Source organism: Microchirus variegatus (genome assembly GCF_963457635.1).
Source record: "Microchirus variegatus genome assembly, chromosome: 2".
NCBI lineage: Eukaryota > Metazoa > Chordata > Actinopteri > Pleuronectiformes > Soleidae > Microchirus > Microchirus variegatus.
In genome coordinates this window covers 41,610,030-41,739,921 of record NC_139803.1, presented here as the reverse complement: position 1 = coordinate 41,739,921, position 129,892 = coordinate 41,610,030, and the positions used below count along the sequence as shown (strand labels likewise).

General features: G+C 41.6%; 9 protein-coding genes across 11 annotated transcripts; 3 read left to right on the top strand and 6 right to left on the bottom strand.

The window, feature by feature from the left end:
• Positions 1-12,469: 12,469 nt before the first annotated feature.
• On the bottom strand, positions 12,470-25,512 carry hnrnpc (heterogeneous nuclear ribonucleoprotein C). Its single transcript, XM_083910432.1, has 10 exons — positions 25,417-25,512; positions 23,900-23,933; positions 21,020-21,084; positions 18,408-18,682; positions 17,437-17,509; positions 17,295-17,348; positions 16,475-16,635; positions 16,279-16,392; positions 15,173-15,315; positions 12,470-13,823 (listed from the first exon to the last, which is right to left on the bottom strand). Exons 3-10 carry the CDS (start codon positions 21,022-21,024, stop codon positions 13,713-13,715), a joined length of 936 nt encoding a protein of 311 aa, XP_083766558.1. The 5' UTR covers positions 21,025-21,084; positions 23,900-23,933; positions 25,417-25,512; the 3' UTR covers positions 12,470-13,712.
• An 8,951-nt stretch (positions 25,513-34,463) lies between these two features.
• LOC310939218 (uncharacterized protein) lies at positions 34,464-43,848 on the top strand. 2 transcript variants are annotated; one of them, XM_083903906.1, is made up of 7 exons: positions 34,464-34,602; positions 36,004-36,080; positions 38,209-38,325; positions 38,489-38,563; positions 40,410-40,480; positions 40,573-40,768; positions 41,068-43,848. In XM_083903906.1, the coding sequence occupies exons 2-7, from the start codon at positions 36,012-36,014 to the stop codon at positions 41,281-41,283; spliced, it is 744 nt and encodes a 247-aa protein (XP_083760032.1). In that variant the 5' UTR covers positions 34,464-34,602; positions 36,004-36,011; the 3' UTR covers positions 41,284-43,848. The 2 variants fall into 2 exon arrangements, with proteins under 2 accessions (XP_083760032.1, XP_083760033.1); XM_083903907.1 differs by having other exon boundaries at positions 34,477-34,602; positions 36,004-36,075.
• A 3,435-nt stretch (positions 43,849-47,283) lies between these two features.
• LOC310938412 (kelch-like protein 26) lies at positions 47,284-53,513 on the top strand. The gene is made up of 4 exons (XM_083902905.1): positions 47,284-48,997; positions 50,312-51,251; positions 51,658-51,825; positions 52,919-53,513. Exons 1-4 carry the CDS (start codon positions 47,500-47,502, stop codon positions 53,436-53,438), a joined length of 3,126 nt encoding a protein of 1,041 aa, XP_083759031.1. The 5' UTR covers positions 47,284-47,499; the 3' UTR covers positions 53,439-53,513.
• Positions 53,514-54,087: 574 nt separating this feature from the next.
• Positions 54,088-57,971, bottom strand: LOC310944120 (kelch-like protein 33). 2 transcript variants are annotated; one of them, XM_083909812.1, is made up of 5 exons: positions 56,978-57,971; positions 56,823-56,899; positions 55,951-56,699; positions 55,691-55,861; positions 54,088-55,367 (listed from the first exon to the last, which is right to left on the bottom strand). In XM_083909812.1, the coding sequence occupies exons 1-5, from the start codon at positions 57,777-57,779 to the stop codon at positions 54,848-54,850; spliced, it is 2,319 nt and encodes a 772-aa protein (XP_083765938.1). In that variant the 5' UTR covers positions 57,780-57,971; the 3' UTR covers positions 54,088-54,847. The 2 variants fall into 2 exon arrangements, with proteins under 2 accessions (XP_083765938.1, XP_083765937.1); XM_083909811.1 differs by having other exon boundaries at positions 55,951-56,899.
• Positions 57,972-58,325: 354 nt separating this feature from the next.
• On the top strand, positions 58,326-60,112 carry LOC310942115 (complement C1q-like protein 2; the record flags this gene model as incomplete). Its single annotated transcript, XM_083907422.1, has 4 exons — positions 58,326-58,336; positions 59,169-59,443; positions 59,571-59,699; positions 59,832-60,112. 4 exons carry the CDS (start codon positions 58,326-58,328, stop codon positions 60,110-60,112), a joined length of 696 nt encoding a protein of 231 aa, XP_083763548.1.
• A 2,116-nt stretch (positions 60,113-62,228) lies between these two features.
• LOC310942108 (protein mono-ADP-ribosyltransferase PARP14-like) lies at positions 62,229-76,563 on the bottom strand (the record flags this gene model as incomplete). The annotated part of the gene is made up of 15 exons (XM_083907413.1): positions 62,229-62,573; positions 62,807-62,984; positions 63,074-63,210; positions 63,879-64,541; positions 65,889-65,941; positions 66,022-66,160; positions 67,788-67,964; positions 68,073-68,132; positions 68,240-68,386; positions 69,276-69,342; positions 69,507-69,731; positions 69,815-70,051; positions 71,231-73,306; positions 74,098-74,255; positions 76,386-76,563. The coding sequence occupies 15 exons, from the start codon at positions 76,561-76,563 to the stop codon at positions 62,293-62,295; spliced, it is 4,776 nt and encodes a 1,591-aa protein (XP_083763539.1). The 3' UTR covers positions 62,229-62,292.
• Positions 76,564-88,219: 11,656 nt separating this feature from the next.
• LOC310942104 (solute carrier family 12 member 3-like) lies at positions 88,220-103,776 on the bottom strand (the record flags this gene model as incomplete). Its single annotated transcript, XM_083907404.1, has 27 exons — positions 88,220-88,358; positions 90,513-90,580; positions 90,733-90,871; positions 91,421-91,507; positions 92,915-93,026; positions 93,176-93,280; positions 93,481-93,549; positions 94,150-94,232; positions 95,005-95,111; positions 95,599-95,733; positions 95,821-95,932; positions 96,025-96,124; positions 96,219-96,374; positions 98,036-98,137; positions 98,228-98,351; positions 98,482-98,589; positions 98,676-98,833; positions 99,229-99,313; positions 99,402-99,532; positions 99,661-99,775; positions 99,868-99,978; positions 100,435-100,574; positions 100,664-100,759; positions 101,775-101,850; positions 101,954-102,082; positions 102,214-102,355; positions 103,640-103,776. 27 exons carry the CDS (start codon positions 103,774-103,776, stop codon positions 88,220-88,222), a joined length of 3,066 nt encoding a protein of 1,021 aa, XP_083763530.1.
• Positions 103,777-110,020: 6,244 nt separating this feature from the next.
• On the bottom strand, positions 110,021-114,422 carry ltb4r (leukotriene B4 receptor; the record flags this gene model as incomplete). Its single annotated transcript, XM_083907383.1, has 4 exons — positions 110,021-110,389; positions 112,050-112,326; positions 113,726-114,274; positions 114,397-114,422. The coding sequence occupies 4 exons, from the start codon at positions 114,420-114,422 to the stop codon at positions 110,021-110,023; spliced, it is 1,221 nt and encodes a 406-aa protein (XP_083763509.1).
• A 4,427-nt stretch (positions 114,423-118,849) lies between these two features.
• Positions 118,850-122,186, bottom strand: ltb4r2a (leukotriene B4 receptor 2a; the record flags this gene model as incomplete). Its single annotated transcript, XM_083907371.1, has 4 exons — positions 118,850-119,135; positions 120,054-120,094; positions 120,187-120,387; positions 121,650-122,186. The coding sequence occupies 4 exons, from the start codon at positions 122,184-122,186 to the stop codon at positions 118,850-118,852; spliced, it is 1,065 nt and encodes a 354-aa protein (XP_083763497.1).
• Between the last annotated feature and the right edge of the window lie 7,706 nt (positions 122,187-129,892).

The window sequence follows — 129,892 nt, the reverse complement described above, 5'->3', positions numbered from 1 at the left end:
CTGCTCTCACGGTGGTACAGTCCAACCTTGTGGAGCTCGCGCAGAGCAACTCTCCCGGACTCTGCGCGCGAGCCAGCAGGTGCACAAACAAACAAACAAACACACCTGGAGTTAATGAAGAAACGGGACCGGAAGTGGAGTGAGGGGGAGGTCCAGGCTTCAAGAAGCCGGACAAGAGGCCTCTAACCCCCGCATAGGGCTGAGGCGTCACAGCCTCCATGTGTGGAGGAATTTCATGACCTTTAAACTTTAAAATCACGGTTCATTGTTTGACTTGACAAATGTTTTCACAGCGTACCTCACGATACGACATCATATCGCGAGATAATCACGATATCTGTCAAACTGAAGAACACAAAAGAAAAAATAAACACCCGTCAAAAGCTAAACGTGCAGGATTTATTCACAAAGTCGGTGTTTTGAACGTGGATGGAGCATTTATTTATACGTTTTTTATTACGTTTTCTTGACACAGGGCCTCTTTTTTTTATTTTTCAGCCTCTTAAATGCACAAATATTTCGTGTTTGTGGACAAAAACAACTTTGGTAAACCAAAGGGCCAAAAGAGTTCTCGATTAATCGGGAAAAAATTAAATAATTAAATAGTTTCAGCTCTACTGCGCAACAATTAGCCGTTTTATTAGCGAGATAAATTAGCTTAAGCTAAATGTGAATATTTCGCGTTTGTGGACAAGAACATTCGACAACATCGTCATTTTCTAATTTTGCTAAACACCTTGATGTTTTCTGACATTTTAAGGAGCAAACACGTTCTCGATTAGTTGGGAAAAATAAATAATTGATAGTTTCTGCGCAACAATTAGCCGTTATTATTAGCGAGAGAAATTCGCTTAAGCTCAGCTAATTTTGACTTTATTTGGCACCCTCTGCTTCAGTGTTGACTTAAATGTGAGAACAAAGTGCATAAAGTCTGTGTTTTGAACATGGATGGAGCATTTATTTATACGTTTATTATGTTTTCTTAACTTACTTTTGATGATTTCAACACCATCGAAATTTTCGGACATTTTAAGGACCAAGCGAGTTCTCGATTAATCGGGAAAAATGAAATGATTGATACTACTGCGCAACAATTAGCCATTATATTAGCTGTAGATCAACATATCAAGAGAAATTAGCTTAAGCGCAGCTAATTCTGACTTTATTTGGCACCCTGTGCTTCAGTGTTGACTTTAATGTGGATTAATCCATGCAGATGAAGGTTTACTCAACACACATTAGCGTCCAAACTTCTGAGGCCCTGATGATGACATCAGTTCAACACAGCACAATAAAATTCCATTTCCTTCCCCCCCCCCACTCCCCTCCAGAATAAAAGCTCTTTCATAGAAGGAGGAGGAGAGGGGAAAACTAAAACTGTACCTCTCAGTGGAAGTGTGGTTGTGTAAATGTCAGCTCATGGTTTCCCTGAGTGACACACACACACACACACACAAACACACACACACACACACACACACACACACACACACACACACACACACACACACACACACACACACACACACACACACACACACACACACACACACACACACACACACACACACACACACACACTTGGTCTGGATGACCAAGCATTTTCCTCCCCAGCTGCTTTTCAAAAGGGAAAAGACAAAAATAAGACTGAAACAGTCCTTTAAGGATTCAGCAGCAGATTGATGGTGATTCTAAAAACACGCAAACGCAACACGCAACGTCATGAAGGATTTCCAGGACTATCTCAACGGCAAACTAATAACTTCTCCCCCCCCCCCCCCCGTGTTTGGATTTCAGGCACACATGATGTTATCTTGCATTATCTCTGCAGCTCTAAATTAACCACCTCACGTAACGACCGTGCACCCGTCATGCATCGTGGCGCAAAAGCCAGATATCTTTGTTTTTTTTTCCACTCCAGCACACTGATGCAAATCGCACAGACATCTTTATTATTAGTACATTTATTCATTTGTTGTTTGGTTAATTTGTGGCTTCTAATAAGCCTAAAAAAACATGTACACGATCTACCGGAAACGCATCTATCTTAGCGCAGTGTGTGTGAGAAATACCTCTCTAAAGATAGATATTTACGTTGCTATGGAGATGTCAATGTCCTTCTCTGGGTATTTGGTGTGCCAGCCCCACCCCCCGTGTATAACATGTAAAAACATTGACACTTCTATATCTTTGCTTATCTGCTCCCAACAGTGCATCCCTGGCGAGATTAAAGGGCTTTCAGGTGACCCAACGCTCCCTCTGGTGGCCGAACTTGAGGTCCGGCAGAAGCAGTGACCATTTTGAAGATGATTATTGCACAATCACATTGCATCATAATCACCTTAATAATGACCTTTTTATGTACTTAGCACTGTATTTAGTCGGGCTGCAACAATTACTCGCTTATTATTCAGTTACTAAATTTAATCGTTGACTATTCCGAAAAATCGATCGTGTTTTTTTTAGATTCAAAATTGTCTGGTTTCTTTGCTCCATCAAACATCGCAGTTTGAGGACAAAACAAAACATTTTCTGACATTTTCTCGACCAAAATAATTTGCTTTATCAGGAAAACAGTCAACATATTCATCGATTACGAGAATAATTGCTAGCTGCAGCCCTAGTATTCGGTACGCCATTCAATTTCAATTGAAACTTAGCTTTTAAAATACATGCTAGCTAGCATGCTAGTCTGACTGAAGTCGCACTAAATACAAATTAGTTGGACGACTGTTGCGTGTCGTTGGATCAAAGTCAAGACGACTGCGACAAAAATATGACGAGATTCAGACAGGAACAACATTTTTAGATTGATGAGTAAGCGGAAAGTAAGAGGGAGTATCGCCACCTGGTGGAGCGGAGGCAAACATTCACTAAATGGATTCCCCATTAATGACCTTTATATGTACTTTCAGGATAAAAAATAACTATATACTGCACCCAGGTCAAAATAAGAACTATAAAAACAATTGCTCTCGCATAATACTTGATTTTAAAGATCCTAAAATTGAGGCAGACCTCGGGATTTTCAGAGAGTCAGTTTCAGGCGGTTGAAAGGACTTTGTTTTGTATCGCTGCCAACGTAAAAAGGTCAGCGAGAGGGTGAGTTATACTGTGTCAACGTTTGGCGCACAAACCCTCCCACGACATGCATCGAACAATCGGCCTGGAAATGCTTTTTCTTTTTCGTTTGTTTTCGGGAGGAAATTCTGAGCTACGGAGAGCAGTCGACATGTGCCGGATGAGGATGTGACCTAACCGAACCTCACCGCTGAAATTATATTGCAAAGAAAACCCCCCAAAAAAAAGCAATATCACAGAAGGCCCACAAGCATCTCATTTGATTCTTTTGTATTCTCAAGGAGGTAATTTTGAGAAGCGCTGACTCTGCACGATGCTGCAGGACGCTCAAAACTTCCATTATAATCAGCTTCACCCACTGCGTCAATCAAGCGGCGGCCGGCGAGGTGTTGTGTAATCCACTATAGTGCCATTACGGCGATGAAATTTGAGATTAAGCGCCGGAGACGGAGCCGCGGGAGGTTAGACGTTCATGTAATCAACGGTTGCATTTCAGCACATACTGTGTTTGCGTAGTTCTTTCAGAGAAGTCTACGCCCCCCACACCACCAGACATTGTACTAATTAGGGCTGCAACGGCGCAGGGATCGTTGTTCCATACGGACCGTTTTTGCATCTGCACATCCGTATTTCAGCTAGCGCGATGGCGGAGACGGAGAGTAAAAGGCAGAAAATGTCCAAATGTGGGACCAGTTCACGCTAAAACAAGAAGCCAACAACAAAGCATCCAGTTGCTAACGCTGCTGGTACACACTGACGTAAACATTGATGTTAGCTGATTTAATGTAGCTTACTTGGGCTCCAGCTATCGAATATTTTTGTAATCCAGTATTCCACCGATAATTGTGTGAATTTAGCAAGGCATGATTGAATTTAGTAGGGATGTACCAATCCACTTTAAAATCCACTTTTTTAACTTCCGATCCCCGAATTTTGATATCTTAGGAAATCCATTCCACGTTTTGCAGCCAGCTATCAGAGCAGTCAGGGAATCACCGATCCGTCAATTACGTCTGCATCGGAATCCGATACCGATACTGGATCGGCTCCGCCCCATCCCTAGAATTTTGCCATATTATTGGCTTCATAAACCTTCCCTTTGTGTGCCTTCAAGCTTAGCTTAGATCAGGGGTGTCAAACTCATTTTAACTGAGGGCCACATCAGCATAATGGTTACCCTCAAAGGGCCAGATGTAACTGTCATACAGAATAAATGTAACCAAATATAATGTAAAATAAAGGTAACTACTCTGTAACATATTGCTCAATAACTTTCTGTATTTATTACTTATTCAATTTCAATCGTCGCATGATGCATATACAATGATGCACTGCGATCTAGTGGCGGTGCCGTCACTTTGCGGGTAGCGCAATTGCCATGCATTGTGGGAAATGTAGTTTATGGTCAACGGACGCCTTAAAGCAGCACAGACGTATTTTAACACAGATTTTTAAGACCAATTAATCACTCGCGGGCCACATAAAATGACGTGGCGGGCCACATCTGGCCCCCGAGCCTTGAGTTTGACACATGTGGCTGAGATCATCCATGGAAATGAAGTCGGTGTTTCCAACCAACAACGGTTTTCATTATCGAATAATCTCTCAATTACGACCTAAACGGATCGATTTGTTGTCTGGTCCATAAAATGTTGATTGGTCTGTCCCAGAAACCTCAAGATGAAGACGTTCAAACCATCAATATTCAGTTTGCCGTCGTCGAGGAGCAAAGAAAATCTTGAGAGGATTAATTGTCACGGCCTTTTTTAAATGTGTCACCCGCGGCTGGTTATTTAAAGACAAAGCTCAGTCTGTCGCTTGACATTTCACGGCGAGGTGAGAAAACTCTTCCTCTTCACATGATCGGTGTTAATTCAGAATCGGGAACTCGCCGTTCTTGCAGCCTCAGCCTCAAGGTGACGATCACCTTCATCATCGCCGACAACAAATCATCTTCCTGTCCGGCCTCGCGGATCCCCCTCGGCGCTATGGTTCAGCTTCCACAAAGATTGAAGAATCAATTTTAAATCTTGCAGAAGTGAGTGATATGATCCTGCTGATTTTCTGCTTTGAGCTTCCAATGAAAACGTCCGTACCAAGCCTTTGTCTACTCTGTCCAGGCTGTTTTTGTGGATAATGAACCAGACGGATCGAGCCATCATGGTACGGGACTGTAAGGTCCTGGTTCAGGTGTCCGATTGCCGTGTCGATTGATTAATCGATAAAATTACCGACAGATTAGCGCTGAAATAATTAATCGGTTACTAATCGATTACAAAATTAATCGTCAACTATTTTGATAAGTTTTGATTTGAAGTTTTTTCATTATTGAAACAAGATTTCTGATTGTTTTAGCTTCTTAAATGTGAATATTTTGTGAACAAATACATTTGAGAACATCGTCATTTCCAGGTGTGACAAACATTGATCAACGTTTTTAACATTTTCTGACATTTTCTGGACCAATTGATTCATCAATTAATCGAGAAAATAATCTACAGATTAATCGATTAGGAAAATAATCGCTAGTTACAGGTCTACGACAGATTAACCGATAATTGTTAGCAATAAAGCTAGCTTCCACTACCACATCAATGGTAAACTGCGATCTTGTGGTGGAATGCCGTCACTTTGCGGGAAACGCAATCGCCATGCATTGTGGGAAATGTAGTTTATGGTCAACGCGCGCCTTAAAGCAGCATAGACCTATTTTAACACAGATTTTTAAGACCAATTAATCACTCGCGGGCCACATAAAATGGGGTGGCGGGCCACATCTGGCCCCCGGGCCTTGCGTTTGACATGTGATCACACACACACACACACACAGACTTGAATACACTGTAATCAGGTCTTGATGAAGGATGCGTGGAGAATGCGTTTGAAGCTACAAAGAAAAAATCAAAAGAGCATCAAAAATAGCTGAGCTGCAGACGCTCTCTTTAGCGCCGTCTGTGCTAAAGTATAAAAGAGGCTTCTGGTGACACTTGATGTTTGTGAAAAGTTACTGCATGTCCTTTAAGGTGTACATCCCTGTGTGTGTGTGTGTGATGTGAAACAGCTGCATAAAAAAGGCGGTGATGGCGGTGAAGTGGTCCAGTGGTTTATCCTGCAGGCGTGGCATCACAACTTCATGGTTGACCTACTTAAAGCGGCCGTGGCGTCACCGCTGTCTCTTTAGCCCCCCCCCCCCCCCATTTGCATCCATCACCTCGTTTCCGTCACTGCACAGACACGACGACTGAGAGGCAGAATCATGCAACACGACCAATAACCCAATTCCCGGAGATTAAAGCTCTGTATTGATGAATATTCATGCGCTGGAGAGCTGCTCTGACAAAACGAGGCGGGGAAGCTTCCAACAGACGGACACCAGAGACACTTCATGCTGATTTTGGCATATTTTTTATCTGACTGTTGCTGTTGAGTAATATCGCTTTAAAGGTCCGGTGTGTAATATTTACATGAAATTGGGGTAAAAACATTACGATTAGCTCACACAAACCAAATTAACAAGACTTAATCAAATGAAGGATAGACTTAAAATCATTATAATGATGATTTTTTTCCTGGTCTTTTACTCATAAAACTTGACAGAAACACAGTAAAAGGCTTTTATTTTCTTAAAGGAAGTGACAAATTCTTTTTAAAACCCAACTTCCTGTTGTTGTGGGAACGAGGCATGGATATTTTAGATCAAATAACACGTCTATCTCTGGAAATTAGTTCGGAATTAAGTAAATAAGGAACTGGGTCAGCTCTGCGGAGGCGGCCATTTTGGACCACCATGTATTTACGGTAGCCCGCAATGGACAAACTAAAGAGCCTTTGAGTTTTGTTTGCTCCAACACATTTAGAATGAAGAGAGTAAGATGAGGGAATAGTTTAGCGAATGCATTTCTTAACTTTACTCAACTTTTATATACAATATTATTACTAATCCTATAATGCGTATAGTGATGTTGGCGAGGTTCACTGGAAACATGGCTGCCAAATGGGGGCACGAGAAAAAGCTAATTAGCATTTGATTACGAAAAAGCCAGCCTGCTAACGTGTAGAACATCCTAAGACTGGATCAAAGCCTGATCCCGAACCTTAACCATAACCACAGCTAAAATCTTAGCCCTAAACTTAACCAGCGACTCAAAAAATGTCAATGTAAAGTAGCTTCAAGACGAGAAAAATCGCAATATACTGTAAATACAGACCACTTACAAGAGCATGAAACAAAAAGAATCTTTTACTTTGTCGTGTTCAAAAAACTTTCACGGCGTCTCAAAACGCTGTAGTACATATGCCAGGACTGTAGGGGGGGCGCTATAGCGTTACACCACAAACAGAAGAAGATGTTTTTAACACATTACAGATATAATAGGCTACGCGCACAACGGAACTTCCACCTAGCAACCGTGGCTTCCTGGTGAGCTGGGCTGCTTCCGGTAGGTCGTGTTGTGATTTCCCAGAGACGCTAGTGAAAAGTCGTAGAGTCGATTTTATGCGTAAAAATTTGCGGATTTCGGATACTTCATCCATTGTGCGCGTAGCCTGTAGAAACGGACAGAACGAAATAAATCCAGAGGAAAGAAAGGTTAATAATTTGGTCAGTTTGTTTACGTTTAGCGACGCTGACTTTACAGACTCCCGGGAACTAGCGACAAAACTAGCGACTTGATTTCCTGAGGCCCTCTAAATGACTTGATGGTTAGGAGTTCCTATTTTTATTTTTTAATTAATACATTAATTTTGCATCATTTATAAATGTTTTTTTTTATTATTATTATTATTATGTTATATTTATGTATATATATATGTTTATATAACTTTAACATCATATCGCCCACCCATACTGAACAGTTGCATTATTTCACTCGACCGGCCCCCTACTGGGCAGATTAGATGTTCAGTGTCCCTCAGTTCATTACCTCGATGACGTGTCCTCAGTAAGATATAAAAACAAGACTGTGTGTGTGTGTTCAGTCCATCGCTGGTGTGAATATGAATGAAGGAGGAAGGAGGAGAATATGAAGGAGAACGAGTGCAGAACTGAGCTGAAGGCTGTTCTCGCCTTCTCCCTCCGGCCATGTTCAGCAGAGTTGATTATCTCTCCCTCTCTCAGATTTCCTTTTTTAATCTGTGCATCCTCTGCTCTCTTCACCGTTCTAACCCTCCATTTCCCACTTCCACTGCTTTTCCTCATATCTCCATTTGTTGTTGTTGTTGTCGTCGCTCCACTATCCCTCAGATTTTATACGTGACCCTGCTGTAATCGGCAGATAATCTGTTTCGGAAAACATAAAAAAACCTGCAGATAAATCTGCGTCATGCATTTTAAAAATTTATTCATGAGCCGAGCACGCAGCAGATGCTGCTGTACAGCGAGGGAGGGAAACGCTGCAAAAAAAAAAAATCAAAATCTATAAATATTTATGTGTAGATATCAAATAAATCACAGAGAAAAATTTGAGAAAATGTAATTTTTCTAACATTTGACGAGTGCATCGATGAAGGAAATTGCTTCAACAGTATTTATGTGAAAAGGTATACGGCGCCAGAGCAACAGTAATTATACTGGAGATAATGAGCGAGGGTACACACACACACACACAAACACACACAGGTTGGTACAGCAATTCTTCTCAGGACTCAGGGTTTACGTTTCTATGAAAATACAAGAATACGGCCTTAACCATGACCAGTAAATGCTTAACTATTAAGCCATAACCACAATTCAAATCTTAGCCACTTCCTTAGAAATGATGTTCTACCTCATAAGAACCAGTTTTTTTTGTCTCCTTGGGGACTACTGGTCCTGACAAAGTCAGGGTTTAAGTATCTAAGAAAATACAAGAATACGGCCTTAACCATGACCAGTTAATGTTTAACTATTAAGCAATAACCACAATACAAATCTTAGCCAGTTCCACAGAAATGATGCTCATGCCTCATAAGAACCAGGTTTTGGTCCCCTTGAGGACTACTGGTCCTGACAAAGTCAGGGTTTATGTATCTATGAAAACACAAGAATACGGCCTTAACCAGCTGAACTATTACCACAACCATAACCACAATTCGGATCTTGGCCAGTTCCTTAAAAATTATGTTCTACATCAGAAGAACCAGGATTTGGTCTCTAGAGGTCTACTGGTCCTAAACAAAGCCTGATCTCAAACCTTAACCATACCCACAACTCCAATCTTAGTCCTCAACGCAACCAGTTCCTAAGAAAATGAGATTCTGCCTCATTAGGAGCAGGTTTTGGTCTCTAAAGGTCTACTGGTCACTGTTTATGCCAGAAAAGGTCCTAAAGAGTCTCCATGAGGACGACTGGTCCTGAAAAGGTCAGTGTTTATGCCAGAATAAAAGGTCACGGAGAGACAAACAAACACAACAGACACACACTTGTCCCTCCATAGTTGTGAGGACATTCTGAAGTCCTTAACCTTAACCCTGAAGACTTAAACTTAGACTTGGGGAGCAGACAAAATGTCCCCACGAGGATATAAATACATATACGTACAAACACACAAACTTGTTTTTACACCTTAGTGAGGACACATCGTAGACATAACATAGTCCCTAGCCCCTTAACCCCATTCTAACCCTAAAACCAGGTCTTAACCCTCAAAAAAGCCCTCTAAAGCGGTGGGAACCAGACAAAATGTCCCCACAAGGATATAAATACATATACATACACACACAAACTTGTTATTACACCTTAGTGAGGACACATCGTAGACGTAAAGCAGTCCCTAGCCCCTTAACCCAATTCTAACCCTAAAACCTGATCTCAACCCTCAAAAAGCCCTTTAAATTGGTGTGGAGCAGACAAAATATCCCCACAGAGATATAAATACATAATATACGTATATACACACACACACAAACTTGTTTTTACACCTTAGTGAGGACACACCATAGACATAATGCAGTCCTGAGCCCCTTAACCCGGATCTAACCCCAAAACCAGATCTTGGTCCTGAAAAAGCCCCTTAAAGTGATGGGAATCAGACAAAATGTCCCCACAAGGATATAAATACATAATAATAATAATAATATACATATACACACACACAGACTTGTTTTTACACTAGTGAGGACACATCATAGACATAATGTGGTCCCTCGCTCACTTCCCCTAAACCCTATTCTAACCCTAAAACCAGGTCTTAACCCTCAAAAAAGCCCTCTAAAGCGGTGGGAACCAGACAAAATGTCCCCACAAGGATATAAATACATATACGAACACACACAAACTTGTTTTTATACCTTAGTGAGGACACATCATAGACATAACACAGTCCCTAGCCCTTACCCTTAACCCAATTCTAACCCTAAAACCAAGTCTTAGCCCTGAAAAAGCCCTCTACAGTGGTGGGAACCTGACAAAATGTCCCCACAAAGACAGTTTTTTGGACCTCACAAAGACATAAATACAAGTAAACAACCACACACAGTGACACTGAAAGGCCTAACTACACAGGAAACGGTAACGGCTATAATCTGTAATGTGCTAAACCGTACGTCGCGGTAAATAAATAAATAAATGTGTGTCACGGGTGGAACTAATCACACGATGAACGTGTTCACAGCAGAGACAGCGTGGACACAGCAGGTCCAGCTGGTTCGTTTCACACCAGCGTAGCTACAGCGACAAACTTCTGTGTCACCTGCGGGACAGAAATAACAGAAAACAGGCTTTTCTAACCCTTTTCTTTAAAAAAAAATAAAAATCATTATTGCACTGAACGAGGACTTCCTGTTTCATCCCATTCTCCGGCAGTTCCTCAAAATGTCTGTGTGTGTGTGTGTGTGTGAGTGCCACTGCTTTTTGACTGCACAGGGTTTCCCTGCAGGGCCATTAACAGGTTTTTTTTTAGCCGAGAACATGAAAAAAGTGAGGATTTGTGAACATTCTACTGCTAAATCCTCCTTAAAACCTTAAAATGATGACGCTGTCACTGTTCTTTGTCAAATGGAGCAAAGAAATACACAAAATATTCACATTTAAGAAGCTGAAAAATCAGAAATCGTTTAAAAATCACTAAATGCAGCCCGAATAGGACTTATCTCAGTACCTTAAGACCATGTTCTCTGCTTTATCTCAGTGTTCACACCAGAAAATCAAGTTTATAAAGCACTCGCTCTCCTGCACCAAAGCCCATAGATAAAAACCAGCGTTTTTAGCTCACATGGAAACAGGAGCTGGTGTCTTTGGTTTGAGGGGTAAAAGGTAAAGGTCACAGCCAAATATGTAGGTAGTAAAAACAATATTTACTTTATTTAAAGAATGAACTATTTTATTACATCCTGGTTTTTTAAGCCGTTTGAGACAAAATCGCACACACTTTCATGTTACCTGAGCAAATGTGTGGCATTAAGGAGGAAATAGTGCATTCGTAGCTGCCGAAAAGAAAAATATACGAAAACTCTACCGAGCCTGGTTTTTTAGCACATAGCCTTAAATCTGTCACAGTTCTCACGGGGATTACTCAGTCACGTATGATGTCACAGAGCTCATTCATATATCCTCAGATTCGACGTGACTTACCCTTTCCGGTGATACCACTTCATCCGATGTCCGTTGCGAACAAACGTCCATAAATCCGCTTAGAAAAGTGGCGTTTCATGTTACTCCAAATATCCCCTGGGAAAAATCACGTTTTAAACTTTTCTTCGCTTGTCAAACTCGTCCAGTGACAGCTGCGTGGGAATAAAACATCACACTGTAAATATAAACTACCAACAGCGAATTCGGCATTATTTTTATACCGGAAATACCTAAAAAATGTAAACAGTTTACACGCTTGAAGAAACGTTGAGCTTGTGTCACTAGCTAGCTTGTACTTCCCGCCGGGTTACAGCGCCCCCAAAGCATTGTGGGATATGTAGTTCCCGAAATCTGGAATTTCGTTATCCCTGATTTAAAGACAGTGTTTCGTCAGATTTAATGAAATAAACTATTAGTTTGTCACGTTGTACTGATTATATCTTATTTCATAATTTACTTTATTTAAATTTAATTTCGTTTTTTTTTAAATTAAATGTATGTCTTATATTTAATTTTTAACTGGTGCCTATCTATCTATGGATGTATTTTAATCAGATTATAACTTTGTATTGGGAGTTCTGATGGCAGCTGCCATAGTGTAAACATAAACAGGAACAATAATGGAATATTCTGCAAAAATAATCTTGTAAAATATAATATATGTAAAATATTGTGTATTTTTCTGATTAAAGTCCCTGTAATCTGATTATTAGCGCCCACATAAACACAAGTCACACACACGTGTTGTCGATGGAGGGATTTATTTGTACAGAAATATTAGAGAAATGCACGAGAAACAGTTGCAATAACAGTAAAAGTAACGTAACATGGATGTGTTTGTTAAAGGCAGGAGAGAAGCAAAGGTTTATGACAGGACAATAATAATAATAACAATAATAATAAAAAAAACACACACTTTAATCCAGCCTCGAACCATCTGTCCCAACAATAAAAAACTACATCTACAGCTCGGTCGTCCTCTTTTATATCGTTCTCCTCTGCACCTGAGCCCTGGTTTAATGAGCCCAATGCATCCACATGGGCCGACATGAAAAAAACAACAACAACACAAAAAAAACATGTTTGAATTGAAATCTCAGAATTGACAAACATCGCAGTCGAGCGTGAGGTCCATTAACGTCACGAGTAAGAGTTTTTTGAGGATTTTGCACAGTTCCTATAAAACATGTTTTCTACACACTCGCCAACACGGTTGTTGCTGCCACCTGCTGGTTGGGAAGCAGCTGCACAACAACAGTGGGGGTGAAGAAAGAGAGCCTACCATGTGTCTGGTATTTTGTCTCTTTTCTTACTCTTTATTATCAACAAATCACAACTCATTTAAAAATGTATATTTTTTTTTTTATGCTGTAGAGGCTCCGAGTTATAATTTACGTCACTTTTATTATCGGTACCCGATACGTAAAATGCACAAGAATCAAAGCCGAACAATGCCGAACTGTAGATCAGTTAAAAACGACTTAAAAATCCCGAAATGTGCGCTAATTTCCAACATTTAGCAACGGAAATGTCTAAAATCTCAATATTTCTCAGTGGAGTCTGGTGTATTTCGTAACAGCACTGCGATCAGGAGCCAGAATCACAACCGGTTCGCTCGTATTTCAGTTTTATGGCTGTAGGTTTGTCAAAAAAAAAGTTTGTATTTCTGCTTCATTTATCCGAAGATAACTCTCATTATCTTGGAAAACCATTAGCTAGGAATTACGGTACAGAGAACGCGATCTTGTCTGTGATTGGACGGTCGTTTTTTCCGCTTAAGTCAAGCAGAGCTAGAACTATATAATGGAAAAGTTTTTTTTTACATGAGCGCTTAATCTAAAAAAAAAAATACTGCATTAATCCAGTGTCGGAAAAAGTCAAAAAAAAAAAAAAAAGCATGCGGACAAAAATTCGTAAAAAAAACATTAATGAATGAATCTGTGCGTCTACAGTTTGACTGTATACAATGTCCAGTCATCAGCTCGGAAACGTGTGACCACCGCGTATACCAGTGTGGTCAGTGTGGAGGGGAGGAACCAAAAATAAAAAAACGCGATCATACGCGACATCTGCCCGCGTAGCTTTAGGACTCGTCTCCGTTAGCGCTGTCGCCGTCGTCCTCTCCTTCCTCGTGTTCGCCTTCCTCCTCCTCCTCGTCGTCGTCCTCATCTCGCCCTCTGCTTTTCATCTGCACCTGGAAAGAAAACACAAATTATTATTATTTTTTTTAAATAATTCAAAATTAAATGGCCACTTGGGGGCGACTGCATTCAAATGAATGCAAAAAAATTCGGAGTCCATTTCAAGTCAAAAAGACATCCAAATATGGCGTCTTTTTTGGATGTCTTTTTGAAGGTTTTTCGTATTCATCGTCTTCCCGCTTTATCCTCAATTCCAAACAACGATAAACAACAAATTTGCTAACTTTTGCACACCGCTGACCAATGACTGTCATGTACGTAATTCTCACTATTTGAACTTGAAGAACTGAACCGTTTTTTTGGAATTACATCGAAAAAAACACCTAAAAAAACATGCATACTTTCTGAAAAAGCTGCTACGAAATCCCGGAAAGGACTTCAGTAAATGAATGAGAGTGAGCGAGTCATGGGATCCATTAAACGGACTGGATTTGGAAATGTTAACCAATTTCACCGAGGTGAGTCAGGGAGCGGAACTCACCTCCACCAGGGGGCGACTGCAAGTCAAAAAGACATCCAAATATGGCGTCTTCTGGTTTCAGAACACCATGAAGGTATCCCTGGAAGAAGGTTTTTCCTATTCATTGTCTTCCCGCTTTATCCTCAATTCCAAACAACGATAAACAACAAATTCGCTAACTTTTGCACACCGCTGACCAATGACTGTCGTCATGTACGTAATTCTCACTATTTGAACTTGAAGAACTGAACTGTTTTTTTGGAATGACATCGAAAAAACACCTAAAAAAAACATGCATACTTTCTGAAAAAGCTGCTGCGAAATCCTGGAAAGGACTTCAGTAAATGAGTGAGAGTGAGCGAGTTGTGATTTGGTAATGATAACCAAATTCACAGAGGTGAGTCAGGGAGCGGAACTCGCCTCCACCAGGGGGCGACTGCATTCAAGTCAAAAAGACATCCAAATATGGCGTCTTCTAGTTTCAGAACACAATGAAGGTATCCCTGGAAGAAGGTTTTTCCTATTCATTGTCTTCCCGCTTTATCCTCAATTCCAAACAACGATAAACAACAAATTCGCTAACTTTTGCACACCGCTGACCAATGACTGTCGTCATGAAAGTAATTCTCACTATTTGAACTTGAAGAACTGAACTGTTTTTTTGGAATAACATCGAAAAAAACACCCCAAAAAAACATGCATACTTTCTGAAAAAGCTGCTGCGAAATCCTGGAAAGGACTTCAGTAAATGAGTGAGTCGTGATCCATTAAACGGACTGGATTTGGAAATGTGCGGTCGCCGTGTAACCACGGCGACCGCACACACACAAACATGACGACGTTAGCGCTAACAAAAGACTTCCTCCTCCTCCTCCTCCTCACCTCATCTTCGTCCTCCAGCAGGTCCCCGTCGTCCTCGAAGTCGTTGAGGTCTCTGTCTCGCTTCAGGCAGTCGTCCTTCTTGCTGGAGGTGGACGAGTGCAGCGGGGACACCTCGCCGGGCTCGGGCTTGGAGCTCTTCATGTCTGGATTAGCGGGAAGACACGAAGGAGTCGTCTGAGTGGATCACTTGATGAGCTTAACGAGTAAAACTGAGATTTATTGATTCATTTAGTCCATATGCTGTTAAAGGTCCACTGTGTAACATTTATTTTTAGTAGCGCTGGACGCGTTAACGTCGGTTAACGGCGTCAACGCTAGCGCACGGCGCGTTGCCATGCCGACCGAACGGAAAAAGACGCGCGCGACGTCATGTTTACGCGACTCCCGATTGTTAAATCGAGTCTCTAAAGTAACGCTAACCTTTAAAAAACAGAGGCACAGATACGCTGGTTGTTTGTAGCGCTGCTCTTTTCGTTTAGGCGCTAACCGGCGCTAACTGGTAAACGGTGTCTGGACTCCGGTGCCGCGAAACGTAAACATGACGTCGCGCCCGTCTTTTTTCCAGTCAGTCGTCATGGAAACGCAGCATGCGCTAACATCGCTACTTTTTTTGCAAAAACTTTTATAAAACTACCGATAAGTATGGTGGTAAAAGTGTAAAATTACTTCCTAATAGACGCTGAGAATAAGCCTTATATTATGCTCTTTAAAGGCGCCATATGTAAGAATGTGGCCAAAAACGGTTACTACGTTCAAATTTAAAATACCGAGGTCTCTTAGGTTTCACTGGCAACCCGTGGTTGCTCAGCAGCTGAGACTCTACTGACTGCAATGATTGGTAGACGGCGGTAGGTGGCGCCACATGACGCCAAAACATGATTTCAAAACATAAACATGATTTGCAGTCTGCAAAATATATTTTTGAATGCAAATATTTTGTCTATACTGTTGTTGTTGGTGAGTTCAGTTTATTATATGAACATTATTCCTGAGTCTAGGTTTCTATGGCGGTCCAAGAACCGAATCTAAGGAGGACATCCTTTATGGTCTACAAAGGCCACCGTAGATCCTAATTTTCAAAAACGCGTACGATCGTGGGTCCTCACCAGACTTCTTGCTGTGGTCCTTCTCCATGCGCTCCAAGGTCTCCAGCAGGTCGTCCACCTTGTGTTTGATCATCGTCAGCTCCCTCTTGATGGCCTGCAGATCGTCTACCCTCACTGTGGACACGGAGACAAAGGAGGTCACACAAGAGCGTTCTCCAGCGTGGACGTCAGAAGGACGTCAGATGTGGGGACTTACTTGTGCGTGAGGTCCTCTGGTTCCCTTTGGAGGAGGAGGAGCTGGTCTTGGTTCGCCGGCTCGCTCCACCGCTCATGCTGACTCTGGGACGCTTCGAGGGGACGACGGCGCGGGACAGAGGTGGAGGTGGTGGAGGAACCCGGGACTGGTACGAGTACATCCTGATATGGATCGGAGAACATTCAGAACATATTCATTTATTCAACTATAAAGCCGCTGTATACTTGCTTTGTCGCAAGGTTTCCGCGATCATGTATCCCACATTTTAATGAAAGAAAATTAGCATTTACGTGTGTTTCCATCCACTGCTGTGACCCAAAAATTCAGAGTATGTTCAATGTGGTAACCACAAGGTGGCGCAAAAGCCAATATCTACTACTGTAGTACCATTTACTTCTTGCACAAAGACGGGGGAAGCTAGCGCGACATTTCAGCCGTTATTTCGGAACTTCATAATTTATTTGTATCTTTTCCGCATTTTATCGATTCGCCAACTTTTCTACCTCTATCAAGTGTCGTATTTTCTGTGTTTCCGCTTCTATTTTTTGGCAAAAAAATTAGCATAAAAACAGGCGGGTGGAGACCTAGCTAGTGAATGGGTGTCTCAGTTTCACATTTTATCCAATCAGGAGCCTGAACTACACGTTAAGCGGTTTGTCTTTTAATAAAATTCTGCTTTTGCTACTCGTGTTTATGTGGTGACAAAGGGAGTAGGAGGAGGGATGCTAACAGTAGCAACAGATAGGAAGTTAGCTAACAGGCGGCATAAACTGACAGCAGCTTCAGTTTTTATACGGGAAGCTAAGACTTGAACACTTACCTGTCATAGTAATCTCTTTGACTAGTAAACTCGTAGTCCATATCAAAAGATGAACTGTGGGAAATGAAAGAGAAAGATTAGCATTAACATCGACGTGACACAGCACTGCGTAACTTACGCGTTGCTAGGTAAAAAACCACACCTGTACATGTCTCCCGCTGAACGTTTCCCCGTCTTCGATCGGTGAGGCTTCGGCTCGCCTGCCAGGTTTATGTCTGAGGGAGGTTAAAAGACGAGTTAGCGCATTTTTACACACTAAAATTAGCCGTTAGACCCTGTTTTTTATTGATTTTGACTGGGTGAACCCGTTAAAAAAAGGGAAATAATGGCGTTCCCATTGCCAAGAAGAAGAAAATCACCAACAAAATAGAGAGTTGTTACTCGTTAGCATCTTTTACTTTGTTCCCCATTCAATTCCAATGGTGAGTGAACAATTTTAAGGTGCTAATATAATGAAATAACCCTGAATACTGTCCCTAAATGTTAGCTAAAAACATTCATGGCTCATGGCTAACAGCTATGCTAACTTTATCGGGTCTAGTTGAGATTACTCTGCATTAAGGACTTAGGCAAAATAATAGAAATAAAAATCAATATTTAAGTTGAAATTCAGCAAATAATTAGATTTCTTTAGCAGAAAAACAAAACAAAACTTAACACCTATATGGTGTGGGAACACCATAATACGCTACGATCACGATATTTCAAGATACGATATTATCACGGTATTGCGATACAAGTATTAGCGAAATTACATATTGCAATATAATTACACAACAGCTCTAGTTGTAAAAACCCTGAATACTGTCCTTGTATAAATGTTAGCTAAAAACATTCATGGCTAATGGCTTACAGCTATGCTAACTTTATCGGGTCGAGTTGAGATTACTCTGCATTTACGACTAATTACACAACAGCTCTAGTTTTACTCTGGACTGAAACGTCAATTGATTTTATTAATGCTAATGTATGCTAGAACAAAAAGTTTAACGTTAATTGTAACATCAGATAAAAACATTTTACTGTTTCGATTTTTTCCCCCCACCACTACATATTCAATAAACAAATTTCCAACATCAATGACAGTTCATTCGCCGCAGTTCCATTGCTCACCGAGAACCTGTCCCACGATCATGCGTCCGTCCTCGCCGGTCACGGCGGAGCGGGCGTTCCTCTCGTTGGCGAACTGGACGAAGGCGTAGCCCTTGTGCACGGAGCAGCCCACGATCTTGCCGTACTTGGAGAAGATGGCCTCCACGTCGCCCTTGGTGACCAGCAGGGTGTTGAGGTTGCCGATGAAGACGCGGGAGTTGAGCGAGCGCGGGTCGGTCTTGTTGGTCACGTTGCTGCTGGCCATGAGGCTGGAGGTGGAGGACGACGACGACCAACTGCGGAGAGAGAGAGCGAGAGAGAGGAGGCGGGGCGTGGAGGACGGGTGTTTAGAGAGAAAAAACGTGATAATATCTCACTTATTCTACGTGATGTTTGTGGCTGGATTTCTTATCCACAAACGATCATAAATAAACAATAAATCACAATTTATTGAACGATGTTCATCGTAGTTTTACAGATCCTACAGCTTTCTGAAACCCCTTTACCTTTAATGTATGATAAAAACACTAGAAACATCTTTATTTAAATGTTAAATTTGGCATTCATTAATGACAGACAGTATCATAGTTGTAGTTGTGTCACATGTTCTGAATATTTGAAATCCGAGTCATCAAAGTCGAGTCCGAGTCGCGTTTTAAAATATCGTTCAGTGTCTCACTTAGAACTTTCAGATCAATAAAAGATCAAATGACACAATTATCACAGTTTTTATTAAGTTTATTAACTGTTTGACTGAATATTCATGTAAAATCTGTTTTACTGAAATTAACAAATTTGAGTTATTGTCCTCAATTTTTCAACTTGTTGAGAAGAACATCAACGTTTCTTAGACGCGTTTTGGCGTCTTCATGTCGTTGTTAAAAAAGTCGATTGTTGAATTAATGAATTGTGATAAAGGAAGAACAGATATTATGTTCCTGAAGTCCAAAGAAGTTTGAGTCGTCCACACAGAAGTCCACATCGTCAACTCAATTTTACTCAAAAATACCTTTTCCCCAAAGACTCATCCTTCTGTTAAAGGTACAGTGTGTAGAATCTAGTTTCAATTATTTTAATTCGGCGGAAATGGAAGACAAAATAATCGTAATTACAGCGTTTAATCACCCGACTTTATGGATCGAGCCCGGTCGGCTCTTCGTAGGCCGTGATTTTAGCCCACAACGCTGAGTCACTAAGAGGAAGAAAAACTCCAACATAATAGAGCAAATTTTAAATGTGCTACTATTTAGTAGCTTTTACTTTGTTCCCCCATTCATTTTCTATGGTGCGTGAACAATTTTAGGAGCGAAAATGACAGTAAAAACAGTGAATACTGTTCTAAATTGTATGTGTGTTAGCTAAAAACACTCATGGCTAACAACTATGCTAACTTTCTTGGGGTCTGTTGTTTTCCTTTTCATTCTTTGGTGATAAATAATCAACATTGAAGTTAAAATTATGACATTGGTAACCAATTCTAGCACCATCTAGTGGACTGGAATGTAAACTGATTTCTGCAAAACTGGAAATACTTGACATTAGCGCCTGTTTAAAAAAAAAGGTGATTAACAACGTTCCCGTTACCAAGAAGAGGAAGAAATACACCAACATAATAGAGCAAATTTTAAATGTGCTACTACTTAGTAGCTTTTACTTTGTTCTCCCATTCATTTTCTATGGTGAGTGAACAGTTTTAGAAGCGAAAAATGACAGTGAATACCGTTCTAAACTCTATAAATGTTAGCTAAAAACATTCTTTTACAATTTTTTTTTTTATTATTAAAAATAAATAAATAAAATAAAAACATTCATGGCTAACGGCTAATAACTACGCTAACTGTCTAGGGGTCTGTTGTTTTTCCTTTTATTTGGTGATAAATAATCAACATTAAAGTTGCAATTAAGAAATTGGTGAGCACTTCTAGCACCATCTAGTGGACTGGAATGTAAACTGATGTCCACATAAAGTTTAGACTGGGAAAAACTTGACGTTAGCACCAATTATAAAAAGGTGATTAAAGACATTCCGTTGCCAAGAAGAGGAAGAAAAACATCACCATAACAGAGCCAATTTAAAATTTGCTACTATTTAGCTTTGTTCTCCCATTCATTTTCTATGGTTAGTGAACAATTTTAGAAGCGAAAAATGACAGTGAATAAACTCTATAAATGTTAGCTAAAAACATTTATTTTTTAATTAAAAAATAAATAAATATATAAATAAAAACATTCATGGCTAACGGCTAACAACTACGCTAACTGTCTGTTGTTTTTCCTTTTCTTTGGTGATAAATAGTCAACATTAAAGTTGAAATTAAGAAATTTCCACCACTTCTAGCACCATCTAGTGGACTGGAATGTAAACTGAAGTTTAGACTGGGGAAATACTTGACGTTAGCAATGAAAACGTGAAATTAGCGTTTCATTTTCAGTGTTGTGATTGATTTTAGCTAAATTTTACACACCGTACCTTTAACAACACACTGTAATAATCACAATTCTGCACAGAAACACACTTTAAAACAGTCGTCTGCAGAGGAAGGTTCAGTTAATAACACAAACACCGGAGCCTCGACAGTCATCAGACATCATCAGAACAGTGTAAATGGGGTCATGAAGCTTCCAGCACTCACTCCATTGTCTGTACTCGGCTGGGTGAAGGTCTGTCTGCCTGTGTCTGTCTGTCTGTCTGACTCTGCTGGAGAGAAGAGGGTCGTCGACATGACGAGGGTGTCAGTGACGGTGAGGAAACATCTACTACTACACCTGCAGGCCTCCAGGCAAACACATTATGTATGTATATATATATTTATGGCTTTATTTTCACATCACAGCAGGACCAAGCCCCGTAAAAATGGGATTTCTGACGGTTAAGAGGTGGTAAAAACGGCAAAAATGGATGTTCCAGGAAGTCAAATAAGCCTAATTTTCAGGGAAATTGTTTTGCCAAAAAGGTTAAAAGGTCAAAATATGTAGTTTTTCAACAACAAAAAACCTGTGGAATAAATGGTGGTTTGTTATGACAAAAACAAATATGGTATAATTTGAAAAATAAGGTAAAGCTAATGCAATAGAACCACATGGATGAAGCCTATAGCGACTGTATATATATAGTATTTTTTTTGTCCGATTTTGGGGAAAAAATTCCTCTTATTCACTAATTGACTATTACCACCTGTTTTGATCATAAATAAAAGCAATATTAATGATTAATCATGTTGTTTTTGCTATTTCTTTAGCGTCTTAGCTCCTGTGTGACGGATTAAGAAGGATTTTCTGACTTTTTATGGACCAAAATGCAGGATTAATCCAAAAAATATCCTATATATAGGTTTAAATGGTTTGTTTGGCTATTTTTGAAGATTTCAGGGTTGTTTTTTAGTGTCATGATGCACCTTTCTATATGTATATAGATGTATAATATTACTTCTTGTTTGAGATGTTCATCCTTCATCTGCTTTGGTGCTTTTTGAAAGCTGCAGCTTCTTCCATGATTTGAGTCCAGACTGCGGCTGAAGTGGCTTATGTAACGCTGCAGTCTTTCACGATAATCTCTTTCAGTGACGTCAGAGGGGAGAAATTTACCATTTCGGGGTCGTTTTTGTGGATTTTATTCGTCCACCGATGTCATTTTTCAGTCTTTTAACGTTCTTCTTCGCAACAAACACTTCTTCGAGCCAAATATCGACCGCCGTCTGGACTCCCGGAGCACGGGATTACGTGGTTTAACAGCAGAATATCTGGACAAAGCTTCAACTCTCTCTCTGGGGTTTTTATAACCTTGGAAAAGTGACAGCTGAAGCGTTCAGGGACGTCGGAGGGGAGGGGTTAGGATATCCAGGATTTAGTCAGAGGACAAATTAATTTGTCTATTTTTGCCCAATGTATACGATAAACAGTGTAACATGAGCTTATAATGACACACAGGCTGGATTAAAACTATTTTAATAACTAAATTTTTCAGTTCGAGGAGGTTTATTCCGATATTTTATTGGTCGTTTTTTGCCTTTAAACATTATTGTATGACTGTGTGACTATTGTAATACACTATTATTCAATTTTAATAATAAATTAATAAAAAAAAAATGTTTTAAGCTTTTTTTTTTGCCTTTAATTGATTATTGTAGAGTAATGAAAATTGATCACTCGTCAAATTCTATATATATGTTACGATAATTATGATTATTTGTGTTTGTGAAGACGAACAAGACATTCTATAAGGAATTAATAATAATAAAAAGATCTAAAACAGTGATTAATGGCAGCACTGATGCTAAAATATGTCGAACTTTCACTTCCTGGAAGTGGAGAGTGGCCGAAACATTTGGTTTGTAATCATCTCAACAAATCACAACATAAGCTTCACACAGATGGGGGAGTTTATTACCAGGCTGTTAACACTGAATGGATTTATATTGTAAAATTCATTAATGTGTAAGTGTGTGTGTTGGTGTGGAGGGGGAGGGGCTACATGCTCCTCGTATTAAGATGTTTTATATATATAGCACTCTGCCTCATCTGGGCCTCATGGTGTGAAAAATCGTGCCAGTCAATGATTGTGCTTGAACTGTGAAAGAACACTGTCAATCAAAAATAAAAATAATAATAAAAAAAAAAAAAAACAGTTGCAGTGGGACGTCCCAAGGACAAAACATTTTATTTTTTTTAAAGGTGCTTTAACTCGAATTAAAAAAGGTCAAATTGCTACTGACCGTGTGTATTCAATACCAAAAAAAAGAGTAAAAAATCATTATTTTAGTTGGGAATAATGATACTCATGCTGGTTTAATGGGTCTCAAATTAGAGGGGATTTAAAATAGTTAAATAAATAATTACAATACCAAAAAAAAAAGTCTGTCCTAAAGTCCTAAAACTATGTAGTTGTAATGGGGGGGAAAAGGGGGGCTATTTCCTCACAGTTTGAAAAAGAAGTAGTGCTGGGCGCTAGGTTAGCGCACGCTAACGCATGACTCGTTCTCATGACGACTCACCGGAAAAAGACACGCGTGACGTCATGTTTACGTGCCACGACACCAGAGTCCAGGCACTGTTTACCAGTTAGCTCCGTTAGCGGCATTAGCTCCTTTTTGCGCTGTTAGCGCACCTACAGTCGAACTGGAGTGGTCCGTTTATTAAAGGAAAGCAGCGCTACAAATAACCAGCGAACCTGGGTACTGCATAAGTTTAGCGTTACTTTAGAGGCAATTTTTAACAATCGGGAATCACTCGAGTCTTTTTCTGGTCAGTCGTCATGGAAACGCGTCATACGTTAACGTGCACTAGCGCGCCCAGCACTAAAAAGCAGCAGACTACTTTCACAGCACAAAAATGTGATAGAACATAAAACTCATGCTACTTTATAAAAGGGAAAAGGGGGGAGGGGGGTCACAAAGGGGTGAAAGTATTAAAAATAAAAACAACAAGGCTAAAGTTGAGTTGAAAAATATATCATAATAAAAAAAAATTTAAATGGAGGAAAAAAAGGAAAAAAAAAAAGATTGAGACCAACTTACGATTTGCCGCCGTTCAAAAAAGTGGCTTCAAAAACTAAACGGGGGGGAAACAAAATGGTAAAAATTAGAAAAAACAAATGCTTTTAAAATGGAAGTCAAAGTGTCACACAACAAGCAGGAGAAGGTGGTGGGAGGAGGACGTATTAATAAAATAAAATTAAATGAGATTATCCCATTCTTCAAGACTCGCACTGAAAGATCCCACAAAAACAAAACAAAAAAAATATCATTCTCTTCAGGAAACTGTTAATTTTCTGTGTTTTGTAAAAAAAAAAATAATAATAATAATAACAAAAAATTTAAATTTTAATTGCATCTAGTTAAGTTACAGTGCATCAATATTTTCAAAATAAAAGCACTTAAGGCTGGCGCCAAATGCTGCTCAAACAACAAACAGACTTTACTTGCTTTATTTTATTTTTTAAAAGTTAACCAAATGTTTTCCTTCGACAGCAGGTTACCAGAGGTCACAGAACAGCACCCCCTGCAGTCTGGAGGAACACGGACACTTCCTGTCTGAAATTTAATTTGTCTGTCTTGCCAGATTTTGAAATTTAAAAAATCCTAGCAGTGAAAATGTTGCTAAATGCTGCTTTAAAGTTTTAAGATATCATAAATATATATAATTAATGGCTTAATTCAAACCAAATGTTGGTGTAATTTATAGCCACAATCGGAATGCGTTGTCTCTGATTTTGGCCCGGTTAAATTTGAGCACTTAATGTTTTAAAATGAACATTTTTAAAGGTTGAAAAATCCAAAATGATTTGAAAAAATACTTCAGAGGAATATTGTTATATGCAGACTTTTCCAGGCCAAAATACAAAAGGCTTAAGACTTGGAAAAAGGTTCCAAAGTCCTGTAGCAATCCATAAATAATAACAATTACTAACTAGCTGAGAAAACCCAATGCAAAAATTATATATAAATCCCAGGAAAAGACAACAAAATGCACCAAAAACAGTGTAAATTGTCCTCTTTTGATGTATAAAAAACGCACCCTCTTTCTCCTGTTGAGGTAAAAACATCTTCCCTGAAAAATAACATCATTCCTCTGAGTTCTGCTGCGGATAATAAGCAGTCACGTCACAGAAAATCTTATGAAAAATGGGGAAAACGGGAGCCCTTTTGTTCGTTTTTTTTACTCCCATAAAAAGGCTGCACCGTCGGCAACACAGTCCCGAAACGACCGCCATGGTCAGACACACAACAACACAGCAGCCCTGTAAGGGGAAAAACCAGTCTTATTGGGCAAAAACACGAGCAAAAACACTGCTTTTGTTAGCTACGTAATGCTAGTTCCTGTGCCACAACAAAATATGTACGCCACTACAGCCACACACAGTGTCAGGTATATACTGTAACACGAGCCAGGACACAAAAAAAACCCGCATTAAAAATAAAAAACAAAAACAAAACAAAAATCCCACAGTCGATTAAAAGTCAGGAAAAAAAAAGATTTAAAAAAAAAAAAAAAATATGGGGAAAAATAAAATCTCTCGTTTAAAAATACTCACCGGGAGCTTAACACTAAAAACGAGTAAAAGTCAACGCTGTTTTAACTTGAGTAGGAAACAATCCACTCGTTGCGCCGCAGCCTGATTCTATCACCTTGAAACCAGCGAACACAAAATGGCGTCCACGGCACCGACACAACAACCGAGCGCCCCGCCCACCCCTCTGCGTCACAGCGTCTCATTGGTCAGCGGCGCCGGCTCCCGTGGGCGTTCGCTTCGCTGATTGGTTGCGGCGGCTGTCGATCCGGCTCGCGGATGACGTCAGCCGCCTGCTGCTCATGAATGAGTGTCAGGGACGTTGGAAAGACAATCGCCGCCCACTTTATTAGGTACAGTTAGCTAGGAGCGGATTATGCCTAAAGTACCGTTTTACAGGTCCAGTGTTTCATACTTTGGACGGATTATTGGTAGAAATGTAATATATTACCACTAAGTATGTTTGTACAAGTGTATAACACGTATATTTAGAAGTAATTCATGCTTTTTGGTATGTGTGGTGCAGCTGACTTCTTGTCATCCCTGCTAACCTGGATGTTGGAGCAATATTTTACACATAGAAAGTGAAGCACATTTAAAATAAAATAACATTTAATTACAGCACACAAAGACACAGCCATTGAACACATTTCCTATCAAAACAGAGTTTTAATGCGTCTTTGCTTTCAAAAATAATTTAACATTTGATGGCACGTGAAGTGTTTGGCTTTTTTTTCTCTCCATTAGACAAGAAATAAAAACATTTTAAAAAGCGATTTCTAACAACATTTATTCTCCAGTGATTCTGTCATCGAACAGTGTCGGCGTCACGTACAGTACGTCCGTCAGCGGATTCACCACTTCATTTTCCGAGAGAGAGGAGCTGAGAAGTGAACACAGTCATGGGGTCAGTATAAACATGTGTGACAGACTAAAAGGTGAATAAATAAGAGAGAGTTTCATTTAAAACCTAAATAAAATAAATCACCCTGGACGTCTGCCATCCGCCTGCGGTTTCGAGGCAGAGTGGCGTCCGGCCTCGGCGTGGATTCGGGCGTCTTTAGAACCTCCTCCAACTTACACTGCTCCTCACTTTTCTCCTGGTGAATGAGAAGGTATTTTTTGTATCATTATTATTAAAATACTACATGTATTTATGTTTTTATGTATGTTTTTATTTTCTAATATTTGTTTTGGGAATATTGTAGCCATGTTTTCCTTCTTGATATTGACCCTACTACATACCTCACTTATTGCTACCTATCATCTACCTGCCTACCTACCTACCGACCAACCTACATTTTTGCTATCTATCTATCTATCTATCTATCTATCTATCTATCTATCTATCTATCTATCTATCTATCTATCTATCTATCTATCTATCTATCTATCTATCTATCTATCTATCTATCTATCTGCTTACCTGCCTATCTACCTTCTTGCTATCAACCCTACTACCTACCTAGCTTATTGCTATCTATCTATCTATCTATCTATCTATCTATCTATCTATCTATCTATCTATCTATCTATCTATCTATCTATCTATCTATCTATCTATCTGCTTACCTACCTTCTTGCTAACGACCCTACTACCTAGCTTCTATCTATCTATCTATCTATCTATCTATCTATCTATCTATCTATCTATCTATCTATCTTCTTGCTATCAACACTACTCCCTGCCTAGCTTCTTGCTATCTATCTACCTTCTTGCTATCGACCCTACTACCTACCCAGCTTATTGCTATCTATCTATCTATCTATCTATCTATCTATCTATCTATCTATCTATCTATCTATCTATCTATCTATCTATCTATCTATCTATCTATCTATCTATCTGCTTACCTACCTTCTTGCTAACGACCCTACTACCTAGCTTCTATCTATCTATCTATCTATCTATCTATCTATCTAGCTATCTATCTATCTATCTATCTATCTATCTATCTATCTATCTATCTATCTATCTATCTATCTATCTATCTATCTATCAATCTATCTATCTATCTATCTATCTATCTATCTATCTTCTTGCTATCAACACTACTCCCTGCCTAGCTTCTTGCTATCTATCTACCTTCTTGCTATCGACCCTACTACCTACCCAGCTTATTGCTATCTATCTATCTATCTATCTATCTATCTATCTATCTATCTATCTATCTATCTATCTATCTATCTATCTATCTATCTATCTATCTATCTATCTATCTATCTATCAACCCAACTACCTAGCTAGCTTCTTGCTATCTACCTAGCTACCTATCTACCTACTACATGTATTTATGTTTTTACACATCATTGTACATTAAAAACCTGTATGGGAGTTTGTTGACGTATCCTCCAGCCGGTGGGAGTGTTGGGCGCTGGGCTTTCAGAGCCATGTCTTTGCTGCTCGCGCTCTCTCTGGAGCAGAACGCTCTGCAGCGTGGATCTGTACTCCAGAGAAAAGTTGCTAATGGTTTTGCAGAAGTCTTCGGCTTTGGTGTAGCGCACCATAGTTCGCGAGTAGCCCAGGAATAAGAGGAACGAGTGGAACCTGGAGAAGGAAAACTGAAGTTTTAGGAATGCGTCTCGGAGCGACTGTGATGCGTTTTATTGCGTTTAACTAAAACACCTGTTGATAACCCGACGGTGAACGGCTCTGAGGACTTTCAGCTTCCCCTCGCACTCTTTCAAAATCCTGGGCAGCTGGTGACGGATCAAACCTTCTGGGACTTCATCTCCTCTCCATTTCTCCCCCTTCCCTCCTTTCCTCTTTTCCTCAGCTTTATTCAGCATCTTCAGCTGCTCCCATGATGCTTTGCACATGGCTTCTAGCTGAGAAAGGTTGGACTGGACTTGGGAGTAGTCGCACTGTGAACAAAAAAATAAAAAAGACGTTAGTGCACTTTTATGTGACTTGGTTTGGACACCACACACATGCATATACGCACCTTTCCAGCTTTCGTGACGGCACTGATGTCGGAGTAGAGATCCGAGGATTGTGGGTAGAGCTGCAGGAGTAGCACGCACACATGGTGCAGCAGTGGCTGGCGGGAGTGTGTGTCTTTCACGTGAGATAATTTGCCCAGGTAACTCAGCTCAAAACCACGAGCCTTGACAAATAAAAAAAAAAAACCTTCAGTAACGTTGAAAGACTGTATTGAGGCAGGTATACAAATATGAGGTCTCAACACACACCCACCTTACATCCGTTGAGAAAGTTACCGATTGCTAACACAGTTGCCAGAATGCATCTAAATGTGTGGCTAGCTGCGAGCTGTTCCATAGCCAGCTTCAGATGGAAGAGAGGTTCCGCAATTTCCTGGTAGGAGGACAGACATTTTAGAATATTTGTTCTGGGAACATTGTAGTCATGTTCACATTCTTGCTATTGACTCTACTACCTACCTAGCTTCTTGCTATCTATCTACCTGCCTGCCTACCTGCCGACCTACCTACCTTCTTGCTATCAACCCTACTACCTAGCTACCTGCCTAGCTACCTCTCTACCTACCTTCTTGCTATCGACCCTACTACCTACCTACCTGCGTACCTACTTACCTTCTTGCTATCGGCCCTACTACCTACCTACCTACCTACCTTCCTAGCTACCTATCTACCTATCTACCTACTTTCTTGCTATCGACTCTACTACCTACCTACCTATCTACATACCTTTTTGCTATCGACCCTGCTACCTACCTACCTGCCTAGCTACCTATCTACCTACCTTCTTGCTATCGACCCTACTACCTACCTACCTGCCTAGCTACCTATCTACCTACCTTTTTGCTATTGACTCTACTACCTACCTACCTGCCTAGCTACCTATCTACCTACCTTTTTGCTATCGACCCTACTACCTACCTACCTACCTACCTGCCTAGCTACCTATCTACCTACCTTCTTGCTATCGACCCTACTACCCAGCTACCTGCCTAGCTACCTATCTACCTACCTTTTTGCTATCGACTCTACTACCTACCTACCTGCCTACCTACCTACCTATCTACCTTGCTATCGACCCTACTACCTACCTAGCTTTTTGCTATCAACCCTACTACCTACCTACCTTTTTGCTATCGACCCTACTACCTACCTACCTCCCTACCTTCTTGCTATCAACCATACTAACTACCTACTGATGTTTTTGCCTACTTCACCAACCAGGTTATCCAACAAAGGTTACATTTCTTTTTACTAGGTCAACTTTAAAAGTTTTTTTTATTGTGTATTTGTATTATATGCAGGTAAAACCCTGTACTTGTGCACATGGCAAATAATGTTCTTTCAGCCTTTAAGTACTTATGTCTTTATGTGCAATAACCTCTGTATTATCCAGTGTCATTCTACTATCACTTACCCTCTCTAAGGAGTCGTAGTCCAGAGCAAAGGCCCACAGCTGAAGCCTGGAGCTCAGGTGAGAGATTTCCCCTAACGTGAGAAGGCAGAGCTCAGCCTGGGCCAGAGAGGCCTGAGGGTTCTGGGCCTTGGCCTCCTTGATCAGAGAAAGCTCCTCTTCTGTTGGGATTAATGTTTGAAGACGCTGTTTCCGAAAGAAATGAGATTAGATTAGTTAACTGGTGTGGGTGTTTTATCTCATTTTGCCATAATAGAGATACAACACAAGGACAACAGGCTGCCCATGCCTGGCAGAAGCAAATTTGACAAGGTTAATCGAATCCTGATTCTCAAATAAACTCTGGAGGACATGATTTTCTGCTGTACCTGAACGTCCTCTCTGTCCAACACGCCGCTGTCCATGCTGTAGATGGCAGGCGGGAGGAGGCGGGGCGGGGGCAGGCAGCTCAGTGCGATGGTTACGATGTTACTGCGCTTCATCCCCAACACCGAGACGGATGGTGGCTTCTGTGTTGAGATGCAAAGTGGAGCCAACTTAATGCATATCTGTATGTGATGTACACGATGCAAAATAAGCAATAAGGTTTTTGAATGTTCTAAATTCAGAACTATCTATTCTTAGGTTTGGGAGGTGCTGTTCTGTCCCGGGATTGAGACGGACCTTCAGGGTCTTCACTCGTCCCGACGTAACCTATATTTGATCGTATATACTTGAACTCTGCAATAGTACTCGAAGGTTGTTGGTCAGACCGTCTGACATTTTCTTCTTCATTACAGTCCCCAAAGATCCATGCAGGCTACACCTTGGACCAGTTGCCAACCTATCACATGGGCCTAAAAGGGCCAACTTACCATTTACACTCACATCCACACTAATGGGTGATTTAGAGTCCCAAAGGTTTACAAAGTGTTGACAGACTTGACACCCAATGTCGAGCTGTACAACGTTTCCCAGTGTCTCAAAACTGTGGTTCCTTACCTGCCGCCCGGCTCCGTTAAAGCAGACGCTACTGGCTTTTGACTCGAAAAGGTACTCCAGTCGGTTTTTGTCCAAACGGACCGGTTCCAGGGCAGCCCAAATAGTTTGCGTCCCAAAGCGCGTCATCCGAGGAAGCGGTGTCAAACTCGCCATTTCCCTCCAGTGGAGCTTCAAGGTGCGAGATTTGTTTGTACACTTAAGGGACGGAGAGGACAGAGGAGGTGGAGGTGGTGGAGGTGGTGGTGGTGGTGGTGGTGGTGGGCATTGGAGACACGTCGGTGAATCACTGACTGAAGCTGTCCCCTCGTCTTCTGTGCTATCGTCCTCATCCCAGAGGTCAGAGAAGTCCAAAGTGTTCAGGCACAGACGCGCTGCCGGTTTCAAGATAGAACTCCAGGGTCGGTCGAAATCCCACATGAGTGGGTTATCCTTGGTGTGATCTGCCTCCTTCATCGGACCGATTCCACGGTTGACTCAATAAACAGACGTGACGATGTTCAACGGCACTGCCGTGACAAATATAAGGTATCGTCTCTGCAAACAAAGTCACAAACACACCGCTTCTTTAGAGTAGTAAATACGAAATTCCTATTCTGATCCGATCGAACGCAGGACATCCGAGTCCCGACGCTCCGTGCAGAAGCAAAACTTCCATCCTCGTCGTCCTCTACCGCACACACTCACACAGCCTCTGGATTTCTGCGGATGCGCCGCCTGACTCGTTGGCCACGGGAGCACATACCTCACGCGACCAAATCACAATCTCCGAACCACCTCTGGGTGTTCTCTCGCTGCAGCGTAACCTGCAATTGCCTTTTGGGCGCAGCGTTTGTTCCCCTTAAATCTAAAAATGACGGAGCCGCATCGTTTGAATCCAAAAAGTCTGTAGCCTGTAGCCAGAGATCTGTGACCTCAGAGAAACATTTCATGGGAGCTGTGAAGGGTTGTGTTTAGTCTCGCTTCCACGTCTGATGGAGGGGGAAGACAAGCTCTAGCTCTCTTTCTGTGATAGTGAGTGAGGGATTCAGTTTATTTGAGTTGCGCCCTTTCCCTTAATTTCCTTATCGAGCGTTCATCTCCTGTTTGTATTGCGACTTGTGTATACACCGACCTCTCTATCGGCCTCTAATGATCTGTTACTTCCCTCTTCTTGCCGCCTTTCCTTCTCCCCTGTGAACACATAAAACAGCGCCAATTGACCAGATTTGACCACTCCTTCACTATTGAACATTACGCTGCAGCCTAACTTGGTAAACCCCCCCCCGCAAAAAAGGGGTATAATGAGTTTTGTCCGAAGCCTTTAGTGCAGCGTACGTGATCAGAGAGGTCATTTGCATGGTCCACATGCAGCCATAATGAGGATCCCTCCCTTGGTCATTAGTCCTCCCCCCCTAATTACACTTTATCTCGCTCAGTGGCCCTGCTGCTGTCTGCAGGCTGCAGCGGGGGCTCATGGGACATTTGGGCTAAAACGTGCTCGTTTGGACATTAAAGGTGCATTATGTAATAAATCTAAAGCAACTGGCCATGTCACAGAGACTCAGGAATAATGTTCATATAACAAACTGAACTTACCAACAACAACAGTACAGACAAAATATTTGCATTAAAAAAAAAAATTTGCAGACTGCAAATAATGTTTATGTTTTGAAATCATGTTTTGGCGTCATGTGGTGCCACCTACCGCCTTCTACCAGTCATTGCAGTCAGTAGAGTCTCAGCTGCCGAGCAACCGCGGGGTTCCCAGTTACGTCAGAAAACGAAACCTGAAAGATTTCGGTATTTTGAATTTGAGTGTAGTAACCGTTTTGGCCACATTCTTACATCTCTTATTTACATTTAGCCGTTGTTAGCATTGATCCGAGTCGGACGTCGCGCTCATGACTCTTCCGGGCGACGACACTGGATCTGACCAATCGTTGGCCAGCGGTCTGTTGACTTGACTTGACTTGGTACCGAAAAAAGCACCAGGTACCAGGGATTACGACGAACGGAAAAGCAAAAAACGAGTAGCGTCGAGTCAAGCCGTGCCATGCCAGACGGAGAAGCACCATACGACATCGACGCAAAAAAATAGCGCATTTGTCGTCTCTCGTTGCTGCTGGGCAGGGCAGACGGAAAGGTCCATGGATGTCGTTCAGGAGGTCATGAGGACACAAGTAAGAGGTCGAGATGGAGGCAGATGATTTGCTTATGGCGACCTCTAGAGGAAGAAGCCGGAAGATGAAGAAGAAGAGGGTATAGGTGCAGGACTGCAGGTGAAAATGGGCCCTGAAAGTCCATGAGAAACCTCCGTAAATATGGTGGGACGAACTTATTTATGGCCTTCAAAGAAGAATAATTTTTGTGACTTTCAAGTCTTGTTTTCAAATAAAGTCAATACGAAGTTTCCTTCTTCCTGTGGCCTCGGCATCGCGAGATAGCGATCAGAGAGAGAACACATTACACGTAATCGCTGCCAGTTTGCTTTGAGAATGTCGAGGCTTTAAAGTTGTGTCGGACAAACCAGAGTTTCTGTTTCTGTCACACGACGACCAGAAAAAGTGCACCAGTCAGTGCACGGGATGAATCTCAGCCTCTGACTCTTGAATTCAATCTAACCAGCGCGCGTCTTCAAATGTGTGCTAATTTGCTCCAGCGCAACTAAACGTCTCATTTCCCAAAAGACGAAAACATACTTGCGTACACACACACACACACACACACACATCCTGTGCAACAATACAGTGGCGGCCGAGGATTTGATAATTGGTGGGTTGACAAAACCACGCACAGATTATAATCCAGCGCTAGAATCCTGTCTGGGTTAGAATAATGTGAAGAGTCAACTCCGAGGCACCACATGGAAACCCCAGAAACCGGAGTTAATTTCACATTTTTCACAGTGAATCAAAGTCACAACAGATGGGATTCGGTGCATAAATTGCGCGTGCACTCAATTTTAGATAGATTAGATTAGGTAGATTAGATAGGTTAGATTTAACTTGATGTTGTTTTACGAATACTTATGGTGGTTGCTGCTTTATCTTCTTGTTGGACGACCTTTTCTAGCTTGACGCTAAAGGGTTTTTAAACCACACCAAAGTAACATAGAGACCAGAAGAGACCATTTCTGTTGAGAGAGTGGTTTAAAAACCCTCTAGCATCATGCTATACTAGCGTCAAGTATTCGTAAAATAACATCGAGTTACGCTTTAAGTCAGAAACACCCCCCCCCCCAAAAAAAACATGGATGTAAACAAATCTAGGGCTAGCGATAGTTCGGAATAGCGGTCGATAACACTGCTGGAAATTATATTACGACGTAGCAACACGTCTACGGTTAAAAATTCACATTTAGCGCATGTACTCGACTGATTTAATGTGAAAAAAATACCCAAAAAAGTGGTATTGACGGTAAAGGTAGCGGTGTTTGTGTTGAGTGGCAGCCATCTTGGAACGCTAACTAAGGAATTCACGTTGGAAATCCGAGCTTAAGACGTCAGAAATTTAAGAAACAACAGGTTTCGATTTTGTCAAAATCTGAACTACCCCTTTAAACCTCACGCGCTTCAAAGTCGCTTTTATTTTGAAAGGGAAGTCTTTGAAAGGAAGTCCCCACTCCGCCCACTTCCGCTGCCAGCGCTCCTACACACGAGCGCGCGCGCTTCCCAGCTGCCAGCTCCCGGAGCTCCCCTCCGCGTGTCATCCGCTCGCGCTGACGTGACGTCACGTCACACTCGGGATCCGCTACAATGTCAAACATCCGCACGAAGCAGCGGCGCGAGCTCATGGCTCCTTCATCCTCCTCTTCCTCCTCGCGCAACAATGAGCGTCGGCGGCGCGTGCTGCTCCTCATCCTTTAAAACGCTCCTTCCGCACAGGATGCGTTAAAGGTACGTCACTGTTTATTTATTCATATTATTAGTCATTTTGTGCACTTTTTCTCCTCAAAATGTACGCAAAATCACAACATATACGTATATTTACACATATATACGTGTATATGTGTAAATATACATATATGTTTATATTTGAACAACATGAGAAAACTGTTTTCCTATTCACTGCATCTTTTTCCCTTGATGTGAAAAGTTGTCTGCTGTCGTAGGCTGTTACGTAACACACACACACACACACACACACACACACACACACACACCCCCCCCACACACACACACACATGGTGATGATGATGCTGACAAATCTCTTTTCACAGCATCATCACCAAACACTCAGCACTTCACTGATTCACCACCAGAGGGAAAAAGAACATATATATATATATATATATACATTTTAAACTTTTAATGTATGAATTGTGAATAGTGTAAAATTGTACTCTTTTTTGTGCAAATTCAACAATAAAAACAATAAATGCACTTAAATTTGCATCCTTGAATGATACATTAACATTAAAATAGTTAAATTCACTCGAGAATAGTGTTAAATTTGAGTCTTTTAGTGTAAATTTACCATAAAAAAAGATAAATACTTTTGAGAATAGTGTTAAATTTGACCTTTTTAGTGCAAATTGAACATAAAAAAGATAAATACACTCAAGACTAGCGTTAAATTTGACTTTTTTTTTACTGTAAATGTAACGTAAAAATATAAATACACCTGAGAACTGTGTTAAATTTGACTATTTTACTGCAAATTGAACATAAAAAAGATAAATACTTTTGAGAATAGTGTTAAATTTGAGTCTTTTTGTGTAAATTTAACATAAAAAAGATAAATACACTTGAGACGAGCATTAAATTTGACCCTTTTTTACTGTAAATTTAACATAAAAAGATAAATACATTTGAGAACAGTGTTAAATTGGACTATTTTAGTGTAAATTGAACATAAAAAAGATAAATACACTCAAGACTAGCGTTAAATTTGACTTTTTTTTTTACTGTAAATGTAAGATAAAAATATAAATACACCCGAAAACTGTGTTAAATTTGACTATTTTACTGCAAATTGAACATAAAAAAGATAAATACACTCGAGAATAGTGTTAATTTGGACTATTTTAGTTTACATTTAACATATAAAAACAAATGCATTTGAGAATAGTGTTTGAGAAAAGTGTCTTTTTGTGTAAATTTACCATAAAAATATAAATACACCTGAGAAAAGTGTTAAATTATAGTTCATTTAACGTTATTGCAAAGTGAATTTGGAATTTTAGTGACTTTTCCAAGACAAATTGTTTTTGTTTTAATTTTAGTGAAATGCTTAATTAATTAATTAATTAAGTGTGTGTGTGTGTGTGTGTGTGTGTGTGTGTGTGTGTGATCCAGACGTCACGATGCTTCAGAGAGACTCAGACTCCCGTCGCCTCTTCTCGTCCAGAGAGACGTTCGCCAACGACTGTGAGGTGAACTTTCGCTCGATTTCTGCTCAGATCAATAATCTGTACGACGCGAGGGGAAATGACGCAATCTGCACGACGTGTTTTTTTTTTTTTTTGATAAACGGTGACTAATGTGGGGAAAGTTCAGGTGTAATCATCGCTCTGGTGTTTGTGACGTCGTTGCCTGAGTCACTTCAGGCGGCTCCATCGCTCCTTCGCTATTCAGCCGTTTAAAAATGTGAGGAGGAGGAAAAGCCGCGTCGAGCTAAAAATGCTAATCGAGTGTGTGGTCCAATATTTCAATATTAGCGCTGGGCACGGCGTCAACGTTAACGCATGACACGTTTCCATCAAAAAGATGCACCTGACGTCATGTTTACGTGCCGCGGCACCGCAGTCCAGGCACCGTTTACCAGTTAGCTCCGTTAGCTCCTTTAGCGGCGGTTAGCACGCCTACAGTCGAACTGGAGCGGTCTGTTTATTAAACAAAAAGGGCGGCGCTACAAATAACCAGCGTACCTGTGTACTGCGTATGTGTGCCTCTGTTTTTAAACGTTAGCGGTACTTTAGAGACTCATTTTAACAATCGGGAGTCACGTAAACATGACATCACACGCGTCTTTTCCGATTCCCGATCCCGACACATACACAGCACACATGTACGTACGTATTTGTAGCGCTGCTTTTTTTCGTTTAATAAACAGACGGAGGCTCCAGTTTCGACTGAAGGGGCGCTAGTGGCGCTAAAAGCTAATGGAGCTAACTGGTAAACAGTGCCTGGAGTCCGGGGGCGGAGGCACGGAAAACACATGACGTCACGCGCGTCTTTTTCAGTCAGTCGTCACGGAAACGCGCCACGCGTCAACGTTGACGCCGTTAGCACTAGAAAAGATGAAACACACGTCGTATCTGTTTTACGATCCAAAAGTGCGACGATTCCATTCTCCAGTTCGACTGTAGGCGCGCTAACCCGGCGATGAAGGAGCTAAAGCAGCTAACCGAGCTAACTGGTCAATTGTGCCTGGAGTCCAGACTGCCGCACGGAAAACATGACGTCACACGCGTCTTTTTCAGTCAGTCGTCATGGAAACGCGCCGCGTGTTAACATTGACGCCGTTAGCGCTAGAAAAAGATGAAACACACATCGTATCTGTTTTACGATCCTTAAGTGCGACGATTCCATTCTCCAGTTCGACTGTAGGCGCGCTAACCGGGCGCTAAAGGAGCTAAAGCAGCTAACCGAGCTAACTGGTCAATTGTGCCTGGAGTCCAGACTGCCGCACGGAAAACATGACGTCACGCGCGTCTTTTTCAGTCAGTCGTCACGGAAATGCGCCACGTGTTAACGTTGACGCCGTTAGCGCTAGAAAAAGATGAAACACACGTCGTATCTGTTTTACGGTCCTTAAGTGCGACGATTCCATTCTCCAGTTCGACTGTAGGTGCGCTAACCGGGCGCTGAAGGAGCTAAAGCAGCTAACCGAGCTAACTGGTCAATTGTGCCTGGAGTCCAGGGCTGCGGCACGGAAAACATGACGTCATGCGCGTCTTTTTCAGTCAGTCGTCACGGAAATGCGCCACGTGTTAACGTTGACGCCGTTAGCGCTAGAAAAAGATGAAACACACGTCGTATCTGTTTTGCGATCCAAAAGTGCGACGATTCCATTCTCCAGTTCGACTGTAGGCGCGCTAACCGGGGCGCTAAAGGAGCTAAAGCAGCTAACCGAGCTAACCGGTAAATTGTGCCTGGACTTGACCTGGCGTAAAACATGACGTCACGCGGCACGTCTTTTTCCCGGGTCAGTCGTCATGGAAACGCGTGGCGCTTTAACGCCGTTAACGTGCCCAGAAACTATCCGATTTTCTAAGCGCATGAGAGCTAGCGAAGGTAATGCAGGGTTCACAGTAAGCGTGTCACCGTTCGCCCAAGTTGTCTTAATGTAATTGTAACGGATGCTTAAAAAAAAAATCTGCTGCCATCTAGTGGTGGGAGGCCTTAATACAACATAAAACTACTGTCAAGAGCCGTGAAACATCACAATATTTTTGTGCGCAGCCACTTTCCCGAACCCTGATGTCACGTTTGATCGACGAATCGGCCATTTCGTGCATTTTAAATCATAATAAAAAGCCGTGTTTTTTTCCCTCTCAGATGGGAGCGAGCTGTGTCGAGGTGGACGTGGTGTGTTTGTGCGAGGCCGGTCCCTGCACACTTTACTCTGAAGCACACACGCCGCCGCCGCCACCGCCCACGCCGCCGCCCACGCCGGTGAGTGCTCGCCGTCTTCCCGCGGCCGGCATTGTCTGAGGCCACAGAGTGTTTCTCCTCGCACTGTAATTGCGCTCTAAATAGGAAATGTCCAAAGTGGTTCTGTCGAAATGATGATTTCTAACCCGGCTCTTTCCCCCACACCCTCCTCCCTCCTCCTCAGGACACACGGCTGTGTGAACACTGTGGAAAGAGCAGAGTGACGATGACCAGGTTCTCTGAAGGATACGGCACAGAGGTGCGTTACCCCGACGCCCGTTTTATATCTTTGATAACGCGTTTGCAGCCTCGTTCCCACTTTTACAAACCGCGCTCTGTCTCCTGTGCCAAACTCCATAGAGAAAATCATCATTTTTAGCACGTTGGAAAAGCAGGATCTGCTGCGTCATTTGGTACGTTTTTGTCACTCGGCTCAATCAGAATGAAGGACTTAAAATGCCTGCGTCACCTAATGACATAATTAAAGGTGCCATATGTAAGAATGTGGCCAAAAACGGTTACTACATTCAAATTCAAAATATCAAGGTCTTTTAGGATTTATTATCTGACCTAACTGGCAACCCGTGGTTGCTGGACAGCTGAGACGGTAGGTGGCGCCACATGACGCCAAAACATGATTTCAAAACATAACCATGATTTGCAGTCTGCAAAATATGTTTTTTTAATGCAAATATTTTGTCTGTACTGTTGTTGTTGGTGAGTTCAGTTTGTTATATGAACATTATTCCTGAGTCTCTGTGACATATTAGGGAGGATTTTATGGCCTTTAGTTGCTTTAGATTTATTACATAATGCACCTTTAAACTTAGTGGTGGAAGCAACAGTGGATCAGCAACTGCTGTGTGTTGTGACGTAAAATTGACAAAAATAAAATTTTCAGTGGACTCTGGTGCAAAGAGAGAGAGTGACGTACAAAGTTTAGCATCCAGCTATAAAAGAAACCACTCCTTTAAACATGCTAACGGCGTCAACATAAACGCATGACGAATGACTAGAAAAAGACGCATGTGACGTCATGTTTACGTGCCGCGGCACCAGAGTGCAGTCTCCGTTTACCAGTTAGCTGCGTTAGCTGCGTTAGCTTCTTTAGCGCCACTAGCGCGCCTACACTTGAACTGGAGCGGTCTGTTTATCAAACGAAAAGAGCAGCGCTACAAATAACCAGCGTACCCGTGTACTGCGTATGTGTGCCTCTGTTTTTTAAAGTTCAGCGTTACTTTAGAGACTCATTTTAACAATCGCAAAACTTTAAAAATAGTTTAATAAACAAACCGCTCCAGTTTGACTGTAGGCGCGTTAACCGGCGATAAAGGAGCTCACGCAGCTAACGGAGCTAACTGGTAAATGATGTCTGGACTCCACGGTGCCGTGGCAAGTAAACATGACGTCACATGCGTCTTTTTCTGGGTCAGTCGTGATGGAAACATGTCACGCTTTAACGCCATTAACGTGCCCAGCAACTACCCAATATTCTAAGAGCATGAGAGCTAGTGAAGGTAATGCAGGATTCACAGTAAGCGTGTCACCATCTTTTTCCGGTCAGTCGTCATGGAAACGTGCCGTGCGTTAACGTTGACGCCGTTAGCCGGCGTTAGCGCGTTAACGTGCCAAGCACTTTAGACATAATATATTTGTAGGGCTGGGCACGTTAACGGCGTCAACGCTAACGCACATTAACGCATGACGCGTTTCCATGACGACTGACCTGAAAAAGACGCGTGTGACGTCGTGTTTACGTGACTCCCGATTGTTAAAATGAGTCTCTAAAGTAGCGCTAAACTTTAAAAGACAGAGGCACACATAAGCAGTACACAGGTTAGGCTAGTTATTTGTAGCGCTACTCTGCGATACAGACCGTTCCAGTTCGACTGTAGGCGCGCTAACCAGTGCTAAAGGAGCTAACAGAGCTAACTGGTAAAAGGGGATCGGACTCCGGTGCCGCGGCACCTAAACATGGCATTTACGCACGTGCGTGTGTCTTTTTCCAGTCAGTCGTCATGGAAATGTGTCATGCGTTAACGTTAACCGCAGTTAACATGCTAACATGCCTAGCACTATATATATATTTGTCTTTGCCTCCACAGGAAGAGTGTTTATTATCGGATCCTCAGGGCGAGAGTGACGCAGATGCAGATATCGAGGACACGGACTGCAGGTGTGACGCGCTCACTGACACGTGAATATCGCGGGCGCACGACTTCCTCTAACTCTAACCTCCTCGTACCTTTGCCGTTTCGCCTGGCGCAGGCTCCACGAGCCCGGCTCCCTGCAGCGAATCAGCTCGCGGCGACGCAAGCGGCCGCGGGTGTCGCGGCAGGACACGACGGAGAGCGAGGACGACGGCGGCGGCGGCGGCGGCGGCGGCGGCGGGCGGAGCCACGCGGCGCATCGCTGGAACCTGAGGCTGAGTCCTGACCGAGGCCACAGCAGGACCATCCTGGAGGTGAAAACACAAGCGGCAGTTTGTGAAGAGCGTGATTGCATCGCCCCCTGGTGGCTGGCCGCACTAAAGTTTGACATTTTTTACGGAGAAAGAGTCACAAAATCAAATTTTATAACCTTCATGATCGAAGGAACCTTGTAAACCCCGCCTCCAAATGGTTAGGCATCATCAAAGGGACACTGTGGTGCATTTTTACCACTAGAGGGTGCCATAGAGCAGCAATAAAAATAATAATAGTGCATGGGAAATGGTGTACGCTCAGTTTTTTTGTTGACAAAATGTCCGTCTGTGTGTTTCAGGAGAGCATATCGCAGGTCAGGCCGTTGATCATCTGCCGGCCAAACGCCGAGCGGCCGAGCAGCGACGCGGACCTTCAGCGAGGCTCCAAACCGACGTCTCTGTGGCCGACGTCGCTCTCTCTTCCTCTCGTCCTCCTCCTCTCTTTGCCGCTATCGCTCTCCCTCGCCGTCGTCCTCTTCCTGTCTTTCCTCCTGCCTTCCTGGGCCAGCGCTTGACCCCGAAAAGAAAGTCGCATTGAGATTCAAATTAAAGGCGCCATATGTAAGAATGTGGCCAAAAACGGTTACTACATTCAAATTCAAAACACCGAGGTCTTTTAGGTACTGACTGCAATGATTGGTAGACGGCGGTAGGTGGCGCCACATGAAGCCAAAACATGATTTCAAAACGTAATGTTTATTTATGTAATAAATATAAATCAACTGAACTCACCAACAACAACAGTACAGACTAAATATTCGCATTAAAAAAATATATTTTGCAGACTGCAAATCATGTTTATGTTTTGAAATCATGTTTTGGCCTCATGTGGCGCCACCTACCGCCGTCTACCAATCATTGCAGTCAGTAGAGTCTCAGCTGCCGAGCGGCGACGGGTTGCCAGTCACGTCAGAAAACGAAACCTAAAAGACCTCGGTATTTTGAATTTGAATGTGGTAACCGTTTTTGGCCACATTCTTACATATGGCGCCTTTAAGTAAGACATAGCTACGACACAACGCACAAGGCAGCAATAATACTTCATTCCTTTATGCTATGTTTTTAAAAAAAGGTCTGGATCGGAGTAAGAGAGACTCGATTTTATGGGTCTCTGTTCTGACACTTTAAACCGAAGCCTCGCGAGAAGCCAACGAATAAACGCGAATTTCCCAAAAATCCCAGAAAAACAGTTGCAATATGTGAATTTGAGTTGCGGAAGCCAATCAGTGTTGAGATATTTCGCAAATCTTGAAAAAAAAGAGGTGGGACTATGTGGTGGACACCCAAAGCGAGCGAGAAGAGAGGTTGACCTAGCGTTAGCGCAAATGATCCGCGCCGTCCACAGTAGCGCGATTAGCTTGAGTTAATTGGGTCAAACTTTCTGCTGCTTTGCGCCGACTCTCGACTGGGTATTAAAAAAAAAAAATAAAATAATGTATGCGAACTTTCCTGTTTGAAAGTCGCCCCCTGGTGGCAGTTAGCCACCAGGGGGCGACTCCACTGGTGTCAATAAGAGCTCTGTTTGAAATGGAAGTCTAAGCTTCCACTTAGGGTCATGGTGTTCCAGGTGACATCTGTGAACTTCTGCTTCTAGCGTTCCTCACATAAATACGCAATCTCAAGTTCTAGCAATTTCTTGCTAGGATATAGACCTCACATGTACACCATGTACGTAAACAGGAGTGCGCCACCACCTGGACTGGAGGTCGTATCTGAGGTCAGAACCAGAGACTGGCGTAAGAAAGGCTCAATTTGTGGATCTCCGTTCTGACGTAAGGCGATTTAAACCGAGACTGCTTCGTAAGACGTTAGATGGTTAGGATTTAGATTTTTGACGTCTCGTCTTGCTTAGTTGCGATATTTGAATTTGAGCAAATAAACGTTTGCGGGTCGACCTACCGGGTTCCTACTTAAATCGAAGCTGTTTGTCGCGCTGTTGCTGGTTGGGTTTTTGTTGGATTAACACGAGTAAACGCACCAACGGCCCACCATCCGCGATTGCCGCGACATCGGTGAGAAATCGCCACCAGGGGGAGCGCGGATTCTTCAAATCTGGGCCAAGATTTGACGAAATTGGAGCCAAGTACGACATTTTCAGACCATGGCGACCTCATAACAACTTCCTTCCAGAACACATTAATATATTAAACCAGGGATTTTAAACTCCTCGCTGTGTTCTCTGTAAATTTGCATCCACGATGTTTCCATAATGAGCCCGAACTCGTCAAATCTCACCTTCCGTCACACTTCCTCGCCCCCTCGTTTGTAAAAATAGACCTCTCGTCTCGTTGCTTTTTTTATAAACGAGCGACGCGCGGAGGTGGAGGATGTTTCAGCAGGTACATGACAACAAACCCCCCCCCCCCCCCACACCCCCACCACCCCCCCCCCCCCCCTCAATATGAAAACACGATACCACCGAAACTATGCAACTCCTCCGCCTCCTACTGTCTCCCGTGTCCTTGGCACTGTCGTCACCTCCTTGGCCTCTGTTCTCTCTCATGAATTTACTTAAAATAGAGCGTGACCCAATTGTCGAAAAGCAATATCAGGAGCGATGTGATATTGAGCCTGCGGTGTTAGATCTACGGCGCATCTGCTGCTTTTAACGGAGGCGACTGTGTGTGTTTTCTTAAAAAACAGGTGGGATCCTCTGTTGCTCAGTCTTAGACGTCGTTCACTGGGTTCTTAAACGGTTCGTCCGTGTTTTTACGAATTATTCTTTAAGAAGAAGAAGAAGAAGCTTGACAATCAGTCGTCAAGCTGCAGTGCGTAACTTTTTTAAAATACAAACAAACGTCACGTTACCGAAGACGTTCCGGCAACAGGAACGCCGCGTTAGCCAAGCGAGACGACCGCGCACAGAGGTCAGGTCTGATAGTTTTGCCTGACAGAGACACATCACGCAAACGTTCTAACGTCGATAACGGTATCACGACATCGACAATAGAGCTAAAAAAATAAAAGTCACGCACTGCGGCTTTAAGCTGAAATAACCTCGTACTGTACGTTTAATTTAGGAATGTTTTTCTTTTCCCTGTTGTTTTATTTATTTATTTATTTATTTATTTGTTTGTTTGTTCGCCTCCGTTTCATGAAGAGTTCAATAAAACTAGATTGTATTTTGACCAAAAAAGTGTCTCTGAATTTCCTTTAAGTCTATTTTCTTTCAACCAAAGTGGGCGGAAACAACACATTTTCTCTACTCTTATCAGCCTCTCGTCCCTCTTGAGGAACCACTCGCTCCCCCCACTCCTCTCTGAAGCATCGGTGCGTCGCCATGGTGACCGGCACAAGTGCGGAGGAGACGGACTATTCATTCACTGAGTGATACTGTACGAGATCTTTGACTGACTTTGACAAGACTGTAGTGACGTATTCAAGTGCTTATACGGGACTTTAATCTGGAGTTGTTTTTGCAGCTTTTGCAGCTGCCGCACTTCAAATCCTGAAGATCTTTGGGCGAGAAGAGAAGAGAAGAAGGCCTGCCTCGCAATCTCTGTTCCAGTTTGTCCCAAAAGTGCTCGATGGGGGTTGAGGTCAGGCCGGGGGTCGGTCAAGTTCCTCCACACCAAAGTCAAAAGTCAAACCGGGGGGTCTGAAGGGCCTTCCTCAAACTGTTGTCCATTGTCCAAAAGACCTATTTTCCAACTCAGCCGGTGTGATGGAGACGTTTTCAAGAAATTTCATTCAGTTCTTCTAGTTGCAGAGTTTTGCTGGTGCTATGGCTAGCGCACGTCGATGGTACCAGCTAGCATGTCATTAGAAACTCTCATACCGACTCCACAGCGCACCCGAGGCAAATCAATCATAACGGCAGACTATCGATGTACATATCTGTGTTGATAGAATGTTTGAAATAAAACCAACTTCCTGTTAGGCTCACACTTCCTGTTAGGCTATGGCAGCGGCGGACTGATTCCGCTGCTGCTGAGAAAGTAGTCCCTTAAAAATTCATGCGATGCAAGGTTAGTTTTGTTTCAAATATTATTCTATCAACACAGATATGTACATCGATAGTCTGCCGTTACGATCGATTTGCCTCGGGTGCACTGTGGAGTCGGTATGAGCTAGCTCGTACCATTGACTTGCGCTAACCATAGCGCCAGCGAACTCGGCAACTGGAAGAACTGAATGAAATTTCTTGAAAACGTCTCCAGACGTCACCATCACATGGGCTGAGTTGGAAAATAGGTCTTATGTCCGAAATTCCGAAACTATCCCTTTAAGATCCTTCATTGGAGATAAGAGGCCTAGAGTCCAAAGCCTGATTAAAACACCTGAATGCAATGTGTGGCCAAATACTTTTTACTTTTTGTCTTCTTGCCGTCATATTCAGAATTTGGGATCAGGTCTTTCTTTGCACACAACACACTTTACCTTGTCGAACAAGTCGGATTCAAATAGGTCTTGAAGGCCTCGCCCACGTGCCAGGAGGCAGATCTGTGTCCTCAAGCAACATGTTGTGAAACCTGTAACCTTTTGCAGTTATGTTAGGGTTTAAGTCGCCGCGGTAACTTCCTCTTTCCGAAAACTGTCAGGTATGAAGCCAGTTGCTATTTCTGACCGCGTCAACACAAAGGGAGAGCATATTTGCGACGGATCAGCCGCTCGAGACGCCACGAAAGCTATGTTCTTTAAAGTCAAGGTTAACTCAACAGTGTGACCCAGCTGTTTGCTTTGTCTGTCGGTGTTGTTTTGTTGTCCGCCTCCTCCTCCTCCTCCTCTTAACTTGACCCAGATACCACTGCGTTTGGCCATGGAGTAGCAACGCGATCACACTGTTGACCCTTCAGGCATTTAATACTGATCCCCAAGTCATACGGTTCCGACTCCAGATACCTGCCAGGGCCTCTGCAGAGCTCTTGAGGCACATGGTCTTGTGTTGGTGCCTCAGGGGATTATTTTCATGTTTATCGGTTGCTTGAGTCAAATCCTTTTAGCACGAATTACAGAAACGTAAAGTGCAGTAACCACGTGTTGGGCTCGGCATCGCATGCGTGGCACAGTGCCTCGCGTATCCTCTCTCTATTGCCATAAATGTCGTGAAAGTTACCAAAGGCCTCAAGGGTTCGATGGGGTCACCGTGCGAGAGGCAAGGTGACGGTGGCGGATGTGGCTCGTTTTAGCGGTTTATCCGTCACATTTCAACCGACACCGCCTGCATTTCTGGTCCAAAAATCGGCCAAAGTGAAGTCAGTCAAGCAAACGGTTGGACAGCTATGCGAATAACCGTATACACGTATACATATATATATATATATATATATACCGTATGCTCCAACAATGAGATAGACATGTGCGGCACGTCTAATTTGAGCATATGCAGTATTATTATTATATTCAGGGTTTACAGACCGTATCAGATTGACTCTTTTTCCCATATCCAATCCGTTGATTTTGAGTCGTATCCTGCTGGCTCCTCCCAAAGTCTCTACGATACGATCGGTACCAGTCGATACCAGTTTTATGTTGCATGAAGGCCTCCCATCCCTAGATGGCAGCAGATTTTTAAGCGTCCGTTTCAATTACAAAGAAAAATTGGGCGAATGGTGACACCTTTGCTGTGAACCCTGCATTACCTTCACTAGATCTCATGGGCTTAGAAGATTGAATAGTACTGGGTACGTTATAGGCGTCAACGTTGACGCATGACGTGTTCTTCTACAAGGAATGAGGTTCTACCTGGAACCATTTTCTTCTGAAAAATCCTTTCCAGTTTTTCAAGGGTTCTTGGTAACACTAGTGGTTCCAGTAAGAACCATTTTGATCCAGAGAACCCTTTAAAAACCTTTTCCTGAATAAAGGGTTTAAAAAGGGTTCTTGGTGGAACCCTCCAAAAGGGTTCTAGGTGGAGCCTTTACAAAAAGGTTTTACCTGGAACCAAAAAGGGATTCTCCTATGAGGACAAGTTGAAGAACCTTATAAGGTTCTACTTAGCACTTTTATTTCTAAGAGTGTAGGCGGGCTAGTGGCGCTAAAGGAGCTAACTGGTAAACGGTGACTGGAGTCCGGTGCCGTGGCACGAAAACATGATGTCGCGCGTTTCTTTTTCTCGGTCAGTCGTCATGGAAACGCGTCACATGTAAGCGTTGACGCCGTTAGCGTGCCCAGCACTAGAAAAGATGAAACGCGTTGTGATCCAAAAGTGCGACGATTCCATTCTTGTGCACAAACGCACAACATTGGACACTAAAACGCGTTAGCACAGTTATGTTGCTAACAGCTTGGTCATCAAATTATATTTAGTTGCATTGTTTCAGAACCTGCAAGGAAAAAAGGAAAAAAATTAAACAATCATTGACCTGAACAAAAACATTTTCCCTATAACGAACAATAGAGGCGCTAACCGTCGATGTAAACATCAGTGTTTGAGGTCGACACAGATCCAAAAACTGCCAGGAATCTGAATGACTTCATGACAAAACACTGTACGAGGATTTATGGACACTCTGGCCTCTCTGGAACTGTCAAGAGGAGAGAGAGACAGAAAGAGAGAAGGAAAGAGGGAAATCAGAGATAGAGAGAGAGAGAGAGGGAGGTAGAGGAGGAAAAACAGATGACACAGCTTGTGTGTGAAGACAGGATAAAAAAGTGGAGCTGCTAACACCAATAACTGCAGCAGTGGATTATCTTTGGTGAAAAAAGTAAGTTTTCTTAAACATCCTTTGTCCTCCGGGACGTGTTGATGTGTCCAGAGTCAGGATAAGCAGAGGTCAAACTTATACCTCATGTCGTTGCACCGCACGGCAGTCGCTAACCCGTGCTTCCAGAAGGAATGGGATGAATGGACGGAAGTTAAGAACGAGAGGAGGAGGAGGAGGCGGCGATGGACGGAGGAGAGGGGGAGTCGGAGGGCAAAGGTGGAGGTGAACGGGGAAGATGGAGGAGAGGTGGAGGAGGAGGAGGATACAGGCAGAGATGAGGTAAACGAAGCTGGTAGGAAAGGAGAGGATGGCGAGAAGGTAAAGATGGAGGCAATCGTGAACGAGGAGGTAGAAGAGCTGGAGGTTAGAGGGAGTCAGGAGGGGATTGATGGAGAACAATGGGAGGAGGAGGAGGAAGAGGAGGTAGAGATGAACGTGGACGAGGAGGAGGAGGACACAAAGGAGGCAAAGTGGAGAAGAGAGAGAGACGGAACAGTAGATGAAGCAGATGGGAACGAAGAAGAAGGGAAGAAGGCTGAAGAAATGGAGAAGAAAGAGGGAGAAATGGAGGTAGATGAGCAGGAGGACGGAGAGGAACCAAGAGGAAATGAAGCAGAGATTGAGGTTTGGGTGGACAAGGTCCAGAGGGAGGTTAGAGGGAGTCGGGATGGGCTTGATGAAGAAGAGGAGGAGACAAAGGAGGGAGAGAGAGAGCTTTCAGATTCAGCAAAATCTGGTCATGAAGATCTTGACTGGAAGGGATCTGATCCCGGATTAGATGATGATGATGATGATTCAGAGGAACATCGCGTTGACCCCAAGGACCTCGACGATTCGCGCGAAACCTCGATTCCGACTGAGAGCAGCGTCGGAGAAGCGTGGACTTCCACGGGGGAAGACGCGAGCGAGAGGCCGCTGGACGAGGAAGACTTTCTGGACTGTGAGGAGGAAGAAGAAGACTCTGCAGACGACGACGAGGAAGCAGAACATTCACCGCACGACGACACTGTGGATAGTGGCGACGAAGGTGCGGCGATGAAGATGTTCCACAAAGACGATTATCCCGCGGATATATTCCGGACGTTGACGGACTTCAAGGACTCCTCCCTCCTCACTGACCTGAGTATCCGCACAAACGACGGGAAGACTCTCCAAGTACACTCCCTCGTCCTGGCGGCCGTCAGCGCCCTCATCTGGCAAACTCTGAGGAGACGCGTAATAGATATCGATCGCGCCGACAGACCGGGCAGGTGGGTTCTCCGTCTGGGCCCAGACGTGGACCGCGTTGGCTTGGAGGCGATCGTGGAGTTTGCCTATTCCGGACGCGTGTCTCCACTGAACGAGGACACCGTGGAACGGATAAAGGCTGCAGCTCAAACGCTCGGTGCCCACCGGGTGATGGACGTCTGCTCTGAAGAAGAAGAAGAAGGCTCCGCAAATGCTGGAGAGAAGAAGACCAAGAAAGAAAAGAGAATCTCTGCTGAGGAACAAATGAGGATCAGCCTTCGCTCCATCAGACAGATGTGGACGGAAGGGCTCGGCTGCGATGTTTTTCTGGAAGGCATCGGGAAATCACTTCACGGTGAGTACAGCGTTTGCTAGGATCAACGACGTGTTAGCGGCACCGACGTTAGCGTTAAACGCGTTTCCATGACGACTGGCGGGAAAAAGACGCGCGTGACGTCATTTAAGTGACTCCCGATTGTTAAAATTAGTCTCTAAAGTAACGCTAACCTTTAAAAACAGAGGCACACATACGCAGTACACAGGTACGCTGGTTATTTGTAACGTTGCTCTTTTTGTTTAATAATAACAGAACACTCCAGTTCCACTGTAGGCATGCTAACAGCGCTCACGGCGCTAAAGGAGCTAACGCACTCCGGTGCCGGGGCACGTAAACACGACGTCAACCGCGTCTTTTTCCGGTCAGTCGTCATGAAAACTTGCATTAGCGCCGCTATCTGCCGTTAACGTGCCCAGCACTAAAAATAGCTGATTTTCTGTGGAATTTGTAGCGGGGAGTAATTGGTTCAGGAAGGGATGCTAACGTAAGTTTACAGTCTTACAGAAAAGACAGGAAAATGTGACCAACATTAACGAAATAGCTTAATGTTATGGTTTTTTTTAAAAACACATAAAAAAAAGAAATTTTGAGAAAAAAATAAAATTTTGAGAAAAAAATGAACTTTTGAGAAAAAAAATGAAATTTTGAGAAAAAAAAATGAAATTTTGAGGAAAAAAAATGAAATTTTGAGAAAAAAAAGTAATTTTGAGAAAAAAAAGTAATTTTGAGAAAAAAAAGTAATTTTGAGAAAAAAAAAGTAATTTTGAGAAAAAAAAGAAATTTTGAGAAAAAAAATTTTTTTGAGAAACTTTTTTTTGAGATAAAAAAAAGCTTGAGAGAAAAATAAAAATTTGAGGGAAAAAAATTAAATTTAGGGAAAAAAAACAATTTTGAGAAAAAAATATAAATTGTGAAAAAAATTAGAAATTTTTTTAAAATTTTGAGAGAAAAAATTAAAATTTGAGAAAAAAAATTAAAATTTGAGAAAAAAAATTAAATTTTGAGAAATTTCCTTACTTTTGAAGGAAAAACTAATTTTTTCAATGAATATGACATTAAATGAATCAGAATTATACTCTAAACATTGTTAATGTCTATTCTAGCTGCAAACGTCTGGTTTTTAATGGAATATGTACATAGGTGAGTAGAGGCCCATTTCCAGTGGTACATTGTGTTTGCTAATGGCGTTATAAGGCTATTGGATGATGAGAAAACCCTTGTGCAATGATGTTAGCACAGCTGAAATCATTATTTCTAATCTTGTCAATTTCTGCACCAAACTTTATGTGCAGAAAATATCCTTTTTTTGACATAATGTCATCCACTGTCCAGTCCACAGAATCATCCTCGCTGCAAGCAGTGACTACTTCCGCGGCATGTTCACCCTGGGAATGAAGGAGTCGCACCAGCCTCGCGTGAACCTGCCCTTCCTGTTGTCGTCCGAGCTGGAGACTCTGATTGGCTGCTCCTACAGCGGGGCTTTGTCCCTGAGCTGGAGGTGTGTCTTTGAGCTCACCGGCACCGCCCTCCAGCTCCAGTATCGACCAGCGCTCTCCTTATGCCTCGGCTTCCTGCAACGGGAAATCGACCCCCAATCCTGCCTGGACGTGGCGTCTTTTGCCGCGGCTTACGAGATGCCGCAGTTACTCGAAGTCGCGGACGATTACGTGCTGCGGCAGTTCCAAAAGGTTGCGTGCACGTCCAAGTTCAAGGACCTGCCGGCCCGACAGCTTCTCAAGTACCTGAAAAGTCGCTCACTCTGCGTTCCGTCCGAGCTCGTCGTATTCAAAGCAGTGGTGGCATGGATTCAAGCTAAGCCCAGGACCAGGATTAGACTCACCAAGGAATTCATGAAAACAATCCATTTCTCCCTGATGACATTCAAGGAATTCAAAGAGGTGCAATCGTTGGACATGTGGTCCGAGCACGGCCTCGACGAACTCTACCAAACCCTTTTGGAGAGTTTCTGCTCCAACGAGGCCGCGGCGCACAGCCAGTACCGCACCTATCTGCCCAAAGAGAGTCTGGTGTTGATCGGCGGCGACCACATCACTGAGGACTTCGGAGGGCGGATAATCAGCAGGGAACTCTGGTTTGGGAATTCCCTGAGGAACCACACCGGAGTCAAGAAGGCCCTGGAGTGGAGAAGGCTGGGGGAAATGCCAGAGCCGGCGAGGTTCAGTCACGAGGTGGCCGTGGTCAACGGACGACTGTACGTGTTCGGGGGAAAGAAGTATTACGGCCTCTACGACACCCTGAATTCTGTTTTGAGGTAATATATATATATGTTGAATTCCACATTCATGCACAGTGTTAACAGGGTTTCAGCAAGTCACATTTAAGACCCAAAACACTATAAATATAGGCGATAATTGTCGTCCAGCCAACTCTCAACAAATTTGCACTTACCCATAGTCGCAGACCAGCTAGCAAGCATGCAGATATCTATTTATATCAGCGCCTCTCTACATCTACAATAGACATCTGCATGCTTGCTAGCTGATAGCCTAGCAAGCATGTCCTTCCCCAACAAATTTAAGAACTTTGAGTAAGACACCTGAAGGCCTTAATTCTAGTTACATGAATTTAAGACTTTTTAAGACTTTGTAAGGATGCACGGATGGATGGACACCCTGATTAAATCTATATTCCATACCATCGTTTCTACGCATCTGTAGGTACGACCCAAGTGAAAACAGCTGGGAGAGTCTTCCTGAAATGCAGCAGAAGAGATGCTTCTTCTCTGTGGTTGTGCTGGACGGACAGATCTACGCCATTGGTGGCCACTGTCACCCAGAGTGTAGGGATAGCGTGGAGCGATACTGCCCTGCTACAAACTCTTGGAGGTATGTATGTATGTACATTATGTAGGATATGTATTTTCAAAATGAGGCCTTTTCCCTCCCTTTAAAACTCAGTTAGCCGTTAGTTTACGGCTAATAAGGACACATGTTTTATTGTGTCTTTCGTCCAACTGTATGCAGAGTAGTTGCAGTGGAGTAGCCCATAAGAGCACCTGGTTTGACCCAATATTTGGCTAGCTTCAGTCGCTTAAAGTAAGACGTTTAGGCTCCGTCCCAATATCTCCCCCTTAATATTTCACCTTGGTTTTGAGTCCCCTTAACCTTAAATTCCCCTCGTTGAGGGGAAGTGGTATTGGGACATCACAACATGCAAATTAGCATAGTGAACGTAACGAACGTGCTAACCTAGGTCACATGTTGACAATTCTACCGGTGGAGCGTGCTACTATTTTCATTCAGGAAAAATGCCGGCGGATCAGCTGTTTGTTTTTCTCTGTCCTCGTAAACGCTATATCACGAATGTGATTGAAATCTGACAAGTCCATGGTATTCGTGTTCAAGTGAACGCTGGTACAAACATCCAAAACACTACCCAGATGTAGCAGAGCTAGCTGAGGTAAAAAAAACATTTTTTTGGAAAAAAAATTACATTTTGAGAGAAAAAATTACATTTTGAGAGAAAAAATTAAAATTTGAGAAATTTCCTTACTTTTGAAGGAAAAACTAATTTTCCTCCTCGTCCTTTGGATGTGTATCAAACCAACATATTCCAACACAATTCGGCACTGTAACATGCTTATTTGCGAAAATATATTACAACGAAAATGTTAGTCGGCAGATGTGGCCGCCATCTTTGTTGAAAAATATCAGCCGGCTCGCTGAATTCGCAAAGCATCATGGGTAATTTCATCTTCCACTTAATTTTAAGCCCGCATCGGAGTTCACTACATTTTGAGGGTTGATTATAAGGGGAAAATCACATTTCCCCTTGCTCCCCCCTACACGTGAACGAGCAAAATGTAGGGTTAGGGCAAAAATGTAGGGTTAAGGCAAAAATGTAGGGTTAGGGCAAAAATGTAGGGTTAGGGGAGGTATTGGGACGGGGCCTTTAACTCACTCCCGTTTTGTCCCTCAGATTCACCCGGCCTTTGGATTTACCTCTGACTGGACACGTGGCAAGAGTTTCCCAGGGGCAGATCTTCATCTCAGGAGGGATGAACGACGACTGGTGTCTCGCGACCACGTTTCGCTACCACCCGGAAACAGGAAGCGTGCACCTCGCCAACATGACGAGACCTCGGGCGTACCACTGCATGGAGGCGCTGGGCGGCTGCCTCTACGTCGCGGGCGGGAACTCCGTCGACGACCGCACGACCATCGTGGACGAGCTGACCTGCGAATCGTTCAGTCTGGCCGCGAACGCGTGGACCACCTTCATGTCTCTGCCGGTGCCGCACGTCGGCGCGGGAAGTGCCGTTTTGGAGGGAAAGTTTTACGTGCTGGGCGGATACAGCCAGGACGATTACAGCGACACGAAAACGGTGCACCGCTACGACCCGGCCACGCAGAGATGGGAGAACATGGGCAAGATGCCCGGGCCGAACAATGACATTCGAGCGTCTGTGCTGTCTCTGCCGCAGCGTTTAAGATCGTAAGAGCTGAAAATATCTGTACTATTGAACAATTGCAGGCAGTGAGTGATTTCCATGTTGAGAATAAAAATATTATTTGAATAACTTTTTTGTTACTTACACTTTACTTTACACTCACAGGCCACTTTATTAGGTACACTGGTTCAACTTGTCCATCTTCTACCGCTTTGTCCTCCACATGAGGGTCGTGGGAGGTGCTGTGCTAATCTCCTTCAGTCCATCACAGGGCCACAAATATAGACAAACCACCATTCACTCTCACAGTCAATTAACAGTGTCCAATTATACCTAATCCCCAAATCTGCATGTTTTTGGACTGTGGGAGGAAACAGGAGAACCCAGAGGAAACCAACGCGCATACAGGGAGAACATGCACAACTCCATGGTGAAAGACCCTTGTTGCGACCAGGTCTGGAACCCGGGTCTCGATAGAAGTCCTTAACCTGTGATGACCTTCTGAACCTCTGACGACCTTCTGACCCAATGGCCAGCCACAAATTGGTTTCAGGTGATAGAAAGTCAACAGGAACCCAAATGAACGCGCGTTGCCACCGAAATATGAGGAAGACCTTTGACCTCTTAAAATGTCAAATGTGGAAGCTACAGCGGCAAAAAAAAAAAAGCACAACAGGTGACACTCCTGACACTTTATTAGGCATCCTCATCTAAATGACAAGTCAATGTATACTACGATAGCTCACAAACGTATTTTTGAGCTTTTGAAGTAACACCATTATCGCCAACGTTAAAGTACGAGCGTTACCTCCTCTTCCTCACATATACTTCACATCTGCCATCCACACTATGGGTGAATTCCAATTCCTTGCTTAATCCTCAATCTTAACCCTCAATCTCAAAAATGCGCACTCCCTCTAGTGCAAGTGCTGTCCCGATTCTCAGGAAAATTAAGTTGAGGGCCAAGTTTAAGGGCTGTATCGCCCTCAATATTGAGATTTTCCGAGACCACCCTTGGGAGCAAGGGCTACCCAGAATGCATTGAGTGTTTTGCCATAACAAAGATGGCGCTGAAAGCAGCGAAACGAAACTTCTTCTTCTTTTTTGGAGTTGACAGACTGGACGCAGCTTTCGCGTTACTCTGCCCCCTACAGTCTGAAGACGTATCTGCATTTAAGGGGTGTCCCATTTCTAAGTGACACAATTAACCCTCAACACTTGGTTTTGAGGGCCAGTTAAGATTAAGGGTTGAGCTTGAGGGTTAAGATTGAGGGTTAAGATAGGAATTGGAATTGGCCCTACATCTGCCATCCATACAACCCCAAGCTCCAGAGACAAAGAAAGCAGAACCTTTGAAAAGGATGAAGCAAAAGCCTAGTTTTTGCCCATCCAGACTACTGCCTTCTTAGTCTTAGTAGTGTGGATGGCAGATCTATCTGTATCAGGAGCATGTAGCCTTAGTTCCTCAAGGCTTCAGGCAGTCGGAGCAGACACGCCCTAATGTCAGTGACAGCAGAAGGAAGTTTGCCCATGGTCTGCCATCGCTGTGTGCTGCTATCAAACCTGTGCACCAATCCAGACTCACTGTAATCGTCCTGGCAATAACCACCCAATATGTAGATCTTTTCTTCCAGGACGGCCGAGGCGGCGCCCACATGGGCCACAGGGAGCGACGCGAAAGCAGACCAGGAATCAGTGACGGGATCGTAAACCTCACAGGCTTGTTGGTCGGTGTAGAACGTCCTGAGGTTGCACACTCCACCGCTGACGTAAAGGCGGCCGCGCAGCGCCTCCATGCAATGCTGGGCCCGGTCACGGGCCATGTCGGCCAGGTAGGTGGTTCCTCTGTCTGGGTGGTACAGGAACATGGAAACGAGACACACGTACTTAGAGTCGAAACCTCCGGAAATGAAGATTCCTTCATCTAGAGCAGCGGCAGCAAACCCACTCAGAGTCTGACTCAGAGGCTTGACAAAGCTGGGGAAAAACCAAACAATACAGGGAGGCATCAGATGGGAATGTAGCAGAAGAGGAAAACATCATGATTCCTGAGTTCCACTTAAGAATTGCCATATAGCTTCTGAAATACAGTATTTGTTAGCTATGCTAGCAGGTGATAAATAAAATGAATACTGATAGAATTAATGGCTCTTACTTGACAAAGTCATGAGATTGATAACACCTTGTGTAACTGCCCCATACTGGCAAGTTTTGTATAACGTTTGCATAGATGGTTGGTAGGGACCAAGGAATTTGAAATCCGGGACTGCATTAAAATATTTGTAACACAAATGTCGTACCTCCAGGAATCGGTGTCCGGGTCGTACATCTCAACGCTGTCTACGTTGGTGTTGATTTCTTTATCTCCACCAATAGCGTAGAAGCGGCTGCCGTGTGCCACGACAGAGAAGTTGCTTCTTAACTCCTGCATGTCGGCCAATCTCCTCCAGCTGCTCTGCACAGGGTCATAACTAGTAAAACAAAAGGTAAATATTGAGGAAAATTAAACCTCAGTTTTGTATATTTTAATGACAGCGTGAAGACGGCGATCTCCGTTTACCTGTATGCAGATTTCATGATGTCATCCTTGGTATAGAAGTGACATCCTCCAAACACATATAACTTCCCGTCCAAGGCTGCGACTCCATGCCTGAACCTAGGCCTGTCTGGCATGTCACCAAGACTCCTCCATTCGATATTCTTCACCAACCCTGTACCGCTGCGCAGGGAGTTAGCGAACCAAAGTTGCCTGCTTGGCGAGCGCTGACCCATATCTTCATTCAGCTGATCGCCCCCGACCAGAACCAGAGCATCCTTGGGTCGCCTGATTCTCCACCGATCCTGCGTTTGTGGAACGCTGAAACCAAATTCTTTCAGCGCTGAACCGTAGAGTTCGACATCTTTGTTTCCGAAGCACTCCAGTCGCAGGTTAATGGCCCTGACCTCTCTGAACTCTCGAAATGTCATGAGGGGAAACCGGACTGCGGTCATCAGTTGGCCAGCCTGGTCCAACCTCTTCTCGGGGTCGGCTTCGATCCACGAGATTACAGCTCGAAATACGGCCAACTCTGAGGGCACGCAGAGACCATCGCAGCGGAGGAAGTCCAGGAGCTTCTCCGCCGGTAGGTCCTGGAACTTCTCTGTGGACGACACTTCCCAGAAGTTCCTCAGGACAAAGTCGTTAGCTTCTTCAAGGAGAGCCGGCATCCCATAAGCTTCGGCGAAAGACGCAATGTCCAGGCACGACCTTGCCTCCATTTCCTGACGCATGAAGTCGAGGCAAAGTGAGAGGGCCGGCTGGAACTGAAGCTGCAAGGCAGTGCAAGTCATCTCAAAGACGCAGCTCCAGTTGAGTGGAAGGTTCCCACTGTACGAGCAGTCGATCAGTGCCTCTAATTCAGATGCTAACAGTAAGGGAAGGGAAACGCAGACCTGATGGGATTCCTTCATTCCGCAGGTGAACATGCCACGAAAGTAGCCACTGTTTGCCGCCAGGATAACTTTGTGAACTTCAGAGAGAAGAAAACGTAAAAATTGAACAATCAACACAATACGCATCCATTGCAGTCGTAATAGTGTCTACTCACCATGGAATAAAGTCCCATCCACATCCAAAATCACATCACACCCCACTCTGTCTGCCCACAGTTGCTCGACAGACTTAAGCGTGATCTTCATCTCTTCCAAAGCAGACGTCTTTATCCCTTCCATCGTGGCAGTTCCATTCCCCCTCATCCGTTCCTCTTTGCTGCAGAGATCCAGCACTCTGGAGACCCCCAGCAGTTGAGCCGCAGCCTCGATGTGAGCCGCGTTGTTCTCGTTTAAGGAAAACACTTCCCCCGTGTAGGCAAACTCCAGAATTGCCTGAACCCCGACGCGATCCACCTCGTGTCCCAGAGAAAGCGACCACCCGTGTGCTTCTGCGTCCTCATCCCCTCGTGGTTGATTTTTTCCCACCGCCAGTTTCTCCAGGACAAAGGAGCTGATAGAAGCGAGGATAACGGAGTGCACGTGGAAGATACTGCCGTCGTCGGTGGTCAGAGTCAGGTCTGTGAGAAGAGGTGAATCCCGGAGTTCCTGAAGGGCCTGAACTATCTGTTTGGAAGATGTTTTGCTGCGGTAAACGTGGATATCGTCATCGCCGCCGCGTTCTTTCTCCTCAAACGTTTCCTCACTCGTATGCTGAGTGATTCCTCGCGCCTCCGTCTCTTCTTCCTTACCCCTTGTACTCACAAGGCCAATCCTGGAGTCGTTGTAAGCAACGATCCACCTCAGCTCCCGGTTGTCCTGCTCTATTCCCTGTTCTTCGATCAGTCTTCGCCTCCTTTCCTTTTCCTGCCTCCATCGCTCTTCCCATTCCATTGGCAAGGAACGCCGGGTAAACTCCATGACGGTAACGAGGACTGAACTGTTTCTCTTTGATTCACTGCTTACAGTCGTCTTTATGTGGCACTGGTGATAGCCGATCTGTTAAAACCCTCGAATTCATCGCATATTTTGTTTGTACGATTGTTATTTCTGCCTTCCTTTCGTAATCTTTCTCCCTCTCCCTCAAATCCTTTCTTTCCCGCAGACACAACTTTACTCACCGCACAAACAAGTAGCTATTCATAGCCACTGGGTCGCAGACGTTAAGTATCAGTTGCACCTTGGCACCAAGCTCCTCGGTTAAGTTTATCAAGGAAACAAATGGAGATAAAGTGCGATACAGGTGTAATAAAATAAAGGAGATTAAAAGATTAAAATGGACCAGCGAAGAATCAAGTTTGACCACTTTGACTGGAGAGAGGTTAAACCGGCTAAAGTCGTACAGGAAAGTAGGGAATCCAATCTATTTTTATCCTAAACGAATGAGAATTGTTGTTGTCATCAAGATGTAAAGATAGTTTCAAACAGGGTTTCAACAAGTCAAATTGAAGACTTTTTAAGACCGTAATGAATACAATGTAAGACCCATTTCACGTCCATACTGCCAAGGAAAATTGGAGGCACAAATCGTTGGACTTGCACTTACCCATCTTATGCAAGCGATTCGGCTTAGCTGTGGGCTTTCGTTTAAGTTTTCTCCGCTGCTATGCTAAGCTGTAACACCGCGGGGGCGCGCGCACAGCACACTAGCTAGTGGTGCTCGATAAAAGCGAGACGGAAGTTTACGCATGTTTTAAATTAAAAGTAACGTTAACAGATTTTTAAGACCTTTCAAAATTGTATTTAAGACCTTTTATGAGATTTTAGGCCTTAAATTCAAATTATTGGATTCAAGACTTTTTAAGACCCCGCGAATACCCTGTTCAAAACGCTTCTAATAAAGAACAATAAGACTTTTATTGTGGGCGATCACCTGATTATATGCAGACCATAAACGACAACATAACTGGATTGATCTGGCAGATCTGGATTTGGGAGTGCACCGATTCTGTTGTTAAACCGGGTGGCCTCGATGAATGTTTGCGTGCCAAACAACTTGTCAGCAGGTCATATGGAAAGAAGATAAAGTTTATTACAGTGCTAAGTCTAATGTTGTTGTTTCATTTAACACGGAATATCCTTGAAGCACATACAATAATTAACCTGGGCTTCACCTATAAATAACGAGCTCCGTTCTCGGTTGGCACACCATCTTTTGATTTGCGAAAAAGTCGATTTTGCTGAAGCCTCAAAGGCGAAAGAACGATGAGATTATCAGCTGTGCTGCTTTTGTGTTTGCTCGCAGGTCGGTCCGAAGGCCAGGCCGAAGGCGAGGGCAACGAGATCCGCGCGAACCACCTGACACACGAGGACCGAGCAGACACCAAGGTCGAGGACAGTGGCGGCTCCGCGAAGAACGCGCCGGCTCCGCGAAGAACGCGCCGGCTCCGCGAAGAACGCGCCGGCACTCGACCAACAATGTAAACCGCCCATCTACTCGGTTCTGACGGAGCTGGGCGCTCTGAGAGAGAGGCTTTCGGCGACGGTGACGGCACTGGAGGAAACCAACAAGAAGCTGGAGGCGAGCGAGAAGAATCTCTTTGCTCTGAACAAGACGGTGACTGAACTCGGCAAAGTGGACCGAGGTAATTCAACATAGCACAGGTTCATTCTCTTGATAAACATAAAAGTGTATTATTATTGGTCCATGACGTGGACTCAGTTGATTCAATATTGGTCTGATAGTGTTTTTTTTTTTTCTACTTTTTTCAGGCCAGTCCACGGTTGCATTTTCTGTTGCGCAGCCAATAGATGGAACCATTGGTCCTGCAAATGTTCTTCACTCTCTGGTGTACAGACGTGTTCTGTCCAATGTTGGAGGACATTACAACCAACACACAGGTCAGCAGTCAACGTTCCATGGAACCCACGAACTCCATTCACGTTCTACTAATGCTATGTCTTCACTGGTAACTACTGTTATTTCACAATTAACTCTTTGGCTTTGGTTTTATTTCTTCTTGTTAAATGCAGGCTACTTCACAGCGCCACTGAGAGGAGTCTTCTATTTCACATTCACTTCTTTCTGCTGGCCAAGCACAGTTGAATGTGGTGGTAGCCTGTACCACAACGGAAACCGACGAGTGTCATGGTACGGCCATACTCCAAATCACCCAGTCTCTGGCTCAAACAGTGCTATCTTGTCGCTACAAGTTGGAGACAAGGTCAATGTTCGACTTTGGGGTAATAGTAGGATCAGTGGTAATGGAAACTTGTACTCTACATTCAGTGGGTTTCTGATTTCCCAATTGTAATTTGTGTGAAAAAAATGACAATGGCTAACCCAATACCAAGCTTTGCGTGCAATTACATATTTATGCCGCTCCAGATGACAAATACCGTCATTTTCATGGCTACATCATCAATAGTTAAAGGTGCATTATGTAATAAATCTAAAGCAACTGGCCATAAAATCCTCCTACTATGTCACAGAGACTCAGGAATAATGTTCATATAACAAACTGAACTCACCAACAACAACAGTACAGACAAAATATTTGCATTAAAACGTTTTTTTTTGCAGACTGCAAATTTTGAAATCATGTTTTGGCGTCATGTGGCGCCACCTACCGCCGTCTACCAATCACTGCAGTCAGTAGAGTCTCGGCTGCCGAGCAACCACGGGTTGCCAGTTACGTCAGAAGAACGAAACCTAAAAGACCTCGGTATTTTGAATTTGAGTGCAGTAACCGTTTTCGGCCACATTCTTACATATGGCGCCTTTGAGGTTGCTGTGGTCACGGATAAGACAACAAGATGCACGGTGACTGTTTTTCCTTCAGATTGTTGTGTTTATTGTTTGGATTGTGATTATTTTAGATTCACAAAATCGACACACAGTGTATTTAAACTAATTGAAACTGTATGGACCAAGGGAGTTGAGTTGGACGCTTTCACATACACATATACGAAATTAATTAGAATCCAAATTAAGCCCAAAAAGGGAGTTAATGAAGGGATGCGTAGATCTGATGCAAGAGAACCCAGGTGTTTCCTGTTTTCTGGACTATGGGTGAGCCGACAAACAGCTCGCTATTGTCCAATTTGTTGTCATGCATTGGAAATTGAGGTACGACGGATAAAAAGAGCACGAGAACATCAGCCTAGGATGTGATTGATGATGTCAGAGTGTTCTAGGATTGGACGCCTGCAGGATGTGAGCGTGGAACAATAAAAGTTTACTTTGTTCATACAAACCCATGTGTGAGCACAATCTTTCCTACACCATCGACTCATCATGTGTTGAAGTTTAAAAACGACAGTGACTATTATTCTATTGATTCCAAGTCATTTAAAAATACTGATATACAAGCATCATGGCAATAATAATCAATAAAAAGAGTTCCATACTTCAAGGCAAATTTAAGTAAAACACACTGATATGGCAGGACATGGCTTCATTGGCTAACTAGCAAACCCAGCAAGAGCATCAATCATGATATGAATATAGATATAGCATATATTATTATTATATATTAATATGTTTCTTTTTGTTGTGCATAAAAGGTTACCACTAATGGCGCGTTTCCACCGAGTGGAGCGTTTCGGTGTGGTACATATTTTTTTGGGGCATTTCCATTAGAGGAATGGTACCAAATTAATTCAATTTTTGGAACCGTACAGTAAGGGTGAAGCTTGACCCACGACAGAAAAGCATCACTCGCTTGCGCCTTCAACGGCCCGCAGCTTGACGTCTTGTTGTGTCGCGTTCAACGTCGCGATACGTACCGCGCCGTTGGGCACATCCCCGCCTACCGAGTAAAGGTACTGTTCTACAGTCGAAACGCAAGCCTGACCCGAAAGGCTTAACGGTCCCTAACCGTACCGTACCAAAACCGAACTGCACCACGATGGAAACACGCCATTGCTAAGTGCTATTAGCAAACCGTCTAATTTCCTCGCGTTCTGCACGGATCCTTGTGACAGCACCCCGAATTGATCGTTACCACTAATGGCGCGTTTCCACCGAGTGGTGCGGTTTGGTGTGGTACGGTACGGTAAGGTTAGGGACCGGTAAGCCTTTTTTTTGGGTTGTTTCCATTAGGAATGGTACCAAAATAATTGGAACCGTACGGTAAGGGTGGAGCTTAACCCACGAGAAAAGCATCACTCCCTTGCGCCTTCGACGGCCGCAGCTTGACGTCTTGTTGAGACCATCGTTGCCCGTTGCGTCGCGTTCAATGACGTTAACGTCGCGCTACGTACCGCGCCGTTGGGCACTTCCCGCCTAACCCGAGTAAAGGTACTGTTCTACAGTCAAAATGCAAGCCTGACCGAAAGGCTTTACGGTCCCTAACATTACCGTACTGTACCAAAACCGAACTGCACCACGATGGAAACACGCCACAAAGTGCTATTAGCAAACCGTCTAATTTACTCGTGTTCCACGCTGATCCTTGTGACAGCACCCCGGTGCGATCGCGACTCTCGTTCCTCAGGCGAAAGTGATGAGGTATTCTGGGTAAGCCTGGTCATCGTGGAAGATGACAAACATGCTGGGCCGCTGCTGGTTGTCCACCAAACTGTCGAAGCAGTCCGTGGCGTCCGTGCCTCGAGGAGGCGGATGCCTCATGTTCGGAGCGCCGAGTGTGAACCGGCCAGTCAGGACGCGAGCCACAAACAACCGCCTCAGGCCTGAGGCGCCTGCTGGGGAAAAGGATCTGGCCGAATACTGTGCGTGTACGGCAAAGTAAACTCCATTTCCTTGCATGGCACCTGAGATAGAAAATACATAAAAGAAGTCAAATTTGAAGCCATAATTCAACATTTCCAGACCTTGTACCAACTCAGAAAGATGTCATGTGTCTTCAGGTGTTTGTTGTCAAATGGTTTGTTGTTCAAATGGGACTATGATAAACTGTAGTAAGTACGGTAATAGTTGGCGGTGGCGTGTTCTGTTCCTGTTCCTGACATTTGAACGGCTTTCATCCAACAACAAACCTCCTTACCGTGGACTCCCACATGGCTCCGGTCAAATCTGTCCCTTTCTATGGCTTTGCACGACTCTTCCGAGGTGCCGTGGTAGAGGGACCTCTCTCCGAGTTCATTTGGACCGTTCTTGTCAAGTATGCGCTGCTTACAGACACTGAAGGCACGCCACAGGTGGACGTTCTGCACTCGCTCGATCTGCCCTCAAGAAGACAAAGCAATTCATTAGTGTCCACGCGGCAGGCTTTGAAACGCTTACGCGGCTGCTTCGATTTTGCCGAACTCACCTTTCGGATGTTGAATTGTTTAGCGGTTGCGAGGAAACCCTGGGCGACGCGCCTGTACTCGCTCGTGTGCGGCTGCAGTTCAACCTTTTTAAAGGTTTCGTCTTGCATTGGTTCCCAGTGCGGTGGAAACTCCAGTGCTGCAAAGTAGAATTCGGTAACATCAGTGTACACGAAACTCCGTATGGCGCCGTATGCAAGAATGTGGCCAAAAACGGTTACTACACTCAAAATACCGAGGTCTTTCAGGTTTCGTTTTCTGACGTAACTGGCAACCCGTGGTTGCTCGGCAGCTGAGACTCTACTGCAATGATTGGTAGACGGCGGTAGGTGGCGCCACATGACGCCAAAAAATGATTTCAAAACATAAACATGATTTGCAGTCTGCAAAATATATTTTTTCAATGCAAATATTTTGTCTATACTGTTGTTGTTGGTGAGTTCAGTTTGTTATATGAACATTATTCCTGAGTCTCTGTGACATATTAGGAGGATTTTATGGCCAGTTGCTTTAGATTTATTACATAATGCACCTATAAAGGTATAAACATAATCATGTTTATGTTTTGAAATCATGTTTTGGCGTCATGTGGCGCCACCTACCGCCGTCTACCAATCATCGCAGTCGGTGGAGTCTCAGCTGCCGAGCAACCACGGGTTGCCAGTTACGTCAAAAAACCTAAAAGACCTCGGTATTTTGAATTTGAACGTAGTAACCGTTTTTTGGCCACATTCTTACATATGGCACCTTTAAAAAGTAGCTTTAAAAAAGGCGATCATTGACCGCAAAGTATAAAATGTGACTTACTTGGTCCCGTCTCGTTCCGTTTCACACTGTATTTCACGCCCGTTTGCACACTCGTGGCCTCCATTGCCTTGAGGTTTACCGTTGCTTTTGTCGCGTCTGGTGCTGTGATGTCGGCAAACACCTGGTTCTGCCCGTGAGCTTCCTCCAGCGCGTGGTTGTCGTGCTGGCTCAGCTCCCGCCAGGCTTCATCGACGTCCTGAATCGACCACTGGACGGTCAGCGACGTCATGGCTTCGTGTCCGCGCTGGATGTCTCGGCACAGCGCGCCGCGGATGGCTTTGCCGATGAGCTCGGTGACGCTCAGCACGTCCTCTTTCAGGCCTGTCAGCACGCAGACCTCGTCGCCCGCTCGCTTGCCTTTCGCTCGCTCGCCGCCGCTCTGACGCCGCTCGCGTTCCAGACTCATTCCCAGGACTCTGACTTTGGACAGCACCGCCTCCAGCTCCATGTCTTCGAGCCTGGAGAAGTCGCGAGCGTCCACCTCTCGCTGAAGCAGCTGCTTCTGCAGGATCGCCTCCAGGTCGCTCTTGACGGCCGCGGCGACGTCCGCGCCGCAGCAAATCACGCTCAGCGCGGCCGGCGGAGGCTTTGAGGACGTGACGGTTTTGTCTTTTGCCGCCGAAGACGGTCTTAAGATCTTCTCCCGAAACTGTTTGGCTTTTTCTAAAAAGAACAAAACAATAAAGATCAATGATTTGAGTCCAAATTGTCTAATCCTGTGTAGAGGTCCTAATTTATCTGTTTACATATCTACACTGTTTAAGGTCCATTAATGGGTGAGTCTTGACATGATTATAAACAGTACTTTAACACCACCTTGTGGCTGAAATGTATACTGCATGATGGAACAAGGAGAAGTTGTTCAAGCATCCAGACTGAAATGCATCAACTATTTCATTAAAATTGGTGGGTTGTCTATATTTTTCAGTAGTAATACGAAAAAAGCTGAGATTTGTGCTTTTGAGCCTTTGGATCGAGTCAAATATATTTGAGATCTTCAAAAATAAAATCTATGAACCTTTGGGCCAATCCAATTCATATCTTAACCTTCAAGCTCAACCCTTAATCTTAACTGGCCTCAAAACCAAGTGTTGAGGGTTATTTTGTCACTTAGAAATGGGACACCCCTTAAATGCAGATACTTCTTCAGACTGTAGGGGGCAGAATAACGCGAAAGCTTCCTGTCAACTCCAAAAAAGAAGAAGAAGAAGACATTTACGTCACGATTATTTATTACGATCCATTTGTTATTAGGTTGTCAGTTAGTTATAAGATGATACTCGTACAAATACCACAACCACGGACATATTCAGCTGACAGTTACCACACACCACGGCTTATTGAAAAGTAAACCATAGCAAGCGATCACTTGTCCGCACCGGCCGGCTATTGACAAAAGATCGTAAAATAAAAAATAAATGTTACGCAACAATGACGTCAGTAATCCATAATATGGGCCTAAACTAAGATAATACAATGGTTTTCATCATTTTTATATCTCTATTAACAAAGAAAATACTTTATTGTAATAATTTGTAGCGTTGTATTTTGTAGCTTTTCGGCGCAATCTTTGTTATGTGAAAACCCACAATGCATTCTGGGTAGCCCTTGCTCCCAAGGGTGGTCTCGGGTAAATCTCAATATTGAGGGCGATACAGCCCTTAAACTTGGCCCTCAACTTCATTTTTCTGAGAATCGGGACAGCACTTGCACTAAAGGGAGCGCACATTTTTGAGATTGAGGGTTAAGCAAAGAATTGGAATTCACCCTTTAAATCCTCTCTCAGCCCTTTTTGACTCAATTCAAGATTTCATGCTATGCTACGCTACGTTAAAGTGTAAACGTACTTTTTGTTTGATTCAAAAACCGTGGCCCTCATTTATTCTGTATTTAGTGCGAAAACAACACGCTAACACAGAACGCTAGCATGGCGATGTTGGCATCAACCAAAAAATAAAGACCATGAGAAAGTGCGCGTGAGGCGCAGACGAAGCAATCGAGAACACGAACCTCCAAAGGTGCGTTGAGGGGCGATTTGGCCAAAGCGACTCTCCAGCTCCGATCTGCAAAAAAATATCCACACTTAAAAAAAAACAACTCTACTTTCACTTTTGCGGCGTGGAAAAGTTCCATTAGGGCTGACCTGAAAACCTGGAAGACGGGCTGCAGCAGGATTATGATGCGGACGAGTGAGAGGGAGTTTGGCTTCAAGTCCCGAATAGCCGCTGCCATGCCGTCGAGCATGGCATTACACGCGGCGGCAGAGTCCATTCCGCCGAAACCTGTTGGGATATATAGCAATAAACGTTAGCGTGCGTTGGCGCATTTCCATGACGGCTGTCCGGAAAAAAGACGTGCGTGACGTCATGTTTACGTGCCACGTCACCGGAAATCCACGCACCGTGCTCTGTTAGCTCCGTTAGCTGCTTTAGTGCCGTTAGCGCCCCTACAGTGGAACTGGAGCGGTCTGTTTATTAAACGAAAAGAGCAGCGCTACAAATAACCAGCGTACCTGTGTAGCTGTGTATGTGTGTCTCTGTTTTTAAAGTTTAGCGTTACTTTAGAGACTCATTTTAACACGTAAACATTTTTTCCGGTCAGTTAACGTTGACGCCGTTAACGCGCACAGCACTAGAAAAAATACATCATTTGACCATTGCTACTTGCTGGTCGGGTCGGCGGTCGCATGCTAGCGTAAAACTTTATTTTGCATCTGCATTTGTTTGCCTAGTTCCAGAAAGTTCTACCACTGAGAAACAACGATGGTGACAAGCACGGTACGCTACAGTTTGGTACAGTATTAGCACATATTACGTAGCTTTAAAGGTGCCATATGTACGAATGTGGCCAAAAAACGGTTACTACATTCAAATTCAAAATACCGAGGTCTTTAAGGTTTCGTTTTATGACGTGACTGGCAACCAGTGGTTGCTCGGCAACTGAGACTCTACCGACTGCAATGATTGGTAGGTGGCGCCACATGACGCCAAAACATGATTTCAAAACATAAACATGATTTGCAGTCTGCAAAATATTTTTTTTAATGCAAATATTTTGTCTGTACTGTTGTTGTTGGTGAGTTCAGTTTGTTATATGAACATTATTCATATGTATATTATTAGAGTCTCTGTGACATATTAGGAGGATTTTATGGCCTTTAGTTGCTTTAGATTTATTATATAATGCACCTTTAAAGATCAGTTAAACACCTGAAAAAATTAGTGCTGAGCACGTTAACGTTAACGCAATGGCGCCTTTCTACGACTGACCGACCAGAAAAAGACGCCATGTTTACGTGCCACACCACCGGAAATCCAGGCACCGTTTACCAGTTAGCTCCGTTAGCTGCTTTAGCGCCGTTAGCGCCCCTACAGTGGAACTGGAGCGGTCTGTTTATTAAACGAAAAGAGCAGCGCTACAAATAACCAGCGTACCTGTGTAGCTGCGTACGTGTGCCTCTGTTTTTAAAGTTTAGCGTTACTTTAGAGACTCATTGTAACACATTTTATCGTAAACACGACGTCACGCGCATCTTTTTCCGATCACTTGTCATGGAAATGCGTCATTCGATAACGTTGACGCCATTGAGCGTTAAACGTGCCCAGCACGAGAAAAAATATATCATTTGACCACTGCTACTTGCTCTTCTTCGGCGGTCGCATGCTAGCGTAAAACTTTTTTTTGCATCTGCATTTGTTTGCCTTGTTCCAGAAAGTTCTACCACAATGATGGTGACGAGTCAGAATTTCTGTTATGAGACCAATGGCAAAGGTGAAGCAGACAGAAATGCTGTGTTTCCAACATGGTACGGTCCAATTTGGTACGGCATTAGCACATGCGTAGCTCTAAGCTATTTGTGTAAATTGGATTTTTCGCTCAACTCGACGACCGCACGTGTTCAGTACAAACCGGTATTGACGGCCGGGAAGGCGACCGACTGGTAGCCTTTGCTCTCACACAGCTTCAGGATCTTCTTGCAGTTCTTCTGAATCACCGTTGAATCGCCGGTGAAACGAGCGTGGACGATTTCTCTGCAGCCGAGCAGCCCCGGTCCTGTGCTGCACATGAGGTCTGCAGGAATGCCCACTGGACAAAGAAAGCAAACGCAAAGGAGCGGATTGGGAACGTGCTTGACGTAATGACAATTCCATGAATATCACTACATTTTTACAGCGCGTTTCTCGGGTGGCTTACGTTGTTTTAGCTGTGCATCGACAGCAGGTCCTGCTGCAGTCAGAATAGCTCTGGAGACACCTGGTGGAGTTTGGGAAAACACTTTAGCCTCAAAAGACACCGAGACGTGCCGGTGTTTAATGTGCAAACGAATCAAAACGCGTGAATGATATAATCCAAATTAGCACCAAAATGATTGTTGGAGAAATCAGTTGTATTGACGATGACATCGGTGCCGCCATCTACAATGTCCCCGCAGACCATTTGGAGTTTCACTCCACCCAGCATGGCCGTAATGTCGATATTAGACCCTGAGACGTGGCGGTAGAAGGAAGCTAAAAACAAACAACAACAAAAACAACCTTTATGAGCATTGAGCAGTAAATAACGGGCAAATTCACCAGATTTAGGGCCAATTCCAACTCCTATCTTAACCCTTAATCTTAACCCTCAATCTCTAAAATGCGCTCCCTCTAGTGCAAGTGCTGTCCCGATTCTCAGAAAAATGAAGTTTAAGGGCTGTATCGCCCTCAATATTGAGATTTTTTCCGAGACCACCCTTGGGAGCAAGGGCTACCCAGAATGCATTGCGTGTTTTGACATAACAAAGATGGCGCGAGTACCCTACAAATGAAGTATTTTCTATGTTAACAGAGATATGAAAATGATAAAAACCATTGTATTATCTTAGTTTAGGCCCATATTATGGATTACTGACGTCATTGTTGCGTAACATTTATTTTGTATTATTTACGATCTTTTGTCAATAGCCGGCCGGTGCGGACAAGCGATGGTTTGCTATGGTTTACTTTTCAATAAGCCGTGGTGTGTGGTAACTGTCAGCTGAATATGTCCGTGGTTGTGGTATTTGTATGAGTATCATCTTATAACTAACTGACAACCTAATAACTTGACTGACAAACGGATCGTAATTAATAATCGTGACTGGACGCAGCTTCTTTCGCGTTATTCTGCCCCCTACAGTCTGAAGACGTATCTGCATTTAAGGGGTGTCCCATTTCTAAGTGACAAAATAACCCTCAACACTTGGTTTTGAGGGTCAGTTAAGATTAAGGGTTGAGCTTGAGGGTTAAGATAGGAATTGGAATTCACCCTTAGCCTTTTCTCTATAGCTATAACTGGATATATATATATATATATATATATATAAAAACTTGCCACGTTAAACCTGAAAATTAAAAAGCAAATGTTCCCCCTGCTGACCTTGATCACAGTTGGTATAATTCGTGAATCCTTTGAGACGCAATGTTTGCTGAGCAGACTGGAACGCCTATAAAAGACAGATGTGGGGTTAGATCTACTATTTTGCTGGTAACCCCTTCATGGGAGTACAATCCCAAAAATCGTAGAGCAACAAACTTTGCACTGCAGATCAAAACCAGGCACTTACAAAGCAGTTTTATATCATTCTGTACTGATGAATTACAGTCGTACCTTGCTGGATTTTTTGTCCGTGGGGTGAACGACGATGCGAACCAGGAAAGGTCGCCCGCTGGCTCGGTTCTGCTGAAAGACGTGGAGCTCCTCCAGAAGAACCCTGCATGCCGTGGCGTGAGGGAACCGCAGCACAGCACCGGTCCCGAGGACGGGGAGAGCAAGTGAGGTAAAGACTCTGATGCCACAGGACGCGAGGATCTTCCTGATGCCGCATCTCAGGGCCTGGCAAATACAAAGATGGTCGAGATTACAATACGGAAAACCGTTCTTAGAAAAAAATAGTTAACAGTAAAAGACAAAATCACCTGGACCGCGGTTCCGTGCTCGTTGTTATCCCAGGGCAGAAGATTCAGGAAGAACACGGCTTTTGACGGAAGTGGAGCCAAACCGACGAGCAGAACCATGTCCCCGGGCAGCGTAGCTCCTCCCGCTTCTTTATGAAACCTGGTGATCAGCTGAGGCCCTGCCGTTGTGGACAAACCATGTCCAATGCGGCTGGATAAAGGGTCATGGCCAGACATGGGACATACCGTGCCGTCAACCTGCAGAAAAACAACATGATTCCACATCGTCCAAACGAATACATGCGGACAAAGTCTATTTAAAGGGATAGTTCGGAATTTGGGACATAAGACCGGTGCGATGGAGACGTCTGGAGACGTTTTCAAGAAATGTCATTCTTGTAGTTGCCGAGTTCGCTGGTGCTACGGCTAGCGCAAGTCAATGGTACACGTTAGCATGGCATTAAAAACACTCATACCGACTCCACAGTGCACCCGAGGCAAATCGATTGTAACGGCAGACTATCGATGTACATATCTGTGTTGATAGAATGTTTGAAATAAAACCAACCTTTGCAATTTGAAGGATTTATGTCTCAGCAGCAGCAGCAGCGAGTCATATTTCCGGCAGCGGCGGACTGATTCCGCTGCTGCTGAGAAAGTAGTCCCTCGAAAATTCATACAATATGTAAGGTTAGTTTTGCTTCAAATATTATTCTATCAACACAGATATGTACATCGATAGTCAGAGGTGGAAAGTAATGAAATACATTTACTCACGTTACTGTATTGAATACTTTTTTGTGTGTATTTTGTATATTTTAATTACAATTTATAATCAGGATTTTGTATTTTACTTGAGCACGTATTGACTCAAGTATTGTACTTAGTTACTTTATAAATCCTATCCGTTACTGAGTAAAAATAAAAATTTTGCTTGATTAGCATTAGCACGGCACGTTAACATAGAGGGCGCTACGCCAAAAGTGACGTAATGTCCTGTGTCGCGGCGGGCTCGTGAGCTCCAAAATAGTTTTGGATTTCTGACCCCTTGTCATATTTCTAAGTAACTAAGTAACTTTTCAAATTAACTACTTTTTTACTTCTACCGGGACTTGAGTAATATTTCATCAAAGTATTGGTACTTTTACTTGAGTACAATATTTTAGTACCTTTTCCACCTCTGTCGATAGTCTGCCGTTACAATTGATTTGCCTCGGGTGCACTGTGGAGTCGGTATGAGTGTTTCTAACGCCATGCTAGCTGGTACCATCGACGTGCGCTAGCCATAGCACCAGCGAACTCGGCAAACCAGAAGAACTGAATGAAATTTCTTGAAAACGTCTCCGGACGTCTCCATCACACCGGCTGAGTTGGAAAATAGGTCTTATGTCCAAAACTCCGAACTATGCCCTTAAATAAATCTACAAAGATTCTCACCGCCTGAGTCTCAATCGTCCCCTCGACAATCTCAACTTTGACTTCAGGAGGTCCACCAGTGGCTCCTCTCGCGCTTGCGTGTTGGGCGGTAGCGTCCACCTGCAGCCCCGAATTACCCGGCGTACCGACCGCGGTGCCCGTTCTTTGGAAAAGCCTGTCGCATGCGTCCTGCATGGCCCTCACCACCTCTCCTCTGTTGTCAATCAAGGTTATCCTTCTCAGACTCCGACCTCCTTGGCTAGCGAACTCTTTCACGGCCGCCGCTATCGCCTCGGAGCACACGGCGACCGGGACGCCAAACACGCCGGAGCTGATACAGGGCATCGCTATGGAGCCAAGCTCCATCGACTCGGCCATATTCAGAGTAGCTTGCACAGCTTTGATCAGCAAGACCCTTTCTTTGCCGCCTGCTTTACTAAATACAGGTCCTACAGCATGCAGCAGCGTCTTACATCGCAATCTCCCGCCCACGGTCACGACCACGTCGCCCGTGCGGATTTTTCCCGTTCGCTTGACGATTGCGTCGCTCTCCTTCTGTATTTCTGGTCCGCCTGCTTTACTCAGGGCAGCAGCGACGCCTCCACAGTGGTCAAGATCTTCGTTGGCAGCGTTAACCAAGGCATCGGCCTCCTGTTTGGTAATGTCACCCAGACACACCGTCACCTGGAGTCCGTCGCAAGGAGCGTAGTTGGCGACCGCGTCCCCTCCGCCAGACGCCAAAGCCTGACCAGCGCGAAGCTTTGCGAGACACTTCCGGGAACGGGCGACTCTTAAGATGTTCTCTTGTCCCGAGGCACTTTCAAAATACCGCACCGCACCTGGCAGACTGATGGTGACGCTGTCCTGAATGAGGGAATCCAGAAATGGAGCCAGCCTCTTCCTAACCTCGGTCACCTTCCCGGATGGACCTTCCAGACCCACGGTGGACTGAGAGGAAGAGCTTAGAGGATAGAAAGTAACCCCTGAATAATCGAACTTATGCAGCTGCAGCAGTTCTGGTAAGAGCCGTACCAACTCTGGAAAAGGGAGAACGACTTTGTCGTCGATGCTCGCTTGGTCTAAAATACATTCTTCGACCGTTTCATTCAGGTCTTCGACCTCTTTGGCGTGGCCCACTAAGTACACCGTGGTGTCGGAGCCATACATGACCTGAGCCCGACATTGTCCTCGGTTCAACTCTTGCGACTTGACCCTGAGCTTGTCCTGAAGCTCAGGTGGTACCGCGGTGCAATGGGGCAGAGTAATCTTGACTTCCTTGAACTTTTCCTTCATTTTTTTTGCTGGGTCATCCAGGTTATCGGCAGACAGGGAGAGGAAGCGGATCGCCGTGTCCCGTAACTCAATTTCAACCTCACCGCCAACCCCTAAGACGCCACGTAGCATGCCCGGGCCCCCGTAGGTCGTCCTAAGAAAGGCCAACAGATGTGGGCTCACGTCAGAAACGGTCCTTTCTGACACCAGACGCTCTGCTTCAGAGATCAACTCGCCAGCCTCAACGATCTCCCTCGCAGAACCTTCCAAAACAACCTGACCCGCATCTCCCCGCGTGACGCTAATGTCTGGAAATTTTTGCCCCAAATCACGCTCGATTTTTCTCCAGAGGAGGCGCAGCTTGGCCTCGCCGAGGCGTCGCGTGCTCGTTTGCGTCACGGACGACCTTCGCGGTTTCGCGACCGAGCCCTCGACGTCCGCCAGCCTGGCCTGAACCTGGACGCGTTTGCCAACCACGACAGCCAAACCGACTTCACCGTAAACCTTCACTGGATCCACGTTTTTGCAAAGCAAAGCCTTGACTTTGTGGCGGTCCACCTCAAAGTGGCACACGTAGCCATCGAAGAGCTCGTCCACCCCGGCTTTCCAATCTGTGCCTTCGTCTGCAGCATCAGGTCGAGCTAATCTCCGGACCAGAACCCTGCCCTCCTCTGGATAAAGCTGGGCAGTGCAGGCCATTGAGGCAAGCTCTGTCTCAAGCTCTTTCCCTGCCTCGTCGCAGTCCTGAAGATAATTAAGGAGGTAAGTATCACGGCGTAGTTGATACTCTTCACCACTGGATGGCGGTATTGAAGCAGGAATAGACTGAGGGGAAAAAGAATGAAACAGTTTTAGTGAACTGTTCTTTTTGTCTCGATGCAGCGTCATTTAATTGATGCGATCATGTTTTTCTACGGTTGCCCTGAGGTGCAAATCACAAAACACAAACAAAAATCACAAACGCAAATCAGAAACACAACACAAATCAAAAACACAAATCAGAAACGCAAATCAGAAACACAAATGCAAATCAAAAAACGCAAAAACATTAACTCAAAACAGAAACGCAAATCACACAAACACAAAGGCATAAAACACGAACACATTAACTCGCTTTTGTGTTTGCGTTGTGAGTTAATGTTTTCGTGTTTTCTGCTTTTGTGTTGTGTGATATGTGTTTGCGTTGTGAGTTAATGTTTTCTGCTTTTGTGTTTGTGTTGTGAGTTAATGTTTTGGTGTTTTCTGCTTTTTTGTTGTGTGATTTGCGTTTCCGTTTTGAGTTAATGTTTTTGTGTTTTTTGATTCGCGTTTGTGTTTTTTGATTTGCGTTTGTGTTGTGAGTTAATGTTTTTGGTGTTTTCTGCTTTTGTGTTGTGTGATTTGCGTTTCCGTTTTGAGTTAATGTTTTTGTGGTTTTTCGATTTTGCGTTTGTGTTTTGTGATTTGCGTTTGTGTTTTGCACCTCAGGGCCACCGTATTTTTCTCACCCCACAGGTTTCATTCAAAAACATGCAATAAAACGTGTTCTAAAGCTAAATTCGCAAACCAACCCATTTCAAAAGAACCACAAAAACAACCACAACTTCTGAAGCACTGGGACGGGTTTCCATGCCGACCTGTGAGGACGTCACGTTCCGTTTTGCACCAACTGGAGACGTGGAGATGGAGGTCGGGTCTGAGCCGGGAGATCCTGGGCTGCTCTGGATGGTCAGGACCAGAGGACCATCGGCCAACTCCAGCACATGTTCTGGCCTCTGCAGGACTCTTTGCTGAGCTAAAGCACAGACAAAAATCATCATCATTCACCCTCTACCTTTCTGACCGGATGTCAAGGAAGAGTCGCTGAGGGACATCTTCATCTCCGGACTCAACAAAACACTGAATTCATGGAACGTGGAACTGGAAAACAACAGGATCAACGTCCACTTTAGCCACTCAACAAATAAAATCTAGTGCCGGGCACGCATGACACGTTTCCATGGCGACGACTGACCGGAAAAAAGACGCACGTGACGTCATGTTTGCGCGCCGCGGCACCGCGAGTCCAGGCACCGTTTACCCCGTTAGCTCCGTTAGCTGCATTAGCTCCTTTTAGCGCTGTTAGCGCGCCTACAGTCGAACTGAAGCGCTCTGTTTTTAAAGTTTACCGCTACTTTAGAGACTCGTTTTAACAAATCGGGGAGTCACGTAAAACATGACGTCACGCGCGTCTTTTTCCGGTCAGTCGTCATGGCAACGCGCCATGCGCTAACGTTGACGCCGCTAACCCGCCGTTAGCGTTTGGCAGCGCTGATAAAAATCTGCATCAGCTTAAGTCTATCATGTCTTTAAAAGCATGTTTGCTGCATTATTACCGTTTGCGAACCACTCCCCACATCAACGTCCATAGAAAAACAATAGCATTTTAAGCTAGCTGCTGATCTACTGCTGCCTCTTATGGTACATGTGCGTATTTTCAGTCAAAGCAAACAAAGGATTCCAAACATCAAGACACCGCAGACTTAAGTAAGTCAAGCTTTAAAATCTGTTTTTTCTTTCCGTCTCCACTGGCAGCCATGTTTTCAGCATCGATACCAAAATATACATCAATAAAAAAATATAGTTAAAAAACAAACGCTGTACCGTCCCTTTAAAAGCATATTAGAAATAGATTGTATTTTCTTCATACGTCATGTTATATAGTGTCATAAGTAAGTATTTATGTTAATTTCAGTCAAGAAAGTCTTTATTATTATTTTTTTTATATATATAAACATGTATTTTTTTCTTCAAGAAATAGTTTTTAACATTGTTGACGTTACTGTTAAAAAATACACTCCCAATAAAGTAAATATTGTCAAAACTAGTTTGAATGTAACTAATAAAGTAACTTGTAATCCAATTTAGTTACTTTTAAAATCAAATAATCTGAAACTGAGTCATCAGAAATCAGATTAGTTTTTCATAAATAGTTATTTACTCGCATTCCCCGAGGAGATAAATGTGTTTTAGTGTAATTGTGTTAATTTCAGTCAAGAAACACTGTATTGTATTTTTTTAAATAAAAACACATATATATATTTATTTATTTATTTTTTAACCAGGAAATAATTTTAAAATTCAACTTAAAACGTCCGGTGAGACATTGTTGACGTTACTGTTAAAAAATGAACTTCCAATAAAGTGAATATTGGCAAAACCAGTTTGAATGTAACTAATAAAGTAACTTGTAATCCAATTTAGTTACTTTTAAAATCAAGTCATAAGTAAAGTAACTAAGTTACTTTCTAAAGGAGTAAGAAATCAGATTAGTTTTTCATAAATAAAGTTATTTACTCGCATTCCTTGAGGAGATAAATGTATTTTAGTGTATTTATGTTAATTTCAGTCAAGAAGTTCAACTTAAAATGTCTGTAACTATGTTACTGTTAAAAATGCACTTCAAATAAAGTCAATATTGGCAAAACCAGTTTGAATGTAACTAATAAAGTAACCTGTAATTGAAGTTAGTTACATTTAAAATCAAGTAATCTGAATCTGAGTAATCAGAAATCAGATTAGTTTTTAATTAATAGTTATTTACTCGCCTTCCTTGAGCAGATAAATGTGTTTTAGTGACTGAATCGTATGAAAATGAACATTTTGTAAAGTTTGACACAACTTTTTAAAGAGTTTAAGACATGGAGTAAAAGTTATTATTGTTATTTCAGGAGTGTAAAGTCCAGCCTCAGCTCTGGTTACAGGAGATAAAAAATACAAGTGAAAGTGAAAGTGAAAATAAATTGTTTGAAAAACAAAGCAGTAAAACTGTGTTTTTTGGCCTTTTTTTTTTTTTTTCCTCCTCTCTGTGTTTCTTTAACCAATAAAATGGATGAAACAAAAGACAAATAAAGGTGTTTTCAGGTTCACTTTCTTCTCTCCTCACCTTGTCGCTCTTTAAACTCGATGCAGTAAACTCTGTCGCAGACCTCCGTCACAGAGCCGCTCTCTCCTCCGCTGGATTTGCGGCGAATCTGGAAGTAATTCTCCACTTTGCGGACCTCGTGTGCGTCCAGACTGCGGCAGCGGAAGAAGACGGCGTGTCGGTGCTGAGAGGAGGCCATGGCGCCGAGAGCTGGACACGTCTGTGGCGGCGGGGAGAGGCAGTGCCGGTGCCCGAGGGGGGGGGGGGGATTCAGCTCAGCTGCGCCCTCTGGTGTTAGTGGTGGTGTCAGTGAGGACCGTATCCAGAGGCGATTCTAGAGTCTGTAGGGGCCCTAAGCAAAAATTTCCCAGGGGGCCCCTTCCTTCTGACCAGTGCTCATCAACCTGAAGGTTAACATAATAATAATAAAAAAAAACAAAAAACACTGTAAATAGCTTTTTAAAAAACTATATATATATATATATATATGTATATACTACACTGTAATATAAATATAAAATTAAAAAAATACATTACACTGTAAAGAACCCACATTATAAAACAGTAGTAATATAAAGAACACTAAAATACTGTAAATAGCTTTTAAAAAACTATATATATATATAAAAATACATTACACTGTAATATAAATATATAAATAAAAAATAACAAATACATTACACTGTAATATAAATATATACATAAAAAATAACAAATACATTACACTGTAATATAAATATATACATAAAAAATAACAAATACATTACACTGTAATATAAATATATAAATATAAAATAACAAATACATTACACTGTAATATAAATATATAAATAAAAAATAACAAATACATTACACTGTAATATAAATATATACATATAAAATAAAAAATACATTACACTGTAATATAAATATATAAAAAATACATAACACTGTAATATAAATATATAAATATGAAATAACAAATACATTACACTGTAATATGAATATAAAATAAAAAAATGCATTACACTGTAATATAAATATAAAATAAAAAAATACATTACACTGTAATATAAATATATAAATATAAAAAAAAAAATTACACTGTAATATAAATATATAAATAAAAAATACACTACACTGTAATATAAATATGTAAATAGAAAATAGAAAAATACATTACACTGTAATATAAATATATAAATATAAAATAAAAAAATACATTACACTGTAATATAAATATATACATATAAAATAACAAATACATTACACTGTAATATAAATAAATAAATATAAAATAAAACAAATACATTACACTGTAATATAAATATATAAATATAAAATTAAAAAATACATTACACTGTGAAGAACCCACATTATAATAATAATAATAATAATAATAATATAATAATAATAATTCCTAAATTTTTCCTTGGTATCGGACGATTTATATCATCATGGTGATGAACACTGGTCAGAAGGGCCCCCTGGGAATTTTTGCTTAGGGCCCCTACAGACTCTAGAATCGCCTCTGCTCCTTCTCATATGCACTTCGTTTTTAATTTATTTTCTTTATTTTATTTTGCTTGACAGAATTGATTTATCTGCTTTTTACTTTTCGGATTATTATTATATTATTTTCCTGTCACAGTTACACTTTCCCTTAAACCTCACCCTAAACAATGTCTTTACCTTAAAACGTAATTATAATTTATGTGATGGAGACTTGAGTCCCGATGACGTGACTGTGTTGACAGATGTAGGTTTTTCTAAACAGTCACCACAGTCTGCCCTCTAGTGGCCACACCGGGGACAAACAAGACAACACCAGCAGACATTTTAATGAGCTGTTTTATTCATTCTTCACAACAACAAAAAAATCCTTTCAATGTTTACAACACATTATTTCTTATTTCACTTTAATCCTGTCGACCTGCTCTAATTTAAGATATTTTTTTATGTTTTTATTTTTTTTTGTATTTTTTTTTTATTTCTGCAAATAAAACATTTTTGAATGACACCTTGGTTTGACGATGATGTGCTGCATCTTTAGCGTCTAGTGGCGGGTTGTTGTAACGCCACATTTTGTGTATTCTATGTATGTTTTAAACAGAGATGGATAAATAATTTGGCACACTGTGTAAAAATCCACTAAAAACAACAACAACAACAACAATAATAATAATAATGATAATAATAATAAAACAAAAATCACAAGTACACATTTATCTGCAGTATTCTAGCATAAATCTTGACCAAGAATTAGTAGCAAAAAATGTTATTTAAGGAGATTAAAATTAAAGGCGCCATATGTAAGAATGTGGCCAAAAACGGTTACTTCATAAAAATTCAAAACCCCGAGGTCTTTTAGGTTTTCGTTTTCTGACGTAACTGGCAACCCGTCGGCGGTAGGTGGCGCCACATGACGCCAAAACACGATTTCAAAACATAAACGTGATTTGCAGTCTGCAAAAATATTTTTTTTCGATGCAAATATTTTGTCTGTACTGTTGTTGTCGGTGAGTTCAGTTTGTTATATGAACATTATTCCTGAGTCTCTGTGACATATTAGGAGGATTTTATGGCCTTTAGTTGTTTTAGATTTATTACATAATGCACCTTTAAGCAGTGTGATTTGTTTTCATTTTTACCTTTTTCATAGATTAATATGACTTATTACGGCGATAATTAGGGATGACACCGTACGCAGATGACAATTCCCTTAATATGAAAGATCAATCTGAACTCAGCCGAATTCAGATTGATTATTCCTATTCTCTGTGACATATTAGGGAGGATTTTACGGCCAGTTGCTTCAGATTTATTACATAATGCACCTATAAGTTCACCAAGTGTATTCATTTTAACACCAGAGAAAGTAAATGGAGATGATTCTAGATTACACCTGTGGCCCAGTAACATATTTAATCTACCACATTTTGTATTAAACCGCTGCAAAACGTAATTCAAATCTTTCAAAATGCGGGAAAAGCTTTTTAAAGCTTCAAAACTGATTGGCACAGATGAAGTTATACTCCTCATTGTCAGGCCGATGAATCCACATATGGCGGTTTCCCGTCTCCATGGCGACAGCAGTGCGACACCTCTCGTGTTCATCGACTTCCACGTGAAAGTCGACATAGTCGAGGTTATCGCCGCTGACCCAGAAATAGAAGCCCAGAGTGCAGGTGTAGCGCAGGCCCAGCCAGATGTACGGTGTCGTGGCCTTCTTGGCTTGCTCTTGGACCCAGCGCTGGTCGCGGAGGTCAAGGATGGAAACCAGGTCCTTGTCGTTGTCTCTGCAGTAATCCAAGGCTCCCTGCCAGGTTTCGTTCTCCTCGTGTAGTTCCATGTTATCTGTCAGTCAAACAAAAAAAAAAAAGAAAAAGGATTTTTCTTATCCTCATGTAACAGCTTCAGTGTCATTGTGGTGGTTAAATGGAGATTGGGGACTGGTTTCCACTGTGATATAAATGTATAAATATAAAATCAAAAATTACATTACACTGTAATTTAAATATATAAATATAAAATAAAAAAGATCGACTACACTGTAATATAAATACATAAATATAAAATAAAAAATTACATTACACTGTGATATAAATATATAAATATAAAATAAAAATTACATTACACTGTAATTTAAATATATAAATATAAAATAAAAAGATCGACTACACTGTAATATAAATACATAAATATAAAATAAAAAATTACATTACACTGTAATATAAATACATAAATATAAAATAAAAACTTACATTACAGTGTAATATAAATATATAAATATAAAATAAAAATTACATTACACTGTAATATAAATACATAAATATAAAATAAAAACTTACATTACAGTGTAATATAAATATATAAATATCAAATAAAAAGATAGACTACACTGTAATATAAATACATAAATATAAAATAAAAATTACATTACACTGTAATATAAATACATAAATATAAAATAAAAACTTACATTACAGTGTAATATAAATACATAAATATAAAATAAAAACTTACATTACAGTGTAATATAAATATATAAATATAAAATAAAAATTACATTACACTGTAATATAAATACATAAATATAAAATAAAAACTTACATTACAGTGTAATATAAATATATAAATATAAAATAAAAAGATAGACTACACTGTAATATAAATACATAAATATAAAATAAAAAATTACATTACACTGTGATATAAATATATAAATATAAAATAAAAATTACATTACACTGTAATATAAATACATAAATATAAAATAAAAACTTACATTACAGTGTGATATAAATATATAAATATAAAATAAAAATTACATTACACTGTAATATAAATACATAAATATAAAATAAAAACTTACATTACACTGTAATATAAATATATAAATATAAAATAAAAAAATACATTACACTGTAATATAAATGTATAAATATAAAATAAAAAAATACACTACACTGTAATATAAATATATAAATATAAAATAAATAAATACACTACACTGTAATATAAATATATAAATATAAAATAAAAAATTACATTACACTGTAAAGAACCCACATTATAAAACAATATAAATATATAGAACAATAAAATACTGTAAATACACTTTACACGAAAAAGAGCAGCGCTAACAAATAGCCAGCGTACCTGTGTAACTGCGTATGTGCGCCTCTGTTTTTAAAGTTTAGCGTTAGCTTTAGAGACTAATTTTAACAATCGGGGGGGGACACGTAAAAACAATGACGTCACGCGCGTCTTTTCCCGTTGACGCCGTTAAACGCCACTGTCGGCGTTAGCGTTTGACAGCACTAATGAAGACATTAAATAGATAACGACACCATCTCCGCTCCATTTTTCTAACTCGAACGCTAACGCTGAAGCTCGATCGTCACAATACTCACTCTGGTAGCAGAAGAAGGGTTTTTCGTCACGACACTCAGCACAGTTCCATTCTCCTGAGGCACTTATGAAAGCGCAGAATGGCCCACCGTCACTGAAAGAGAAAAATTGCTCCCACGTGAATCACACAAAGACAAAGTGTGTTCCCTTTTTTTAAAAAAAAAGAAAGAAAATGTTCGAGGTAACAGTGAATCAGGGAAACACTCACCCGCATTTACGAGACTGACTCCAGTGTCTGAAAGAGAAATCACTACCATCTGACCAATACCAATAATCTCTGGAGAGGCCAATCCAGGCGTGTTGATAATTCCCACTTAGCGATTCTAATTTGCCTAACTGATCATCTCCACTGACGAGGTCTGTGTGCTTTTCCCTACAGTATCTCTGGGCTTCAGTCCAATTTAACTCCCTATTGATGTGGGTTGAATTTTTGTATTTCTCTGTAGGAAACAAACACAAAGAAGAATCATGTGAATTGCACATTTTTACCAAACGTGTACTGTGTGTGTGTGTGTGTGTGTGTGTGTGTGTGTGTGTGTGTGTCATCATATCGTTATTGCTCAGCTTCCTCTAAAATGTCTGCAAACATAAACACGTACTGTGCTGTGTTTACACGTCTGTACCAAACGTGCGCCATATATATATATATATATATATATATATATATATATATATATATATATATATATATATATATATATATATATATATATATATATATGTGTGTATATAACTAAAAGAATCAACCACAATCTCACCACGCTGAGAAAGACGCTACCTGAATACTTAAAGCAAAGTAAATATAATATAAATATATATAAAACATAATGATATAATATTATGATATAAAGTATAACTATATATAATATATAAATATATATATATATATATAACTAAAATAATCAACCACAATCTCACCACGCTGAGAAAGACGCTACATGAATACTTAAAGCAAAGTAAATATAATATAAATATATATAAAACATAATGATATAATATTATGATATAAAGTATAACTATATATAATATATAAATATATATATATATAACTAAAAGAATCAACCACAATCTCACCACGCTGAGAAAGACGCTACCTGAATGCTTAAAGCAAAGTAAATATAATATAAATATATATAAAACATAATGATATAATATTATGATATAAAGTATAACTATATATAATATATAAATATATATATATATATATATAACTAAAAGAATCAACCACAATCTCACCACGCTGAGAAAGACGCTACCTGAATGCTTAAAGCAAAGTAAATATAATATAAATATATATAAAACATAATGATATAATATTATGATATAAAGTATAACTATATATAATATATAAATATATATATATATATATATAACTAAAATAATCAACCACAATCTCACCACGCTGAGAAAGACGCTACCCGAATACTTAGCAATACGAAGCAAAGTAAATATATCTATATCTATCTATATCTATATAGATATAGATAGATATAGATATATATAGATATATGAAACCCATTGTTTTTCAAGGGGGACGGGGAGGCGGCTGGTCACTGCACATTTCAGTAAGAAACAGCCCTCAGGCTCCGAGTGTCGGGGGGGGGGGGGGGGGGGGGGGGCCCCCCCATCGGCTCGGGGGCCCCAAGCAGTTGCCTGCCTTGCCTGTTCGCGAGCTGCGCCCCTGACCGCGGAGAAACGAATGGATCGCCAGTAGCCGACGGTGTTGCAAACACGCGGGAAAAAACAAAAACAACGCACTCTAAAATGTTCCTGGAGCGATATACGGTCGACTCTGACTGACTCTAATGAGGACATCCAGAGCTCTGTGGAGGGCATGTAAACACAGAGATACCCACAGAGTGTAAGAGGTTTTAGACTTCGCTCACCTTCATAGCAGAAAAATTTGTAATCTTTATCACAGGGTTTAGTTTTATACTTTTTGTCCTGGCCAATCACCACACAATCCTGAGTTGGATTCGAAACATCAGTGTTATTAAACTCCACTCCAGGCAGAGACCAGTGCCACCTCACTTCCTTATCAACTTCTTTGGAGAGCCCAATCCAGCTGTCTACAAGTGCATTATCTGCAGAATCATTGAGTTTCCCGATGTCTGTCATGTCGTAAACTGTGGCCAGGTCCATGCGTTCCCCTCGGCAGAACTTTTGAGCTTCAGTCCAATTCTTTCGTTCCTCAATATATTTGTACTCATAGAGCTCACACGTGAGGAGAGAGAACCCACCTTAAAAAAAAAAAAAGCACAGCGTTAGAACGTGAGTTTATTTACTGAATCCCCCGGTAAAACCACCACTCACCCGTCAGCAGAATCGACACCAACAGACTCTGCATCGTCGCTCTGTCGGACGAGACTTTGTCAAGTTCCTCTGTGAGCGTAAAAAACACAAGTTTTAAATTAATTAAGCCGTCAAAAAAAAGTCCGATTTATGGCCCACGAAATAGTTCTATACGTTATAAGAAGGGCTGTCAGAAGATGAACGTTTTTAATCAGGTTAATCACAGGGTAGCTGTGGATTAATCGCGATTAATCACCCTTCGTAATTATATGCCAGAAACATTTCGAATTTTCTCTTTATATTGTTGTAGGAAACGGAGAGATGAATAAAGTACGTGAAAATATAAACTTGAAGAACAATAAAATACTGTAAACAACTTTTAAAAACAAACTTAGTAAAGAATAAACATTACATTGTAAAGAACCCACATTGTAAGACAATATAAATATATGGGGAAAAAATAAAATACTGTAAATAACTTTTTTTTTTAAAAGTTTAAAAAAATTATACATTGCACTGCAAATAACTCACATTTATAAACTAAAAGAATAGAAGTTAAATAGTTTTCTTACTAAACCCACAGCAGGAAATTCCTCATCAGCACCTTTGAAGCACTGCTTCTACTAGTAAGCGTTAGCTTCAGCTAGCGTTCTGACGCTAATGTTCACGTCTGTGTCCCCGTTAGTTAGTTAGACAAAGTAACTGTTCAGTAACAGCCGTCATCTACTGTTAATGTTATCATTGTATCATTATCTGCGCCAGTAGCTCCACTTACAACTGTGTGTCTTTCTTTCTTTTTTCTTCATCCTCTTTTTTTTTTTCTCTTCTTCTTCCTCTTCTAACGACCTGATTGATAACTCCCCTTCCTTGTCCTTCAGGCCTCGTTTACAACTGTTTAATTTTGACAGTCCCTCGTTATAAGTTGCAATCATCGGGTTTCGTCGTAGGTCGGGAGCGAGCGGGCAGAGATGTTCTCAAACGTCCCGGCGTTGCGAGGAATCGCGATCACCAAAAGTCAAGCAAAGTTACCAAGAAATCCACACGCAAATACAAATACTTTGAATCCGAGTCGATGTCGACAACAAAGCTGCGACCGCGTTTCCATCGCAAAATAAAACCACATTTCATAGCCATTTCTGCACCGTAAACGACACATTTAAACATCGACGCACGAACACAACAAGCTGCTCGTCTATAAATGTAAATGTAAATGTAAATGTAAATGTAAATGTACTTTATTTATACAGCCCTTTACAACAATCCTTTCGGTGATCCAAAGTGCTTTACAAGAAATAAATAAATAAAGAGGAAACACATAAAAGTAATTAAAAACAATAAAAACAATAAAATAGTGCAAAATAAAATAAGATAGAATCAGATAAAAGATAAGAAGACAAAAGATAAAAAAGTGTCACCATACTACTCGGTATTAAAAGCCATCCTAAATAAATAGGTTTTTAGCCTTGATTTGAAGAGGCCCAGGTCAGAGATAAGACGCATCTCAACAGGGAGTTTGTTCCAGAGCCTGGGAGCAGCAACAGCAAAGGCTCGATCACCCCAGTGTTTATATTTTGACCTGGGCACTTCCAGCAACATTTGGTTGTTTGACCTCAGAGCTCTACCCGGATCACGAACAGTTAAAAGCTCAGATAAATAAGATGGGGCAAGATCATGAAGAGCTTTAAAGGCAAACATTAAAAGTTTAAAATCGATTCTAAAAGAGACTGGAAGCCAATGGAGAGAGTGTAGAACAGGGGTGATGTGCTCTCTTCTATTAGTGTTGGTTAAAAGACGGGCAGCAGCGTTTTGAACAAGTTGAAGGCGACTGAGAGAAGTCTGGGAAATGCCAATATACAGTGCATTGCAGTAGTCTAACCTGGAACTGATTAGCGCATGTATGGCTTTCTCAAGGTCGTGACGGCTTAAAAACGCTTTAACTTTGGCCAGCAGACGCAACTGGAAAAAACTAGTCCTGACAACGTTACTAATTTGTTTATCAAACCTCAGATGACTGTCAAAGGTCACTCCCAGATTCCTGATGTTCGGACTGAGTTTTGAGGACAAGGAGCCAAAGCCATCCATCACAGTATCCCCGAACACAATACATTCCGTTTTCTCGTTGTTTAAATTAAGAAAGTATAAACATCGAAAAGCAATAACGCGAGGTTAATCAACGAAGGAAATAATGAGCTAAATAAGTGGCGCGTTACATGTAGTAAAGGGTGCAACGTACTCACGTCAAATTTCCCTTCCCTCTCTGGTGATCGTCCTCGACGAGGTGCTGAATCTCGCAGTAGGTGGACGCTGCTTTGTAGTCGCCTTCGAGGTCAGAATTTTCATATTTTAAAAAACAGGCGACGAGGAGGAGGAGGAGGAGGAGGAGGAGGAGGAGGAGGAGGAGGAGGAGGAGGAGGAGGAGGAGGAAGGACTCGTACAAAAACATAAAGTTCACCTTGTAAGAGAACAGAGTCCATTCATGAGTACGATTTACATAATGCAACAGAAAACAGAAGCAAGGGCCTGTTTCCTTGTTGACAAAGATGCTACACGGATACCTAAAGCAAAGTCAATATAATAATAATATCATTTTATAAATATATATATAAAACGTAATAGTATTATATATAATATAACTATATATATTGTAAATAAAATATATATATATATATATAAAACTACAACATTCAACCATAATCTCACCACGCTGAGAAAGACGCTACCCGAATACTTAAAGCAAAGTAAATATAATATAAATATATATATAAAACATAATATTATAATATAATATAAAATATAACTATATATATATATATATAAAAATCTACACAATTCAACCATAATCTCACCACGCTGAGAAAGACGCTACCCGAATACTTAGAGCAAAGTAAATATAATAATAATATCATTTTATAAATATATATATATAAAACATAATAATATATTATAATAATATAATATAAAATATAACTGTATATGTATATATATATATATATATATAATATAAAACATAATAATATATTATAATAATATAATATAAAATATAACTGTATATGTATATATATATATATATATAATATATAAAACATAATAATATAATATTATAATAATATAATATATAATATAACTATATATAATATATATTGTATATATAATATATATATATATAACTAAAAAAATCAACCACAATCTCACGACGCTGAGAAAAACGCTAGCCGAATATTTAAAGCGAAGTAAATATAATATAAATATATATATATAAAACATAATATTATAATATAATATAAAATATAACTATATATATATATGTAAAACTACAAAATTCAACCAGAATCTCACCACGCTGAGAAAGACGCTAGCCGAATACTTAAAGCAAAGTAAATATAATATAAATATATATATAAAACATAATATTATAATATATATATACAGTATATATATATATATATATATAACTATAACTATATATGAAACTACAAAATTCAACCATAATCTCACCACGCTGAGAAAGACTCTACCCGAATATTTAAAACAAAGTAAATATAACTATATATAAAACAAAATAATGAATGCTGTCATACTAAATTCTTTTTACATGTATTTCATTTCATGACATGGTTATTTATTATATGGACTTTTAGTTTTACAAGGAAAATAAATCGTAATTAAAAGTACTTTATTCGTTTGACTGAATATTTAAGCAAATTCAACCAAAAAAACATTTTTTCTGGTATATTTTACATCGGAGATATAAAAAGTAACAAAGTACATTTACTCTTACACTGTACATTGAGTAAATGTGACGTTTAACAATTAACGTAATGTTATCAATTAAATTATTTCTTAGCGTTAATCACCATGAATGATGTGCAACAACCTCTAAATGTCGGACTATATATGGACTTAACTATTTAAATCCCATTCACATTAACAATCTCTTTTTAATTATAATAATACAAATATCAACATCAATATATTGCATTCATCTCGTTAAATAAACTCTCAAAACAAAGGGGATCAAGTACAGAGCCTTGTGGGACACCGTACGTAACATGTACGGTTTTGTGGCGTTCCGGGGCGATGGAACCCGTGGAGGTCCTCCTGTCTCTGTTCCGACGATCAGTGGTTCTTCTCCCAGTTCTGGAAATGTGGTTGAGGGTTTCGGACCGGCCTCCGGGGGGCGCTGCTCATCACCAGAGCAGCAGAGCAGATAAATACAAACCTGCAGATGCTCTTTAAAAATAATAAAAATCCAGCGGGATTTGAGTTTTTACCACACTCTTAGAAATAAAAGTGCTAAGTAGAACCATATAAGGTTCTTCGGGCTTGTCCTCATAGGAGAACCCTTCTTGGAGGGTTCCACCAAGAACCCTTTTAAAACCCTTTATTCGGGAAAGGGGTTTTAAAGGGTTCTCTGGATCCAAACGGTTCTTACTGGAGCCGTTAGTGTTACCAAGAACCCTTGAAAAACCCTTTCTTTGGGAAAGAACCTCAGCCCTTGTAGAAGAACCCCTTTGGAACCCTTATTTCTAAGAGTGCAGTCGTGCATGTTTGACTGAGCGGTCACGTGACTTCACCGTGCGCTTGGGTTTTGTCTTCGTCAATTGAACCAAACCAGCTGAACTCAAATATTAAATTATTATTATTATTATTATTATTATTATTGTTGTTGTTTACTGGCAGTAGAAAGTGAGGACGTTCTGCTGGTTCCCTCGTATCAGCACTGCGGGACAGTGGAGGCCGCAGGTCAGCGTGTCCAGCCAGGCCATGTACAGAGCACTGGGGCAGCCACACTGTGGCACGGGAAGGCTCCTATAAATAAATAAATAAATAAATAAAAACATCACATTTACATGCAGGAAAAACACGGCGGGACATGAGGAACAAACTGCATGTTCAAAATACATTTATTCAAAACAAGTGCAAATAAGTTCTGGGGAACGAGGACGCTGCTCACACAAAGGGCGTCGACACGCGGCAAGGATGCAAATATTTGCAATATCGCGTTCCAGGAAGAAAACTATAACTAAATAATATTCTTAGTTTCATGTTGTTATAAATTATCTGATTAAATAAGTAGATTTTAAAAAAAAATATATATATATTTCAACGGTTTCCGTAGCTAAAAGTATGAAAGAGGTGAATGTGGGTGATTTTCCCCCCATACACAAAAAAAAGCTGAACGGAAGATGAATAGGTTCAAAGCATTGTGGCTTAAAATGTGTCCAAATTTAAGAGGATTTAAAGATTTCATACATTCATTTGAACGGGACACAAGGTGAAAGGTCAAAATAAGTTGATTATATACGTATATATATATATATACACGTATATATGTATATACAGTTGTGTTCTAAATAAACGTGAATAAAGCACAAAATCCTTGTAATAGTTTGTATTTCCATTATATTATATTCTAAATCATACAATGAAGATACATTTTTTAAATACTTTAGAGAAAATTAAGAAAAAATAATATTGGGCTGTTCAAAAAAAAATAGCATTTTTCTTCACAAACTCAAATATTTACTGCATGAATTGAAAAATCTTTAGGATTTAGCATCCCCCGTGAATCAACTAAACTAATAGATAGTAGAGTAGATAATAGATAACTATTGTGAACAGGTTTTCCAACCCATGCATTTCTTGGTTTTGCCTCAGAAAGAGCATGTTTGATGTCACTACACAACTTTTTTTAAGTATTTTGATATGTGCAAACTGATCCATGATCCTCTTCTAATTGTCACAGTGCTCACGGGTAACTTCAGGCCATCTTTGATGACCCTGGAGCCGATCATTGGCTGAGTCTTTACCATTCTGGCTATTCTATATATATACACGTACACACTGTGCGAAATACAGGGGGGTCTGGGGGGGGTTTAGACCCCTCTGATTAACACTTGAGACCCCCTAAAAGCCTCAAAGGCAAAATTTGAGGGGGGGTCTAAACTAGGGCTGGACGATTAATTGAATTTTATTCATGATTCTGATTTTGGCTTCTCACGATCATAAAAACATTATAATTGAAGAAAAACGATTAATGTGCCGTATGGTGCGGCGTGTATGTAAATTCCTATGCTTGAAAAACACCTTGAATGCACCAGTGTTACGTGCAGCTACAGTGTGTGGAAAAAATGAGGGTTTTTTTCAATTTTTTCATATTTTTATTTGTTTTAAATATATGATGGCATTTTTTTTTTTCAAATTTTTTTTTCATAATTTTTTGGGAAAGTCGAGATCTCGATTTTCCAAAAAATGATGGAATTTTTTTTTTTTTTCAATTTTTTCATATATTTTTTTTTTTAAATATATGATGACATTTTATTTTTTTCAAACTTTTTTCATATTTTTTGGAATGTCGAGATCTCGATTTTCCAAAAAATGATGGAAAAAAAGATTTTTTTTTTAATTTTTTCATATTTTTATGGAAACTCGAGATCTCGACTTTGAAACTCGAGATTAAAAAAAAAAAAAAAAAAAATTGTCTTTTTTTTTTTTTTTCTCAGGTCACTTCAGGGACTCCGTAATTTCTGGCTGTTCTTTTAAATTATATTTAAAGTAGAGTTTTGGTGGTTAAATAAATACTCAAGTTTTACTTGACTGATACTCGTATATATTTTCGTCCATATAATGGTCCAGCCCTACTTTAAACATGTAACAGTGTAATTGAAAAATGTGTTTTCTTTCCTAAAGTTCTTGTATTTTTAATGTTTTGATGAATTGCTTTCCAAATGGCGCTGTGGAAAAGGCCCACACACAAGCCCACATCTGACAGGGAAAATAGCCAATACTGAAGCTTGGCACCTGTGGTGGTGAAACAGTATTGCGCAACAAATGGGAGATGGGACCCCCCCCGATTATTAATGGGTATTTCGCACACTGCACATACATATATATATGTATATATATATATATATATACATATATATCAAGTCAAACTAAAGAGTGGATGTAAAGTGTACTCACAAAAGCACGAGTGCAGCATGTTGTGAATTCCTGCGGATGATTTCGTTCAGCCTCACTTTCCTCTCAGACTGACGAGGAGGAAGAAAATCAACGTGAGAAACTGACGCCGAGTCATGTGAAACAACAACAACAACAACAACAACAACAACAACAACAACAACAACAACAACAACAACAACAACAACAAGAAAATGGAAAACGTTTCCAGGTTCCCACGCACCTTCAGCTGGAAGGCCTCAAACTCCTTGTCAGACATTTTCCACGGCTCTCTTTGTCTCAGCTCGTCGACCGTGGCGGCGTCTTCCTGCTGTTCGTCGTGCAGCCTGAAGGGGGCGACGATGTCCGCAAACCTGCTCAGGCTGTGGAGAGAGAGAGAGAGGGAAACATTTGGATTACACATTACAAGGATTTCCAAAATAAAGTGTTTTTTGGGGCAATATTTCCCCAGCAGGGCCGGTGCAAGCCTTTATGGGGGCCTAAGCTACGGTTTAGGGTTTTTAAACAATTACGTACAAAAATACCTAAAGACGAATAATATTTTATTTACATAAATGTATCTAAAGATTTTTTTTAACATGTTATTTTTTTTACCATATTGGGACCATTCATATATTGGGGGGCCCCCAATATATTTCTTTATATTTTATATTTCTTTCATATATAAATTACAGTGCATTTCCATTTCTAATCTGATAATCATGAAAGTGGAGAACAAGAGTCAACTATGTCGACGGTAGCTTTAACGGTCAGTTAAATCAGAGCTTTAAAGACACAGTATGTCGTTTGAAAAAAAAAGTCTCGTCTTGGTCTCTTTCCTCGCGAGAAAGATTCTGTCGTTCAACGTGAAAATAAATACGGTACGGATTTCCCTGATTTGAAAATACGCGCGGCCATCTTGGCGGACGTACTTTTTGGCGTGCGGGTTCCTCTCGCTGTCGATTATGACGATGACGTCGTCAAAGTCCAGGCGGAACCTCTTCAGCAGAGCGATCATCCTAAAAGACGGAAAAAAGGATTAGAAATGATGTAATAAAGTGGTTAGATATTTAATGAGATGGTTAATGACAGTAATAAGACTATAAACGTATATATTAAGGCCTAATAAACACTTAATTGTGCACTCATTAATAGTTAAGAAGGCTAATTTGCAGCTACTTGATCTAAATGGGGAACATTGTCTTATTAACGTTAATAAACACTTTATTGTGCACTTATTAACAGTAAAAAAAAAAGGCTAATTTGGAGCTACATAGTTTTAAATTGGGAAAATTCTTATTAACGTTAATAAACACTTTATTATGCACTTATTAACATCTTTAAAAAAAGCTAATTTGCAGCTACTTAAACTAAAGAGAGAACAGCTTCTTATTAAAATGAATAAACACTTTATTAAGCACTTATAAACAGTTAAAAATGCTAATTTTCAGCTACTAATCTAAATTGTGAACATTGTCTTATTACCGTTAATAAACACTTTATTATGCACTTATTAACATTTTCAGAAAAGCTCATTTGCAGCTACTTAAACTAAAGAGGGAACATCTTCTTATTAAAATGAATAGACACTTTATTATGCACTTATAAACAGTTAAAAAAGAAGCTAATTTGCAGCTACGTGATCTAAATTGGGAAAATCGTCTTATTAACTTTAATAAACACTTTATTATGCTATTATTAACAGTTAAAAATGCTAATTTTCAGCTACTAATCTAAATTGTGAACATTGTCTTATTAACGTTAATAAACACTTTATTATGCACTTATTAACATCTTTAAAAAAAGCTAATTTGCAGCTACTTAAACTAAAGAGGGAACAGCTTCTTATTAAAATGAATAAACACTTTATTATGCACTTATAAACAGTTAAAAATGCTCATTCGCAGCTACTTGATCTAAATGGGGAACAGTGCCTTATTACCGTTAATAAACACTTTATTATGCACTTATTAACATCTTTAAAAAAGCTAATTTGCAGCTACTTAAACTTAAGAGGGAACAGCTTCTTATTGAATAAACACTTTACTATGCACTTATAAACAGTTAAAAAGGCTAATTTTCAGCTACGTGATCTAAATTGGGGAAATCGTCTTATTAACTTTAATAAACACTTTATTATGCTATTATTAACAGTTAAAAATGCTAATTTTCAGCTACTAATCTAAATTGTGAACATTGTCTTATTAACGTTTATAAACACTTTATTATGCACTTATAAACAGTTAAAAAGGCTAATTTGCACCCCAGATCTAAGATAACGTGTTTCCAAAACGCTTATTATTATGATCTGAGATCTAAAGTTGTACGTTTTATTCACACTCGTGTGCACTTTCATTCATGTTTATGAGAATCTAACGAGGTCTTATGAGCGGCTCGTTGATCGTCGGCGACAGTCAAAAACCTACTCGTTGCGTCTCTCCTCCATGCTTTGCTCGTCTCCCAGGATGAAGACCCTGACTTTGCTGTGGCGCCAGCGCTTTCTCCTGGTGAGCAGGTGCGGCACGAGCAGGGTCAGGCCTACACACAAGAAGAAGAAGAAGAAGAAGAAGAAGAAGAAGAGCAGATAAGGATGAGGAGGATGAGGAGGAGGAGGAGGAAACTCAACCATCGGCGTATCGGGAGAGAGTTGAGCGGCGCTCGTTTGGTCAGGTCTGATCTGGACTCACCTCCATCGTCAGCTACCCAGTAGACGTCGATTGTCTTCTTCGCCTGGTCGTTCTGAAACACCGTCCTGACCTGGTCACTGTCACCTTTGGTGGGAATGTTGTCGACTGCAAAACAAGAAATTTTAGTTAAAAAAAAATAAAAATAATGCTCGTAAAAATAGCCATTTATACGAAACTGTCGTAAAAGTCGATTATTAGAATCTTATGACGATAGTAGAGCGTTTCGATGTAAGACAGAGACTGATGGGTGAAAACCAGACTCATCCGAGCGTTTACGACGTGTGCATCCACAGGGGGGCGCTCACCTGATTCTATGTCAGGAAGTTGGCGTTTGTCGTCTTTCGCTGCGTCGTCGGGCTCAAAGCCGAGATTCACTGGAGACAAACAACACGAGACATTGTGAGTGACCCACGGTTCAATAAATCAGTGTTTCCCAACCCTGGTCCTCAGGGAACACAGCCGTGCCGTGTTTTACATGTTGCCCTGCTCCAAAAACACCTGATTCAAATAATTCGTCAGCTAATCATCGAGCTCAATTTTCAACTTTTCTCAAATTCTTTTTTTTTCAAATGTTATAGTTCAATTTTTGTTATTCTTTTTTCCAAAAAATGTTGTGTTAACTTTTGTCAAATTTTTTTTTTCAAATTTTTTTTTTTTTCAAATTTTGTCTTTTAAATGTTTTTTTTTTTTTTTTTCTCAAAAATGTAATGTTTCAACTTTTGTAAAAAAAAAAAAATAATAAAAAAAATAAAATAAAATAAAATAAATGTTTAATCTAAATCAGGTGGTTTTGTTTGGAGCAGGGCAACATCTAAAACATGGCATGGCTGTGTTCCCTGAGGACCAGGGTTGGGAAACACTGCATTAAATCAAATAAATATCTAGGATATGAAGGATATATATATATATATACATATATATCTATATATGTATATAGATATATAAAAATATAAATATAAATAAGTATTTTGCACCTTCAAAGTCAAAAGGATCAGAGACATCCAGGCCGTCCATCATCCTCAAGACACATAAGCAGTAACTGGAGTCGAAGGTGTCACTGGAGAAAACGGAGGCAGATTGTGATCGATCGTATTAAAAAGGGCTCGAACGGTCGGAGAAACAACATGTTACATTCTTAGAAATAAGCCACGTGTGTCAAACTCAAGGCCCGGGGGCCAGATGTGGCCCCGCCCACGTCATTTCATGTGGCCCGCGAGTGATTAATTGGCCTTAAAAATCTGTGTTAAAAATAGGTCTATGCTGCTTTAAGGCGTGCGTTGACCATAAGCTACATTTCCCACAATGCACGGCAAAGTGACGGCATCCCCATCGTGGACCGGGTTACATGTATAATGCATCATATTTGTAACTTGAATAAGTAATAAATACAGAAAGTTATTTATCAATATGTTACGGAGTAGTTACCTTTATTTCACATTATATTTGGTTACATTTAGTTTACATTTATTCCGTATGACAGTTATCTGGCCCTTTGAGGGTAACCATTATGCTGATGTGGCCCACAGTGAAAATGAGTTTGACACCCCTGAAATAAGGGTTCCTTACAGGGTTCTTCTACAAGGGCTAAGGTTCTACCTGGAACCATTTTCTTCTGAAAAACCCTTTCCCAAAGAGAGGGTTTTTCAAGGGTTCTTGGTAACACTATTGATCCAGAGAACCCTGAATAAAGGGTTTTAAAAGGGTTCCTGGTGGAACCTTGAGGACAAGCCGAAGAACCTTATATGATTCTACTTAGCACTTTTATTTCTAAGAGTGTACCATCTTTCAAGTGAATGCAATAGGATTAGTGTAAATATCACAACACTTACTATATGGTGTTGGTATAATCTTCAATGCTTTCTGGAGAACTTTCCCTCCAGTTGGTCTTGAAGCCCAGAACCAGAGTGTTTGGCTTTAATTTGCCAAGACCTGAAGCCTTTGGAGGGTTGTGCAAAAAAGGGAAACAGTCACATTTGAACAACACACCTGTTGGGTTAGGGTTAGGGTTAGGGTTAGGTACTGATTTCAGGTGTTTTAATCAGGCGTTGGGCTCCAGGCCTCTTATCTCCAATGAAGGAGAATCTTTTGGACAACGGACAACAGTTTGAGGAAGACCCTGTTCTATTCCAACACGACTGTGTCCCCAGTGCAAGGACTCTAAAGACATGGTTTGACTTTGACTTTGGCGTGGACGAACTTGACTGGACCGCGAGCACCTTTGGGACGAACTGGAACAGAGAACTTCTTCGTCCAACATCAGTGCCTGACCCTCAAAAATGCTCTACAGAACGAATGGACACGCATTCCCAAAGAAACCCTTCCAAATCGCCCTTGGAAAGTCTCCAGTCTCCAAAGACTCCAAGGCCCGTACATGTATTTGAGTGGCACATGACACACGTGTCTCAAGTTGACAGATTTCATACCTGCATTAGTTGCCGAGCGCCAACTCTGAGGCCGTCCGCGCTGAAAGGAGTATAAAACGAGCGCACCCTCCTCCGGTTCAACCACTTCACCAGCCACTCGGTGGCGTCCGGCAGCCGAGTCTGTCTGTCCTGCTCCTGAGGACATTTGACATTTGAAGGTATTGCTTCTCTTATTTTGAAATCTAAAATAATTCATCAGAAACATCGGGAGGATCAACTGACCATGATTATGTCTCCGCAGATCATGAGGCTCATGTTCTTGGTGAAGGAGCTGACAAAGTCCACCAGAGCCGGTCGCTGGTTCGGTGGACCGGTCATGACGAGACACTGAGGTCTGAGAAAAGAATGTAAGAATATCATTTTTTTTACAATTTCTAAGAGACAGCGTGTGCCTGAATAAACATGTGGAGACGTTGGACTGCTCACCTGAAGTTCTTGACATGATCCTCCACATCAGAGAGAGACACAGAGTAGGACAAGGCCATGTTGTATACGCTCGCCTGGACCGACGAGCCCCAGTTCACCTCTGTGGGTTTCAACACATCAAAGTCATTCTCCACGTGTGCACTAGAGGCATCGAACTTTCAAAAAAATGGTAATTTCAGCGTTTCGGCGCTCACTCGGCTTGTTGTAGTTGACGTAGCCGAACAGGAAGAAGATGACGCAGGCGGTGGTGAGTGCAGCCCACCAAGTGAACAGGAACATCAGCACCACGGAGCTCACCGCCCCGAACAAGGCCGTCCACTTTGTGTAATAGTGGAACGACGGCCTCCAACCTGAAGGGGGCGAGAGCGAGACTTCAGGGAACCACAGACTACATGATGCACAGGTGTCAGAGGTGACAGAATACAGTATAATATATGTTTGTTAGCAATGCTAGCAAAGCTGTCAAAAGGTTTTTGCGGATTCAAAACGGCGTGACCATGGCAACCCATTGGCCCACGATACAGGAAGTGCCCTATAACTTCAGCATAGATTGAGTTCCACCTAATTTCCTGAAACTTGGTGGGAAGACCACGGCCTCAACTCAACAGGAAGTCGGGCCCTTTTGAATTTTGGCGATTTGCGAATCTATGTACGTTCCTACAAATCTACGTACGTTCCTATAAATCTATGTAGGAGCAATGTTAGCAAAGTTGTCTAAAGGTTTTGCGGATTCAAAACGGCGTGACCATGGCAACCTATTCGCCACGATACAGGAAGTGCCCTATTATAACTTCAGAATAGATTGAGTTCCACCTAATTTCCTGAAACTTGGTGGGAAGACCATGGACTCAACTCAACAGGAAGTTGGGCCTTTTTGAATTTTGGTGATTTGCGAATCTATGTACGTTCCTACAAATCTACATAGGAAGTCTACGTACGTTACTACAAATCTACGTACGTTCCTACAAATCTATGTAGGAGCAATGCTAGCAAAGATGACCAAAGGTTTTTCGACAAATTTCGGCCATACGCCACGATACAGGAAGTGCCTTATAACTAAGTTGTTTTTTTCCGCCCACTTTTTTGTTCTCTAAGCCGGCCCCCTATTGACCCCACTCGACGCTCATTGGCCCCCAGGTCATTTGACTTTGACACCCCTGATATAATATATGAAATGGATGGAGCCTTCCAGTTTGACATAGCAGATCGCCACCAGGGGGCAACCATTGGTCGATGTCGCAATGATTTGCCATAATCATGGCGTCTTTATTTTAACTAATAGATTAATAATGTTGCATCATAAATATGATTTTTATTATTATTATTGTGAACTGTACATTGCTATTGCTATTGATATTAAAACATCAAAACTTTTATTTTGAAATTCTCTGAATTCTATTGTCACAAATATTGTTATTGCAATATCATGATGGGATATTATATATATAATTTTAAGATCATATTGCCCACCCCTACGGAATAGTTGCTTTTTCCCCAAAAAAATTGACTTTTCGTTTTTAACTTGACTGGCCCTCTACTGGCCAGACTCGGTACTCAGGACATTTGAGTTTAAGACCCAATATCTATATATTATTTTAGTAAGAGATTCACATCCGCATTTTTATAGGGCGCTAAATATTGTTCCATGTCAACACAGACACTTTTATTTGAAATTCTGTGAACCATCTATCACTGCAATATCAATTTTTATTTTATTGAATTTTTTTTAAAGGTTTTTTACTTGACTTTTGAATTTTACACCAGGTCAAACATAAAAGGAATTATGTAAAAACACCAAAAGTCTTATTTTAACAAATAAGTGGCTATTCTTTTTCAGCAGAATGTGCTTCTATCTTTCCATCCCCAGCCTCAAAACTGTCAAATGTTGGTGTTATTGTAGTTAAGAAGTCCAATTTTCACTATTTCAGAAAATTCAGACTTATTTCTAACACACTTAAATGACATAGAAACATCTAGATCGGACCACATTTGACAAACTCTTAAAACTCACCAGGCGAGTTGGTGATCGAAGCGTGAAAGCAGCTGAAGTTGATGAGGCAGTACGAGCACAGGAAGAAGTTGGAGATCAAGATGGCGATCGTGTTCAGCTCAGCTGTGGAGGGTGAAAAATCAGGAACCTCGTTATCATTATATTTAAATCCCAATCCCCATCGCCGTGAAACATTAGTCAGTAGGCACCAACCGATGAGTATGAAGGCCATAGCCACGAAGTAGCAAAGGATGTAGGCGCGAAGTGGCTTGTCGTTTTTCCCGTAGCCCTTAGCAAAGAATCCAATGTATGGGTACAAGTTGTCTCTGCACAGATGCTGGCAAATAGAGAAGAAATCATCAGTTTTTTATTTCATATACCGTTTCTCGCATTTCACGCATTCCGATGGGCCGACGATAAAAGTGGCATTTACGTCAACGCAACAAAAAATCCACTCGGTTTCTCACCTGAAAGATTTTAGGAGCCGAGACAAAAAAGCCAAGAGCAGACGACAAAGTGGCCACGAAGATGCCGGCTGTGCCGAGGTAGGAGTAACCTGACGCTTGACCCAGTACCTGGTTACAAAGTCACGAGGAAATGCAAATGTATTTCGTCTACTGATTCCAGATCTGTCAGTGCTGGTTATAAACAGTTATCTTACCTTTAAACTGTTGGCCAGACCATATTTACAGGACTGCGTCTCGATGCACGCCGTAAAGTTCCATCCCAGGTCACATCCCAGATCCGCGCAGACGTCGGTCATGTTTCCGGGCAGAATGTCGCTGATGTTCCCGGAAGCATCGCGTACGACGAATGACCCTGGTGCCCCACAGGAAGATCCAGATATTTAAGCACTTTTTCATAGATCAGTATGACTTATTATGGCGATGATTCGGGATGACACAGTATGCAGATGACACTGCCCTCTATATGAAAGATCAATCGGAACTAAGCTGAATTCAGATAATTCACCAGTGAAATATGGGGAAATCCAAACAAAACATGATCACATTAATAATGAATCGCACTCAGTTTAGCGCCACTTTTTTTTAGATTTTCCCCATAAACCAGATCCATAAAGAAAACCCTCCCCCTGTGGCCTATGGACCATACCGCCATCAATCAGTTTTTTTCACTTTTAGCATAATCTTGCTAACAAATAAACAAACATGGCTAAAACAAAAACTCTTTGATACAGATAATTAGCATCTTACCTGCAGTTGCAGAAATAGCCAAGTAGGTGATTGTGGTCCAGAAAATGGCCATGAGGCTGCCTTTGGGGATAGCAGTGCTGGAGTCCTGCAAAAAGGTTAACAATACATAACATGCATCACAACAGAGGTCGCGTTAGCCGCACAGAACATCTCTGCGTTCTCTCCTGTCATACTTTGAGGTTTTCACAGATGTTTGCTCCGCACAGGATGCCAATGGTGGACGGGAAGAAAATGGCAAACATCTGGAAGAAGGTGCCTTCAGGTCCCCGCCAGTCTGGTTTCAGGTTCGAGATGAAGACCTCACCTGTCGACAGGCAAAAACGTAAACTGTATGCTGACGATGTTTAAAACATACATTTGCGTTGACCTTTTTTTAACTTTTATTCCTAGCTAGTTATTATTTTTTTTGTAGAAATAAATCGGTAAACTCACTGCGGTAACCAAAGATGCCCTTGGCCTGTTTCTCTGGACTGGGCGGAATGAACGTGCCCACAAAGTAGTTGGAAAAAGAGACGATATATACACACATGAAAGCCAGAATATATGTCTAAAGGGGGAAGAAGGAAGGGAGTAGGGTTTAGAGTCAAACTGAGACAACTTTAGAAAACAAAAGAAAGACACGTGTCGGTATGTGCTCACCTTAGAATCCCACTTGATTCCAGCAAAGGAAATGAGCAGTAGAGCAGTCACGGTGATCGCACCCACAATTCGCACGTCATTGGTGGGGTCGACGATTGTGACACCAAACTCCTGCAAACACACGGTTCCGATTCATTCACGTACTGTATATACAAGCTATGTGTGTATGTATGTTTTAACAAGTGTACATTTAAACTCCTGGAGCATCACGTACGACAAATAACCCTGGTGCCCGCAGGAAGATCCAGATATTTAAGCACTTTTTCAGAGATTAATATGACTTGTCGACAATTAGGGATGACACAGTATGCAGATGACACTGCCCTTTATATGAAAGATCAATCGGAACTAAGCTGAATTCAGATAATTCACCAGTGAATTATGGGGAAATCCAAACAAGATATGATCACATTAACCTCTTCTTCAAGGTTGCCCCCGATACTGGGGGTACTCCTCTTGCAAAGGAGGTTTTATTGCTGGTTAAACAATTGTTAAATAACATAGATATATATCATATTACAATGATTTAATCTTAAGTATAATAATAAGTATATCATTTATCAGTACCTGCATTAATTCACTGACCACCTCTGCAAATCCAACTGTGCTGAGAGCGCAAGCCAGAGTGTTGGCGAATGAGAAGATCATCCCAACCGGGCCGCCAATTTCAGGGCCCAGAGAGCGCGAGATCATGACGTAGGTCCCACCTTGAAATGTGCAGATTATTTAAAAAAAATTATTATTCATACTTTTTTTTAACACTAGATCAAAAGTGTTGACGCAGGAAGTGGCTCACCTGAGGTCACTCGCCCGTTGGTGGCGATGGCAGAGATGGAGAGAGCCGTGACTGAGGTCACCATCATGGACAACAGGATAATCAGCCAGGTCAACACTGACACCACAAACGAAAGGCAGAAATCGGGATTAAAATACATAGTTTAACAAGTTCTGCACACATTTCTTAGTTCAGATTATGTGAATCTGTTATGTCATGTTGCCCCATCATTGACTCCAGGCTCGTAAAACTTAGGTTCCTTTGGGTAAGATTTAGAAAAACATATGAAGATGCCGAAGAAAACTGCATCATTTACATCATGTTTTTAGCCCTAAGTGTCCATTGTAGTTCTTGCTAATCTCATCCCACCTCACGCAAGCGCTAGTACACTGTGTGCACAAGAACATGAACCCAGCTAAACCTAACCCCTAACCCTAACCCTTACCCTTACCCTTACCCTTACCCCTAACCTCAACCTCAACCTCAACCTCAACCCCAACCCCAACCCCAACACTTACCCTACCCTTACCCCAACCAAAACCCCAACCCATACCCCAACCCTAACCACTTTCCCTACCCTAACCCCAAACACAAACCCCAACCCTTACCCCACCCCTAACCCGAACCCGAACCCCAACACTTACCTTACCCTTACCCCGAACACAAACCCCACCCCTAACCCTTACCTGCTAGGGGGCTAAAGTGGACATTTAGTCTAAACATGTGGAGATAAGTGTTTCAAGTAGAATTTGAGTGTTGGGGTTTTCCTAAATCTCTCTAATGGTTTTGTGTTTTACACAATTACACAATATCCACCTCCAGTTTCGCTGGCGGCTAGTTGTTAGCATGTCAAGTCTTGCTACCATCGTTGGACTTATCAAATACTCAATTCTTTAAACTACCAGCGCACAAAATCAGTCTTCTTGTCAGTCCAAAAGTATTAACTGACATGGATTTTGATATATATTATTTATAGATTTCCAGGTTTAAGGTGGGGGGGGGTTGGGAACAGTAGCACACAAGTGGACAATAAACTTGTTTTGTTAGTACCTAAAAGATGGACGTAAACATGCTTTTCTGTACCTAAAATTAAACATTTTTTTAATAAATAAAAAAGCATTTAACAACTCACAGATTCCAGCCTGGGACGTGATCCACGACAGCCGCAGAAGCAGGATGACCCCCCACATATTCAACATGCAACGAAGCTGAGACAAGTTTGTACATATACAGTATATGGTGTTAAAATCCAACAAAGCTACTCCTGGGGGCATGTTTTGGCGTTCTGGCGTCGGTGTGCCGACCACTCACCATGACCCCGATCACCCAGCCAAACTGATCGGGAGCTTTCCCCTGGTCACCCTGTGATTCTTGATTTCCACTGCCCGGCAGATTGCTCCCTGGGTCTGCGGCAGCGTTTGCTCTGGCTGCTGCCACCTCCTGCAATCGTATATGTCACTTTCTGTCAGTTTTACCAACATCAGTGGCCCAGTTCAGTCCTGCTCTTAGCATCCGTCCTCAAAGATCCGATTGAGGACTTTCAGAATTGCGTTAAATCGGTAACAACTTACATCGAATGACTTGCGGAGAGCGTCCAGAGAAGGTCGACTCCTCCTCCTGCTAGCATAATACTCCAGCTGTGGCACCAGGTCTAAAGTGCTGTAGATGGAAGATCTGCGCAACTCCGCCCTCGAGTCCCGACGCTCCAATCCACTAGCAAAAAAAAAGGAAGGTCAAACAAATCATTGCCGCAAATGTTGCTTTAATGGCCCACCAGGTGTCGCCAAATCCAACATTGTGGTGGTATTGTTTCGCAGTCATGACCGACAGGATTGAACTGTGCACGCATACAAACAAAAACAAAGCAACGGAGGAAAGTTCGGTCTTGCCGTACTAAGTCATGAGATCAGCACCCCGAATAGGACACAAGCTCCGCTAAACGTCTACTTTGAGACGTTGGGTGGGAGTTCAGTCTGGAAACATCGTCCATTTTTGTGTCACATTGTCTGTACAATGAAGTTGCTGAAATAAATAAATAACCCAATAATAGTAAAATACATCCATATAGGGCAGCCCATGGCTAAGTGGAAAGGGAACTTGGTGTTTGTTTCCCTGCCAGATCAAGGGCTGGGGAACCCCTGAGCCATTCTCTAAATCATTGGTTTTCAAAGTGCGGCCCGCGGGCCAATGGCGGCCCGCAGAAACATTTCTGGCGGTCCACAATGAATTACAGTTGATAGTTTTAATCCAGGAGCTACTAAGCTTGTTAAATGTTTATTGGACATTACTGGATACAGACCAATAAGTGTAAACTGTACAACTGTATTTACTATGTCATCAAATTTTGGATGACATAGTGACAAAGTATAGTATGACGTTTTTGTCAAATTTTGGCATTTACATTTTTTCCCAAAAATGTGGGACGGCATATATGTAATTTTTGTCAAATTTTGGCCCGGATTTTTTTTTGAAAAAAAATATCAAATTTGGGACGGCATATATGTAATTTTTGTCAAATTTTGCACCAAATTTTTTTTGGGAAAAAAAAATAAATTTCATTTTGGGACGACATAGTATTGTACAACGTTTTAGTCAAATTTTGGACCGAATTTTTTTTTGAAAAAATTTGTCAAAAAAATTGCCAAAAACTGTTTTCCCCAAAAAATTGTAAAACTTTGAACGACATAGTATAGTATGAAGTTTTTGTCAAATTTTGGACCAAAAATAAAATAAAATAAAAAAAAGTCACATTTTGGACGACGTAGTATAGTATAGTCGGTTTTGTCAAATTTTGGTTTTGTCAAATTTTGGACGCCATAGTAATTACAAATAAGATTTCTTTCAGTTTTTTTTCTTTTTTTTTCCATTGGCGGCCCTCAGTCCAATGCTGGGTTCCTAAATTGGCCCTCAGGTATCAAAACTTTGAGAACCCCTGCTCTTAATTGACCCCCGGCAAGATTGCGATTTGGAGGTTTGAAAATGGCTAACAGCACCAACCTTGACTCCACGTTCATGGCAGAAATGGGCGGAGGCATCGGGAAGTTGCTGTCCCGTCTTCTACTGAAGTCCAGGTTGTTTGGAGGTCCGCCCTCGTCGAAGGAGAAGTGAACCTGTGGATGACTGCCTGAGACCATCCTGTCACGTCTGGATGTGAACTGTCCCATTGGACTTCTGTTCCAACAGTGAAACAATCAGAAAATACAACATTTGACATAATATAACCTTAGGAATAATTTTAATGAATTTTTGAAATTCAGGAAATGATCCATTTGCCCTGATGCACTTTGACAGTGAGCTGACTTTCTTCTCAAAAAAAAAAGTATCTCAGAATGACTTGAAATTTACCATCATAATAGTCAGCATCGCCCTGAACAAGGATTAGTTGAAAATATTTGCAAACCATCCATCCATCCATTATCTACCGCTTTATCCTCCACCAGAGGGTCGCGGGGGGTGCTGTGCCTATCTCAGCAGACATTGGGCGATAGGCGGGGTACACCCTGGACAGTTCGCCAGTCCATCACAGGGCCACATACAGAGACAAACAACCATTCACTCACACTCTCACACCTATGGTAAATTTAGAGTGACCAATTCACCTAATCCCCATATTTGCAAACCTCTTAAGGAATAATTTTAATGAATTTTTGAAATTCAGGAAATTATCCATCTGCCCTGATGCACTTTGACAGTGAGCTGACTTTCTTCTCAAAACAAAAAGTATCTCGAAATTACTTGAAATTTACCATCATAATAACCATCACAAACAAGTAATGAACTGATGATCGAAACAAGCTGATATTCTGTGTTGGCTACAGAGGTAGAAAAAGTACTAAAATATTGTACAGTAGTTCATTTGTACTTTAAGTAAAAGTTACTTAGTTACTTTGCGTGTGGTGTGAGGGTAGTAGAAATATGACAAGGGGTCAGAAATTCAAAACTTTTTTGGAGCTCACGCCCGCCGCGACGTATTATTACGATATTACGTCACTTTTGGCGTAGCGCCCTCTATGTTCACGCGCCAGTGCTAATGCTAATCACATCATCGTTCGTCTGGTTCTGGTGTATAATTTTTATTTTTACACAGTAACGGGTAGGATTTATAAAGTAACGAAGTACAATACTTGAGTCAATACGTACTCAAGTAAAACGCAAAATCCTGATTTTAAATTGTACTTCAAAAATATACAAAATACACCAAAAAAAGTATTCATTACAGTAACTTGAGTAAATGTATTTTTTTTAACTTTCCACCTCTGGTTTGCATTTATATGTTCGTATGTTTTTACAGAACAAATGCTTTTACGATTATTTCATATCATTACACTAAAAGACACAAAACGGTTGACAAACTTAAACGATTACTTCAAGCGCTAACGACTGAATTGAGTTCACTGAACACTGAAGAAAAGTTGCTTTCATTAAACCGTAAAATTGGAGTTGGTCAACCACCAATTTAACTTGTAATAATAGTAGATTTGATTTTAAGAAACTGAAGCTAAACAGGACAGAATAAAAATAAATATATAATAGTAATATAGTATAGTTCACTCTATTTGTATTTCATAGGCATTTATAGTTATATAGCTTAACTTTGAGGGTAAACCGTAAAATACCTGTTATCGCTCTGTATTAATTTATACATGTATAAAATTGCAATTCAAATTTACGCTTCGATCCTAAAAAGTTTCAAATGGAGCGAATTAAATGAGACAATTTAAAAAAAACAAGACGACGTTTAGTAGAATTTTAGACACTTAAATGTCAAAGTTTTGTTACTCACCGCTGCAGCTGAATGTGATGATTGTCAGCAGATTTTCACACGGCGACGCTTCTTATAGTTACCTACAGTGAGGTGGGAGATGTCCCCACCCATCAACACCCATCAACACCCATCAACACCCATCAACACACCCCATCAACAACAACACCCCCCCCCCCCCAACTACACACACACAGCCTCCATTTGAAATAATGAATTAATTCATTCTTACTGGTTCCCTTAAGTAATCATTTACTCTTGTGACAAATTAAGGAAATTACTCAAATTGAATTTTTCGAATTTTTTAGAATTTTTTTTTTTTTTTAACAAGCAACAGAAGAAACTCAGTCCATCACGAATTTAGACCCTAAAAGTGTTCATTTATTGAGTCTCGTGTTGTGCTTGTCCACTCTCCGCATCTGTTGGGAAAATAAATACTCGACACACGCGACTCACGACACGCGGCTGCGTTTTTTAACAATGCAGGTGTTTGGAGTAAACGAAAGGATGGTGTGGGTGGTCTGGAGTCGTCAGCCGAGTGAAAACACAACTCCCAGAGAATGTGAAAGTGCTTCAGTTTGCTGTAAATCCGACGCAGTTTCCTCAAAAGCCACAAAATGCGCTGGTAAAAGTGAACAAAATGTTGAAATAATTACCTTTAACTACACAATTCCTCACTGAGAACTGTAAAAAATTAAGTAAAATGCCCAAAAAAGGCCATAAAAATCAAATTTTTTCTATTTATTGTATATTTATACCACTTTTTTAATAAGTTGTTTTCACAAAAAAGAAGTGTGTGAGATGTATTTATATATATATATATACAGTATATGTAAATAAGACATTTCAATAAAAATGGTGTCACATGCTTTTGTAGAAACAGCACCCAAATCGGTTTTATTCTCATGTTTAAAAATTGCACTAAAGGCCACTTGAAGGTGAATTGACTGTGATTTTTTATTGTTGAAATAACAAACTGTAGACTTGTGCACTGACTCATTGACATTCATCTCACCTAAAGCCAAAGGCATCCATTACAAAGCCAGTGTTGACACTTGATTTTGTAACCCTAACAATCCCCTCAGGGGCCACGAGGGCGCGCCCACACTGCCTCTCCTGCCTGTCCCTGTTTGTCCTTTCACCAATATTTGTTGACATAAAACCTAAAAGGTCATATTTTCACACTGAGCACATATTTCTTATTTAAAAAAAAATAAAATCTGATTCCTTATTAAGAATCTATCTATAAAGCAAGTTGCGTCTGTCTGTCTGTGACAGGCATATCTCGCTGACCGTTCAGTCAGATTGTCCTAAGACTTTGGATATGGGTTGAGCGTGACCTGATGGTGTTCATCCTTGATTTTCAAGTTTTTTAAGGGGAATTTTAATTTTTCACTGATTTATCATGCTGCACCAGGCAGGCAAGGGGCTCATCAGCAAAAAAAAAAAAGTATCTCGGAATGACTTGAAATTTACCATCATAATAGCCGGCATCGCCCTGAACAAGGATCAGTTGAAAATATTTGCAAACCTCTTAAGGAATAATTTAAATGAATTTTTTTAATTCAGTAAATTATCCATTAGCCCTGATGCACTTTGACAGTGAGCTGACTTTCTTCTCAAAAACAGAAAGTATCTCGGAATGACTTGAAATTTACGATCATAATAGTCGGCATCGCCCTGAACGAGGATCCGTTGAAAATATTCGCAAACCTCCTAAGGAATAATTTTAATGAATTTTTGAAATTCAGGAAATGATCCATTCGCGCACTCTGACAGTGAGCTGACTTTCTTCAAAAAAAAAAAAAAGTATCTCGGAATGACTTGAAATTTACCATCATAAAAGTCGGCATCGATCTGAACAAGGATCCGTTGAAAATATTTGGAAACCTCTCAAGAAATAATTTTAATGAATTTTTGAAATTCAGGAAATGATAAATTTGCCCTGATGCACTTTGACAGTGAGCTGACTTTCTTCTCAAAAAAAAAAGTATCTCGGAATGACTTGAAATTTACCATCATAATAGTCGGCATCGCCCTGAATAAGGATTAGTTGAAAATATTTGCAAACCTCTTAAGGAATAATTTTAATGAATTTTTGAAATTCAGGAAATGATAAATTTGCCCTGATGCACTTTGACAGTGAGCTGACTTTCTTCTAAAAAAAAAAAGTATCTCAGAATGACTTGAAATTCACCATCATAATAGTCGGCATCGCCCTGAACGAGGATCCGTTGAAAATATTCGCAAACCTCTAAAGGAATAATTTTTATGAATTTTTGAAATTCAAGTAATGATCCATTCGTCCTGATGCACTTTGACAGTGAGCTGACTTTCTTCAAAAAAAGAAAAAGTATCTCGGAATGACTTTAAATTCACCATCATAATAGTCGGCATCGATCTGAACAAGGATCTGTTGAAAATATTTGCAAACCTCTCAAGAAATAATTTTAATGAATTTTTGAAATTCAGGAAATGATCCATTTGCCCTGATGCACTTTGACAGTGAGCTGAGTTTCTTCTAAAAAAAAAAGTATCTCAGAATGACTTGAAATTTACCCTCATAATAGTCGGCATCGCCCTGAACAAGGATCAGTTGAAAATATTTGCAAACCTCTTAAGGAATAATTTTAATGAATTTTTGAAATTCAGGAAATGATAAATTTGCCCTGATGCACTTTGACGGTGAACTGACTTTTTTCAACAAAACATTTGCGTTGTGCTGCAGTACCACAAACTCGAGTACATGCAGACAAGTCATTTTAGACTTTTCAAACAATCAGCACATTTGTGCCATTTCAAAGACATAATTTTTCTCACTTCTGACGACAAACAAGGTCACACAAACCACACCAATGGATCTTGTGCTTTGCGCAACACTTTTGTCCTATTTGTCCGTAACGTAACAGCACGTTAACAAACGGCTTCCCGTCATCGGCGTAGAGGTTGACTTCGGAAAACACGACGCGCGCACTTCTCCACACAGTTCCGTCTTAATCTTTCATTATTTTTGACCGTCTATTGATCATCTCTATCATGTCATTTGTCTCTGATGTTCGTCCACACAAAGTCATCCATTCAGGTGACACCGTATTGACCCGAGGACGTTTATTTCATCATCGCGCAGGAAACGGCTCAGATCTACAAACGGCCGCCACAGCGTGGTTTCCTGCTTCCTCTGCTGGGTGTAGCCTCATACGTGAACATGGTAACCTTTAGTTTCGTCAGGACCGCAGACATTTAGAGATTTAGAGCAGGCGAACTCATCATTTCTGATTACGTACGTTGATTTATCGGATTGATTGCGTGTATATATTGAATTTATTCTGTTTATGGGCCCACGTTGCTGTCCTACCCATTATTACTGCCAAAATAAAGTACTGGAATTGGAATATACAGAAGGGTCGCTATCTCAGATCGCTCGATTTGCATATCAATATAATGTTATTACGGAACAATTGGAGGGGAACGATGGAAACGATGCCGTCGACTGTAGCTTAGCTGAGTTTACCGCGATCGCGACATATGCCACGACCCTAGAAAGTTTCCTGTAAATGATCACATCAAGCACGAGCCGCAGATGTGACTCGATTGTGCCGTTATTTGTTATTTCAAGTATTCTCGCACAAAAAAAAAAAAAAAAGTCAGGCTTGTTTGACTGTTTGAGTGTGGGGAAATACGCCTCATGCAATGTTCCATTTATGCTGCTGAACATTGCATCAAGCATCCGCACAGAGAGAGACATTTCATAACCTCTGGGTGCTGGTGTGAAAGTTCTTTTTATTAAATCGTAATGAGTTCCTTTTTGACTAAGTCCTCACCATTTTAGGACAATTAAAAGATTACAATTGATTTATTATTATTATTATTATTATTTACACCACACAGAAACTGCGTTGGATTCAGATTTCTAACCATTTTTTTGGTTAATTCCAACAGTCGTGTTTCAAAGGGATAGTTCGCAATTTAGGACGTAAGACCTTTTTTTTCCAACTCAGCCGGTGTGATGGAGACGTCTGGAGACGTTCTCAAGAAATTTCATTCGGTTCTTCTAGTTGCCGAGTTCGCCGATGCTATGGCTAGCGCAAGTCAATGGTACACGCTACTATGGCATTGGAAACACTCGTACCGACTCCACAGTGCACCCGAGGCAAATCGATTGTAACGGCAGACAATCGATGTACGTATCTGTGGTGATAGAATGATATTTGAAACAATCGCATCGCGTGAATCATCCATTTTTGAGGGACTACTTTCTCAGCAGCAGCGAAATCAGTCCGCCGCAGCCTAACAGGAAGTGTGACGCGTTGCTGCTGCTGCTGAGACATAAATCCTTCAAATTGCAAGGTTGGTTTTATTTCAAACATTCCATCAACACAGATATGTACATCGATAGTTTGCCTGTGGAGTCGGTATGAGTGTTTCTAATGCCATGCTAACGTGTACCATTGACTTGCGCTAGCCATAGCACCAGCGAAATGTCTTGAAAAAACGTCTCCAGACGTCTCCATCACACCGGCTGAGTTGGAAAATAGGTCTTATGTCCAAAACTCCGAACTATCCCTTCAAAGCAAAGCTGGCGATTATTTCACAAACACTGTCCGAGGAGAACTCTACTACTGCAGCTGCTGCTCGACGCCGGCCGGGGTCTGGACCGCGCTGCCCGCCTCGCTGTCGCTCCGCTCCTTCTTGCTCTTGAAAGGCTTGGCCAGTTTGACGGAGAGCGAGTGCAGCGCCGTGCTCTCGTCCGGGCAGCTGCCGCGGCCGCTGCGGCTGAAGGCGGACGTGCTCCTGCTCTCCGAGTTGGTCGCCTCGAACAGCTTGCCCATGAAGCCGAGGCCGGCCTGGCGGATGTGGGAGCTGCCGGCGAACACGTAGAGGATGGGATTGACGGCGCTGCTGAAGTAGGCGAAGGCCGTGACGTTGGGTCGAGCGACCTTAGCCGCCCCGATCACCGACTCGTTGCCCTGTAAAAGGCCGACCACCTGAGGAAAGAAGGCAGGACAAATGTGACTTAATTAATACTCGGGCTATTATTGTTGGCACGAGTATTGTCATCATGATTAAGAGCGTCTTCTCTTGTGGAAACGTGGTCTTCGTGTGGGTTCAGAACGCCATGCGGAGCCAGACACAACTTTCACGCGAGTTTCACCGTTAATTTTCCCATTTCAAATGTCTTCTCCGCAGACGTTTCCGCGACAAAGGGTTTTTAAGGAATAATTTTTCATGATTTTTTGAAATTCAGGTAATGATCCATTAGCCCTGATGCACTTTGACAGTGAGCTGACTTTCTTCTCAAAAAAAAAAAGTATCTCAGAATGACTTGAAATTTACCATCATAATAGTCAGCATGGTCCTAAAGAAGGATTTCTTGAAAATATTTGCAAACCTCTTAAGGAATAATTTTAATGAATTTTTGAAATTCAGGAAATGATCCGTTAGCCCTGATGCACTTTGACAGTGAGCTGACTTTCTTCTCAAAAACTAAAAGTATCTCGGAATGACTTGAAATTTACCATCATAATAGTCGGCATCGCCCTGAACAAGGATCTGTTGAAAATATTTGCAAACCTCTAAAGGAATAATTTTAACAAGTTTTCGAAATTCAGGAAATGATCCATTAGCCCTGATGCACTTTGACAGTGAGCTGACTTTCTTCTCAAAAAAAAAAAGTATCTCGGAATGACTTGAAATTTACCATCATAATAGTCGACATCGCCCTGAACAAGGATCCATTGAAAATATTTGCAAACCTCTTAAGGAATAATTTTAAAGTATTGAGAGTGCAACAATGCTTTGGCTGATGGTGAAAGTCATGTTCAGGGTGAAAACAGCATCAGGCTTCTGCTTGTATTAAAGACTTTGTCGTGCTATAAAAATAATCACGACTAGGGGTGGCACGATACCACTTTTTCTATGTATGATACCAATACCACAAACTTGAGTATCTACCAATACCGATATTAGTCCGATACTGTCATTTTAGACCTTTCAAACAAACAAGTGGTGTTAAAATAGTTTGTCGTAGCGTCATCGGCGAAGTCAGTCATTTTGCTTCCTCAATCTGTGATGACACATCACGGTCATTTTTGCCTTAAAAAACACATTTCTTGTATACGCTACAGTTCTAAAGTTCACTTAGAAATGTCCTTATTTTTGAAGGGAAATCACTTTTTTTCAAGGAATATAAAATTAAATGAATCCGAAATCTCCACTCTATACATTGTTAATGTGGTAAACGACTATGCTAGCTGTAAACGTCTGGTTTTTAATGGAATATGTACATAGGTGTATAGAGGCCCATTTCCAGTGTTCTAATGGTACATTGTGTTTGCTAATGGCGTTAGAAGGCTATTGGCAATGACGTTAGCACAGCTGAAAACAGTTTTGCTGGTTCTTTGACGAAAGGGCAAAATGATTATTCGGAATAAAACGAATTATTTCTAATCTCATCAATGTCTTGACTATATTTTCTATTCATTTTGCAACTCTTTTGATGAATAAAAGTCTGACTTTTAATGGAAAACACAACAAAAATTGTACAGGTGAGCCCAAACTTTTGAACGGTAGTGTATATCACTTTTAAGAGGATTTTTTACGAAAGTTTTAAAACGTAGATGGCAAAACAATAGCGTAGCCCCAAACCTCTATGATGTTGACGATGTGATACGGCAGCCAGAACACGACGAAGGCGCCGATGATCATCAGGATGAGGCGAGTGCCTTGGCCTTTGCGCTGGAACATGGCGCTCTGCAGGCGGCAGATGACGGACGTGTAGCAGGTGTTGATGAGGGTGAAGGGCACCACGCAGCCCATGATGGTCTCAAACAGGTACTGGAAGACCTGGTGGCCGACGCTCTTCCAGTGGTAGGGAGTGCAGAGGTCCACGGTGCGGTTGTTTGGTAGCGGCACCTTCCGGACGCTGTCGCCAGAGGAAAATATTTGGACACAGTGGTTTGTTAGGTCGGGTATTTTTTAAAGGTGCATTATGTAATAAATCTAAAGCAACTGGCGGTAAAATCCTCCTAATGTGTCACAGAGACTCAGGAATAATGTTCATATAACAAACTGAACTCACCAACAACAACAGTACAGACAAAATATTCGCATTAAAAAATGTATTTTGCAGACTGCAAATCATGTTTATGTTTTGAAATCATGTTTTGGCGTCATGTGGCGCCACCTACCGCCGTCTACCAATCATTGCAGTCAGCAGAGTCTCAGCTGCCGAGCAACCACGGGTTGCCAGTTACGTCAGAAAACGAAACCTAAAAGGCCGCGGTATTTTGAAGTTGAATGTAGTAACCGTTTTTGGCCACATTCTTAGATATGGCGCCTTTAATAGTAGAGCAGATTAGCAACAAAAATCTTTCACATCTGGAAAGAAGCATCTTTTGAAAATCCCATTAGCCACAAGATGGCCGCCATCAGAATTTCATTTCCTCGGCCGATTTCAGTGATTTTGGTGTCAAATGATGAATATAAAAGAATATAAAGGAAGCTTCTTAGCCTCTCCAGTATAATAAATCTGTTTTGTCTATGCTCAAAAATGTACGATTTGATATCAAGATTACACCTTTTAGGCAATTTTATACAAAGTTGCCCTGAAAATAGCTTGAATTGGCAGCCATCTTGGAAAAAATGGCAGCCATCAAGAGATAAGGTGACTCATTTTATTTAGTTTCATTTTCCGCAGACATTTTCCTCCAAGTACCACTGGTGGTACACGCACCACGGTTTGAGAACCAAGGATGAAAATGACGGGGTTTCGAGTGGGATTTGAACGCCAGCTCCTTTGGACGAAGACGTGGATTTGACGTCAAACGTTGTGGAAGGGAATTAGGTTTGTAAGCGAAGGTTAGCTCTTGGACCCAGTTTGTGTGCGTGTGTGTGTGTGTGTGTGTGTGTTCAGTACTGGTGTGTATTAAGAAGGTGTTTCCCAATGTTTCCCAATCCTGGTCCCTGCATGTTTTTTTTCAGATGTTTTCCTGCTCCAAAAGCACCCGATTCAAACGATCGTCTTCGACATCAACCTTTTAAGAAAAAGCCTGATTATGACGCATTCGCGACGCCAGTCTTCACTGAAACCATCTGTGTTCGGGCGAAGATGAAGCAATCTCACATGAGTCACGGCCTCAAATGGAAAACAAACACTGCCAAATCGATAAGGAAGCCCAACAAAGACTCCATTACGTCTCCTCAAACGGACGTTGTCCTGTTGTGTCAAGAATCAATCAATTGAATCAGGGCAACATCTAGAACATGCAGTTTCAGGGGTGTCCCTGAGGACCGGGCTCAAAGCTGGAAAGTTCTCATCTCACCTGCGGTAAAAAGGCATCGGCAGCGCCAGGACGAACGCCGCGGTCCACACGCCGAGCAGCAGCAGCAGCAGCGAGCGCTTGGTCCTCATTCTCTGGGAGACGAACGGCCTGGTGACGGCCAGCCATCGGTCCATGCTCATCAGGCAGATGAGGTAAATGGACACGTACATGTTCACGTTGGACAGGTAGTGCGCCAGCTTGCACGCCGCCGACCCAAACTCCCAGCCCCGGCCGCCGGCCAGGTACCGCAGGAACAAGGGCGCGCTGAGCAGCACGGAGGCGTCGGCCAGCGCCAGGTTCACGACCAGCAGGCAGGTCACCGAGCGCTTCTTCACTTTGCAGAACACCGACCAAGCCACGAACAGGTTCCCGGGGAAGCCCAGCACGAACGCCAGGGTCAGGATGGCGACGCCGACCTGGGCCGAGACGCTGAGGGACGCAAGGGGCGACGCCGGGACGGTGGCGGCGGCGGCGGAGGAGTTGGTGGTGATATTAGTGGCCATCTCGAACGCTATGAGCTTGTCCCCGAACGAGCGGAACAGAGTCAACCTTTCAACAGACAAAAAGGAAGGAAACAGGGTATGTTGCGTTAACGTTTGTGACGCGAGAACGTGACGATACCAAAACGTTGCACAACACAACACAACATTCACACGCTTTATCTTTATTACTGTATCTGAGGCACTGCCTCGTTCATTTTAAGATTCTACATCGTCTTCATTATTCTAAGGAGAGGCTACATAGGCTGAATCCCAATTCCACCCCTTAGCCCTCCCCCTTCCCCCTACCCCTTTGTCAGAGTTCCCCTTGGCCCTCAAAACAGAGTTGAGGGAGCGAGGGGTACGAACGTTCCCCTAAGAAATGAGACACACCTCCATTACGTCATCACGTCGTCCGGACTTGACGCTCGCGGACTGCTACATCAACAAGCCGATGCGATGCTTGTTGATGTAACAATCCAAAAATGCCGTCCTCACAAGTAATGTCTGTTGCCTGGGCTATTTTTCTGTTTTTACGACTGTCAGCTGCTAACAAAGACATCGGCGGCGACGCTGTGAGGAGTGTTCACACACACAGTTACAGCGACTGCAGACCCGCTGCATTACCATAGCCACACACACACACACACACACACACACACACACGGTGCAGAGGGAGAAAGCTGCTCGCAGACAGAGCGGAGGAGAGCGGGGACTGTGCACTCCGGCACAATTTGTTAATGTAAAAAAAAAATAGCGATAGCAGCTAGCTAACCACTTACGAAAGGAACGCCGGGATAGCATCGGCTACGACTAGCTAGTAATTCAAAACAAACTTAACTAGTGATTCAGAAACACCGTTGACAATTGAAGAAGACCACAATACAATCATTACACATGACTGTCGTGATTAAAATACTGAAAATACATCTGTGCGAGTCTTTAACGGCCAGCTTTCAAACTTCGCTGACAGGTGACGCGGCGGAAGCTGCGAAATTCCTCGAAGCCCTCCGTTTCAAGTGTGGTCCTGAGGAAGCTTCGTTTCGAGGGCTACGTAGCCCTTCGGGTTGGCCCTACCCCTTAACCCTTATGAGAAATGAGACAGCACTACCCCTCACATGAACGCGCAAAAACAAGGGGTAGGGGGAAGGGGGAGGGCTAAGGGGTGGTATTGGGATTCAGCCATAGAATAGACCCTGAGATGTCCCCTATTTGTGACAGATGCCTCGTTGCGGATGACACATTGCTTCACAGCTTCGCCCCTGCGTCCCAAGGTTAAGCTCTTTTGGCTTAATATCTTCAGTTTAATCTCTAAAATTCTTAACATACGGTTGGAGCCTAATCCACATATTATTATTTTGGGGATTTCTGACGACATTAAAAGGTTAAACAACTACCAACAACAATGTTTCCTCTCCTATAGTCTCATCGTCGCGAAGAAGCTACTTCTCTTGCATTGGAAAAAGAAAAAAAAACACACCCAACCACATTGATGTGGCTTAGCGATCTTACCAACACTCTCCACTTAGAGAGAATAAAATATACTCTTATGGACAAACTCCTACACTTTGAAAAAATCTGGTTACCTCTCATTCACTATCTCACACCTGGTAGTGGAAATTAATGTTTCCCCTTAACTATAATAAAGTAGTACTAGGACGGAAGGATAAGGCTGGGTAAGGGGGGAGGGTGGGATGTATTTATGTTTTGGGTAACGCTTTCTTTTACAGTCCCCTAATTACCTGGTATTTAGCTGGTAAATTCATGGTAACACTTAAGTGTTGCTAGGTAATTACCAAGGGTAATAAGATAAGTAAATACAGTGAAACCGTTGCCAAAATACTGGGTAATGCACGGTAATGTACTCGGTAAGTAAAGTAAAACTGTACTGTAAAAGAAAGCCAAGCTTGTTTCCATGTAGTTACACACATTTTTAGGGTTAGGTTTGTTAGATTACCCCTTGGGTAAATAGCTAGTAATTAGGGGACTGTAGGTACCTGCTTATTACCAGTTTATAACCCAATAATACACTTACATTTACCATAGTTTTGCCATAGTTTAGCTGTACATACCTTCTTATTAACAGCAGTAATAACACGCTATAATTAACTATATAGTTACCAGGTAAATGCCCAGTATTTTGGCAACAGTTTCACTGTATTTACTTTCTTATTACCATTGGTAATTACCTAGTAACACTTTGGTGTTACCATGAATTTACCAGGTAAATACCTGGTAATTAGGGGACTGTAAAAGAAAGCGTTACCAAACATTTATTACTGTATCTGCACAGCGGAGAACACGGAGAAAACAGCAGGTAAACAGCAGAGTCTAAGAATGATACACTACCGCTCAAAGGTTTGGGCTCACCTATACAATTTTGTTGCGTTTTCCATTAAAGGTCATACTTTTATGCATCCAAAGAGTTGCAAAATGAAGAGAAAATACAGTCAAGACATTGACAAGATCAAAACAACTGTTTTCAGCTGTGCTAACGTCATTAGCAAACACAATGTACCATTAGAACGCTGGAAATGGGCCTCTATACACCAATGTACATATTCCATTAAAAACCAGACGTTTGCAGCATATTCGTTGAAAAATAGGGACATTTCTAAGCGGCCCCAAACTTTTGAACGGTAGTGTACGTCGTTTTCACTGCACACACAAACACACACAGAAAAAAAATGGGTTTATCTTTTTTTTTATCGTTTTGGTAACACAACTTTTAACCCTGTAACACCAAAGCCTCAAAATGACCATCTGGACCGTTTTTTGCGTCTTTTAACCATAAAAAAGGTCAGATTTTAGCCCATTTTTCCAGAAAAACAGTAGTAGTTTTACAACATTTGTTTGCAGTTTTTGTCACAACTGTGACTAAAATCAAAACAATACCCGTTTCCAAACAGCTGTACCGTCCTATAAATCAACACAACTCACCTGTAATTCCAGTTCTCTGTGTGAACGCGACACAATGGATCCACTCCACACCACAGATTCGCCACTTCCCGAGTATTTTACACTGTATCTGTTACAATCTTCAGCTTCACACTTTGATTTAAAGACTGTGTGGAGAGAAAAACACACACACGCGCACAAAAAAAGTATGATGTTGTGAAATAGTGCGGGGGAAACCCAGTGACTACAGGAAACCAGAGCTTTCACACATCCTTTTGTATATAATATGGCTGCATTAAATCCTCGGTAGTACAAGTGTGTGCAATCTCTTCTCAAGAATCTTCTTCTATGACGTGGAATTCATTCATTCATGCAGCAAACTGGAACTCTCTGTTTTTTTTAAAAGAAACATGTTGTGAAACCGTTGGCAACATAATCTGGGAAGAGCAGCACTTCATAATGCGGTCATGAGGGTGAATAAGTGAGGGAGGACGGGGTTGGGGAACGTTCCGGTAAAAAGGAACGAAAGACCTTGTCGATACACGACCTTAAATCCGTACCTCGATCGCGTTTCACGGGTCGACTCTCTTGCACCGGACGTCCTCCATATTTCGAGTGAAGAACAAGGACGTGTTGAGCTGCTACCAAAACTCAGAGGTTTTAGGAAAAGTTCCCTGTGAACTTTGGTGGCCGGAAGACCGCGATAAAACAAACTTCCATATCCGTAGACTTACGAAGGTGTAGACGTTTTATTCAGTGAGCCTTTGGTCAAGTGATTACAGCAAAGAAGTGACCGAATGACAACGTTGTGCATGATAAATCATCATCCAAGTCTTTTCGTTTCCCATTGTTTTCCCATTGGCCCAGGTTTTCCCACATACTGGTTCAAGTTCTTTCAGGCTAGCTGGGCTGCTACGACGGATCTTCTGACCTCCTTCTTCTACACTCGGAGTACCACCAGTAACAACAGTCACTGAACATCTCCCCAAGTTCTAAAACTGGGCCAGGATCAGCTGCAAAGGAGCATTATTTCATGTTTTTCCATTTAGCTTCACGCGTTCCCCTTTCCGTAGATGATTTCACGAAGCAGTGAGCAGTAAAAAATTGACCAAAATCTATGTCTATTGCATAAAAAACACGAGAGAAATCGACGAACAACCGCCTCCGATAATACGCCGATGACATGTCGACATCTTGTACCAATTTTAAAGAAACAAAAAGGCCCTACAATACATGAAATATGCTTTATCCTATTATCGTACATTCAACATCGAGTGCCTCCGTCAACGTCGAACTCTCAACGTCATTCAAGTCGTCGCCGAGATGTAACGGCACGTTGCCGTTCCCGGCGTTTTGAAAACATTTACACAAAGAAAATGACACATGCAGTAAGAAAAAACAGGGTTCCAACTCTCTTTGGATGGATGTGCGAGTCAATTCACTTCTCATGAAGTGATGAAATGTCCACAGTTTGTCTTTTACGAGCTGCTCCAGGCTCCGTTCTCGTTACGCAGGTTCACCGCAAACACAACAAGCGTTGACGTAGCGGTGCCTCGGGGGGGGGGGGGGGGGGGCAGCCTGCGCCAGGTCACGTTTCCTCTCCGTTTAACAAAAGTCTCGTCTGAATTCACGTTCTGCTGCGGGGCAAAGAACCAGAAATCTTCTTGAAATTGAAAGTTGAAATTTGCTTGCGACCACCCACAGGAGGAGTCATTTACATTTCCGGCGCGACACCAAATCAGTCCCCTTACTTGCCGTTCTTCACCGGTTTGACGTTAGAATTGGAGTTTTTCTCCTTGAGCATGACGGAATCTTCTTTCTCCTTGTCCTTGTCGCGACTGTTCTGGCTGTTCCGGCTCTTCCTGGTGGCTGGGTCTATGCCGGCGCCCTCAAACAAGCGCGCCATAAACGCCAGGCCCTCTCGGCGAATGTAAGACTTTCCAGCGAAGAAGTAGAGCACCGGGTTCACGCTGCTGCTGATGAAGGCGATGGAGGAGGTGACGGCGCGGCTGCTGTGCCATATTCTGCTCAGCCTGGTGAATGAAAACAGGTATTTCATCATGGAAAAACTCAAAGACCAAGCTTTAGCTTAGCATAGCATAAAACGGGGATGGACAGGGAAGCTTCTGGCTTGTTTGTATAAGTTGAAAAACATATATAACACTTCATTTTAGCATAGCATAAAAGGTGGATGGAAAGGGAAGCAGCTAGCTTGCTTTTATGAATTCAAAAACATACCTAGCAAATGAGGTTAGCAAAGCATAACAATTAGATGGAAAGGGAAGTAAGCTAGCTTGACTTTACACATTGAAATACACATCTAGCACTTTATTTTAGCAGAGCATAAAAGTTGGATGGAAAGGGGAGCAGCTAGCTTGCTTTTATGAATTCAAAAACATACCTAGCAAAGGAGGTGAGCATAGCATAAAAATTTGATGGAAAGGGAAGTAAGCTAGCTTGCCTTTACTAATTGAAATACACATCTAGCACTTCATTTTAGCATAGCATAACAAGTGCATATATAAAGGAGGCAGCTAGCTTGCTTTCATGAGCTGGGAAAACACACACACACACACACACACACGCACTTATGGTTAGCATAGCGTAAAACATGGATGAAAGGGGAAACAGATAGATTTAGATAAACTGAAGCTAGCACTTAAATTAGCTTATTTAGCACCAAACCGTTAAGGCTTATTCTAACTCAATATTACATGGAAAAGAGACTCTGCTTTCCTTTTTTACGTATGGATGAAATTAATCAAACCATTGAAAATCATAATACTAGGAGATGGTAAGTAAATAAAGCAGCAACGTAGCTGATTTCTTTACAGGCCAGAAACACATCATCCTCAGTGATTGCCACGTTTGTAAATCAGGCTAACAGTTTGTGCTAAGTGCTATCTATATGCTAAAATAAGCTGATCCAACTCAGTTCAATCATCACTTACGTGTTTCTCACTGCACTGTCAGGCAACAAGGCCCATGAAACCTGAGAGCAAAATCAAAAAAATGCTGCATTAAAAACAGTGAAAACAAGTTTTTCCTTGTTTTACTTTTGCAGAGACGAGATGCACAGCGTACCTGCACCATGTTGATGACATGGTAGGGCAACCAAAGGAGGCAGAAAGTCAGCACGATGGCCAGGATGAGCTTCTCGCTCCGAATTCGACGGCGGAACTGGGTCTGTCGGATCCGACGTAAGATGCACAGGTAGCTGACTATAATGACGCTGTAGGGGATGAAACAGCCCAACACGAGCTCCAGCGAGTACTGCAGGATCGTCTGTGAAGGTTAAGATAAGTTAAGTTAAGAGTTGACACCTTGGATGACCTCTTTAATAAGACCTTTTTGACTAATTGTGATGACACATTCTCTGTTCCATTTTTGGTAATGTTCCCTTGGGGGATACCAGAGTAATGGTAAGGTCCAGGTAGACCCATGGCAGTAGGCTGATTGGGCGACAGAAAAGCATCATTCCCTGGCGACCAGTGTGTCTTCAATGCCCGCGGTCTATTCTCGTACAAAAGCTTGACGTAATCTTGAGACTACAAACGGAGCAGGTGAAAAAGAAGAGCTGCTGGATGTCGTTGCCTGTCACGTTCGGTGTCCTATTCACGCTACACGACCATCGGGTAAGTAAAGGTACCGTTCTGAAACATACCATGGCGTGTTTTCAGTCATACCTTCAAGGGATAGTTCGGAATTTTGGACCTAAGACCTATTTTGCAACTCAGCCGGTGTGATGGAGACGCATGGAGACGTTTTCAAGAAATTGCCGAGTTCGTTGGTGCTATGGCTAGCGCAAGTCAACGGTACACGTCAGCATGGCATTAGAAACACTCATACCGACTCCACAGTGCACCCGAGGCAAATCAATTGTAACGGAAGACTATCGATGTACATATCTGTGTTGATAGAATGTTTGAAATAAAACCAACCTTGCAATTTGAAAGATTTATGTCTCGCGGCGGACTGATTCCGCTGCTGCTGAGAAAGTAGTCCCTCAAAAATGGACGATTCATGCGATGCGACATTAGTTTTGTTTCAAATATTATTCTATCAACACAGATATGTACGTCGATAGTCTGCCGTTACAATTGATTTGCCTCGGGTGCACTGTGGAGTTGGTATGAGTGTTTCTAATGCCATGCTAGCATGTACCATTGACTTGCGCTAGCCATAGCACCAGCGAACTCGGCAACTAGAAGAACTGAATGAAATTTCTTGAAAACATCTCCAGACGTCTCCATCACACCGGCTGAGTTGGAAAATAGGTCTTATGTCCAAAATTCCGAACTATCCCTTTCAGTCCCACCTGATTGCAGTCCTCTCGCTTTACTAGCGCAATCTTCCCGTTGTCGGGAAGAAAAACATTTGACAGATCTAACATCGGACATTTGTTTATATGAAAACGTTAGGCACTACAGCTTTAGTTAGAAACGGATCTTGCTCAGTTAAAGGTTTGAGGGCTGAAGAGCCTCGGTGGACAATAGCCTACTTCTTGACTTTTCAAGACAATATATACAAGATTTTCCTTTACTCACATCCTTGGGTTTGGCGTGGAATGAGTCGCACACCACGGTGTTCGCCAAGCTCTTCGTATCTCTGTAGATAACCGCGGGAATGGAGGCGACGATCACGACCACCCACAGCCCCACCAGCAGCCGCAGCACGGTCCTCCGTCCGGTGATGACGCTGATGCGCTGCGGCCACAGGATGGCCAGGAACCTGTAGAGGCTCATCAGCATGATGAGATGAATGGAGGCGTACATGTTGGCCAGGCACAGGTAGAAGAGGATCTTGCACATCGGTCTCTCGAACACCCATTTCTTCATGATCAGGTAGACGATGAAAAACGGCGTGAGGGCCATCAGGGAGCCGTCGGCGATGGCGAGGTTGAGGATGAGGAGAGTGGTGATGGACTGCCTCCGAGCGCGGGCCAGGATGCTCCAGATGACAAAGACGTTTCCGGGCAGTCCCACGAGGAAGGCGAGGCTCAGGATGAGGGCGCCCGTGGTGGTTCCTACTCTGTCGTCCACGATGGTGTCGTTGATGAATGGAGTGCTGCTGTTCTGGGCCATTTTTGTTTCCTGTCAAAGAGAGAACATGAGTGAATGATCTTTGTCCAAATATCCAGGGTCTTACCGCTGCATAAGCAGTGTCATCCTTAAGCTAGCTTTTGGCTAACTTCGTGTCCATGACAGCCATTGGCATTCCACTTTTTGTGTCATTGTTGTGGCTCTTAAAGAGGACCTAGACCGGAAGTTCCAATTAACGCTGTTTTTTAGTGTGTATCTGCGTCATTACCTTGTTTATGAAGCCCTGAAGTTTCTAAACAAAGAGTTCAGCCACTGCTGAGAACGCTGTGTTCTATTGTAATCTCAGGCTCAGCGAGATCTCTGAAAAAACCCGGTCCGGTTACGTAAACACCGGTCTTCCTGAACAGCAGATCCTCCTGCTCCGGGCACTAGTCCGGGCACATCCGGTTGCATACATTGAACCGCAGAAGACGAATAACGTCTGTTGTGGAGGTGTTTCACAGGCGTCAGTGTCTTCTGACTCTGGGTCTGACTCCGGGTCAAAGGTCGTAAAAGTGACGAAACTATTTTTAAACACTGTTAAAACAATGTTTTGATAATGAGTAGCAGTGCATCCACCGTTCCAGAGGGGGGCGCTGTGCTTCTGAGAGTGGGTGTGCTGAATATGTCACTTCCGGGTATTGGCCAATCACAAGACAGTTGGGAAGGCTCTACGCTGGCTGGCCAATCACAACACATTGTGTCTTCTGGGGGTGAGATTTCAGCCTGAAACACCACGGCTGAGGAGAGTTTCAGTGAGGAGAGATTTCTATCGGCTCGTTTACAGCAACTAGGAGGTTTTTGACCATAAAAACAAGTAAATGTATGTAAATAGACCTCCATAACTCACATATATGTGCGACAGGACCACTCTATGTGAGCTTTAACGTTTGACGAGACACTAGAAAAGTTCTCCTATTCCTGATTCCCACTGGTCAAAGGGTAGTACGATGCATTTTTATCGAATTTGGCTCAATTCTGCATCAATAGGAACATAAGACCGAAGCGAACGTGTTTATTTCTTCTTCATATGTTTCGCCTTCAAGTACCGAACAGAAGTCCGGTTTGCCTGGATGACCGAGAGCCTTCATATCTTCTACTTTTGCTAGCAATCTGCCATTTCTAGCAAAATTAGCGTTAGCATTCATACTATCATAAAATTGGGACAATTTGATATATTCATAATTCACAATTCCTGGGGAACTATTAAGGTTCTGCCTAAAGAACAATAGTAAAGACAACTTGAAGACTAGCTCTGAATTTATTAGTACTCTTTCGTAACTTTATAACTTTCTTTCCTGTTTAAGTGAATTCAATGAAAATTGCTCAAATCTCTCGTTGCAGTGTAGAATATGCAGTGGTTTCTTTATTTCATTTCATTTAACTTTAACTTAACAGGAACACTGAGATAAATAAATGAGAGCGTACAGTATACTCAATACAATGTAAGACAAATAAAATATACATTAAAAACTAATGAAGATATACCAAAAATGTATGTATAATCACATATTCAGCCGTGTGTTCCCAGTATAACTTTTAAAAGTACATTTAGGAAAAAAAAAAATCGACAACCAGCTGGTTCTGTGTCCAGACACAACTTCATTAACTGATGAAATGACTAATATAAGTCCTTATCTCCCAGAGTCTGACAAGTCTGGGAGATAAGGAGTTTGTATTTCTGGAGAAGAGTGGCGCAAGCGTAACAGGTTGCGGCGAGGGTTTTAATTCCTGAGCGACGAGACCAGGCACGAGAGGAGGGCAAGAGTCACCGCGTTGCGTTTCCCAAAAAACAACAAAGAAAACGGAATATAATACGTCACATCGCACGGCAAAGACGACATGACGTTTGAGTCGGGATAACGCGGACTAAAATGTAAGAACAAGAGACAAGAGACACAGAATTAACCACATATATGTACAATGTATATACCATATGTATATGTATATACCACATAATATATGTGTATGTGTAGCCCACACCATTCAAATATTACTTTTAGGGTTAGGTTTGGACACACTTACACTTTCAATCGCAATCAAAAGTGAACCAAACTGGTTCAACATAAACTATATGGACAAAAGTATTTGACCACACCTCTTACAGTAAGTACTGAGTTCAGGTGTTTCAATCAGGCTCTTTTTTGGGCTCTCTTCTTTAAACATTAAAGGTTAGCGTTGAACATATCTGACCTTTTAATCTCACCTAATTCTACAAAGCAAAGCAATGTATCCAGAGCTTGATGATTATTTCACGTATGCTGGGAAAACAAAACAATAGAAAACCACACCAACGAGCCAAAAAGGTGTTGCACACCACACATGTATCCATACACAAGCTCGGAAATAGACACAAACAAAGGCACTATTTACCCTTGTTTGATGCCAGAAGTCACAGGAGAATGGGGCCGACCGGTTTTGAAAAGACACAAAGGCAACAGAAACTGGCAGCCATAACGACGATACGATCGCTCATCGCAAACCAAGATACGCAGAAGACGCGGCAGAGCGTGGCAGAGCGTGTCGAACCTCGACGCAGATAAGCTGCGGCATCAGAAGACCACACCGTGCGTCACTCCTGCCTCTTTATAAAGGTGTCGCGTGTACCTAATAAACTGACACTTTAGCAGATACACATAAACATACATAGATTTGGGACTGATTCAAAAATGAACTCAAAAACACGTATAAAAGTGGATGAAAAGGGAAACGGCTAGCTTGCTTTTCTAATTTAAAGACATATCTAGCACCTAAATGTTAGCATAGCATATAAAGTACATGCAAAAAGAAGCAGCTAGCTTGCTTTTATGAGTTGGAAAAACACACTTTATGCTATGCTAACCGTAAGTGTGACATGTGTTTTTCCAACTCATAAAAGCAAGCTAGCTGCTTCATGTTATATGCACCTTTTAAACAGCTAGCTTGTTTTAATGATTTCAAAGACACATGTTCGGTTAGCACAGCAAAAAAATAGGAATTCAAAAACATATCTAGCGCTTAATTCTAGCATAGCATAATACAATACATACAGCTAGCTTGCTTTTATGAGTTGGAACAACATGTGTCACACTTCAGGTTAGCATAGCGTAAAACATGGATGCAGAGGGGAAGTGGCTAGCTTGTTTTAATGACTCACACATGTCGCCTTTATGGTTAGCATAGCAAAGAGAAGTGGACAAAAAGGTAAACAGCTAGCTTACTTTTACGAATTCAAAAAAGTACAAAGTACATTAAAAAAAAGCAGCTAGCTTGTTTTTATGAGTTGAAAAACACGTAGCACAAAAGGTTGGCATAGCAAAGAGAAGTGGATACAGAGCGGAAACAGCTAGCTTGTTTTAATTATTTCAAAGACACATGTAAGGTTTACATGTGTCTTCTAGCATAGCATATGCTAGAAGTAGCAGCGAGCTTGCGTTTATGAGTTTGGAAAAACACATGTCACATTTAAGGCTAGCATAGCATAAAACATGGATGTAGAGATTTCAAAAACACATGTAGCGGTAAAGGTTAGCATAGCAAAGAGAAGTGGACGAAAAGGGAAACAGCTAGCTTACTTTTACGAATTCAAAAGCAAACTACATGAAAAAAGAAGCAGCTAGCTTGTTTTTTTTTTAGTTGATAAACACATGTAGCGCATAAGGTTGGCATAGCAAAAAGAAGTGGATGCAGAGGGGAAACAGCTAGCTTGTTTTGATCAATTAAATTAAATTAAATTAAATTAAATTAAGGCAATTTAGGTAGCTTAGTTAGCACCAAGGTAACTGTAAACACATTTACTGTTGTGGCTCATCTAAAACTCAATAATATATGGAAAAAAGACTCCGGTAACACAGGTAAGTGTGTGGTTTATTTAAAAAAAGTGAACCTCTGGCGTCACTTACAGGAGATACAGTTCATACAGTAGATAATTAGCTCCTGCTAGGCAACATATGTATTTATTGGCATTTCACGTCACCGGAAAAAAATGTTTTTCGTGCCAACGCTTGTTGGACATAACTCCGCTGTTAGTACAAGACCACGCCCTGAAATCTGCCGACGCTCAGAACTATGCGATGTCAGTTCACCCTCGCATCAATTATGCGCGTCCACGTCTGCCAAGAAAACCTGTTGTGCTGCAACGACTCGTTGTTACAGTGTAATTCAGAGAAAACATGCAACAGAAGCAACAGTCAGTCGTTTTCTACGTTCTGTTCAGTTTCTGATTTTAACTCTAATTCTAAAACTGGATATGTTTTCTGGAACTGGTCAGTGTAGATTATTTGTTCATTTAAATCAGGCGTGACGTACGGACGACCCACGGGCTAAAACCGCCAGAGAATTTAAAACACAGATACCTGTACCTACATTATACCTGCATTTTGTAGATCCACTGTGTTAATGGTAAACTCAAGCGTAATATTGTTGAAATTGCACCTATTTTTCCCTTAACAATACTTTGTTAAATGTAAAACAAAGGGAAACATTCTGTTTCTTTCAAGGTCTGTCTTCAATTTTCACTTTCTTTTCATTATAAACAATGGATTTTCTTTAATTTTAGGGCAATTTTTTTGACAAATAAGTGAAAGACAAAGACAACTGGCAGCGATAGCCTACATAATCGATCACTCTTAATCTCTAAATTTGTATTGACAGTCTCTTAATTTGTATTGATAGTCTCTTAATTTGTATTGATTGTCTCTAAATTTGTATTGATAGTGTCTTATTTTGTATTGATTTATCTTAATTTGTATTGATAGACCCTTAATTTGTATTGATAGTCTTTTAACTTGTATTGATAGTCCCTTAATTTGTATTGATAGTCCCTTAATTTATATTGATAGTCTTTTAATTTGTATTGATAGTCTTTTAACTTGTATTGATAGTCCCTTAATTTGTATTGATAGTCCCTTAATTTATATTGATAGTCCCTTAACTTGTATTGATAGTCCCTTAATCTGTATTGATAGTCTTTTTATTTGTATTGATAGTCCCTTAATTTATATTGATAGTCCCTTAATTTGTATTGATAGTTAGAGATAAACTAGTGATAAAGAAATTAAATGAAAACATAAATGGAAAACTAAATTATGCAACTTGTCTTCATGAAACCAAGTATTGTTTGAATTAAAATAATTAAATCAAGTACTTTTTTTTAAATAGTGTAAGCATTCTTCCGTTTATTTGTAGGCCACATTTTACAGAACAAAGATAAATAAAAAATGTATACACATATATAAATAAACACAAATATGTAAAATATAGAGCAGAGAGAACCAGCAACACCTCAGATTATCAACCAATCGATCGATCAATATCTGTCAATCTGATAAACAAGCGATAAAGTAAGCGTTTGCTGAGGTTTGTGTTTGACACTGAATTATAATCCAGTCCGTTTAATTATACTGGACATTTTTAATTGTTGAATTTGCTAAATGAGTGAATGCAAGAATATGGCTTCTCACTAGTTTAGAATGAAATAAGAGAATGAGGTCAAAGTGAAGGCAGTAACTTTAAAGATGACTGTGTTCAAAGAGCAAAGTTAGTTTTTCTTTCTTTCTTCAAAGGTTTCAGAGACGTAACCACATGGCCAGTGTTTACACAAAGCCGGTCAAACCACACTGGAACTAAAAAAAAAAAAAAAGCCAGCGTCAAAGGGCACAACAATGAGACGTTGTACCAAGTGTCAGGGTTTTTCTTCTGTTTTTAAAATATCCAAGAAATATTTTTGATATTTCATCACATTTTGTTGCCATTTTTGCACTTTTTGTAGTCACATAAGTCATTTTTATGTAAAACTTGATCGCATTGCACAACCTCACTCACTCTAAAGGTGTGTGTGTGTGTGTGTGTGTGTGACTCATGCATGGACTTGCTAAAACACTCCCCACACACACACACACACGCACACACACACACACGCTACATACGACACATAATGAACAACATGTTGGAACAAACTGGTTGAGGAAGTTAGCCGTGCATTAAACCAAATCAAATAAAACATTTTTTTTTTTTTTTTTTTTAAAGAAAAACTGATTTGCAGTGATTCGCTGCACTGTGTTTGTTCCCCGACAGAAACTAAAACAGAGACACTGGTGTGAATGAGAGACGACTCACCTGTACGCATGAAATCACAGCAGCAGGACTCACACACACACACAAAAAAACCAAAACAAAAATAAAGCAAAAACAAACCCAGCGACAGCCAAAACAGCCAGAGACCGAAAGTGTTTCAGTGTTTTCTTGCTCTTCTTTTTATCTTTTCTTTGCCCCCCTACATTTTCCACCCACACTCCCTCACTCGCTCTCTCTCTCTCTCTCTCCTTCCTTCTCGTCTTCATCGATCTGTCATACTTGCTGTAACACGCAGTGAACCGAAGGCGTGTCGCCTCCGTCCCGTCAGTCAGATCCTCATGTGTTGAGCAAGGAATTCCACCTGCAGTCAAATTAAAGGGACAGTTCAAGTCGGGTTTCTGTTTTGTTTTTTCGTTCCAATGTCAATGTCAACGTTTCCCCCCCCCCCCCAATCAGGGTACAGTTGGGTACAGTATTCGCCTCGACGGCGGGGGGCGTACAACCAAAAATATTCAGCGAATAAGCAGGAATTTGTAATGGTAAATTCAATTTCTCTGACTCAGAGATACAACTGCCCATCACCCTCTACCTGCCCAGTACAGAACACCAGGTCCTTTGTGTATAGTGTATTGTATATTCACCGATAGCTACAGTAGACAAAGAGGTGTGAAAACAGCACATTGAATGGCAGACACTTTGTCTATTGGAGGAATGCAAAAATGCGAAAATAAAAACTTGTCGGCCGGCAGAAGTTTCTCTATTTCATTCTTCACCAGCAGCAGAGAAATTTCCACCACAAATTCAACGTGCGCTGATAATGCGTTATCCAACATGGCGACACGCGCTGTATCTATGTACGACTTTAGCAGAGTTGTTATTTTACGGTTTTGTTTGCGCGGTGCCTTTCTATCAATAAGTAACACAGCACGCGTGCTATAAACACACAAAACAGTAGACATGGCGTAAGTAAAGTACGTTAGAGATGCTGCCTCAGGGTATCCGCGTGGTTTTAAAAAGTCTTAAATCCAATCATTTGAATTTAAGGCCTTAAAATGTCTTACGTTTTCCTAAAATCTCATATGCAGTTTTGAAAGGTCTTAAAAATCTATTAAGGGGACTTTTACTTGCATAAACTTCAGTCTGGCTTTGAAATTTTTCTATTTTTGAGGATGCGCTAGCATAACTACAACACGGAACTGAAGTTCCGTGAGAATTGGTCGAGCACCACTAGCTAGGGTGCTGTGGGCGCGCCGCGGTGTGCTACAACTTAGCATAGCAGCGGAGAAAACTTAATGGAAGTCCACAGCTAAGCCGGATTGCAAGTTCAACTGGATTTGGATTGGATTTTCAGTGTGGATTTGAAATGGGTCTTAAATTGTATTCATTATGGTCTTAAAAAAGTCTTAAAAAGTCTTACATTTGACTTGTTGAAACCTGCAGAGACCCTGCTGCCTAGCAACAGTAGTAAACAACTTTCACAAAGCGATCCCTCTATTTGTTCACATCCTACGACAAAAACCAGTCTTTTTGTAACGTGGTAGCAATCGTCCTATGAATTTAAAGCCACTTGACGTCATTTTTGTCGCAAACGCCCGGCCACACTATGGCGACCATAAACCTTCATCTTCAGAAGGGTAAGGCCCGCTGGTCAGGCT

What these genes read in the sequence shown, in the direction of transcription:
- hnrnpc (XM_083910432.1), bottom strand. An exon ending in TCAGCGGGAGACATGTACAG is followed by an intron (nt 17,349 to 17,436) that starts GTGTGGTTTTTT and finishes CATTTCCCACAG; the next exon opens with TTCATCTTTTGATATGGACT. An exon ending in TGCTGGAGGACGAAGATGAG is followed by an intron (nt 13,824 to 15,172) that starts GTGAGGAGGAGG and finishes TTTTCTTTCCAG; the next exon opens with GTGCAGATGAAAAGCAGAGG.
- LOC310939218 (XM_083903906.1), top strand. Translation starts at nt 36,012, where the DNA reads ATGCTTCAGAGAGACTCAGACTCCCGTCGCCTCTTCTCGTCCAGAGAG. An exon ending in CCACGCCGCCGCCCACGCCG is followed by an intron (nt 38,326 to 38,488) that starts GTGAGTGCTCGC and finishes CCTCCTCCTCAG; the next exon opens with GACACACGGCTGTGTGAACA. An exon ending in CTGAAGGATACGGCACAGAG is followed by an intron (nt 38,564 to 40,409) that starts GTGCGTTACCCC and finishes TTGCCTCCACAG; the next exon opens with GAAGAGTGTTTATTATCGGA.
- LOC310938412 (XM_083902905.1), top strand. Translation starts at nt 47,500, where the DNA reads ATGTCGTTGCACCGCACGGCAGTCGCTAACCCGTGCTTCCAGAAGGAA. An exon ending in CATCGGGAAATCACTTCACG is followed by an intron (nt 48,998 to 50,311) that starts GTGAGTACAGCG and finishes TCCACTGTCCAG; the next exon opens with TCCACAGAATCATCCTCGCT. An exon ending in CCTGCTACAAACTCTTGGAG is followed by an intron (nt 51,826 to 52,918) that starts GTATGTATGTAT and finishes TTTGTCCCTCAG; the next exon opens with ATTCACCCGGCCTTTGGATT.
- LOC310944120 (XM_083909811.1), bottom strand. Translation starts at nt 57,779, where the DNA reads ATGGAGTTTACCCGGCGTTCCTTGCCAATGGAATGGGAAGAGCGATGG. An exon ending in GGATGGGACTTTATTCCATG is followed by an intron (nt 56,900 to 56,977) that starts GTGAGTAGACAC and finishes TTCTCTCTGAAG; the next exon opens with TTCACAAAGTTATCCTGGCG. An exon ending in ATCATGAAATCTGCATACAG is followed by an intron (nt 55,862 to 55,950) that starts GTAAACGGAGAT and finishes TTGTTTTACTAG; the next exon opens with TTATGACCCTGTGCAGAGCA.